We start from the raw sequence: 117,824 nt of genomic DNA, 5'->3' as shown, positions 1-117,824 counted from the left end.
AGTAGGGTTGCCACTTGGCCGGTATTTTAGTGGCCTGGCCAGTAAAAATGATGGTTGATCCCAATGTTATGAATAGAGAAAAAAGATAAATATATAGGAAGGCCGGTATTTTTTTCCAGAAAAAGGTGGCATCCCTAGTCCTCGGCCGTGCGTACATCTGACCCCCGCCGCAAGCGCGCACATGCGTCTTACCGCAAGGGAATTCGGAGTTTCCAATGTAGTTTACTTTACAGTGGGGCGGCATGCCGTCCCTAAAATTTCGCCTCACCACAAATCCGGGCCTGGTCACCCAGCAACAAATCGCTTCTTCTTCGGACGACTAAGCTCCCAGAACTGCCTTCCCACCGGCTACAATGTAAATCATAGGTGGGATGGCATTTAGATCGATTTGGCTTTCCGAAGTCGCCCAAAGTTTCCTTGAACCTTGGGTAACTTCAGAATACAAATTGTTCCGAGGTGCCATCCCGCCAGCGATTTACATTTTAGCCGGCAGGAAGGCAGTTCGGGGAGATTAGTCGTCCAAAAAAGAAGCGATTTGTCACTGGGCAACTAATCTCCCGAGATTGCAGCGTGTGTCTCTGCCCTTAGATTAACTTTTAGTATGATGTAGAGAGTGATATTCTGAGACAATTTGCAATTAGTTTTCATTTTGTATTATTTGTGTTTTTTGAGTTATTTTGCCTTTTATTCAGCAGCTCTCCAGTTTGCAATTTCTGCAATCTGGTTGCTAGGGTCCAACTGACCCTAGCAACCATGCACTGATTTGAATAAGAGATGGAAATATGAACAGGAGAGGGACTAAACAGAAGGCTGATTAATAACATGTTGCAGTAGCAATACATTTCTAGCCTTACAGAGTATTTGGTTGTTTTACAGGGGTCAGTGACCCCTGTTTGAAAGCTGGAAAGACTCAAAAGAAGACGGAAAATAATATTTTAAAAAATGAAGGCCAATTAGAAAGTGGCTTAGAATTAGCCATTCAATAGGATACTAAACATCAACTTAATGGCAGAGACACACGCTGCTATTTCTGGAGATTAGTCGCCCATTGACAAATCGCTTCTTCTTCAGGCGACTAATCTTCCCGAACTGCCTTCCCACTGGCTAGAATGTAATTTGCCAGCGGGAAGGCACTCGGATTGCTTCGGATTTCCGAAGCTTCCTTGTAAGGCAACTTCGGAAAACAAAGGTGGCAAATTACATTCTAGCCGGCGGGAAGGCAGTTCAGGGAGATTAGTCGCCCGAAGAAGAAGCGATTTGTCGATGGGCGACTAATCTCCCGAAATAGCGGGTGTGTCTCTGCCCTAAAGGTGAACCAGCCCTTTAACACACTTAGAGTGATTCCTGTTACATTGTTTCAAGTGTCAGATCCAGAAAGGGATAAGCAAGCACTGCTTTCAGTTACAATTTCAAATAACTTTTAAAACCATTGAAAAAAATGTTTAGCTAACATATAAATATAATATGATTTAAAGGGTGGAGATCTCTTTTAAGCCTTACCGAATTCCTTAGTTACACAGTACAACATGTATTTTTATTCAGAATTCTACACAAACAATACATTCAGTGAAAATGAATTCCAGTGTGTTATGTAATATAATAGGTTACATATTAACATCAATAGTGGCACAAACACTTTGCTATTGATCCAGGCAGCTGTTTGTTCCGCTCACATCAAGGGCTTCAGTACAGGCTGGTAGATGAACTTGTTATATACTAGGCATGTAACAGAGGCTTATTGCTGTGGCCCTAAAAACTGATATTATCCCATAGGAATAAAAAGATCTCTGATGGAAGCCATGCTTATAGGAAACAAGGGCAAACAAAATCAAATAAAACTCTCTGGCATCCATTCCTTTCTCATAGACTGTGCTGCTGCTGGTTGGTTGAAATGTCCTGCTACAGGGGACAGAAAGACAAATCAGTGGCAACCTACTTAAAGGGATACTGTCACGGGGAAAATTTTTAAAAAAACGCATCAGTTAATAGTGCTACTCCAGCAGAATTCTGCACTCAAATCCATTTCTCAAAAGAGCAAAAAGATTTTTTTTATATTTAATTTTGAAATCTAGACGTATTGTCAGTTTCCCAGCTGCCCCCAGTCATGTGACTTGTGCTCGGATAAACTTCAGTCACTCTTTACTGCTGTACTGCAAGTTGGAGTGATATCACCCCCTTTCCCCTCCCCCCCAGAAACAATGGGAAGGTAACCAAATAGCGGCTCCCTAACACAAGATAACAACTCCCCTGGTAGATATAAGAACAACACTCCCTAGTAAAATCCAGGTCCCACTGCAACACATTCAGTTACACTAATAGGAGTAACAACAGCCTGCCAAAAAGCAGTTCCATCCTAAAGTGCTGAAAGCACATCACCAAGCAAAATGACCTGAGTTGGCTGCCTACACACCAGTATTATAAATAAAAAAAAACACTTGCTGGTTCAGCAATGACATTTTACATGGTAGAGTGAATTATTTGCAGTGTAAACAGTGTAATTTAGAAATAAACACTACACCATAAAAATCATGACATAAATCCCGTTGATGGATATTTATATGTCATCCAGTGATGCTCAGCACTGCCTTTTTATTATAATATATGCTCATTGTAGGGCAACCCTGATACAACCTGCCCTTCAGTTCTTATAAGACTTCCCTGATAAATGCATGATCTGGCCTCAGCTTAGCATGCTCAAGGGTAATCACTTCAATTCTCCAGCCATTGCACGCAAGTCATATGTGACATCCATGTGCTACAGTAACCAGCACAAGTGCATGCTGCCGACTGCACTGATTTCTAAATCACAGTGAAGTGTCTCAACTGATGACTGATCAGCCAACAAACGGTGGATTTATATGGGACAAGTATTCAAAGATAAAAACAGCTCCAGAATGTAGTGGACATTTGATAAATCTCACATTTGCTTTGAGTTATTTTTTCCGTATGATTCTTGACATTTGAAACACAGGATCCCTTATCCAGGAACCTTTTACCCAGTCTATGATTAGAGTAAACATTTCTGCATGAGAACGAAGATTTTCTTTGTGTCTGGTTTCAAAGGAATGCATACCTCCCAACATTTTGTAAATAGAAAGAGGGACAAAAAAGATTTGTCGCGCGGCAACTCTCTGCCAAAAGCCAATGAAGTTAGAAACTTGTATCTTTTTCTGGCTGTTCAGTGCAGGAGCAAGAGAAAGTCAAGACATTTCAGTAACAAACCTGGGACTGCGGGTTGAGCTGTCAAAATCGGGACTGTCCCGCGAAAAACAGGACAGTTGGGAGGTATGGGAGTGAGGTAATAAACGGATTCTAAAGCCACTGGGTGTCCAGGCTTAGCCATGACAAAGAACCTGGTGGGAGTATTTCTATGGATTATTGAATCATTGGTTCAGCAGCATAGGTAGGTTGCCTACAGTGGTGTAACTAGATCTTCCTGGGCCTCACACCAAATTCAATTTTTTCATACTTCACAAATGTCCCATTTTTCATGGGACAATCCAGATTTTGACAGCTCAGCCTGCAGTCCTATATTGTTACTAAAATGTCTTTCTCTTTGATCTTCTGCACTGACTTACAAGATACAACAGGAATGGTTTAAAAAGGCATGGACACGTCATTCAGCTTGTAGATTTTATATCTGACAAATTTTAAAGGATAGACACAACAAGTGGTGGAAGCAGATCCTGTGGTTGCAGGGGGGCTCAGGAGTGTAGGTGGCCACACAAGACCCTAATTAATGAGCAGTTTCAATGACAGAGTGCCCAGAACAGTCAGCAGCTGTACTTGAATACTTTTGTTTCAATTTAAGACAAGCAAAGGCACAATTGTAACTATTTAAGATAAACAGGTCTCCTGGGGGAACTGTGACTTGCAGCTTAAAGGGCAATTTACCGTAGCAAAACTGTAATAACACATAAAAACCACAGAAATGTGTTCAAACTTTCATAAACTGCCAAATTTTGTAAAATGAGCATGGTAATTAGGGGGTGTGGCCACAAAATGGGCATAGTCAAAAATATTGGCACTCTCTGCTCAGCAACTCTTTCTGTCCCTCTTTCTATTTACAAAAATGTTGGGAGGTTGTGTGAGTTTGACAATCACAACCACAAAGCAAATTTTCGGGAAAATGTATTAATAAATAAGCTTAAAAAACCCGAGCAGATTTGATTGGAGTTTGTAGCAGAAAATATTTAGATAAATTCGGACTTTGATAAATAACCCCCATAGTGTTATAGTGGCTGTATAAGGATCCCTACAGGGTATATGTCCTTGGTCAGTCATATTGTGCCATGGGGTATTCTATTTCTTACTAGAAAAAATGTCGCACTGAGGTCCTACATTTCACTGTAACGTGAGCACTGTCTGCAAAATGTTTGTGTATTCTCCCCATGTCTGAGAGTTTCCTTTGGTTTCCTTCCATACAGAAAGGTTAATTGACTCCTGATGAAACTGGCCCTAATATTTTATATGAATGTGATAGGGACCTTTGATTGCAAGCTGCACTGAGGCAGAGACAGAGACTGATATGGAAAATGAACAATAAATTGCAGGGCCCAGAGCAGCCTCCCCTACTTGCACCCAACCAAAAGACAGCTGCAAATGTGAGTATCTCATCCTCCACTGGCACAATACCTAGTCACTCATCCCTCCTAGCAAAACTGCCTCAGACTGTTCAGTGATATTATTTATAGGCATTGTGCTTGTGTAGGCCAATGTGTTCTGGGGGATGACCCAGTTTGTACTTATGTATTAGTGCAGTGTCTCTCCATTACTATATAAGTGCAGCTTTGGAAAAGGTCAGAGAGAAAGGATGAATGCACGTATCCCCAGAAAGTGGGCATTTGGGGCTGGAAGGCATTTTCTTCTCTGAATGCAAATTTACAGTTATGCTACACAATGTTCATCAACATTCAGCAGTGGCAGCTTTTTCTAGGACAAACGGCTGCCTCATTATTCCTGATGCAAAGTTTTACACTTTATACATAATTCACAGTTTACTTTATCATTTTAGACAGGCCTGACTAGTGTACAGAATGCATAATAAAGCTAGACAATAAAAAATAACCAGAACCTGCTAAATTACTTTTGTCTACTGTGTGCACCTTAACTCATTGGCAATTGTTTAGCTGGGAATATTGCCTCCGCAAAACAGATCAATCAAGAACCCCGATACAATAGCCTCAGTCGGAGAAGATATTCTGTATACTGCACAAACAATAGCCTCAGTCGGAGAAGATATTCTGTATACTGCACGATCCATTGTAGCTTATTAACATCATTGCTAAAAATCATTTTTTAGCAGTACATGAAGAACGAATAAAGCAGCAATATTTCAGTATTTCATAGGGCCGCTATGTCCTAGTTTGTGACTATCTTTATTATTGTATACTCTTTCTTTGGAAAACCTTTCTTGCACATTTTGCATTTTACATGAATAATCTATGTATCTGATCAATGTCTAATATTTGAAAAGTCTTTGGAATTTGGGGGTGCAGTGCAGGCAGGATATTATTCTATGAGATCCAGGTTTATGCAGACAGAGCACAATCAAACTCCGTTGGACTGCACATATCTTTTATTTTATGAGAGGGGGCTGCATCTGTGGGAACAGAGATGTGCACACATTTGACCTACCAGTAGATTTTCTGCTGGTGATCAGAAGATCTTGAACAGAGCATTGCCTACTAAAGCTCCCCATAGACGCGCCGATTCTTCTTGCAGAACGACCGATTTTAGGGAAGTCCGACCAATCCTTCGAAATTATCGTGCGGTTAGTGGGATTCGAACGATCGTACATCTTACGATTTTTCGTCCGACATCTGTCAGGAAATTGATCGGCCAGGTCAAAAAATCTTTGTTGGTCCCAGTGTAATCTATCTATGTTTGCAGGGCCAAGCAGGCAGCTCCCCTTTGTTTTCCTGGCAAATTGGTCTTTTTAGTTGATGGTCAATTCGTATGATAGTATGATCGTTCCGAGAAAATCATGGTCTCACGATGAGGATCTGATCTTTTAAAAATCTCAACATCTATGGCCAGCTTAGAAGCTAAAGCCAGCTTAGAAGCCTATTAGATTGCTGGTTGCTTCTTGTTATTGAAATTTTATTCAAAATTATACTTTATATTTTCCATGGAACTTTTACAGATCACTCAAATTGCTGCAGACAAGGTAGACCTGCCCCACCCCCAACTCTTCTGTAAAAATGTTCACATTCATGGTATACCTTAAAGGAGAATTCAACCCTGAAGTTAAAAAAAAAAAAACATCCCCTACCCCCCAGCCTAAGTGTTACCCTGGGCAAATGCCCCTAATGTTTTACTTACCCCTCGGTGCAGATTCAGGCATCGGAGTTCACAGGCGGCATCTTCTTGTCTTCGGAAATCTTCAGAATGGGACCGGCGTGGCGGCGCATTTGCAGCTGGAGCAATTTCCTGTCTCGCGACAACTGCGCATGTGCCGAAACTCATGAAAATTGCTGAAGTGACAGTCTCATTATCGCCAGTGCATGCGCAGCTGGAGCAATTTTCTGTTTCGCAACAACTATGCATGATCCAAAACTCACGAAAGTTACCGAAGCACCAGTCTCGTTACTGGTGGCGCATGCGCAGCTGGAGCAATTTTCTGTTTCACGACAACTGTGCATGCGCCGAAACTCACTAAAATTGCTGAAGAGCCGGTCTTATTACGAAATTTACTGAAGCTGAAGATGGCGCCCGTGAACTCCGATGCCTGAATCTGCACCGAGGGTTAAGTAAATTTAGGCTGGGGGAGGAGGGAGGGGGGTCTATGTAGGGTAGGGGGGGTAGAGTTTTTTTAACTTTAGGGTTGAATTCTCCTTTAAGACATGACAAGCTAGTCATCCAACAGTTTGGGCCATGCTCGTTTAAATACAACTAACACCCACAATTCTTTTTTTTCTCTCTTCGACCTTATTACTGGGACCCCACCACACATGAAGAAAATGTCTTTAAATGGAAAGTTGAATTTCTAACTATTATAATACTAAATGGGATCAGGATTCCATTCTGCAGCATTTTCACCTATCTGTAATCCTAGTTTATTCATTCAGATCAATGGTTAGCAACCTGTGGTCTTAGTTCCTGCTAGTGGAGCTCAAAAAGGAGGGAGGGGGGCCCGGACTAAAGGCCGCCTGGGGTGAAAGCTTATTTTTCTCCTGGGTAATAATCCTTAATTCCTTAGCAGGTTGATTTACAAAGACATTTTTATAAACTATTAACCTTATTCTGACCTAAATACCTAAGGGGGTGGTTACCAAACTGATTTTGTTCTGTACAAGAGGGCTTGAACTCAAATACTTTGCAAACCTCTGATCTAGATTGCCTCACTCCTTTCATTTCCATTTCTGGCAATTGCTGTAGTCGTTTCTCCCATTTTCTACATTCCTGATTACGTCTGAAAGAACTATGTACAGTGTGCACTGATACAAAAAAAAAAAAGTACACATCAGAACTGCTGTTTCATGGACTGGTTTCTGTAGTGGCAGGATACATTTTAATGTTCTTTATTGTACAGGTATTGGACCTATTATCCAGAGTCATCGGGACCTGGCGCTTTCCGGATAACGGGTCTTTACGTAATTTGGATCTTCACACCTTAAGTCTACTTGAAAATCATGTAAACATTAAATAAACCCAATAGGCTGGTTATACTTCCAATAAGGATTAATTATATCTTAGTTGGGATTAAGTACAAGCTACTGTTTTCTTACTACAGAGAAAAAGGAAATCATCTTTAAAGTTTTGGATTATCTGATTATAATGGAGTCTATGGGCCTTTTGTAATTTGGAACTTTCTGGATAACGGGTTTCCGGATAACGGATCCCATACCTGTAGTATAATTTGCTGCAGTTATCAAGAATTTAGTAAAAAAATAAAAAGGAGAGAAATGAAACAACAGGCTTTCCTAGTTGAACAGGATTTTCAAACCTGCCTGATACATAGGCCAACAAAAGCTTTTTTCACTCAAAGATATATTGATACTGCCTATGACTATAAACAAGTTTTTGTTTTACTGAGGCTGTTGGATCCAATAGGGATCTGCAACCTTGGCTCTCCAGCTGTTAAGGAACTACAAGTCCCACAATGCAATGAAGGAGTCTAATGAAGGAGTCTAAAGGCAAATGCATTGTGGGACTTGTAGTTACTTAACGGCTGGAGAGCCAAGGTTGCAGATCCCTGATATAGACCTTTATCATTAGAGGTCCTCAACAATGAGCCATAAAGATAACTGATGGAAGGGTTAGCTGCTGGGGTGCCACTTTAACAAACAAAAAAAACCTTATTTTGAAATAGAAACTTTCCTATAGAACTGGGTCAAGGAGTTTTGACAACAAAGGCACTGGTAGTAGTGATGCTCAGATTGGTCAAGTTTGAGACGACCAATTGACCTTGTTGGTGGCCCGTATTGCAGCCAGCCCAGCCCCCTTTTGTAACATCAGAGATAGGGCAGGCATAGATATATAAGTCTATATAAGTAGGATCAGACTCACTTTGGGATAGGGCTTCTTGGTTGGAGCAGGTCAGAAAATGTCAGACCCTTGTACCACTAAAGGGTAGCTATCTGCACCCTGCACCGTGGTCCCACCACACTATTAACCCGTCTAGAGGAGTTAGTGGTCAAGACAGACCAGGTGATACAGAAGGGGTAAGGAGAGACACATAGATGGTCCTCTGATAATCTGATTTCTGAAATTCAAGTCTTGACCTCACTGTCCTCAACACTGGAGGTGCACACATGCCTCATTATGCACAAAACACATACAGTAAATAAATAGCCAGTGATCTCATTTGCCTTTAACTTTGTTGTTTTACCTAAAGCGAAGCAATCACATTTTCTCCAATTTTCTATAATTAACCTTCATGCCTCATGTAAGAGTTGTGAAGACACCTCTCTGGGTGCCAGTGAAATCCATATATATGCAGCATACTTTCACAGGAGATATATCTCCCTGAGCTGACACGATCAGCCAAGAAAGGATTCCTTAAATTCTTAAGCAACACAGGACTCAAGGGAGGATCCTTATTAAAGGTTTTGTGAATATTTTGAGAGGAAGAAAATCTTTTCATTGTCTTGCTTTTCATAATTTCATAATGAGCTGCGAAAAGAAACCTCGGGGAATAACGCTAGAAAATGTATTTTCCCCTGTTTGCTACAATTATCAATATTCCAGTAGTTGCCCCAAATGGTCAGGCAATTTCATTCCAACTGTGCACAATATTAGATCTGCCTATAGCTGTGCATAAATTGAAATGGAGCCTGCTATAGCAAAGGGTTACTTCTAACCAAACAGGTATGGGCAGTATAGAAAAATAGCATATATACAGTGTGTGCTAAAAGAGTAGTTCCATAAAAATGATCTGCTACCTCTATTTGTATGCTCAGTTTGGTTAGGACCCCGCAAGTCATATTATCCTATAAAGAATAGTGCTTTGTGTGAGCATTTGCTTTTGGGATGCTAGTCCTTTGATACATCAGTAGATGCCTGAAAGATAGTCATTATTGCAGAGACCTGAGATTGAGAGAAGAATGCATGAGAATTATTTCAGCTCACTGACTTTTCTGTAGGAGATATAGTAGATGTAGATTTTAGGTCAGCAGGAGAGATACAGGGGCCGATTTATCAAGGGTCGAATTTCGAGGGTTAATAAACCCTCAAATTCGACCCTCAAAGTAAAATCCTTTGAATTCGAATATCGAACGATTTTTATTCGATCAAACATTGAACCTCGGTAGGTTTAAACTACCGAAGTAGGTAGTCGAAGTATTTTTTAAAGAGACAGTACTTCGACTATCGAATGGTCGAATAGTCTAACGATTTTTAGTTCGAATCGTTCGAATCGAAGTCGAAGGTCGTAGTAGCCTATTCGATGGTCGAAGTACCCAAAAAATACTCTGAAATTCGAATTTTTTTTCATTCGAATCCTTCACTCGAGCTTAGTAAATGTGCCTCACAATGTTAATATTTGTAAGATGCAATAACTTTGTAGACAATATGATGTAGGGACTCTAAGTAGTGAATGATGAACAACCTCTGTAAAAGCATTGGCTTATTATAATAGATAATAAAAATAAGTATCCAAGCACCTTAAAGGTAATTCATCTGCTTGCAGCCAGGTTAAAAATGCTTACATGGGGGCAGGATTTTTCTTCTCCTCATAATGAAGAACAGCGTTTGGCCATAGTCCTTACAATAGGAACAGATGCTACTGTAGTCAAGAAGGTATTGCTCTTCTGGAGATAAGATGAAAAAATAGTTGTTAAAGGAACAGTAACACCAACAAATGAAAGTGTATTAAATGAATGAAAATATAATGAAATGTTGGCCTGCACTGGTAAAAATGGTTTGTTTGCTTCAGCAAATCTAGTATAGTATAGATAAACAAGCTGCTGGGTAGCTGTGCGGTCAGCCATTAAAGCTGAAAAGGATAAAAAGCACAAGTTACACAGCTGATAACAGATAAGCCCTGTAGAATACAATGCGATTCTACATAGCTTATCGGTTATTTACTATTAGTCTTGTGTTTGAAAGGCTACCCCTGTGGCTACACAGCAGCTTTTTTATATAAAGTGAAATAGTCTTTCTGAAACAAACATCCCAGTTTAGGTGCAAATCTGCCTGGAGTTGGTAAATGAGCCTTATAGGTTTAATGTATATACACCTTAAAGGAAAACTAACCCCCACCTACCAATACCCCCCCCCCCAATCTTGCAGGCATTGCCCCCTCTCCCTCCCCATGATGTGCTTTAGTGTTAAAAAATTCTGACCCTTAAATGTAGAGAAGCGCAGCGGAGCTCCCGGTCACCATCTTCCGGACATTTGTATAGTCTTCTGGTCTCGTCACCGTCATGAAGCCTGCCGGCGCATGTGCATTTGGGCTAAGTCAGGAATCACCTTCAACTGTGCATGTGCAAATCTGCATTGAGCCCCCGAAGACTACACAAAGATCCTGAAGATGGCGACCGGGAGCTCCGCTGCACTTCTCTGCATTTAAGGGTCAGAATTTTTTATCTAACACTAAAGCACATAGTGGGGGGATGGAAAGGGAAGGGGAAGGTAAAGCCTGCAAGTTTGGGGGGGGCTTTTGGTTGGGGGGGTTTAGTTCTCCTTTAAGCACTTGGCCCTGTCCCAAGATATTAACACTCTGACCACCATCAGCTGTTCTCTTTCTGCTTATACAAAATGAAGAGAGAAGGAGCACACCCTTAAATCAAGCTAAGGGGTGCTAATCAATAGGGGACCCCCCATAAGGGTCTCCAGAAAAAGCTACAAATATTCAAAGTAATGGATAACACACCCAATATATTATTTATTTTTTTGCACAATTTTTGTAATTTTTCTTTTCCTTTAAAATAAATTTACTATTTTTTTCTAAATTGGGTGTGCTATCCATTACTTTCAATATTTGTTCTCTTTCTGCTTAACTGCCCTTTACTCGGCTGTCTCTTTGTCCTGTGCAGCTGTTGTTGTGTCTCCTAGTGCACCCCACTCCATAAAGTCAAGGTAGGTTTTAGATCACAGCAGAAAAGGCACTTGTCATGGGCTTCCAAAATTACAGGGACCCCTTGAGAGAAATGAGTTGATAAAATCATAAAGGAATTAATGAATTGTGTAACAATCATTAGCTATATTCAGAATATACAGAGGCATGTCCATCCCAACAATTTAAAGGGATACTGTCATGGGAAAAAAAAAAATTTCAAAATGAATCAGTTAATAGTGCTGCTCCAGCAGAATTCTGCATTGAAATCCATTTCTCAAAAGAGCAAACAGATTTTTTTATATTCAATTTTGAAATCTGACATGGGGCTAGACATTTTGTCAATTTCCCAGCTGCCCCCAGTCATGTGACTTGTGCCTGCACTTTAGGAGAGAAATGCTTTCTGGCAGGCTGCTGTTTTTCCTTCTCAATGTAACTGAATGTGTCTCAGTGGGACATGGGTTTTTACTATTGAGTGTTGTTCTTAGATCTATCAGGCAGCTGTTATCTTGTGTTAGGGAGCTGCTATCTGGTTACCTCCCCATTGTTCTTTTGTTTGGCTGCTGGGGGGAAAAGGGGAGGGGGTTGATATCACTCCAACTTGCAGTACAGCAGTAAAGAGTGATTGAAATTTATCAGAGCACAAGTCACATGACTTGGGGCAGCTGGGAAACTGACAAAATGTCTAGCCCCATGTCAGATTCAAAATTGAATATAAAAAAATATGTTTGCTCTTTTGAGAAATGAATTTTAGTGCAGAATTCTGCTGGAGCCGCACTATTAACGGATTCATTTTGGAAAAAAATTTCCCATGACAGTATCCCTTTAAGTTGTCGTTTAGCAATAGCTGTAGGGTGACATCCTTAAATAATTTTTTTTTGCCATTAGACTGTGTCCTTAGGCTTTTTGCAATGCCTCAGGGCTTCCATATTACTAACTATGGGACTGCATGAAGCTGGGATGTTGATAGCTTCTTAAAAAAAACCCAGGGAAAAGGCTTGCAATTAGGACTATTAATGAAAAAAAATGACTATAAATGACACCTGTCGGAAGCACCGTATGTATCCAGGCTGCACACAAGCAGTAAATTTAGTGGACATGTCCAGACAAGATAACTATGCCATTTAAAGTTGGTAATGAGACCTGTGGGTACAACGGAATGCTCCAGGTTTTTAGGACCAGCAATACCCCATCCCATGTGCCCTTCTGCTCATGTCCACTCTCTAACCCCTCCTTTTGCCCCGTCACTCTCTATTTTCACTTTTTCAATTTCTGCTGTTAATATTGTAAATCTTGTGAATTTTTATGCAACTTTAAGTGTAGGTCATTTAACTCTGTTTTGGATGTAATCTTAGTTTTATATAGGGCACAATAAAACCCACACAAAGAGACAGTTTCCATGCAGATGGCATAAAACGCCATGGAAAGCAACATGTAACAATGACTGATACAAATATGTCTAAAATAAATCTCAACAAAACACAGTGGCACTTTCCAACTTTCCAGATATCTAAAAATAATACGAGGTTGGCTTGCTTAGAATTGCAGTGGGCAGGATGGCACAAACATTTCAACAGACTGGCACCGAGCCGAAGAATTTGCTCTACACCTGAATCTGAAATATCTATTACATGCACCAATACACTACATGAATAATCACATGCTATTTAATACCTGGCAACCATGGCAAGCTTTCAGGCACAACATTTATGAAAATCTACGCCTGCCTTTGTTTGTGCCACTTACAAGTAATTTAAACTTTAAAGCTGGGTCAATAAAAATAATAGAAAGGAATTCAGATGGCTGGTAATGTTATGTATCCGGCAAAAAAAACACATTCCATAGTTGGTACACCATTGTCCAACAATCATATGTCACTGTATTTGCCATCAAACAAACTATTTGTTTACAAACAGGTGACCAACCAGTTCTACCTGTTGATTGGTTGCTACAAAACGTTTCACTTTTATTATATTACCAATATGCAATAAGAAGGACTAAGCTTGCTACTTGTCTTGTAATACATTGCAACCAATCAGATGTTTGCCAGTAACAAAGTATTGTAAAAAATGAAATCAAACCTTATAAAATGCTTCAGGCATGGGGAAGGATCAAGCCCATTTAAGCCGATGCCTTGGTCTGACCCTGAGACATGCAGTTACCCAGAGGTAAACAGTTAGGACCACTATATGGGGTTTACCTTGACGTGGTATGGTGGCTTATCATAATTTTGTAACTAAAATGCAAAATACATGGATTATTTGAGATACTAAATTCATTTGTGAAACTGGGGACCAGGGAATGTGCGTTGATCAATTTTTTTCCTTTTTGTATGTTTGTTTCTAGAGAACTAAAGCAATTTTGTGCCTGTTATTAAATCACCTGTCTTCTATCAAGTCCGGCAACAGCTTTATCACCATCGATTTACTTTAACTGTTGGTACTGTAAAGCTGTTTAAGTTTGCTTTGACTATTACCATCACCAGTTATTTCAGTAAACAATTATTGAATCATTCCCATATCCAAGCATTTAAATATTTCCTCTGAAAATAATATAAATATAAAATATATCTAGTATAGGGCAAGACATGGAGAAGTCAGCTGCAATGTATAGACATACAATGTATGAACAGACATTTAAATAGATCATTAGGGTCTTCTTCCTTTGGTTCCCTAAGAATCGATGAAGAAGAGGTAATGCATCTGTTTACATTAAGAGGGAATGGGGTCTGGTAACCTGGCTGCAAGAGCTTCCCTGATTGGCTGAAAGTCAATCAAAGCCGACTCAAAGCCACAATGTTCCAGGCAGCACAGTTGTCCTCATACCAGAATTAATAACTTTTGTTTTAATTGCCTTTAAAGAATAAAATACCTGAGAGAACAGAACATTCCTATGAAGATGGAATGTGTAATAAGAACTAAAATACTTAAATGCATGTATACATTTAATCTGAGGAACAACTGGTTCATCACAAAAACGAACTGGATACAATTCAGGGAAAATGGATAACATTTAGGGGATTATTCATCAAAATCTGAAAATTTCTGATGATTTTCAGAAAAATAGTCCGACCAAATGCACATAGATTTTTTTCTCCTCATTTATCAAGACTTGAGATGCACCGAATGCACTATTTGGGATTCAAACGAATCCCCGAATCCTTTGCAAAAGATTCAGACGAATTCCGAACCGAACCGCATATGCAAATTAGGATCCAGAAAGGAAAAAGTGGAAAACATTTTTTTACTTGCTGTGACGAAAAGAATTGGGATTTCCCTCCCCACCCCTAATTTGCATATGCAAATTAAGATTCAAATTCGGTTCGGCCAGGCACATGGATTCAGCCAAATTCAAATCCTGCTGAAAAAGGCAGAATCCTGGCCAAATCCCGAACTAAATCCTGGATTTGGTGCATCGCTAATCAATAAATTTTTCTGAAAATTTCCTGTGCAGGAAAAAACTCGATAAACTTCTAAATTATACACATTTTTCGAATATGACGCCCGAAAACTCCGATTTTTTCAGATTATTCCACAAAATCTTTAGATTATTGCCCAAACCCAGCGCAGATCATTTTTGGGACTTTACCCATTGACTTCTACATGAACTCGGCAGGACGGAGTACTTTTTTTATTTGGACTTTTAACACCCTCAGGGGTTTAACAAATTCTGCAAAATACTCGTTTTTTTCTTCCCCAATAAAAATTTGGATTTTATAATAAAAAAAAACTTTGATTCTTTAAGTTTTTGGCATTCGGACTTTAATAAATAACCCCCTTAGAATATTTCTGATGTGAGGGTAAGAAAGTTGCAGCCCCCTTTCAATCACCCACCTTTTCCCTTCTCTAGGACTCATCAGATGTTTTCCTTGTACCTTCTCATTTAGATGTTCCTGCATCTGTGGATATTGTAATCAACTATGCAATAACAGCATATTATTCTCTTTATTATACAACTCTGCAGAACAGCTTCTGTATATCATTGTATTTTAATGTTCCATATCAGATAGTAGAGCTTATTATCGAGCCTGTCATCATTAAAACTGATAGACTGATTTTACAGGGGATGGGATTGAAAATATAATAAAAAAAGAGAAATGATTTGTGCCGCAGTGTTTAGATCTGTGACGGTTTCAATGCATCTTGGGAACATGAATTAACCTGGAGTGGCATAGGAGGGAACTGTGCCAAATCTATACTGCAAAACAGTGCACTTTCATTGGTGAATTTGTATTCATGCCATATTGGAAATTTAAAAGCAATTTATTACACTGACAAAGAAATAAATTCTGCCACCAAGTAAAATGATGAAACGTTGCCAAGAAATGAAGTGATGAAGAACAATGTATTTAGCCGCTTGCAGCTTTTTGGGTGCAATTTTTTTAGAAAGAAGAGATATACCCCCTTATGTAATAAAAGTCACTAAGTTTGCACAATACGATGCTTGCTTTTCAATAGGTGCAAATGCTGCATGCTGATTACTGCTCCTGGGAAACCTAGTGTCTTTTATTACATAACTTCAAGAGAATCTTACTGGAAAATGTGAAAAGGAGACTGTAACATTTTTGGGGTGTTGTAAAGTGGCAAGTGCTTAATAAAAATGAGCATTCCCATTTTACAATAGCCCAAAAGTGTAATAGTCTCCCTTCCACATTTGGTGGTAGGATTGTTCCCCCTTCGGTTGCTTTCCTGTTTCTAAAAAAATGATTACTCTTATTTTAAAGGAGAACAAAAGCTTAACTAAAAAAGGCTAGAAATGTTGTACATTATGTTTTGGGCTTCTGTGCCAGCCCAAGGCAACCACATCCCTTTAGCAGGGAAGATCTGTGCCTCCAAAGATGCCCCAGTAGCTCCTCATCTTCTTTTCTACTGATTCACTGCACATGCTCTGTGCTGCTGTCACTTACTGAGCTTAGGGACCCACTCACAATATACAGTACACATAGAATATAAATCTCCCAATATAAGACTGATTTGTACTTAATAAAGTAATTACGACATGGCAGCACAGAAACCAGTGCAATTAGCATCAGAATTTAATAATCAGCCCTGTAGCATCAGCTTATATTACAGGCCAACCTCATTTTCTGCTGGATAATTTGCATTGACCTCTAAGCTTAGCTTCTCAACAGCTGCTCAGAGCCCACTGAGACATTTTCCAAGATGGTGACCCCATGTGACAAGTTTGAAGTCCTGGATCATTGCTGCTGTTGAGAAGATGAATTTATAGGCTGGTGCAATAAGTTCAGTATATAAAATATGGCATTTCTAGCCATATTCATTTTTAGGGTTTAGTTCTCCTTTAAATAATCATAATAATAGAAAATATGTAGCACAAGGTAAAAAAAAAAACCAAAAGATTGGCATCTTACATTCTTGACCTGTAATAAACATAGCCAATGGAACTATGATTTTGTTAGAGCTTGATTGGCTGCAGATACGCAGTGCTTTATCTTATCTTTATCTTATGCCAAACACAACCCAACTAAACACAGAAAAATGAGCACCAAGATGCAAACAGAATTGCACAAATCTAGAATTATCAGCCAGAATGTTGTCAGACACATTTTCCCCCTTGGTGACCACAATAATGCTGGATTTCTGGAGGAGGAACAATGCATTATGGATGAAAAACATGGCTTTCCTGCATTGTCACCTTTCAGCTGAACAATGATCCCAAATACAAGCAGCTCAAAAACTAAAAGGTGAATGGCCTGGACGAAACCTTGATCTCAGTTCAGCTGAGAATCTGCAGCTCTCTTTGAAAACTGAACCCTCCTGAACTAAACATCCTGGAGAAAATGTGCTTGGAAGATTGGGCCAAAGTCACTTACAAACAACAGAGATCTAAATCATGTGGTTTTATCTGCCTTGATTCATGGCTTTATTGTGGAGCTACAGAAAGACTGATGGCAAGGTGTGTGCAATAGTGCATTGGGTATGGGCAGCCTTGGTGGAGTGTAACTTAAAAAATTTTTTTAATTCAAGATATTTTATGCAGCAGTTTTAATGGAGAAGCAGTCACTTTATATTTCAATATGTTTCATGAACACTGGGTGAATTCCCAAAGATATATATCATTTTACATTTTTGGGTCACTGCAAGTAAGTATCATTTTCCCGTATACTAATGTGATTCAGCTACATGCAGGGCCCAGAGGCACAGTTTTTGCACGTCCCTGCAATATAGAATGCAGAGCTATTTTAAGTGGGTGTAAGAGGGGGAAAAATATCAGTAAGCTGAACATTTAAACTCAGTGATTATGGGTAGGACTACATGGATGTTTTCGTCGCGACCTGATGTGCTGCGTCAAATTGCATGTGACTGAAATAAGGTAAGATATAGAAATTTCGGATGAAGTTGCAGTGTTAATCCAATGCGACACGACTGTCGGAGGCACACACAGTCGTGCCGCGTCGAATCAACATTGCGACTTCATCCGACAATGCATTCACTTACCTTATTTTGTTCGCAGCGCGTCTGATTTTGCCGAAATGTCCGTGTAGTCCTACCCTATGTTTTGCGGGGAATGGGCTGCAACAGTGGAATAATGTGTATATTAAGGACATATAGGCTCGAAGTGAATTTTCGAATTCAAAAACTTTGAATTTCAAAGTAATTTTTGGGTACTTCGACCATCGAATAGGCCAAAATTTTATTTGAATTGAAAGAACTTTGAATATTCAACCAATTGAAAATCGAAGTACTGTCTCTTTAAAAATCTTCGAATTCGACACTTCGCCACTTTAAACCTGCTGAATTGCTTTGTTAGCCTATGGAGACCTCCTAGAACCTATAGCCAATATTTGGCTGTTTTTAGAAGTCAAAGTTTTTTTTTTTGAAAATCGTTTGATCGATCGATTAAATTGTTTCGAACGATAGATCGAACGATTTTAATTCGATCGGAAACAGCTAAATTCAAACAAAAAAAACTTTGACTATCAATTTAAAGGTTGAATTTCGAAGTTTTAGCACTTCGAAATTCGACCCTTAGTAAATGTGCCCCATAGTGTGAGGCAGGGGTGCAACAGTGGCACAATGTGTACAATAAGGCAAAATAATGTCAGGGTGAAATTGTGAGATGGAGTCAATATAAAATTATATATCAGGGCTGTCAAACTCATGGCCTCCAGCTGTTAGAGCGTCTGTAGTTCACTAACAGTAATTCCAGGCAGCATGTGAGCAGCACAGCCAATAGAGAGGGGCATGTGGCCAGTGTATAGGTCCATTGGTCCATAGGTCTAGGAAGTCATTATTTGTGTATTTAGTAGGTTACAGTGGTCCCAAATATCATTCCAGTATTTGCCAACCCTGCACGTGGATTCCATTTTAGCCAAAGTTTGGCCAAAAATTGGCAAGCTATCGATTGGACCGGTTTAAAATCCCATTGGAGTGAGAGATAGGTAGTGTTGGTAAAAGATCTCCTAGTTTAGCAACATCGCCAAACAAGCAGATCTCTTAATGTATGGGCAGCTTTAGAAATGTTACAAACCACTTTTTCGCCCGGAAGTCTGCTCGACTAGATGTGAGATTCCCGGCAGAGAAGCAGATTATATCCCTATACTGCTATAAGAAGAGGAGCACTAATAGGGGAATGTAATGTTTCGCAAATACCATTGAGAATGTTAGTGATCATATTTGTGTCCTTTTTGACCCATTACAGACCTCAATGAGACAAAGTTTGTGACCAAATGACCTTTACGAACATTCTGTATGTATGAAATTCTGCAATCGCAAAGCGTATTTTGCAACAAAATATTTAACGAAACTCCAGAGCCGGTGTAGACGCTAACTTAGCGACGTAATATTCGCCAGCGAATGATTTAACATTACCCCCTTAAAATCCTTAATACAAAGATTTGGGAGGGAGGGATGTAATTAATGGTGAATGAAATGCATTCAGAAGTACAAAAATACTTATGTCACAATATGATATCCTTTATTTAATCTTTTATTACACTGCAAATGTTTATGTTGCAAAGCCCACTGCACATTTTAAGGTCTGTTTAAAGGTTGCACATGATATTGGTGACGCAAAAATATGTTTTTGAGTAAGAAGTTTTACTTCTTGGCGCACATTCCCAAGCTTTCCTCCACTTTCGCTTGGCGTCGCTATCCAGGTTTACAAAAATTTTAATCGAATTCACGCAAAGGAATCACTTTTTGCATTACACATGCTACATCCCTCCTTTAGTCTCTCTCTCTTTCATATATATATATATATATATGAGGGTACTATTGTCATCCAGCACTACATCTTGTAGGATTTTCAATATGATTTGGTTTAACATCTAAGACTCGCCTTACCCAAAGGTAAAACAAGTGGTTGTTTTTGGCCATGCCATCTGTCCTATTGTTATTTAAGGCTTTGTTATTCAGCCTAATTTAATTGCAGCCTTTGTCCTGTAGACTGCAAGATGGTTACTAAGAAGACTGATGGGTGTTAAACTTTACATAAGCAACAGCATATGTGACCAATCACATCTAGGACATGAACTGGGGTTTTCTCTTTGGAATGAAACCTGCAATTTCACAGTAAGGGGGTCTATTAAATGTTAATGCCTTGGTGTTAATTCTCCTGATTTGTTTGTCCCTTGTTTCCAACTCTTCCAAGATAAAAACCTGAATCAAAAATTGCCTTGGGACATGGTTTATTATTAAAATAAAGAAAACTGTTATGTAAAAAGTTGCCAGTATGAATGTGGAACAGAACAATCTGCTGCAAAAAAACACAATCCCATTTCTAAATTAGCAGGTGCTCACTGAAATGCTCCTAAATGGGTGGAGGGGGTCCTCTAAAATGAAAGTTCCAAAATATCAATAACAGGTAAAGTCATTGAAACACTGCCTGATTTATTTATATTATGCATACATTTCTTAAAAATCATGTAAACGTTAAATAAACCCAATAGGCTGGTTTTGCTTCCAATGGGGATTAATTATATCTTAGTTTGGAGCAAGTACAAGGTACTGTTATTACAGAAAAAAATTAAGGGGCTGATTCACTAACTTCGAGTGAAGGATTCGAAGTAAAAAAACTTTGAATTTCGAAGCTTTTTTTGGGCTACTTCGACCTTCGACTACGACTACGACTTCGAATCGAAGGATTCGTAGTAAAAATCGTTCGACTATTCGACCATTCGATAGTCGAAGTACTGTCTCTTTAAAAAAAACTTCAACCCCCTAGTTCGCCATCTAAAAGCTACCGAAGTCAATGTTAGCCTATTGGGAAGGTCCCCATAGGCTTGGCTAACTTTTTTTGATCGAAGGATATTCCTTTGATTGTTGGATTAAAATCCTTCGAACCGTTCCATTCGAAGGATTATATCGTTCGATCAAAGGAATTATCCTTCGATCGAACTATCTGCGCTAAATCCTTCAACTTCGATATTCGAAGTCGTAGGATTTTAATTCCTAGTCGAATATCGAGGGTTAATTAACCCTCGATATTCGACCCTTAGTGAATCGGCCCCTTGGTATTTCTAAAAAGGTGGATTATTTTGATAAAATAGAGTCTATGGGGTAAAAAGTGAAAAAGTTAAAAAGTGAGAATTTAGAGTCCTCTAGAGTGAATTTCCGCCACTCTCCATTCATTTCTATGGGATTTTGAAGGGCGTATTTATCAAAGGATGACCTTTCAGTTTCACTTTCATACTAAAAGGACTAGGATATTCTTGCTATTGAAGAGCTTATAACATTTCTTTATGGGGGATTGCTAAGGGTGTGATGCTCAGCACATTTTTCTAAAGAAAATATAAAAATTTTAGGGTCAATGACGTTTCTGCAGGAAACTTTCTAATCCCACTGGTGTCTAATAAAAGGGCAGCCAAGTTTGGGAGTTTTACTTTGAAAGCAGCAAGTTAAGTTGCAGGTAAAACTTAGTCCCTTTGTAAAATGTATAATGAAGCAATAGAATTCTTAATGAATCAGATGAAAATTGAGCATAGGACTGGCCAGATATGGGATGACTTTGACGTAGTTGGCCAGCTTAAATATATTGCAATATATGGACAAACAATCCCTGTGTTGTTTAAAGGGTAAGGCATTTTTTAGTAGCAGTATGCACAAAATGTCTCTGTCTTAAATATATTGATAATGGGTTGAGTGCAGAGGACTCTTGTATTTGTCAACATTCTAATCATCAGAGCCAACACACTTCTGTATTCTGCTTAAATGTGGATTCACCCATGAATATTGAATGGGGAGCACAGGAATCATTTTATGATATACTCGGATTTTATGATTAAATGATATAGTTGCCTTGGGCCAGTGAATGTTAAAAATTCAACAAAGAATTAGGCTAGAAATGATACTATTGTGGGCCCACAATAGTATCATTTCTAGCCTAATTCTTTGTTGAATTTTTAATTTTCCTTTAATAGACAATTTTCTAAGGCTTTAGGAAGCGAATGATACTTTGGGGTAAATTTATCAAAGAGTGAAGTCAGAGATCGACACCGTCCGCAAGAGTGAAATTCTGCCTCTCTGCGTTCGTTTCTATGGGATTTTGAAAGGCGTATTTATCAAAGAATGAACTTTCACCTATTGATTAATACTCTTTTAAAAACCCCATAGAAATGAATGGAGAGCGGTGGACTGTGCGATCTCTAACTTCACTCTTTGATAAATATACCCCTTTGTCCTTATCTCAGGCAGCCTGCAGTTTAGACGACATAAACCCTCAATGAATCCCAGATTCTATACATAACTAGCAGCAATATGCTAGAAAAGGAAATCTAATCTAATGGGAATTCAATTTAGCCAAGGAAGCTAAATCAAAGTACTGTAATGGTTACTGCTTAATTTACATTTATCCTTTATTAGGACTAAATTGAAATAAATGTAATTCTAATTTATCTGGAATATTAAACAAAATCTATGGTGATTCCTCCTTTTATATTTTCTTATCCTCTAGAGTTTCTGCAAGACAGTAGTTCTCTTTCAATTTCTTACCCAGGCCTCACAAGCTGATCAGATATCGCTCAGACCCAACCATGGATGGACCTGTTAGATGCTCGGTGCCACTGTTATTATTAGGGATGGACAATAACAGAGATAGAAAAGTTGGCAATTTTTCCAGAAAAAAAGTGACCACCCAGAAATAATTACTTTTGTGTCATAATATTACTGTTATATCCAGTGTTACATTGGACAAAGTTATAATAAGAACAATTGGACTGCAGAATTTTGGTGTATTCAAAAGAACACTGTGGATAAGATACAGAAACAACTGTCATGTATAAGAAATAGGGATTCAAACAAGTAGGGATGCACCGAATCCACTATTTTGGATTCAGCCAAACCCCCGAATCCTTTGCAAAAGATTTGGCCGAATACCGAACCGAATCCTAATTTGAATATGCAAATTAGGGGTGGGAAGGGGAAACTTTTTTACTTCCTTGTTTTGTGACAAAAAGTCACGTAATTTCCTTCCCCACCCCTAATTTGCATATGCAAATTAGGATTCAGATTCAGTTCTGCCAGGCAGAAAGATTCCGAATCCGAATCCTGCTGAAAAAGGCCGAATCCTGGCCAAATCCCGAACTGAATCCTGGATTCGGTGCATCCCTACAAACAAGTCAATTGGTTGATTTTAAAAGTGACCATAGTCAATGTGAATGTTATAGGGACATTAGATTGTAAGCTCCACTGGGGCAGGTACTAATGTAAATATGGAAGGATTACTTTGAAGTGCTTCAAAATTCTGATTTTGAATTCTGAATCTGATTTTATTTTTTATTGGTTGTTCTCTAGAATTGAATGGAGAAAATTGGTTCTCCAAATTGATTAAAGTGCTGCTCTGGAGTGGCAACTTTGCATTTATGGAATCAGGTAAGGCTGACATTCTTTTAACTTAAATTGCAGTCACATTTCTTGTTTCAAGTTCAGCTTACCCCACTTTTGTGATATTTTTCCCCCCTGGAGAAGAACTGACGGCTGTTACAGTGGCAGACCCGGATAACAGAAAGGAACGGCCACATACTGCTCACATTAGCAATTTACCAATAATTGAAATATAATTATGAAATATACCGTTGAAATCGAATTAATGTTAATTGGAATGTGTTGTTCCCTTTAAACATTAAAAAATGGCCTTCATTTTATTTTAACTGAAAGCTGTATTTGGGCACAGATCTCTTTACCAGTATTGTATATTGTCCAATACCAATAGTTTAATCATGAGGGTTGGCGAAAGGCTCCCACTAAGAGCACTAACTGATATATCAGAATGAACTGATATAAACACAAGGAAAATAACACCCTGGTTTTGTCAAAGTGCGTCTTATTGATATGTGGGAATAAGTATTAGGTTACGCTTGGATAATCACACATTCCTCTCTGCTAATTAGAATCCTGATTTTACTAAACATATTTATGCATGTGCCAAAACCCTTTTAAAAACAAGCTGTGATTTAAAGAGACAAAGTTATCAAAATAAACAGGTTTCATTTACTGGAAACATCCTGTGTACAGCCCTGACCCTTGTATCGCTTCTAAATAAGCAGCAATCTGGGGCACAAAAATGAAGATTAAAACTGTCATTAGAAAAATAGAAATGACAATATACAGGTAGGGTTGCCACCTGGCCAGTAAAATTGATGGTTGATCCCAATGTTATTAATAGGGAAAAAATATAAATATAAAGGAAGGCTGGTATTTTTTTTCCAGAAAAGGTGGCAACCCTATGTACAGTTCCCATAGCTGACATTGAGCAGGGTGATAGATTAACTTGAAAACGAGTATTCTTGTAACATTTGGCAGCTCTGGATCGAAAATATTTATTGCAATTAAGGGGCAGATTTATCAAGGGCAAATTTCGAAGTTAAAAATACTTTGAAATTCGAACATCGAATTGAAATACTTCGAATATCAAAGTCAAAGTTTTTTTTTCAGCGAATTTGGGTATCCTGCGGTCGAAGTAAAAACGATTCGAAGGATTTCATCGATTGATCGAATGATTTTACTTTGACTTCCAAAAACTTAGAAAAATGTTCTAGAAGGTCTAGGCTAACATAGCACTTTGGCATGTTTAATTCGGCGAAGTATTGAAATCGAAGTTTTTTTACAGAGACAGTACTTCGATTATCAAATGGTCGAATATTCTAACGATTTTACTTCGAACCGAAGTTGTAGGGGCCGATTTATCAAGGGTAGAATTTCGAGGGTTAATTCGAATATCGAATTCGAAGGATTTTAGCGCAAAAACTTAGATTGATCGTTCGAATTAGAATCGATTTGAAGGATTTTAATCGATCGATCAAACGATTTTTATTCGATCAAAAAAACAAAAACGTAGAAAAGCACTGGCGAAGGTCCCCATAGGCTGAACCTCGGTAGGTTTAAACTACCAAAGTATGTAGTCGAAGTATTTTTTAAAGAGACAGTACTTTGACTATCGAATGGTCGAATAGTCGAACGATTTTTAGTTCAAATCGTTCGAATCGAAGTCGAAGGTCGTAGTAGCCTATTCGATGGTCGAAGTACCCAACAAAAATACTTCGAAATTCAAAGTTTTTTTCATTCGAATTCTTCACTCTAGCTTAGTAAATGTGCCCCATAGTATCCTATTCAATGGTCGAAGTATCCAAAAAAATTACCTCGAATTCACTTTGACCCTTGATAAATCTGCCCCTAAGTGTTGCATTGGTATTGAATAAAAATACAGGTACGGGATACATTAACCAGAAACCCAGTATCTGGAAAATCCAAATTATGGGAAGGCCATCTCCCATGACTCTGTTATAATCAAATAATTGAAATCTGGAGCATGATTTCCTTTATCTCTGTATTAATAAAAAAAAAAACCTTGTATTGTATCTTGTACTTGATCCCAGCTCAACTATAATAAATCATTAGTTGAGGCAAAACAATACTATTGGGTTTATTTCATATTTAAATTATTTTTTAGTAGGTATTGTGATCCAAATTACAGAAATACCCCTTATTTGGGAAATTGCAGGTCCCAAGCATTTTGGATAACAAGTCTCATACCTGTACTTTAGAATTTCCCAGGCCTGGAACTGGTTGCTCCTCCGCTAGAGGTGGTAATTTGAAGCAACGCATACACATACAAATGGAGCAGACAATCTGTGTGAGGCCAGCCAAAAATAAGATTTTCATTTTTTGGCAAAGTCTGAAAGCACAATGTTGATTCATCTTGTATTTATTGCACTCACACTTATACAAGACTGCACGGTAGATTGATGTGAGATATTTTTCAGAACCAAATAAGGTATTAATCATACAATCAGTGGGAGGAAGAAATCAACCATATCCCAGTGGATCCACTAACTCTCTCCCCCACTCCCCCATGCACAAACTGTACATACTTTAACTACAACAGCCTCCCTATGGATATGGTTATTTATGCTTTTGTTTTCCTCTTTAACATGGATAGGGTCAATACTCAAGAGGAAATACATCATGGCTACTGTACCTTGAAGCTTAGCCGACAAGCCTTAATTCTGTCTTTACTCATCTATTAACCAATAATATTCATTTATCTCATCTGTTAAGACTTGCTGGGCTGAAGAAACCAATTGCCTGCAAATAATAATATTTATTCAGTGATATTATATACTCTCTCTCTCTATATAGATATATATATTAAAGACTATTTCAGTCTAGAATTCTATAGAGCTAAGAATCTGCACAGCACTAAATGTTCACAGTAGGAGCTACATGGGCTTTAGCTCTTGCCTTTTATTCTGTAGAGTATTTAAACATTTGTGTGCATTGGTCTATGTTAAAGGAACTGTAACAGCAGAAGAAAGTGTATCAAAATATTATTAAAATATAATAAGCCATGCCATGCACAGAATACAATTGTGTTTTACTGAGGTTATAGGTTATCTGCTATTTACCCTGTGGCATTTAGCCCTATTTCAAAATATATACTCCCGTAACGACAGCTGTGTTTATATAAATTTTAGTAGTGTTTCTGAACCAAATACACAAATTTAACAGTGCCGAGCAACAATACATAATATTTTATTTACTTTAAAACACTGGCATTTTTTTTTGGTGTTACTGTTCCTTTAATATACCTGTGCATGAATCTCCAAAGTTCCACTATTGTCACTGGACTCATGGTGGCCTAGTTTAAATCTATGGCACCTACTGTATGTGGCATATTTGTGCACTACAATCATTAGATTTATACTGTTTATCTCTGCCCATATGGGGGAACAATTCAATTTTAATGCTTGTTTGACATCTCAGGTACCCCTGGGAGACTGCAACACTAATATTTTTCATTATTAACAAAACAGGGGGGCAGATTTTGCCATACAGGCAAACTACTTTGCCCCTTTTCTGGCCAATACAGCATCATTGCATTTCCCACAACATTTTTAAAATGCATTTGGTTCTTAATGGAGAAGGAAAGCTACCAAAGCAATTTATTGCCAATAGATAAGCCACAATAGTGCAAGCTAGAACACTATATTTATTCTGCAGAATGCTTTACCATACCTGAGTATCTAGAAGCGCTCTCTGTTTGTTTAGGATAGCAGCTGCCATATTAGCTTGGTGTGACATCACTTCCTGCCTGAGTCTCTTCCCTGCTCAATCATAGCTCTGGGCTCAGATTACAGCAGGGAGGGGAGGAGGGAGAGGAACAAACCGAGCATACTCAAGCCCTAGCGGTTTATGCTGAAAAATACTTATATTATAATATATACACCATAACTTTTTTTTACAGGCATTACTCAATAATGACCTTATGTCTTAATAATGCTCTTAAAAAAAAAAAAAAAAGACTTTTGAATTCTGTATTTTTTTGACAATATAGGAATGGGCTAAGGGCAAGGCCAGACGTGGCGTTTTTGCTGCGTTTTTACATTGCGTATACGCAACTGAATCCACATGCGACTATCAACATGTGTTTTTCATGCGTTTTTCAGCACGTAGGATTCTTTCCCAACATGCACTTCTAATTGTTCTCATTGAGAATTTGGACGCCATATTTAAAATACGCTGCGTATTTACGCAAAGTGCGGTTTCAAGCTTGCAGATCCCATAGAGTCTATCGATTTGGTAGTTTCTTGACGTATTGGCGTTTCTGCTAAAAAACGCCAATACTGGCGTCCTGTGGCGGATTTCAGCTTGTAAGCACCCTGTGTGAATTGCCATAGTGCGTTTTCCATTCGTTTCAGTGGTAGTGCAGTTTATGCGTATTTACGCCTGGCAGAATCTGTAAAGCTCCATTTTTGTAAGAAAGAAAATTTATATGATCAATTAAACTGTTTTTTTACTCTTTTTATAGTACCAGAACACAAACATTTCTTTCACATGTGGATTAAAATGCAGAATATCTAACACTGAATAAATCCTGCATGTTAAGTACTAGGGAATTCGTTTATTCTTGTAGTGACTACCAATTGAATGTTTTTTTTTAATTATTCATTTTCCTTTTTGACATTTGAAGGAACTACTATACGCTCAGGTCTGTTTTAGCAGGAAAATTGACTTTTCACATGGGGGACTGTATAAATTTGGTGAAAGCTAAAGTCTCCCAGGCATACTTCCTGATAGAGTCTGACCAACAAGGGATGGCAGCTTCCTAGAATTTACCAATATAATCTTACCAGAATCTGTGGAAAGTCTTCCCTGCAGAGTTTAGCCTACTTTGTTAGAGGACTACATAGAACTGTCATGAAACATGAAGGCTGTGATGTATGGTGGTCATACATTTTAAGATCCAATCATTTGGTAAGGTTGCCAAACAAGTGGATCTTCCATGTATGTCCAACCACTTGACCCTGGGGTAGTAGTAATTGTTGTAATGCTGGCAGTCAGATTGAGCATCCCATAAACGAGCAAATAAACTACCAGATTAGATTGAGGGGCCCAAATGGGCAGTTTAAACCTGCCAATATATGCCAATTTTAAAGCAACACTTATACAGTGCCTTGCAAAAGTCTTCACCTTCCTTGGCATTTTTCATGTTTTGTTGCCTCACAACCTGAAATTAAAATGGATTGTTTGAGAGTTTGCACCATTTCATTTACAGAACATGCCTACAACTTTGAAGATGTTTTTTTGTTTATTTTTTTATTGTGAAGCAAACAACATATAGGACAAAATAACAGAAATCTTCAACGTGTTCACCCCCTTAAAGTCAGTACATTATAGAGCCACCTTTTGTGGCAATTACAGCTGCAAGTCGCTTTGGATAAGTCTCTATGAGCTTGCCACATCTTGCCACTGGGATTTTTGCCCATTCCTCAAGGCAAAACTGCTCCAGCTCCTTCATGTTGGATGGTTTTCACTTGTGAACAGCAATCTTCAAGTCTGACCACAGATTCTCAATTAAATTGAGGTTTGGACTTTGACTAGGCCATTCCAACACATTTAAATGTTTCCCCTTAAACCACTCGAGTGTTGCAGTTTAGCAGTATGCTTCAGATCATTGTCCTGCTGGAAGGTGAACCTCCGTCCTAGTGTCAAATCACAGGCAGACTGCCGCATGTTTTGCTCAAGAATATCCCTGTATTTAGCACAATCCATCTTTCCCTCGACTCAGACCAGTTTCCCAGTCCCTGCGGCTGAAAAACATCCCCACAGCATGATGCTGCCACCACCATGTTTCACTGTGGTGATGGTGTTCTTGGGGTGATGGGATGTTTTGGGTTTGCGCATAGCATTTTCCTTGGTGACTGAAAAGTTACATTTTAGTCTCATCTGACCAGAGCACCTTCCTCCATACATTTGGGGAGTCGCCCACATGCCTTTTGGCAAACTCAAAATGTGCCTTCTTATTTTTAACTTTTCTGGTCTCTCTTCCATAAAGCCCAGCTCTATGGAGTGTACGGTTATGTTGTCTTATGGACAGATACTCCAGTCTCTGCTGTGGAACTCTGCAACTCCTTCACCGTTACCTTTACTCTCTGTGCTGCCTCTCTGATTAATGCCCTCCTTGCACGCTCTGTGAGATTTGGTGGGCGGCCCCATATGAATACATATGCACATGCCAATGCCGCGGCCATGTTCACTATATTTGTTCTAATATAGCTCTGTGTATTAAAACAAGTAACTGCTCACAACACGCATGCTTTATGATCTGAAACCACTTAAACTACGAAGGACTTTATCTATAACTATATACATTGTCTCTCCTTGACGAGATTATCCCAGCAACATGAGGTTGCAACATTGTATAGAATAACTTCCCTTTGTACACATACTTGTTATTTGACATATTGTCACACATCATATTACTTGTGCTTTACTGTATTTTGACTTTCCTGTAATTTCTTTGCATTTTATTGATGTAACTGAATGTGAATGTGTCTGAGTGGGACATGGGTTTTTACTATTGAGTGTTGTTCTTAGATCTACCAGACAGCTGTTATCTTGTGTTAGGGAGCTGTTATCTGGTTACCTTCCCATTGTTCTTTTGTTTGGCTGCTGGGGGGGGAGGGGGTGATATCCCTCCAACTTGCAGTACAGCAGTAAAGAGTGATTGAAGTTTATCAGAGCACAAGTCACATGACTTGGGGCAGCTGGGAAATTGACAATATGTGTAGCCCCATGTCAGATTTCAAAATTGAATATAAAAAAAAATCTGTTTGCTCTTTTGAGAAATGGATTTCATTGCAGAATTCTGCTGGAGCAGCACTATTAACTGATGCGTTTTGAAAAATGTTTTTTTTTTCCCATGACAGTATCCCTTTAATAAAACCTCTTTTCCACCATAAGTCATGCGAGTGCGAGCTTACATTGTGTATATATATATATATATATATATATATATATATATATATGTTGTAGAAAGGATCAGCACACACTGTATGTCAGGTGAAAAAATCTTGTCATTTATTGTGAAAATATCATCATAATCCTATATATATATATATATATACACACAGCAAAAAGGGTCCGCACTCTCAGGTCTTAAAAATTTAAAAAAGTTTTATTGTAAATGCCAGACTAACGTTTCGGCCTCCTCCGAGGCCTTTCTCAAAGTGAGGCCGAAACGTTAGTCTGGCATTTACAATAAAACTTTTTTACATTTTTAAGACCTGAGAGTGCGGACCCTTTTTGCTGTTTGTACATTGAAATTTTGGACACTACACCCAGGCAATTTAAACCATTTATCGAGAGTGCTGGCTCTTTTGTGGACTAATATATATATATATATATATATATATATATATATATATATATATATATATATATATATATATATATATATATATATATATATATACACACAACATATATGTGAGGGGATATACATACATATACGGTATATAATTAATTTGCATATAGCATGGTTCCAAAGAGGTTAATGCGTCACCATGTCTATGGTCTGTTTTAAAAAGAAAAATTCCCTTCAGTACCCCTGGTAGTGTCATAACCATCATACAGTATGTCATATCATCACACACGCTTTCTCTTCTTTACTATACAGCGCTCCTAACACCTCTCATGCCCATTGCTTTAATGGAGTGGAATTTACAGTTCTTTTTTTGCCAAGGAGGCCACCATTGTGTGACTGTGCAGTGCAGACCACTGGCTCAATGTTATTAGAGGAGTTATTTTATAAGAGACCCATGGCCCATCAATGGATAAAGACAAAAGTATAACAGATAGGTCAACCACCAACCAGGTAATGGAAAATGGAGAACCAAAGAGAAAAAGATTTTCATGTTCTTAGAGCCAACAACCAGATAGTTGCATACAGGTTCAGCCGGCCAGATATCAAATACACAAGTCAGAGGACTTTGCTGTGATATTTTAATAGCACGCTAAAAGAAAAAGGCATACAAACCAAAATGTAACAGAAATAACTTTAAACGTTATGGATATTCCTCCTGATAAAATGAAAAAATAAATTAAACTGGGAAAAGAAAAGCACTATCCAAACTGCTTGATAAGGACTAAAATTGCAGGGTTGATTAGGACAGTTAAATAATTTACCATGGAGTTTAACTTACATGTGTATTAGGACTGGAAGGAATGACAGGGCAAATATGTCCAAAGCAAAAGCTACTCTTTCCTAGCATGAATACAAGTACATGTAATCCAACACCAGTTTGGTATAAACTTTCCCTCTGTCTTCCTTAACTGCAACCAACACTATGTTACAATGGTTCCACACTGAAGAGACAAGTCTTTATTGTTGCAGTGGCAGAGGTAAGGCCACTGTCAGATAATTGTGTATTTATTACTTTTGGTAAGAGCAGAATTCAAAAAATAATTACCCGTTGTAATTTGGGGCCCATATTTACTCATGCCAAAAAAACCACAACCATGACTGTGCAAATTTTATCCTTATTGTGTTTTGTGTGGTTGCATTATTGTACATCTAGCAATGTAATAGCCCGGAACATGCTTAAAGGCCAACCTATGAACACTAAGGCAAATGATTTGTTGTTATTCAACATATTACTAGTTTGATGGCTGACCACTATTCCTATTGTTTTTCTCCTCACACATTAAAAAGTTATAGTTATATAGGTCCGGTCTATTAGGCGCACGCGCATCTCTCCCTGGTTTGTAGCGAATGCGCACTGACGTGATGACGTCAGCACGCAATAGCGCGATATTCAAATAGTATTTAAAGGGACTTCAGTGAGTAATTCAGTGCCCGTGATAGGATTTTCTCCTGGTGCTATTAGCTTTTGCTATTTTGTTTGAAATCTGATCCTGATTACCTGTTTTGACCCCTGCCTGGCTTTTGATGATTCTCCATTCTGTATCCTGACTCCTTGCCTGTTTACCGACTTCGATTCTGCTTAACCCTCTGTTTGACTTCCTGGTTTGACCCTTGCCTGCCTGACTACGATTATTCTCTGCCTGCCCCGACCCGGCCTGATCTGACTACTCTTTTGCCTAAACGCATTGTACTACGACCTTCTGCCCAAAGACTTTGCTTTACAGTCGTGCCCCTCTGCTTATCCAGAACCTCTAACCTTGCACCCCTCGTTTAAGTCCTGGTGGCATCTAAGTAGCTGAGGGCTAATCCCGAGGCAAAAGGCAGTCACACTATAGGTGAAGCACGAGCCGAGACCAGGGTGCTTGGCATTTGTTCTGGTGTTGGGTGCCGGCCGTTACACTATGATTGTGAAGTTTATGCAGACTACTACTACTATGTCATGGTTTTCTGAAAAACTTTCACTCTGAAAAGTAAGCGGCTGTGGATCCCAGTCTTCTTTGTTCGGGCAAATGATTCCATCTCTAGGGAGCCAAAGGGCCTATGTTCTGGCATTTTATGTTGTGCAGCAGAAGAATTGTAACACAACTGTGTAGAAACAACACTTTATGCAATATTGTAACACATGAATATACAGAAAACTTGAGACAGAATAGTGCTGTGTATTAAAAAAAAATTTGTAAACTCACTCTCCCGGTCATCACCCTTTCTATTGGTTATACTCTCTCCCATTCTCCCAGAGTATGTAAATAAAATCACTCTCTAAATTCCAAATGAAACAAAGCCAACTGAACATTCTGTAAACTGTCTTTTCCATACCTTATCTGCCTTATCAGTCTCAACTGGGTGGTTTTTGGTGTAAATCTGTGCATTCTGTCATTATTGAGGTGAACTAAAGAAACCATTTTGCAAGATTATTCTCTTCTACTAATCCTGAATACTAAATACAAAAAAGTCCAAACTCCAGTAACTTTCTCACATTTAAATGGCAGGCACAGAAGACAAGGTGTGTTCTCTATAGTTAGAGCTGGTGACAGTCCATCAGACTACTCTTCAGTCCAGGCTGTTCTTAATCTTCTTGATTTAAATATTTTAAATGTCCATTGCACCAGGCAATGAAGCCAACCTTAATGAGCCTCCAGTCTAGGGATATAGATCCATAGCTGACTTTATGCTTCTTCCATCACACCTAAAGCTAAAGGCTCATATAGTTAAACTCCAGGAAATAAAATGCTGAAAAGGTAAGTTCAGTGTTTCATGACGGTGCTGCTGTATTCAGATGGAATTTATATTTCCTCTATCAGGCCCTTCTAAATTCTTTTTAAAGCTAAAGATAAACCTTATTATGAAACAGCAGGGACCTTCTCTGTTGCTTTTTTCTAGAACAATGCTGTAGTGTGCATGAGTGTGCATGTCTGTGAGTGTGAGTGAGGGTGTATGCGCGCCTTTCTAAGAGTGGCTGGAGGCTCAGACGTTGGAGAAGGCATGAGTCTTGCATAGAGGCTTGTCTTTCTTGGAGTAAAATGTCTTGCCTTCCAGATTAATTTGGCAGATCTAGGTAAAAGAGAAAGCAAAGACTGTTGGCAATAAATTGTTTCTCTCTCTTCCTGGTTCCCATAACCCCCTAAAGTTTTCATGTATGGCCCTTCCTATTTGTTTCATGGAACACCCACATGGTCCTTAACCACTTACATTTTCTAGATCTCCCCTTCCTCTAACACATATTATTCATAAAACCATATGGTATGGCTTTAAGGTGTGGCAGTAGAATACTGTGAAAAGTTTGCTCCAGGGTAGGTTACCATAGAAATGGACTGGATTTTGGACAGATCAGTAAATACTACCTGCTGATTGGTTGTTATGGGTTACTAGACCTACAGCAAATGTCATTGCACCCCCACCCCCATAATATCTGTGGGTTATCTCTTCTGTGTTATCCAGAAATAAACATTGATCTACATATTCTCAACATCTTGTATTCATAGATGTATTCCTTTCAACTTCCTGTATTTTATATCCTAAAGGGCCAACTAACCAGTTGCCTTATTTCTGTTAACTCATATTCTTACTCCCCACCTTTGCCTACTTGTAGTCCCACAGGGTTCTCCTCATTGTCTTATTCTTGTTACACAAATGTCTAAGAAGCAATGTGAAGCAAACTGTATAGTTCACCCAGAAACTCCTGACACTACTTACTGCACAAACAAAGCAGGTGTCATGCCAGCTGAATCCCAGGGCTTCCAAAAAACGATCACCAGCATCAATCTTAAAGTCGCAGCCTCTGCACTTGGTGCCAAACATCTGCTCATAATCTGCACAAGAAAACGATAGTTATGTCTCGCACATCAACACCTTGCATTTGCCCAACATCTTTGTATATAAGACTGTTGCATATTTAACTATGAAGCCAAAAATATAGATCGCTAAATTGCATTCATTGATTGGCCCAGGCAACTCCTGGATGATGGATGACTCCAAACCTATAACAACAACAACAGGGTCATGGGACAATCTGTTTTTCCACAGTTCGACTGGCAATGATGCTGACGCATTCTGACGACCAACATGTGTTGTCTAATTGCACATTATTGGATAACTTGGAAATTAACAAATGTATTGGAATTAACAGATGAATGGCCAGTATTAATTACGGTGATGCGATTTTTGCTTTAAAGAACAATTATATTGTAGCTTCAACATAGGATCCTTCCCATGCATACCTCTTACCTTTTTCACAGTATGGCTTCCCATCCTCCATGTAAAATGCACGGTTGCGTATTGGAGTCTTGCAGTATGCGCAAGTGAAACACGGAACATGCCAAGTCATCTTTAATGCATGCATGATTTCCTGTAAATAAGGGGGCATAAGCGGTTTTTAATTTGGAGAGTTTCAAATTTAGAGACAAGCAAAAAAATTTTAAGTGTTGTGTTTTCTATTTAACGCAATGGCCGCACCTATCATAGTTACATAGTTAAATTGGGTTGAAAAAAGACAAAGTCCATCAAGTTCAACCGCTCCAAATGAAAACCCAGCATCCATACACACACCCCTCCCTACTTTTAATTAAATTCTATATACCCATACCTATACTAACTATAGAGTTTAGTATCACAATAGCCTTTGATATTATGTCTGTCCAAAAAATTATCCAAGCCATTCTTAAAGGCATTAACTGAATCTGCATCACACATCACCCGGCAGTGCATTCCACAACCTCACTGTCCTGACTGTGAAGAACCCCCTACGTTGCTTCAAATGTAAGTTCTTTTCTTCTAGTCTAAAGGGGTGGCCTCTGGTACGGAGATATGCTAAAATAAAACACCAACGGTGGGCTGAAGATGCTTAAAAGCTCAGTGAGTTAAAACAAAAGTTGAATACGCATGTATATCATAGTAGTGTATTCTTTCTTTTAAACTAAAGAATACACTGTAGTGCATCATATTCAGTTCTTAAGATAAACAGATTTAGGGCAAATTGATCAAGGCATAAAACTGGGCTCTTAAGTTATCTTAAGTTCTGAAAAATCCCATTGTATACTACAGAGCGTATCTGCTGTGTATCCTGTGTCTTTTCTCCATTTTCAGCTCTGAATGGCTGCCCTCCATGGCCACACAGCAGTTTGTTTATATAAACTATAGCAGAGTTTTTGAAGCAAATGAATCAGTTTTACCAGGGCAGGTCAGCAGTACATTATATTGTCATTCCTTTAAAACACTTTTTAAAGGAATGGTGTTACTGTTCCTTTAAAATATAGAAACTATAACGAACATCATAATTACAAGATGATATGACATATCATAGCAGAAGAGAGTGTAGGATTGCTAACACTGCAGCATAAAAGTACAATCCAATGTACCAGAAAATACATTAGGTTATATTTATCCAAGAGTGAAGTTAGAGATCACCACAGTCCACTAGAGTGAAAATCCACCACTCTCCATTCATTTCTATGGGATTTTTAAAGGTGTATTTATTAGAGGTTGAACTTTCACCCATTGATAAATTGTCTTTTTAAAAATCCTATGATAAATATACCCCAGAATCTCATGATTTTCATAAAGGAATTATGAAATATCATGAGATAGGTGTAATATAAAGGATACTTTACTCACCCCTGTGATCTTCTTCTTGCACTTTGCACAGTTGGGAGCAAACCTGGCATCATAGCAGCAAGGACAGAATATGGAACCCTTCTCCTCAAAGAAGCCTCCTTCCTCGAGAACTTTGTGGCACTGAGAGCAAGTGAATTCCTCAGGATGGTAGTATCTCCCCAGTGCCAGCAAGAAACGACCTCTGCAGGAAAGTAAGACACTGTGACATTTGAACAAAATACTCAACAAGTCAGTTTATTGCAGCTTGTGGTGTCACAAACACATCAGATTACAGGGTAACAGAATAAAGAGGTTACATTTGTTCCCGTTTCACAACAACCCAACAGTCTGCATTTCTCCAAAAACAAGGAGAAGAGTAGGTCGCTGTCACTCACCGGATGATCTTATTACACTGAGAGCAGACTGGAGTCTTGTCTCCAGAAGAAGGGACCTGTGCCGCCTGTAGGATAGAGTTCCGGCTTTGGGCTGGAGTTGGTGTTGCTGGTTGCGTGTGCTTTGTCATAACGGTGGTTGTCTTATCAGGAGCGTAACGATCAGCAAACGTGGGATCTGTAGTCCAAGGTGGACGTACAGCAGGACCAGTAGAGGGTGCAGGTGGGATGGGATGATCTGTTGTATCTGAGGAACATGTACAAATGACCCAGGAGATAAACTCTACATGTGCATTAGCATTACAGTTTAAAGGTTTCCAAAAACAGACAAGCCCACATCCAACAAAATTACACCTAAAACCTGCATTCATAAATGTTATATAGATTGCGTTTATACATTATGTAAAATATAGGCAGCACAACAAAGCCATAAACAGAATGACTAAAAATGTGGGTTGAACCTGTTTTGTAAGAATGTACAACTGCCTGGTAGAACTAAGAACAACACTCAATAGTAAAAACCCATGTCCCACTGAGACACATTCAGTTACATTGAGAAGGAAAAACAGCAGCCTGCCAGAAAGCATCTGAAGGTTTCCTTTAAGACAGACTCAATTTTAATAATATAACTATTGATGGCTGGTTGACTCAGGGGGAAGTTCAAAAGACTAGAACATGTGACATTAAACAACGGGATGGTATTCATCCTAGGGTATAAAAGAGCTAATCTCTGTGATTGCTAAACCACTTTACTTAATTTTCCAGGATTCTTAAAGGTCTGGCATGGTTCCAAGAGAATGGCAAAATTACTATTGTGGTCGCTATTCAAAAAGGGATCCCAATCTCAGCCTGAAAATTATAGGCCAGTTAGTTTGACATCAGTGATAGAGAAATGCAATGGTCTTCTATGAGGAGGTGAGCAGGAACCTAGTCATTTGGATTAACAAGGAGGTCAGCTACTTATATTTTGCTAAAGATTTGATACAAATCCACACAGAAGGTTAATGATTAATTTAAGGAATATTGTTTATGTGCTTGCAGCTCTCTGCATGTTATTTCAACACCAAAAACCCAACATTGTGACCTTTCGCAAGGAAACAAACCGGACCGTGCAAAAATGGCACCAAGAATAAATTATTATATAAAAATATAAGTTTAATATGAACCAAACAAGACCCATAAAACAAAAATTAACATAAACTGATAAATCAAAATGAAATGTAACGCTGAAACATGTGCACTTGGCTTCCTATATTATTCCCAATTATTATATATAGAATAAAAGGTTTGTTAAGGGTTCTGGTAGTAATCTGAATGTAGAAAACATTTTTGCCCATCACACTCTTATTTGTAATATATATATATATATATATATATATATATATATATATATATATATATATATATATATATATATATATACATACATATATATATTTATATATATACATACATACATATATACATATATATATTTATATATATACATACATACATATATGTGTACCATATAGGATATGATGCTTGAATTACTGTAAAATACATTCACATATAAGTAGAAAAGCATTCTATTCATAGAAGGGAATTATACTGAGTGGGCTAATACAAGAACCTACATGTTGTTATTTAACATAAAAGCAAGAATAGGTGGCTTACATTAAACACTTAGTCCCCTAAGTAATAAAAATGCATTTCAAATTAATATTTGGTTATATTATAAGGAAACAAAATCTTAAGTGGATTTTAATTGAAATGACTTCCTAAGAGGGAGTTCTTTATGTGTAAGATTGAAATATCTATTTATGGAAATAGAATGGAAGAGAAAAATGGGTGGGGTGTCAATGAAAAAGGAAAAGGGAGCAAGAGAAAATGGTAGATATTGGAGCGGTGGAAAGAGACGCAACAGGGTGTGGGAGGCCAGACACTTGTGGCTATGTGTTAATAAACAATGTGGTTTCTGAAAGAAAGCATAGCATCATCAGTTTAGCTTGCCACTGAGAACTGATAAACACTTCACTAAAATTAAATTCTGACCTTCTTTTTAGGTCAATAAAAAAACCACAATGAACAAAGAGGCCAGACACCCTACAGGGAGAAGCCTGAGTCAATACAGAAATGTTGAAGATTACGGTAATTAATTAATTCAGTGTAGCATTAAGTACTTGGAAGACATATGCTATGTTTCTGCTTATGTTTAACACACGTGTATACTGCCCTTTAAATGAGTTGGTGGAGCGATACCATAAAACTATAGCATAGGCATTCCTATGCACTAATCACTACTCGGCAAGAACTTTACAGAATAGCGGCCCTGAAATACTTTTATTCACAACCATGACCAGTCCAGAGTTCACTGGTGAAGTCAACAAGGACTTACTGATGTAAAAGAAAACTGTAAATAATGGAATGTGCCCAGTGGAAGCCAAGTACTTATCTACTCCATGCAGTTTGCTCACAAATATTAGAACAACTTGCATTAAGCTAATGACCTTGTATCAGCATTCCTGCTGATATTGAAAAGAAAGTAAGGAAAAGGCGATATAAGGAGGTCTCTGGGTTAGACAAAATAGAGAAGGGGAGAAGCAAATAACTAATGTGGAATTAAAGGAACAGTTAGGTATGTATACATAGCTATTTAATATAGCATCACTCGTAGTGCACTGCTGCAGACTCAAACGACTTACACAAATAGAACACGTATAGTTATATGCAGTGTTAGAACTTTAAGTGCTATGCCCTGCCTTGTACAACTTACAGTCTGAGTAGGAAATTATTAAAGGGGACCTGTTACCCTAAGAAATAATAACAAATTATTTTCTATCATGTTAGTTAAGTAAAATAAAACTTACTTACACTACATTTATTATTTAAATTTGGTTTCCTTCAGTCTTGGAATTACACAATCACAGCACGCAGACAGGAGCCATTTTGTTTACACTGTTATTAAGACAAGTTGTGTATCACCCCAAAATCTTGTTTATGCACCCGAATGGGGGACCTAATGCCCATACACATTACAGAGTGTGAGGGGGGGGGGATGTGAGGAGAGCAGTGACACCGAGGAAGTGCTGAATGGAAAGTAAAAGTATTTGACTGCCCCGCCTCTATGCCTCAGGCATAGAGGCGGGGCAGGTAATGTTTGATTGACAGCTCAGATATTTAAATGCCTTTTTTTTTTTATACAACTGTTTTATTGTTTTCAGAAATAAAATAAAATACATACATGTAGCAGAGGTGACATTTCAAGAACCGTGCATTATCCATTTGTTGTTACATTATGAACGCCTTAGCATTGTAAGTGTTTATACTCGGTTTGCGGTGTTAGTCACTTGTCATATCACCACTTTTTGAGTCGGAGTTGCACGGTATCATACATTTGACATAAGAGTAGCAATGTACAAACAAAGAAAGATAAGAGTGGAGGGGGGAGAAAGAGAGAAGGAGAGGGTATTTTCCTTTTCCATGTCTATCATAGTCTTCTCAGGGTGGAGCACCTTTGCTTGGGGTTTGAGCATTAGAGGAGGAGGCGAGTTTTTACTTATTATTATTTATTTTATTTTTTTTGTTACTTTTTGTTTAAATGCCTTTCTAACAGGTATGTATGATTTATTGAAAAAGACAATATGGGATCCATGTTTAATTTGCAAGGTCCACTTTAAAGGAAAACTATACCCCCCAAACAATGTAGGTCTCTATAAAAAGATATTGCATAAAACAGCTCATATGTAAAACCCTGCTTCATGTAAATAAACCATTTTCATAATAATATACATTTTAGTAGGATGTGCCACCGGGTAATCATAAATAGGAAATTGCCATTTTAAACCCCCTAGGATTCATGGTTCACAAAAACAAACCATACATGTTAGGTCACGTAAGCCAATTAACAGACAGATTGCTGCCTGTTGAAAATATAATTCCTACCAACTTTACAGTATACTTAATTTAACCATTTCCAGTTGTTTTCAGGTTATTTGCAAATGTAATTGGTCTCCAACACCGTTTTAAAAATCAGAACAAGTAGGGAATGCAAAGAACAGAAAGGGATAAACCATTACTCCCTTCCATCACAAATACGTACAATAGTAAATAAAAATAACTAAAATGCTTGAAAATGTGTAAATAAAATAAAATTGGAAAGTTGCTAACAATTATATAAATGGCAAAAAAAAAAAAAAAGATTTTTTTCAGTATATACTTATTTGTTCTGCATTAGTTATTTATGAGAGTTTACACAATGTGTTTGTTTCTGTAATGCAGAGTTCTCTCAGTATACAAGCAGGACTAGATTTGTACAGAGTAACAGAACTAAGGTAAACTACAGGAAAAAATTGTTGCAAATGTCAGTTCCTTTCCTGCAAAGCAGCATTCTCCCCACAATCCCAGCAATATTGTACCTGCTGCTCCTCATTATAAATAACACCAATGGGGCATTGGCATTCTTAACTGAGTGTGATTTTTCAGGAAGCTCTTGTAAGTCTGTGGTTTGCACCATTTATTGTTGATACATATTATTACATATTCCAGGATTGCCAATTTAGTTTGCACAGAAGGGATGAGCAGTAAAACACTAGATGAGACAGGTACAGTGGATGGATACCAGGGGGCAGATTCATTAAGGGTCGAATTTCGAAGTTAAAAATACTTCGAAATTCGACCCTCGAATTGAAATCCTTCGACTTCGAATATCGAAGTCGAAGGATTTAGCGCTAATCCTGCAATCGATCGATCGAAGGATTTTTCGTTCGATCGAACGATTAAATCCTTCGAATCGAACGATTCGAAGGATTTTAATCCAACGATCGAAGGAAAATCCTTCGATCAAAAAATCACAGGCAAGCCTATGGGGACCTTCCCCATAGGCTAACATTGACTTCGGTAGGTTTTACCTGCCGAAGTAGGGGGTCGAAGTTTTTTTTTAAAGGGAAAGTACTTCGACTATCGAATGGTCGAATAGTCGAACGATTTTTCGTTCGATTCGTTCGAATTCGAACGAATTTAACCAATTCGATGGTCGAAGTACCCAAAAAATACTTCGAAATTCAAATTTTTTTCATTTGAATCCTTCACTCGAGCTTAGTGAATCGGCCCCATAGTGTCTATAAGAGTTCTATTAGAATTCAAAGAATATCCTACTCACCTTTCCCTGATACATTGGATACTGTCCTGCTCTTCTGCCTGCCAAAGAGAAAGGTTTCACATGTTAGCTATTTGCAGCTCCGAGTCAAATAATGGGTTTATTAACGTCCGGTACAATTTGTGGCAGTGGACATGGATGTGTAGGGATGACTAGAACAATATTCTGAACTTGGCTAACTCCTCTCAAATTAAGCCTCTGTAAGGTATGTATTTTGGTGGGGAAAGGTGCAGAGGTTGGTGTAAGATACTGAGATATGCGGAATTCATGGAGATGCAGATATATTTGTTGAGGGTAGAAATGCAGAGGGGAGTGTATTTGGTTGATGTAATTTATACAAATGCTGATGAATTTGATGGGGAGAGAAAGCCAGACAAAATATTTGCTGGAGATTATTTGCACCCTCAGTTTACATACATAGAACGGAAAATGCAATCCTTCAGTGAATTATAAAAATTACCTTTCACCACTCTACAATACTTATTCTAGGAAGCAATGTCACTGTAGGACACCTTTAGATTTTATGCCTTTATGTTTTGCTGAATTTGATGCTGAGGTGGTGTAGGCAATATGCACCCAGAGTATACGGGCATGTTTATGGTGTAAAAGGGAAATGTGGCACCATGCTGTTTCCATGTATATCTCAAAAATACACATGCCATACTGTATATGTAAATTCCGTAGCCAAACACATACCTGTGTCAATGAGAGATTGGCCTACATGTACATTAGAAACAAGGGGAAAATGCCATGAACTGTTCCCCTTTGGATTTGAATACAAGAAGGAGTAGAAAATGAGATACCATTTGGCTGACCTAGTACTCCCACATTATTCTGCCTTCTCGGAACGTCAGAGCTTTTGTCTCCAAGTGAAGTACTACCTTGTATTTCCCCTGAGTCTCCCAGCCTCCAATACAGCTTGGTGCACTTGTCATCTAGCATATGTTTAACCTATAAAAAAAAAATTTTCTGCATATTCTACCTAGAGACTCTACCTGTCCTGTTCTAGAAAACTATGCCTTCAGCCTGTATGATATATGTTTTCATTAACATTTGTTTTAAGTCTCTGCTATATTCTGTGTTACATTTTCATAATTTTTTCTATTAAGCAGTAAAAAGGATCAGGTTCTGAGGCCTCAAAATCATTCAGCCTTTTTCTTATCAGCTGCACTGCCTTGAGTCAGATATTACAGCATGGGGATTAGGCTCTGCAACCAATACACTATTTGTTTGTCATTCACTCACAAATCATCAGGGCTGGATTTACATAGCGGGTGCCCCTAGGCCTGCTGCCATTCGCTGCCCCCATCCCCTCCCCTTTATTTGGGCACATATGTAAATTTTCCTCATTAGGTCTGGAGCACTGGGGATTGCACACATGAAATTTTTAAAAACTATTATAGTTCCTGCTCATCCCCAGTGTTTTTGAGCCAATGTGGATGTGGCTGGCAGCATGCCGCCCCCCTAAAATCCTGCTGCCCTAGGCCCAAGCCTTGGTGACCTCTCTACAAATCCGGGCCAGCAAATCATTACATGCCAGTTGGAAACTCCATGCCTGTGTGACATTGGCATCTGCAGCTCAGTCCTTCTGAGGACTTGCATTAACTATAGGGGGAGCAGACCCCAAGGCCATGGTGGGCCTGCAGCTATAGGAGGGGACACGGTAAGTATGCACTACCCCATACCTGTATGGTTCTTGCAATTCAACATGACCCTTTAGATTTATATGGATCACTAGTGCACAAGGGGTAGGGGAATAGGTGGTTCAGGGCAGGAGGGTGTGCCTAGTGCAGGTACTGAGGGTATGGCTGATATAGAGCCTGTGGGTGGAGGAGGGCTAAGAGATCCAAAATTTTAGAACAGTTATTTGAGACACAGAATTATCATCAAATAGATAATGAAGGGCTGGCACATACCAGACCACACTCCGTAGATTTATGTACTAAAAAAGTATTTATTTAAGCAAAAAACACCACAGCAAAGCCTAAAACATTTCGTGCCTTAGTGGCACTTAGACATAGGCTGAATTATCATCACCAAGATGGTCCTTGCCTACCAGAGAATCTCCATGGTGTCCTGAAGCAGAGTTGCCCCTCCCCCCACAGCATAAATGTACCCATCCAGTTTTGCATGGTTTTTATTTAATGTTTGTTGCTTGTCATCGGGTCCTAGCATGCCAGTCCAACACTGACCGGCCGGGTTACTGTGTCCCACACAAATGCCCGTGCAGTAATTGTGCAGCACAGAAATGTCGTTTTAGTTATTGAGCGGCACAGAAATGTCGCTTATAATTCAAACTGCTCAGAATGTAATAGCTAGTATGTATATCACAGCAGTCATGTAGTTGATCAAACCATATGTGCACAAATATCACTATTCGCTTGCTGATACACAGCTCTCAATGCGGTTACTGTGCTTTGTGCCAGAGAAATCTTTTTCTTCTGTCATTTTGGCGTCGAGCCCTCTGCTCAGTCACTGTGGGGACCCGAGATGGGAATGATCTATGGATGTGACGAACGCAGAGTACGCAGTTAGGCTTGGTGCTGATTTACCATTCTTAGACATGAGGAGGTCTGGAGCAGCACACAGAAATGGACTCCTACAATCCATGTACTAATTGTAATTAATACACCAGTACTGAAAAGCAGCCTCTTAGCCTCAATCACAGAATGATTTGAAAATCAGAGTGGCTGAACTCCAGGTAATTGCCACAAACCTGTGTGTAGGATTCCTCCGGCAGAGGATGTATGCTCGGAGTAGCATAGGCTCAAGGGCCTTGTAGTAGGACGTATATACAGTATATATCAGCATCAGTATATCAGTATATATCAGCATCATTCTGCTGCTTCTAACAGGGCCATTATATGAAATCCGTTCCATTTGGTGCCGCATGCAGCTCTTGTTAACATCTGTTACTTGGGCTACTCCTCTGATCCACCCCAACAACAGCAGATACCATCCAGATCAATATTTCCATTCCCCAATTAGAGCTGCTTATGCAGTTGCACATTGGGCTCAGCAAAATAAAAGTCTGTGTGGCTGGTTAACCCCTAATTTGGGAGGCTCCAAGTCAGTGCAGTAACATGCCAGCGCTGGAGAATAAAGATGCTCCTTTTATGGAACTAAAATCTGCAGCCTGGCGATTTGCTACATGACGAAATAAACGGCCGAGTCTGGCCAATGTCAGATTTATACGCATTCTTTAGGTTAAAAAGGAACGTGAATTTCAGGAGTTGCACGTAATATAGCCATTTCATTACTGAGCTGGTGCCAAAGACTATCAACATGTTGGCCTAGCTAGTTCGCACTACAATGTCAAGAAAAACATGGAAAATAAACTTTTGAGACTAGAGATAGGTCATAGGAAACACAATAATGCATATGATTAGATACTTGGACTGTACCACTCCTCCTCTCCCTGCACATATGATTAGATACTTGGACTGTACCACTCCTCCTCTCCCTGCACATATGATTAGATACTTGGACTGTACCACTCCTCCTCTCCCTGCACAGAAGTTTGTCACTAGACATCTGTCAGAGAGTGAAACAAGCAGCACATTTTCCTGCAGCTCCGTTATCACAAGGGTAACAAAGGCATTATATTGTTCTACTGCAGGGACGTCAGTGTTGTGGCCCATTGGTATTTGCTGAACTACAATTCTCTGAAACCACAGAGGCCTGGAGTTTGCAAAGATGAATTGACTATGTAGTCCCACCAACTGGTGAACGGGATGGAGGCTTACAAAATATGATCTGCATTAGAACTTAAAGGGATATTGTCACGGGAAAACATGTTGTGCTGCTCCAGCAGAATTCTGCACTGAAATCTGTTTCTCAAAAGAGCAAACAGATTTTTTTTATATTTCATTTTGAAATCTGACATGGGGATAGACATATTGTCAGTTTCCCAGCTGCTCCCAGTCATGTGACTTGTGCTCTGCTAAACTTCAGTCACTTAATGCCGTACTGCAAGTTGGAGTGATATCGCCCCCCTCCCTACCCCCCACCCAGCAGCCAAACAACAGAACTATGGAAAAGTAACCAGATAGCAGCTCCCTAACACAAGATAACAGCTCCCTGGTAGATCTAAGAACAGCACTCGATAGTAACATCCAAGTGTGACACATTCAGTTACATTGAGTAGGAGAAACAACAGGCTGCCAGAAAGCAGTTCGATCCTAAAGTGCTGGCTCTTTCTTAAAGCACATAACCAGGCAAAATGACCCGAGATGGCTGCCTACACACTAGTATTATAAATAAAAAAAATACCCTTGCTGGTTCAGGAACAAAATTTTATATTGTAGAGTGAATTATTTGCAGAGTAATTTAGAAATAAAAACACCACCATAAAAAGCATGACAGAATCACACAAGTATTTTACACAGACATTTAAACCATGGCAGTTAGGCAGCAATAGCAAATGCTGGTTTGCCCTTCTGTTTCTGCATGGAATACACAGTACAGGGAGAGCAGGAGGCATAATCGATCCAGTGCATCAGAATGAAGGCACAGAACAGCTGGATTATTTATCTAGGTTGCAGTGAACATGTCATCAATGAATGGTGCGCAGTGTAATTATGGCAGAGATCAGTTTATTGTCTCTATTCATTTTATTGCTCAGGTAGCAGAATGCCCCCCATACTGTAAGTGCAATCGTGGGACGTAGTTCTATGTCTGACAAATCTTGCATATTAGAGGCACATTGATTGCTGGATGAATACAGAGATTAGCCAAAGTTCACCACAGGGAAATGTAACCACTCTATCTTCACTTGATTTTTAGAAACATGAGCAAAGTATTTTAAACTCCCCAATTTCTATGCATGCCCAGTGTGGTAATGTTTATCACTGCAGAGATCTTCCATAGAGGATCAGAGAGCCTGCTGGAAGTAGACATCCATGTAACATTAACATTCCTAGATAAACAATCTACTCACCCTGCTAAAAAAAGGATATGCTGCCACAATGCCTAATGGAACGTTCAGTTGATTGAAAAATTTCTGTCGGCTACTGATGATATCTCTGCATGATCTGACGAGATCAGTGGGAGAATGTCACCAGCTTTTGTCGGACATAACTTTCGTACAATTGCTGTCAGGGACAGAACATCGTCTGATCTGTTCTTTTACTACTTTATTTGATCTGAATGGTTAGTGGCAGGTCGGGAGATGGCAACGCACAATCGTTCGTCCGATATTGAAGGTATATCTGCACGTCTATGGCCAGCTCTACACCAATATTTTTTGCCTGCTACTAGTAGTAGATACAAGGCTCTTGTGGCATAGCCCCTAAAATTTTTGCAAGGCATTAGAAGATGGGAAATTCCAGAAAGCTCTGATTTATAGATAGGGTCATCTCCCATAGATTCCATTTTAAGCAAATTATTCTTTTTTTTTTTTCTTTTTTTTCTACATCATTTTTTTTCTCTGTAAAAATAATAAAATATCAGCTTGTATTTGAGCCTGACTAAGCTACCATAAATCCATTTTTTAGTAGACTTAGGGTATAGAGATCCAAATTATTGAAATTATTTACATTAGTAAAACTTTAAGTCTCAAGGCTTCAGGATAATAGATCCAAAACAGGTCCCTTATCTGGAAACCTGTTATCTAGAAAGCTACGAATTACGTGAAGGCCATCTCCCATAGACTATTTCAAACACATAATTCTATTTTTAAACACGGTTTCCTCTGTAGAGATTAAACATTAGCTTGTACTTGATCCAAACTAAGCTCCATGAATCCGTATTGGTGGCAAAACAATCCTATTGTGCTTGTTAAATGTTTAAATCATTTATAACAAACTTAAGGTATGGAGAGCCAAATTATGGAATGATCTCTTGTCTGGAAAACCCCAGGTCCTGAGCATTCTGGATAATATATCCTATACCTGTACCTGTATGTCGAGCAATGATACATTCCGTACATGGAATATGAATACTAGAAAATGGTGATCCCTGTCCAATTTTGTATTTATTTGTTTTACAGTCACAGCACTGCATGATCCCACCAGATCTGTTCCCTTCTGGCACTTGTCAGGTAGGGGTCACATGAAATACATTCCAGTGTATTCAATTAGAAGGACACAGGTTCAGAAGGGTCTGTAAGGTCTGACCCAATTATTACCATGGGGGTTGGGGTATGTGTTGTGGGGTGCTATATATTTCAGTTGTCACTGTTCTGAGGGGGGGAAGGTGATATTACAATTTTTTATGGCCTCTCAAGGCAACAGTCCCCCATGCCATTATCCAACTGCATGAGTCTGCAGAATATGTACATTTATGTATTTCTAATCACTTTGGAAACCAATAGGTTGCCCTTGGTACAGCACTAGGAGTAATCTTTGCAAATAATAGCAAGTTCAAATAATCCCTTTTAAAACAAACCCAAAACAACGGTTGCATTTCATGCAAATGATATATCTTCTTGGTTAACTTTGTCCAGAATTGTAAGAGCCCTTTATTCACGATCTATTAAGCTCTGCCTTTGTCTGTCAAAATTAGCTGTGGATTTACAGTTCTACCAGCTTTGCTTTTAGCAGTTTGATATATGATCCCTTTCCGCTGGGTGCCAAGTAAGGGTTAAGGGACCACCAGTCTGCCTCCAATCAGCTAACATCTGTTGAACATCTGTCCTGCTCTTGGTCAGGAGCTGTGGGGGGGGGGCAGACATAGGGATTACGTGGAGACAGCAACACAAAGTCTTAGCCTGCCCTTTGTACCAGCTGCCTTGGGCTGCACATATGAAGGAGAATCTTTGTCACAGCTGAATTTGAACAGACCAAAAACATAACCCCTCTAGCTGGGACTAAAATGTTTTCATACAGAAACTGTGAGACTTCTAAAGCTTGCACGGATGGTTTGCCATTCCCAAATAATGCATGTATCCAAAGGCCAAACCCAGGGTGGTAGTTTAACAAGAAATTACTCCAGAACAGGAACCAGGCAGCTTGGAGATTTAAAACAGTTTATTAACAAAAACTGAGAGAATCCTTCCAAAAGGCTGAAAATAAGGAAACGGCAAGACTAATATTTCTAATAACATGCATAGCAAATAATGAAGATCAACTGAAAAAATGTCTTACAGTAGGTCCTTCTATTACATATAAAAAGTATAATATATTTAAAGGTTAACTCCCCCTTAAATATTTTCTAATGACATATAACAGTCTCTTTTATAAGAAGCAAAGCCTCTACGTCTCAAGTTGCTATACAATTGGCCAGCCTGCAGAATCCAGCAACTGAACACGGGGACACACTGAATTTCATGCAGATATGAATGGCAACGGAAGGAGGTTGAACTTTGATATTTTTTTTGCCCTCATTACATGGCAGCTGTGCATCAAGAGGAGAAAGGAGTGCTGTTGCCATCTAGTGGGCATGAGTAGGTAGGTAGGTAAAGTTTAAAGCAGCAATGCCAATAGGGTGGCAACCCTAGCTCAGATTGCTAGTCAGTGCCAGCTAGTAATACCTTCATACATGCTGTGGGGATAAAAGTACAAATGATTATTTACTTCCATTAGGAAAATACAAAGGGGAAAAAAAAGGAATCGAGGCCCTTTAATTATACTAGAATTATTTTCCTTGAAAAAAACCAACACTTTGCTTTTGCTTTTCATTGATTTCTCTAAAGTTCTGTCTTGCATAAAAAAGGGCATTAACTCAAGGGATGAAAACATAATTATGCCTCTTTATAGGTCCCTGTTAAGGCCTCATCTGGAGTTTGCAGTGCAGTTTTGGACTCCAAAATTGGAACTAAATTGGATAGAGGGATGGAAGGCTTAAGTTATGAGGGTAGACTGTCAAGGTTGGGGTTGTTTTCTCTGGAAAAAAGGCACTTATGAGGGGACATGATTACACTTTACAAGTACATTAGAGGACATTATAGACAAATAGCAGGGGACCTTTTTACCCATAAAGTGATCACCGTACCAGAGGCCACCCCTTTAGACTAGAAGAAAAGAACTTTCATTTGACGCAACGTAGGGGGTTCTTCACAGTCAGGACAGTGAGGTTGTGGAATGCACTGCCGGGTGATGTTGTGATGCTGATTCATCAGTTAATGACTTTAAGAATGGCTTGGATGATTTTTTGGACAGACATAATATCAAAGGCTATTGTTATACTAAACTCTATAGTTAGTATAGGTATGGGTATATTGAATTTATGTGAAAGTAGGGAGGGGTGTGTGTATGGATGCTGGGTTTTCTTTGGCTGGTCTTTTTTCAACCCGATTTAACTAACTAACTAGTAACTAAGTAACTAATAGTAACTAACTATAGTACCGATATTTTGATCATGCCCTGAACCAGCAGAGGCAGAGTTAATGCAGCATTTTCAACTGAATCTAAAAGTGAATTCTATGAAGCACAATGACTAGTTACAATAGCGCACTATGAACATTGCTTTCCATTGGGGCTCAATTTGGCATCACAGGGCGTGCAGACAAAGATGTAGCAATTTACTCCAAAAATATGTAAATGTACAGATATTATTTTGTACAAATCCAATTCGCTTCAGAGCATAATAATAAATCTATAAAAGTTCACGTTTTTCTCCTTTAAAAACTCAACAGAAAAAAAATTGAGGTTTAAAAAATAGACCCCTTCATTTCTGATGGGCAGATCCGTTCTTATTTATAGAAACAAAACATTCATAGGTGCTAAATCACATCCGTGTAGTTACCAATAACAACAAAATAATTCATTTTCAAGAAATCAAAAAAAATATTTTATTGGTTGTTATGCATTACTGCGCTGGTGCCCAGTAGCACCTGTTATTAAATAAGATCCGCTATTTAGTTAAACCATAGGCACCGATCACTGAACGCACATAAATGCTAAATTGTACCAGTGAAGTTAACCATAACCAACAATCAGAACTTTGCTTACATTTTCTATAGCTGGTCATACATGGACTGACAAAAGCTTATCGGTCTGTGTACAGGGCCCTGGTAAAGTCCAGCCTAGGATTGAAAATCCCATTGGAAGAGGACCTCTTCTGATGCACTGATGCAATTTAGCACCTATATTAATGGATCAGTCCTGGTATCTCTAAAACTACACATATATATTCAATTTATATTATTCCCACAAGTACTGATTATCCTGTGCAACAAACACAGTACCAGTCAGTACAGGTCTCACTAGGCCCCAAGTATGATCCAATTGTTGACCATGGGTTCAAATGATCAGATCAGGCCAATGTGCTCCACCATATGGTGGCCAGATCATGTACAGAGGTTCTTACCATGTATGCCTAGCTTAAAGGAACAGTAACAACAAAAAACTGGTAAAACAGCAGTGCTTGCTTCAGAAACACTACTATTGTTTATATAAATAAGCTGCTGTGTAGCAATGGGGGCAGCCATTCAAAGGAGAAAAGGCTCAAGTTACACAGCAGATAAGCTCTGTAGAACATAATGTTATCTGTTATCCACTATTTAACCTGTGCCATATAGCCTTTTTTCAGTTTCCTCCATTGCTATAGAGCAGCTTGTTTATATGAACTATAGTAGTTTTTCTGAAGCAAACACATCCGTTTTACCAGTGCATGATATTTTCATTACATCACGTTTTTACAATTTTTTGGTGTTACTGTTCCTTTAACTTGCATAAAGGTGGCCATACACAGGCCGATAAAAGCTGCCGGCAGCTTATTGGCCCTACGACGGCTGCCCGATCGATACCTGGCCGAAAAACTGTGGATAGCTAAATGCTGATTGTTTTCTATTGCGAATTCCCATATTAATAATAATGCTCTTACAGCTTACCTTCTTGCAATCTAATTGTCTGAATGGATTATCTGGTGCAGCCTACGAAATATGTGCTCTGTAGAATGACAGCATTATAGGCTTGCCAGCTGTCTGATTGCATTTTATCTAGTCGATTATTCGGCCCAGAGAGGCCGAGTTGGGAGCTTTTATTGGGACGTGTATTGCCACTGTAACATGCAGACTATACAACATGTCATATTACTGTTTTCTACAAACTACATCTGACGTAGCCCTTGATTTACTTGCCAACAAGTATAACAATTTTACAGCATATGGAGCAGTGCATTCAGGCCAAGAGGTCATGAGGTCCCTGATCTGAGAGATTGCAATGTCTAAAACCCGCAGCTCCTCCACAAACCTGCACATGACGGGAAATGGGAGACACATCTGTAATATCATATTTCTATCAAATGAAAAACAGCTGCCGTAATGTAATTTGCCTAAAAAGGAAATCTATGAAATACAGGAGAGAGAAACGATTGTGTGGGGCCTCTGGTCTTATTTAAAGGGATTACTCCCCGTTAGAATTTGTAGAATGCTATAAAAATTTGTAGACCGTTATAGGACATGTTAACATGCAAGAACCATGACTATCCTATAAAATATGTTGTTTACAGAATATCTTATTTTAATGGCTTGCTGAGGGGCAGATTTATCAAGGGTTGAATTTCGAAGTAACGGGAACTCCCATAACTTTGAAATTCGGATAAAAAAAGACCAACCGAAATTCATTTAAAAAATGTGGGGGTTTTTTCCGGGTGAATGGGCCGTTTTCTTGGAATTCGAATTGTTCGAATCGAAATAATAGCACATTCGATCGAATTCGATTCAAAGTTTTTCCAAAAAAAGTTCACCTATTGACTCCAAATGGGTTCTACGAGGTCCCCCAAAGGCTAAAACAGCAATTCGGCAGGTTTTAGATGGCGAGCGGTCAAATTTAAGAGACAGTACATGATAAATTTCGATATTCTAATTTTTTTCAAATTCGAATCTAATTTGGATTATTCCCTAGTCGAAATACACAAAAGTTAACTCGAAATTAGAATTTTTTTTAAATTAGAATTTTCTCTTCAACCTTTGATAAATCTGCCCCTAAAGGTTTGTACACCCCTGTTGGTGTGTGGCCTCATGACTTATTTGGTGACTTCTAATAGTTTGATGACCAATTCTAATTTATTAATAGGAGCACATATATGACTAACCGATACCCTATTTCGATTTGAGATAGGCTACGAAGGCAGCTGACTCCCTATAATAAAAAGGATTTGGATTGTTATCAAGTCCTGTGAGTGCATATTTCTTCAACAATATTATATTATATAGTGTGTGTGTGTGTGTGTAAGTGTGTGAGTGTGTGAGTGTGTTTGTTATAAAGCATACCAAACTCCACTGGATTTTTAATAAATGTGAGTCAACAATAGGTTTCATTACATATTTCTCATAGCCTGCAATTCTCACTTAACAACCTAACATACAACTGCAAACAACTCAATCATGGTGATCTGCAGCTGGGCGTTCCAAATTGCTGCCCAACAATGTCAACTAGTTATAAGATGACTTAATGGCACATTGTTTGTCAGCCTGAACTGTTAGCCCTTTGAAATGAAAATTGGTGGGAAGAAGTGTAATTGCAGCTGCTAGTTCTGAAACAGCATTTCCGTTTCTGATGAAACCATAGGAGCGTAACTTGCATGTATCCGTCTCCCATCACACCCTTCTTCTTTCATCTGCTGCCCCCCCCTACCCCAAACATTCCCCATACCCAAAATCATTGCTAAACCTCCCTCTCACCAGCAGGCCTATTACCGTATATACTCGCGTATAAGCCGAGTTTTTCAGCACCCAAAATGTGCTGAAAAACTCGACCTCGGCTTATACGCGGGTCAATACGCGGGTAAGAGAGACACCCCCTTCCCCAGTGAAACCCCAGTTCTCATATGTGCCCTAAATCCCTGCACATAGCCAGTCCCTCACCGGCCGCAGATACGAGGCTCCTTCCGCGGCCCCAACACTCCTCCCTCTCCCATAGCGCATCAGGAGAAGACGTAGCACGTCTGGTGACGAAGGAGGTTGTCGCTAGAGGTGTCATGGCTGCTCAGAAGAGCAGGAGCGCTGGAGCACCTAGCAAAAGCAGAAAAAAAGTACCGTAATATTAAGGCACCGGGAAGGAAATTAAGAGATCAGTTTGTACGGTATATTCTCAAAACCGGCGTTGCCTTTTATCGTCGTTGGGGTTCAGTGTGACTTTTCCCGACGAGGGAAGGGCTGCTGTGTTCTAAATAATGTCCATATGATTGCCATGGGTTATAGTCTACTGTTGTTCCGCAGACATTACCCTAATGGCGTCAACATTGAGCTAATACTTATTTCCCTCAAATGAGAGCCCTAGTCTTCCTGCAATCACTGGCTTCCCTTGATCTCATCATACTCTGGCCTAGATCAATAAAAGAAGTACACTAAGAGCAGGCACACTAAGAGCAGGCCTACCTTTCATTGTTATTCATTGGGTGCAGGTACAGATTGTTTATCTGAGAGGACAACATCACAGCTCATTAGTGCAGCAAATACCTGCCTTTCATCTCTGCAAATAAGGAACACACTGCCCTCTCTATTATACACTAGAACTCACATTTTACATTCCCTGACTTTAAAGGGATACTGTCATGGGAATTTTTTTTTTTTTCAAAATGAATCAGTTAATAGTGCTGCACTGGGGCCCCTAGGCTTATACACGAGTCAATACATTTTTCCAGTTTTCTTAGGTAAATTAGGTACCTCGGCTTATACACAGGTCGGCTTATACACGAGTATATACGGTACTTCATCTCAGTTTGTATATTTGTGTTACTAAACGGAGCTGCAGAAATTTTTCATTTTATATCTATACGTCGAAAGACACTGACATCATTCTTTAGTTCTTATCTGTGTATAGGAATCAATCTTACAAATGTAGATTTTAACTATATTATAGCTAAAGAAAATGATGCAAGGTGTAAGGAATGCTTCCTGTTACAGACTATGGGAACAATGCTGCTTATGGCAAACATAGGTTAAAACGGGCTGGTATATAAAAGAAAAAAAAAAGGGGGAAAGTTCTGTCTTTTGCCATTTGACATCTTTGTGAAATTGTCATGACAATTACAGAAAACCTGTCACTACTCTTAACTCCCTACTTTCTTGGACCCAAAGAAGCCTCCCAGGCCCTATATTGGACCCACATAAAATCCTTATATGTTTAGCTTTCTCCTATGGTTTTCTGTAACTGTAACCCAAAGAACTTCAGAGGAGCTTATAAAACGAATTACCAGTTCACTGAGAAGTCCCTGATAATGAGCTACGGAAAGGATGCTGCTTGGAATTGAAGCAAAGGATTTGTTTAAAAGGTAAATAAGAGAGTTCTGAATAAATTGCCTTGTTTATATAGGAAGGAGGGGGGCAAGGACAGTGTAAATACATTAATAAATGATTAATAAATACATTTTAAATTACATCAATAAGCAGAATGTAATTTCAACACAAATCCTATTTATTGTGCCCATATTTAGCAAAGGTATCTTAAGTTGTGTACTGCCCCTTTAAGATGGGCATACACGGTAAGTTCTGCTAAACAATCAGATCTTTGCCTGGTTTGGCCTGTTAAATCAGTTCAATTTGCCCTTGGGTCAATGACTGGATTATAATGGAAGCCTATACAGGCACGTCAGTAGAGGGCATCATAAATCCTCATTGGATGGGATTTTCCAGACCACCTAATATATCTGGCCAAGTCAGTAGGCCAATGGGATGCCCTCATACATGGGTTTAAGGAACAGTAAAACCAAAAAATTAAAGTGTTTTAAGTAATCAAAATATAATGTAGTGTTGCCCTGCACTGGTACAACTGGCGTGTTTGTGTTAGAAACTCTACTATAGTTTACATAACAAGTAGCCATGGGGGCAGCCATTAAGAGCTAAAAAAGGAGAAAGGCACAGGATACACATTAGATAACAGATAAGCTCTGTAGTATACAATGGGATTCTTCAGACCTTATCTGTTATCTATTGTGTGACCTATGCTTGAATGGCTGCCCCCATGGCACAGCAGCTTGTTTATATAAACTATAGTTGTGTTTCTGACGCAAACACACCAGTTTTACCAGTGCAGGGTAACAGTACCTTATGTTGTCATTCCTTTAAATAACTTTCATTTTGTGGGGTTTCTGTTCATTTAATAAGCTAGCAGTGTGGTGAGGAGGAACAGAGTTGGCAGATGTATCAGCCCATGTATGGCCACGTTACTATTGGTGGCAGACAGGGTTGTTCATCAGATAGTCTATGCTCCCGTTCGATACTTCTCTTAACTGTTCCTGTTGGTGCTTTTGTAACATAGGCAACATATATATATATATATATATATATATATATATATATATATATATATATATATATATATATTAAAAACACGTTTAAGGCAAATACTGGTATTAAAAAGCATCAATCCAATGTCCAACGCATAGGAGCCTCATGGAATTCTGAAGCTATCAGCAGTGGTGTAACCAGATGTTACTGGGCCCCACAGCAAATAAATTTTAGGGCCCCCAACATATCCATAGATTGCCCTAATTTACCAATAAATGTTGAAATTGCTCATTATTTGGCTTCATGGCGCCCCCTATGCCTCCTAGCCCCCACCCCCAGCAGCCACAGGGTCTGCTTACTCTATAGCTACGCCCCTGTCTATCAACAACGGTACATCTTGGGGAATCTAGCAAACTAAGGCCCCATAAATATTAAGAATAAAACATTTTTGATAAGCAGTACATGTTTGGCAGGCAGTGCCCCATGAGCCCCCTATATCTTTTGTGGTTCCCAAGTAGTCGTAGGGTCTACTTCCTTTATAGTTACACCCCCTATACAATAAACAAACACCTTCATATAGAAAAACAAAATGCCACTGGACAACAAACAAAAAACATGTTTATTGAAACGTATCCTCTTTTCCCATCTTTCCTCCAAAAGTCTGAGCATCTACCTGCTGCAAACACATAACAGCATGTTCCCCATAATTGCACCTGCTACAGACATGTTCATCACTTGCTATAAAATAACAGACCTCTGAACCATTGGGGACTAGTGAGAATGTGGCATGTGGGAGGGCTACATCCCTAAATCTGGGAGTCAGGAAACCCCAAAAGATTTGTGTTTGTGTAAAAAGGGATGTGATTTAATACACTGCAATCAACACCAAAGTGAATCATTCATATTTGCTTATCTCTCAATTGCATGGTGAGTACACTAATAAATCCTACAGATTTACACAATAGGAGAGAGAGAACACAAGGATCCAAGGAGATTTCATATGTTACCACAAGGGAGGGAAGACAATTCTACGGAAAAGACTTTAACATGAGGAGTATTGTAGGGAGGAGAGGTGATGGATTGTAGTCTAATACCTGAGTCAGAGTTAGCTGTGCACCCACCACCTAATTGAGGTTGCAACTGCATCTCCAGGCAGCAAAGAATAATGGGATATACAGCTGGGAATGCTGCAATGTTCATACCCCTAAGTTAGTCAGAGAAAGTAGATGGAGTACTGGAGTATCTATGTGAAATGGCTTATCAGTAGAACAGAAAGCATGTGGGGAACAGCTCTCCTGACTTTTCACAAACATATTTCCCAACTTTTCCCCGCACCCTCTCCTCATTGCCACTCAAGGCTTCACATTCAGGGAGCAGGCTGATCTCTCGTGGTGCCAGTCTCTCAAGCGGGTGTATCGGGGGCTCTGCAGCTCTGTGACGAACTTTTCCCTGGTTCGCGGGGTGGCCAAAATGCAAGGGTAAAAAGTACAGAAAATAAGACAGACAAGGAAAAAGGGGGGGGGAGAGAGAAAGAATTTCAGTATGAGAAGATTTAAGAACAGCAGAGAAAGAGGCAAAAGTGCAAGTCTGAAAATGCTTAACTCTTGTTTTCTATGAAAAATCTCGGGCAAACACTAGCTTAACATCATTAAAATGGCATCATATCTATATATATTTTTATATAGTGAATGAAGTAACCCTTTCTGTAAAATATAAGGCTATTATAAATCAGAGGAGTTTCATGACCATATACAGGTCATGGAAATACAAGGTTACTTCTAATATCCTCATATTTTCCCAACAAGGGGTACTTTATTATTATAATACACAAGTTTTAGCGAGTCATGTCAGGAAAGTGACATCACTAAGCTCCGTTTAGAACTGATGACATCACTAAGAGTCATTTATAAGGATATAATTTATAGGATATTAATGGTTTTTGTGTATTATAACACTTTTCATGTTTAAAGGGGCCTCAAAGGGCACAGAGTCCTCTTTTCTTAGGAGCAGCCACAGTTTAAAAATAAGAGTTATATATACACACAACATTAGTTGTGCAAAATATACTATAAATTATATTATATATATATATATATATATATATATATATATATTTTATTGGACATTTACAGAACAATAATGTGAATGAAACCTGCCCTTATACACAGCTAAATGGGCCCTTAAACTTTTAATTTCCTCAGTATATTGACAGATGTCCTCTTTAGGGTAATACTTTCCATATAGCAACAGAGGGTTTCTAAAAATATTATATATTAAATATGATCTTAAATAATGGTTGAACCAGTGATATATTGGGCGGCTCGTTTGTTTTTTCCTTGGTCAGGGAATAAATCTTGAGCGGTCTCTACATGTGCATTCATAAATAAGCTTTCCATTTTATTAGTCTGCCCTGTCCCTTAAAAGTGATCGTGTTGGAATTGATAGCATATGTTTTCATTATTTGGCTTTAAATTTCAGGCTGCCTAAACCTTTTCCTATGTAGAAATATACACAGAATGAGATTGTGTGTGGTTGTTCCCAATAAATTGAGAACTCAATTTTAAAAAAGTCAATGTGTGCTCAGGGGTGACAAGACATTCCAAGTGGAGTTTAACCTGAGCATCTGCTTCTATTTATTCTGTCCTTCCAGCACTGGCTATTTATAGGGGGTAGGCACAACAGCTCCTGTTCCAGTTAAAAAAGGAAACCCCTTTAGTTTACAGTTAGTTAAATTAAGTGAATTATCCCCTGATCACAGACATTCAAAGATTTAACACAATTCAGGATTTCAGGAGAAATAGGTTTTCAAAAAATATTTGTTTCAATCTGTCATTTGCAACATTTTTATTAGTGTCTCTTAATAATTAGTCCTCAAAAGCAACATGCAGCACAGACAACTCTAGAAGTTACAGCAACTGTTTTGATTTACATGGAGCAGCTTGAGTGTGAACTGCTACAACATACTCAAGTGCATTGAGCCCAAACCTTAATTCAGTGGTTCCTAAACCAGTGGTTTGTGAGCAACATGTTACTCACCAACCCCTTGGATGTTGCTCCCAGTGGTCTCAAAGTAGGTGCTTATTTTTCAATTGTTGGCTTGCATGCAAGTTTTAGTTGCATAAAAACAAGTTTATGGCCGAACAGATACACCTGTATGCTGCCAATCCATATAGAGCAACTAAAGAGTCAATCATATCCTTTATTGACACTCCAATGGACTTGTGTGGGTGCCTGTGTTGCTTCCCAACTCTTTTTACATTTGTAAGTGGCTCATGGGTAAAAAAAGGTTGGGGACCCCTGCCCTAATTCAATTACTCCTTCATCTAGTTTCATGTTCAGTGGATTCTGGGACTTTAAAACCAAAAAACCTTGGAAAAGCCAAAGCACTTAAAAGTCCCAGAATCTATCACTTCAACATGGAATAGGGTAAATTGAATTATTCCAATTCTGGCCAAAGGGTTGGGTGAAGGTCCTCTCAAAATTAAGGCAGGGACCATGTTTCACATTACCATTTAGTGTGAAGAGGAATAAGGTTTTCATACAAGTCAATTTGGGATCATTAAGGTTTATACAACAATTTAGACTGATTTACACAATGACTTGTTGGCCTGGCCTTACTTGAAGAAACGAGTGCCTGCAAACACTGTGGGATTCAAGTTTCTAGTTATGTGGCACACTTCCTTCACACCTTTGCCCATGGCACTGGAATATGCGCTTCAGGGACCACTGATCTACGCTGGCATATCACTGTGCTTACCTCACCCTTTTCATGTTCTCATCATCTGGGTCTTGCACTGATAGTAAGAAATGGAGGTGAAGGAGAGAATGAAAAGAAGATCAGAGTTGGTCAAGGTATGGACAAAAAGACAGAAACAGACCAGGTTAGTTCTTGTCCACATGCTGTCAGATTCAGAGAGTCTAAATGTTATATGAAGGATGGAAACTGGCCACCAAATAGCGGTTGCAGATGTACAAATGCCTGGGTCCCCATCCATAGCTTGTTAGGATGCCAGATGTCAATCGATGTCCTATGTTTCCATATCGCCTTTTAGTTAGAAAACTGCATATATTCCTAGATTTAAAAAGCTGTACCTATAATCTAAAAAAGTATAGCACCTAATGCTTGAAGACCATCAGGGAGATTTCAGCATGGCAATCCTTATCTTACCACACAGTACTATGCAAAGAATCAAATAAAAATGCCAGTTGTGGAAACTATCGAGAAAATACTGGCAGCTCTATCATCGAAGCATCTTTCAGCTTAGCCACAAAACAGTATACAAATAGATTAGATGAGAAGAAGCTCTGATCTATACCATGGTACCAGTAAAATAAATGCCATATAAAGAGAGCCCAATCTGCAAATCCCTGCCCATAAAGAGACAGAAACCTTAAAGAACAATTTGTTGCATTTCTCAATGCCAAACCACAGAAAGTGATGAACTCAAACACAGACTTTACTCCACATGGATGTCTGACAGCAGTCAGCTTTACCAACGCTTTGTACAACTGCAAACAAAATGGTTGTACTGTAAGTGGACATCAACTACCTAATGTACAGTCTGTAAGGAACAGACTGGAGCACACAAAACCTGCTGCTCTCTGGAGGAATTTAGCATGTACATTATCATTATGAATAGAGTAAATACTGAATAAGAAGAGCTGCAGTATGAAATTGCTCCTGGCTTGTTAATATATTTAGGGCAAGATGTGCACGCTTTAGTCCTAACACTGCAGGAGCAGAAATGACTGAAGGGCTAATTCAGACAACTGTCCAGGGGAAAATATACATTGGAAAATTAAAATAAGGGTGTCCGGAAACTGTTACAGTTGAACAAGAGGTGGCATGCCATACTGGCCATTAAGCATTCCAAATAATTGCCTTGCTAGCAGTTATATAGGAACAAAAAACAGGAAAAATGTGCTCCAGAATATCAATAGCTCACCAAGTATATTCAGTGGTCCAGGTGCACCAGCCCCAGACCCTCAGGGAGTTGCAAACCAGCATGTACAGATAGAAAGAACAGGGCTAACCAGTGCTCAAAGGAATCCACACAGCCGGAAAAAGTTGTAAAAAGTTATATTTATTAGTAGAAAGGAAAAATTACACATCTCCATGGGCCCTATGCGTTTTGTACCATAAGTGCCCAGATGTGTCATTTTGAATTTCTACTAATAAATATAACTTTTTCCAACAAGAAAATTTCTGGCCCTGTGGATTCCTTTGAGTGCCAGTTAGCCCTGTTTTTTCTAGCAGTTATATAGGCCTCAGTTACACAATGTGACACAAGACTAAGATCAAACACATGGAGACCCACTTACTGAAGTCTGTGCCTGTAAGTTGTGCCAAGATACGGAAGGAGCGGGACTGGGTGGTGCCTGTGCGTGGCTTCCAGTCCTGAGTATCCTCCATAAGTCTCCTTTTGCTGGAGTCATTGGGGATAATGGCCGGATGTGTTTCCATTCTCAGAGAGTGTCTGTCACAATATAGAGGAGGATGCAAATAGAGAGTGAGGAAGAATGTTGTTATTGATGAGGGGCAGACACTCTAGTGCACCCTCTACAGACAGTTCTAGATCTGTTTAAAGGGAAATGTGCAGCACTGCAGAGGCACACATCAAAAGCATTGGCCAATGGGCAGAAACATTTAAAATGGAAGCTCCAATGAGAAGAGCCCTCTGTACTTGTATTGTGCAGCTCTGCAGAATATGTTGCTATAAATAGTTCTTAAAGTGGAACTATAGCAAATATGAACATTTAATATTAGCTTCAGTATACTGAAATAATATTAAATGCTAAATACAACCAATTAAAATTTCTGTACTGTTTCTGAAATAACCAATTGTCTTCATTATTCCTCTCTCAGCATCTTTTTCACCTCATTTGGTCTTCATTCAGGAGTTGGGTGTCAGATAAATGATGCAATATATCTTATAGGGTTTTTTTTTTACCTAGAAGATGTATTAGAGCTCACTCTATTAAAATCCCCAGAAATCCTGTCTCTCTACATACAGAATTTGTGCAAAAGGCAGTTATTTTGTTTGTACTGGAATCAGTTATTTGAGTGAGCTTTTAATACATCTGCAAGGAAAGGGAGCCACCTAAAAGTTATATTGTATCTAACTATCAATGAATATCTGAATTATCCAACTGCTGCACGAAGACAGAATGAAGAAGCGAGAGAGGAATAGTGAATATAAATTTGTTTATTTCAGAAACAATGCAGCATATTTAATGGATTGTATTTATAACGTTTTTTATCTCGGTATGAGGAAGCTTATATTAAATCTTAATTTCCTGATAGTTCCCCTTTAATAACAATCCAATGACAACAATATAATCTTTATATAAAACACACACAACACAGCAACAATGGACTTACTGATCGTCAAAGAAACAAGCGTTCAGATTTGATTGGGTCAGCCCGTTCAAGGTCTTGGGCAAATTCTGCACTTTGGGTTTTGTGGCAACCCTGTCAGTACGGAGAATATAGAAAAAATGGGGACAAGAGCCATGAACGTGTACACACAAGAAGTATGACTAGGAAAGTCAGAATATTGTTCACGGTTTAAAAAGCGATATTAACCCAGAAGTTGATTTTAGGCTATTAGACATATATATATCACTATCACTTTGAGAAAGGCTATAGGATTAGCCGAAACGTCAGTTTTTTATTTTCAATAAATTTCACCGATTTTTTTGCATCTTAAGACCTGTGAGTGCTCGCCTCTTTCTAGGAAATATATATATATAATGCAAACTCCATAATGTCGGCATTCACGATAAATAGTTCACGTGCCTGGGTGCAGTGTCCATCGTAATTATTCACTCCAAATCCAATAAGGTCCACACTCAGGACTCAAGATTTTTATTGTAAGGCTACAGACTGACGTTTCGGCTTTATATATAGCTAATAGCCAATTTTGCCATATCGATTCCTAACTTGGCTTCAGGCAAACAAGCCTCAGAATCCCACAAGCAGGGCAGACAACTGATATAAGGATAATAACAATTAACCTAGACCGATGAGTATAACTCCCAGTGTTATCTGTCTGACCTGTATGCCTTAATCCATGACTCAACCCATAAGTACAGCCCTACAAATTGATTTTCCTTCAGGCACTGACATGAACCAGTCTAGCAGTTTGATCTCAATCATAGTTTGACTGCTGTACCACATTATAGCCATTAGTATAGGATTTCCCAACTCTCAAAATGTAGCTTGCACTGTCTCTCCTAGACCACTCTACTTCATTTAGAATTGTCATGTTGAAAGAGAACTAAATCCCAACAAGAATTTAGCCCAAGATCAAGTACATTAAGCCTGTCTTCACACCCTATTAGATTGTAAGCTCTTGTGAGCAAGTCCATCTAAATCAATTGTATAATCCTGTAACCCTTGTTTGTTCATTTTATTCAAGTCTGTTGTTCTTTATAATATAACCGTAACATGCGTTGGTGCTATATAAATAAATGACAGTGATGCATGGATTTTGGTACAATTGTTTGTTAGAGGTGGTGGAAAGTTAAAAGTCACATAAACCCCAGCTATTAGATTAACAGACAATATAATCCTTAGTCAAACTGCAAGGCTGTTAAATGTAGACAATAAAGAACAGTGCATGAAACAATAGTTAAGGCACACACGTAGAAGTTAAGCTTACTGACTTTACTACTTGCTCCACCTGTAAGAGAAAGGGCAGCATGGGAGAGGGAAGAGAGGGCATGGGAGAGACAAAGGAAGAAGAATAAAGGGAAAGGGAAGAAAATGAAGCAGTTTTAAATACAGTCATTAAGAATGAAAAGGCAATAGGCAGTTTCCTCCCCCTCTCCTCCACCCCCACAGAAGCCCAGGAAATTATTTCCCCGCAATTAAATGTCTGAGAACCCCTGTTAACGGCGATCAGTGTCACAGTTCTGACAAGTCTCCCTCTTAAGATCCATTCATCACAGGCATCCCAGCTTCCCTGGTTAATAAACCCAACACCTGCCCGTCCTCACGCGGGCTCTGATCCTAGTAATGTCTCCCCACTGGGCAGTTGAGAATATCAAGGATCACAGGCAAATATCTGATGTGCACATTCCTTAGGAATTACATTTTAAAGGGGAAGTTCGGTCGATTTACCCTGAAGATGATTTTGTGACCCATGACCTGCCTAACCCCCCATACTTCTCAGTATATTATTGCTATTCTTCCAGTGTTATGTGCTTCCCAACTGCTAGAACTGCAAAAACTTCTAGCATTCATGCAATTACTTAAAATACCACAACAAAAACTATTTCTGTGTATTTTCTATGCATAATTCAGAACCAATTAAATCCGAAATAATAATATTAAATAAAAACACCCAAATACCTGTCTTGATACAAGGGGGATGTTAGCAGCTCCAGTTTGTGAACAGCTTCTGTCACTGATCCTTTATCCTGCCAGCCCCAATATAACCACAGGTCAAGTTACACCAGCCCTAGTAAGGCTCTGCCAGGAGGCTGCATCTGTGTCCCACTCCCCAATACGTTAACTAGTAGGTACATGGAGGGGGGGTGGAAGTGGAACACCCCGCTTCCAATTACAGTTTGTCTCCCAGAGTAAACAAGGCAGCCCGTAACCCCCACCTGCTGAACCTCGCAGACTTAGCAAGTGACAGCGCCCACTTGACGTGGGCACCTCTACAGTGGTACACAACATCTAACCAGTAAACAACAATATGGAGAAGCTTTCACTGGTTCAATAGGTCAAAGTCTCAGACAGCATGAGCAGCTGTGTGAAAATGCTGCACAGGTATAAAAATATGGAGCATACTTAATAACAGGCACGGGTCTTAACGCCTGGTGGCTCAACTAATCAAAATGTTTGCTTTACCTGCAAATGCTGCCTGGTGATTGGTTGCTATGGATTACTCAGCCTCATGAAAACATGGCAGCTGTTATAACAACTACTCCCTATGTCAGAGGGAAAGCAGAAAAATAAGGATACAGTAAGTAGGCACAACTATTCAGCTCGAAACAAAAAGTCCACATTACGCATTTAAATAGAATTGCATCTTTTGATGAAAAATTTTTTTGTAATGCTGGCACTGGAAAGTAAACGCATAATATATAATATCAAGTTAAATGCATCAAATGAGCGGCATGTTACTACTTATATGCACATATAACCTATAGCTTATAGTTATTAAAAGAAGAAGGACTGTGGAATCAGATGGTGTGTCACATGTCAAAACCACAAACTTTTTTTGTATTTTGGATATACTGTTGCTCCAAAGAATACAATGCTGCCTGTGTTTGCCAGTGCTTCATGCATGAAGGGCAGGTAGGTGTACATGCCTGCAGCCCTAATACTTCTCATTATCTTGTGTAACTCATTGGCCCTGTAGCCCTAATCCCTCTCATTATATTGTGTAACTCACTGGCAGCACAAGGTGCAGAGCACAGCAAAGTCAACATGTTTGAGCAGCTGGTTGTTACGGGTGAGTGGACCTGGATCAAATTTAGTAAAATGTTTGAAGGAATTTAATAAGATGCAAGTTTAAGCAACAAGTTTCACTTGATGACAAAAGTCAAAGCAGCATTAATGGCACACTATAAAACCAAAATAATTTCTCTTCAGACTAACTGGATTTTACTCACCATTACTTGGCTATAGATAGGAAATCATTTATTAAGTGTTAAAACTCAGCAGTTTTAGCTCAGCCTTCTTACGTCTACAACTGCAATCCGTTCCCACACACGGCCTATTGATGTCCACGAGAACACTGTGCCCCACCATACTCGCACCTGTTACCATAAGCTGAGAGATTCCCTTAGATAAGCATGGCAAGCATCTGCTGGCAGCTCCAGACATCTGCCCAGCCAAGGTTTTATCTGAGAAGAACTTGGCTTTTAAAAAGCCTAGTGCATAGCTTTGCAAACTGTGAGGCTGGAACTCTAGTGGAGGAGGTATGCTAAATTGTAATTAGAAAATGTTACAAAAAAATTCACCGTTTTTTTATGTGCTATGGGGCTAAACAAAGGAAGAAAGCTCTGGCATAGTGTGACATAACATAATACTCATACATTGGTTGCCCTAGCTGAAGAGTTGCCTTCACTGGGCTTGGGGAGCACACCACTGGTCTCCTGGGGCTGGGCAGGGCACGTGTTGATATAGAAAGCATACCATCATAGTCTGCACCGTTAAGGATCACTATCACAGTGCTGCTTAATGACCATCACTGGCCGTAAGCCAGCAATGGACATCAGAACTTCATCTTCCCTCAGAACTTCCTCTTCTCTCGGACATCAGAACTTCCTCTTCCCTCAGATATCAGAACTTCATCTTCCCTCATCAAGTCTATAATGCCCTGGAACGTTGTCTGCAATGTTTCCCAGCAGGTGTCATAGCTGACACTCCTCAAGCATCAGTCTTGCTTCAGCCATAGGTGGGTGACCCTGCATGGTACTAGGGAGGCACATTTATCAAGGATTGAATTTCAAATTCATGTTTTGTTTTTTTTAAACTCCCCTAAACTCCCATAAATTCGACCAATCGAAATTAATTATTAAAATCGAATATTTTCATCTCGGACGAATTAAAACGACCCGAAAACTCAAATCGAATTTGATTTGAGTTAGAAAAACTTGATTTAATTGTCAAAAAAACTCAAATGTCAGGAAGGCTGCAAACATCACCAAATTGATCCCTGGACCTCTCCCATCGGCATACAGTAATTCGGCAGGTTTTGGGTGACGAATAGTCGAATTTGAGTTCTTAAAGGAAAACTTTACCCCCAAAAAGAGAAAAGATAGTTTATATCATATTGAAGAATCTTACCAAACTGGTATATATATATTTCAGTAAGTATTACCCTTTTACATCTCTTGCCTTGAACCACCATTTCGTGATCGTCTGTGTGCTGCCTCAGAGATCACCTGACCAGAAATACTACAACTCTAACTGTAACAGGAAGAAGTGTGGAAGCAAAAGACACAACTCAGTTTGTAAATTGGCTCATGTGACCTAACACTGTTTGTGTGCACCGTTAATCCTACTTTCCCAGGGGGCGGCCCTTATTTCTTAAAATGGCAATTTTCTATTTAGGATTACCCAATGTCACATACAACTAAAAAAGTATATTTTTATGAAAATGGTTTATTTACATGGAGCAGGGTTTTACACATGAACTGTTTTATACAGTATCTTTTTATAGAGACCTACATTGTTCAGGGGTATAGTTTTTTTAAAGGGCCAGAGTATGATGAATCCTGAAATTCGAATTAAAACTTGAATCGAGTTTGGATAATTCACAATTCAAATTTGAGAGTTTTGACCAAAAAAAAAAATTGACCCTTAATAAATCTGCCCCTTAGCGTCTTCCTGTGGCAATTAAATGCTTTATGTACAGTTACATTACAGTATTCAAAGATATAAACACATAATAAAAACAGTGAAACATGGGCACAGGTTATTCAGCACCAGCAACCTAATTTATCAACATACAATATGCCTATTATTATTTGTTATTTATCATGAGTGGGAGCAGGTTGCTGTGGTGGGGGAAAATCTATATATGCTTTGGAAACAGTGCCCTCTAGGGGAACTAGTTTTAAGGAAAAACGTTACAATACTTTACCAAGCAATAACTCTTGAATGAAAAATGTCTCTGTCATAGCAATAACCTTGCCTTTCAGTGCTAGAAAAGACATACAAAACCATAATTGTTTTTGGAAACAAAGAACCAGCACAATGCCTCTTTAATATTTGGGTCATTGTCCCTAAATAACTTTATTTTGTACTTTTTATCTTCACAGCTGACGCTGAATGAAATCAGGCAAAATGGTACTGGAACCAATAAGAATAAAAAGGAGAGGTTTTTAGATCAAGGTTTGTGCTTCAGCTGACAAACAATCTGAACAGCAGAGTCAGAGAATTGTTGTTTTTTATTACAATTATTACACTGAATAAACATGACACACCAACATTTTTTACCACATTCATAAACACAATGGTGGCGGCCCACAATATAATCAGACTTCTTTTCTCTGAGCGAGGTCGTTCTCTCGCAAGGTATGTCAGTTATTTTAAGCCTGAGTGTCATCTAGAATAGAAGCAGCGAATACATTTCCAAGCATTGGCAAGAAATTCATATGAAATTCCAAATCATATCTTACAAAAACCAAAATATTTTGTGCCTCCTATACTGCCCAGCCCCAAAGGCTTACACCTAAATGGCCCTGAGCTAGAGTCCTGCAGCTGGTCGGGTACCCGCGGGTTATCCGCAAAAACCTGCGGTACCCTGCGGGTTGCTGGTAGAAGATCTGGGTGCAGACTCGGGTCGGCGGGTCTGTGGATCGGGCCGTGAGTCTCCTCAATAGTAATTTTTACTCCTTTTTTCTGATCATGACCGATGATGTCACTTCCGGTTTACTATGACAGCACTTCCTGATTCTTGATGGTCAGTGGGTCGCTGCTCTGGGTTGCGGATAAGGTACTTGTGGGTCGGGTTGGGTAGTGGGTCCAAGTGGGTAAGAATGTGGGTTGCAGGTATGGGTCGGGTACGGGTTCCAAAAAATTGACCCGTGCAGGACTCTACCATGAGCAACCTAGAGATTTCTGGGGACCTTGTATTGGGACAATTGAAGTGGCCAGTAAATTATCATGCAACTGTCATGTCTTGAAATTCCCTGGAGAATGGTCAGTTACTGACATATAATCGAAAATAAAGGGACACAGACTCAAATTAGACTAAATTGTGCAGGTTATTAATAAACAGGGTTCCAGGTGTATCGCGCACCCCAGGAATTCCCTCTTCAGCCTCATAAATGACATCCAAGTTTTACATAGTTACATAGTTAAATCAGGGTGAAAAAAGACAAAGTCCATCCAGTTAAGAGCCATGCATACAAGTCCAAGGCCTGCCCAGGTTCCACTCCTTCACATTGCACCTGCCAGTGTGCCTTTCTCAGTCGGTTGCATCCAATAAAGATTTGCATCAGACAATGATGGGCACAAAAATTGTAGAGAAAAAAAAAATGGTAATTTGCACCTGCGTTTATACTTTGTACTCCATGTACGCTCTAATTACTTCTTGGCTATGTGTGTAAAAACCTAATTCTATTGTGTGCACATTTTAAACCCATGTGTTCATTTTTAAAAACTGTGTGCACAGATTAGAATAAATGCAATATTTCACACACATTTATTTGTTTTGTGCAGATAACAGATAAGCTCTGTAGTATACAATCTGATGCTTCAGAACTTATCTGTTATCTACTGTGTATCCTGTGCTTGAATGGCTACCCCTATGGCTACACAGCAGCTTGATTATTTAAACTATACAGGTATGAGATCAGTTATCTGGAAAACCCCAGGTCCCGAGCATTCTGGATAACCGGTCCCATACCTGTAGTTGTGTTTCTAAAGCAAACACACCAATTGTATCAGTGCAACACCACTGTAACTGCCTGAAGTGTGAACCAGTTTTTTTCTTTTTCTTCCTAATTTGTTTTTGAGAAATTAGGAATCCCATCAGGGATTTGGTAGAAAGCAGCGATTCTCACCACTTCTGTTCTGTTCCAATCTGTTAGTGTCCCATTGGGCCCCTAACCTTCCAGGGTTCTCAAGCAGTTTCTTTTATAATTATGCCACTGCTTTTATCTCTCTGGTAGGTTTTCATCAGTCATGCAATCCAAAAAAGTACAATCAAACAAATCCAGTTAAGATTAAGGGGTGCATACATCTTTTCTTTGCAATAAAGTTTTGGAACAAAAGAACCAAAAATGACCAGCCAGTGAGGCCATATGACTTTCAGTAAGAATCTCACCCCTGGGACAGAAACAGAGGCCAGGAGGGATAAGTAGATGCCCATGAAAACACTAGTAATGTAAATCATCAATAACTGGCGCTTGCCCCATGACTGTCATCCTATGGTTAACATAACAGAGCAGACAGGATACAACTGTAACTAGAATTATAAGAAAATATAATACATATACAGACACTGTGGTGTACATGCAGTGTGCGATTTTCCCCTGTAAAACCAAGGTATTCTTTAGCAGCCTACCCTCTGTGTTTCCTAGACTTGCTCCCACTCACGTTCTGTTTGGAATTCACGACTGCTCCCTGCTGGTACGTTGAGAACATTCACATTATTCAGCAATAAGAACACTACAGTCACTTTGTCGGCTATATTAATAAATAAACTGGATGCAATTTTACTCTAGCCCACGCCATCATATGGGGTAACACAAATGTTTCACTTTATTAACCTTTTAAATGCCATTCTTTGGTGCAGCTCATTTAAATATGATATGTAGATACAGTGGAACCTCAATTTTACATCCCCTGATTTTAAGTAGTCCCTAATTTTACATTGTTATTTTGTGGTCCCACCTATATATTATGCATAATATATTTCCCGGATACATTTTCCTGGATTTTACACAATTTTTTTCTGGTCCAGTAAAATAGGGGTTCTACTGTACTAAATTGCCAACAGCTTGATAAACCCTTGTTAACAACACATAATCTACATTGTTTGAAGAAAGGGTTAAAAGACGAGTACTCGTACAAACCATGTTAAAATATATAGCTTTAGCTTGACAGAAATGAATTGAGGATTGTAGGTGCAAGTCCGAATTCATTTATTATAGGCAATATACAAGCTTTTATGGGGGAAAATAGGTGTGTGCATGTATGTGCCAGACACAGCTACTGGGTAATCCATTAACCTATACTCTGTAAATAATTATATATCGCCAACATATTCTGTAGCACTTTTTTAAGATTAAATTGAACTTACAACATAAGGCAAGGGTCCGAAACCTTTTTCACCCATGAGCAATATTCAGATGTAAAAAGAGTTGGGGAGCAATTCAAGCATCAAAAATGGGTGGTGCCAAATAAGGGCTGTGATTGGCTATTGGTACTGGCAGCCTACAGGAGGCTCTGGTTGGAAGTTCACCTGGTTTTTATGCAACCACAAACTACTGGTTGGGGATCTCTGATCTAAGGCATTCACACACACATTCACGCTCTATGTTTTTGGAATGTGGGAGGAAATCAGAGTACCCAAATAAGTACGGACAGAACATTCAAACTCTCTAGGCTGAAATTAAGCCTAAGACGCCAGCACTGCTAAGCAGCAATGCTAACCATTGCACCACAATATAAATATAAATGCAGATATACCATCTCTACTATGATAAAGCCACAGCTTGTGTTGCCAAAGTTGCTGTCAACGTAAAAAATACAACAATGCAAAGCCTTTCGTCCTGGTTCATCACTATGTCAAGATGTTGATTCTACCTAATGTAAAGAAGTTCCAAATCCGATAAACAGCACCACCAGGTGGCAGTCAGTAAAGATCACACAAAACAGAAAATTCTGCTAGCTGACAAGATACAGCACTGGTGGCTTAATTACTCAATGAATGCATCTAGTCGTGGCAGGAAAATATATACCCAACAGTGAAAAGCCTCTAGATTGCAAATTTTCCCACAGATTTGCAGAACAGAGCCTGAAAGAACAGGGAACATGTTGTGTTTAACAAGGAGGCACCACAGTGAAAAGCCTGGTACAGGTATGGGATCCATTATCCGGAAACCCATTACCAGAAAGCTCTGAATTGCTGAAAGGCTGTCTCCCATAGACTCCATTTTATTCAAATAATTCAAATTTTTAAAAATGATTTCCTTTTTCTCTGTAATAATAAAACGGTACCGTGTACATGATCCGAACTAAGTGATAATTAATCCTTATTGGAAGCAAAACCAGCCTATTGGGTTTATTTAATGTTGACATGATTTTCTAGCAGACTTAAGGTATGACAATACGAATTCATTATACAGAAAACCTTGGGTCCCAAGCATTCTGGATAACAGGTCCCATACCTGTATAACACAGACAACTCCACCTGAAAACTTTTTTTTAGCTGCCCCTGTTCATCATCTACAGCTACTGCAGAGCCAATCCATCCCCACAATTAAATAATGGAAATGGAGTAACCAGACCCAAGGCATATAGTTTTGTACCCCACTACCCTCCAAAAAATATTAGATAAAAACCTAAAGGTGTGTATGAGCTTTCATTCATTCACTTGAGTAACTTGCATTGCATCCATTCTCCTGAACTCAAGCTTTGCTGTTGGACTGTCTGCTCAGCCGGTGGAAATAATTTGGTGCTATTGTTATGAATTTGATTGGGGAGGGACATTTCTGTAAGGCCCAGCATAGAAATAATGCCACCCAAAACACCCCAGTTGCTTTGCTAAAGCAAGAATCTAAATCTACGGCGGGATGGCACTTTAAGTGCTTAGTTTTTCGAAGTCGTCCGAAGTTACTTCGGAAAACAAAGAGCTCCAAGTGCCAAAACGCAGTTCGGGGAGATTAGTCGTCCGAAGAAGAGCCAATTTGTCGCCGGGCGATTAATCTCCCCGAATCTCCACGTGTGTCTCTGCCCTAAATGAGAGTAGAGAAAGGCACACACAGCTGATAAGATTTAGTCTATCATGTAAACTCCTGACCTGTGCTCAGTAGTGCTGCGGGGCAGATGTTCACAAGAGGAGGGGAGTCATTATCAGTGATAGCATCCCTGTACTGTAGACAGAGGAAATTGAAATAACATGTGACCACTGAAGACTATTAGTTCTGATAGAGTAAATGGTGTCTGGCCTGTTTACAGTTTACAAATTGTCGGACAAGCTGCAAATATCGGCCACATGTTCTTTAGCTAACCAGCTTGTTTACGGCAGCTTTTACAACTGCACATTTACAACTGTTTAACGAAATCCAGTAGGGCAATTTGGCAACGGTTTTTCATGTGAAGAGATGCATATGTGGTCTACATTCCCAAAAAAGAAAAAAACATCTTGCCTCAGTCGTTGTATGTGCAATGTAAAACATTTTTTACAATCTACTTGTAAATTACAATTTGCAAGTAGTCTGCCAGGGGAGTAAAAAAAAAAAAAAAAAAGTGTTGCAGACAATATTCCCTCCTCAGCAAAATTTGAACATTTTAAACTTGCATGTGCATTTTTAAAAACAATGAGCACAGGTCAGAATACATGCAACATTTTTTGTTTTCAAATAAAATTCTTTGTGCGCACAACAATTTGTTGCGTATGCTAGCCTCAAACTGTGTGTGCTGGTGCTGCGCACAACTTAGAGGGAACATTGGTTGCAGAATGCATATCATCTAAGAATCTTATTTGTGCACCAGAGAGTAACTCAACATGACCACCTGCGCCTATTGTGGGTGGCTTAGTGTTTACAGATGGCATTTATTTTAATTAAAAAAAAACTATTGTGTTTCCCACGTCTCTGAGGGAAAGAAACATGTATTAGATGATTGGTTCCCTTTAAAAGCAAACATCTTATTGGCTTATTGCACCTGGCCAAACATAGGGGTAAATTTACTAAGCAGCGAATATTCACCAGCTTCGCAGCAATTGCAACCCTTCGCCAGGAGAGCATTACTTCAGCAAACAAAGCGAAGATACGATAGCGTTCAATTATGCCTAGCACAGCTTCGTTAGAGGTCTTCGCTCAGGCCAATTTGCATAGATCGGGAAATAATAAAGTCGTGGATGTATATGTTGCAGTAAATACGTTATTACACTACACAAGTTCAGGGATCCTTAATAAAGAAAATAAAGTTGTTATAATGCCCTACACATGAGCCCAGTGTATAGTTTATGTTCCATATGTTAGAAAATGTGTGGAGGAACCAGTTACCCAAAAACAATTTTAAGGAACTTAGAAACTTTTTCCACTAAAAATATGATGTCGGTAACAGAAGATTGAGGAAAATCTATGCACTCCAATGCAGTTCGCCTGGTCTGAGCTGGTGAAGGCAAGTCTGGCGAAAGAGGTAACGTTCAGTAAAATCCGAATCTTAGTGAATTTGCGGAGTAACGTCCATTCGCCAGATCGAAAATCGGCTGGCGATAGAGTGCGAATGACCGTTAGCGTCAGTCTCTTTTGCTAGTGAAGTTACGTCTGCGCCCGTTAGTAAATCAGTGAAGTGCCTAAAAGCGGTAACGCTGGCGAATCGTCGCCAGCGTTAGTCACTTCGCCCTTTAGTAAATCTGCCCCATAGTGTTTGCTATTACATAAGGGGAGTTATTTTTTATATAGGCTTAGAAATAAGAACATAGAAAATGGTTGCATGTGATCAATCTAAGACAGGGGTGCCCAAACTTTTTACAACAAGAGCCAGATTTGGTGAGGTGAAAATGTGTGGGGGCCGACCATTCAGCACGACATTCTTTTAACCATTAACATTTAAATCGAGGAATCGTAGCAGTAATATTTGGGCACATTAGTGAAATGATGTGCCATTTGGTCTATACTGCTGCCTGTGTGCTGAAGGTGTTAGCAATAAACACGTACTGGAACGTAGTGACGCCATACTTCTTTAGTTTACTGGCACGTCAGTACATCTATTGACATCCTCAGCCCTAAAGAAGTATGCGAAAACAGCGCGTCTCTACGTGCCAGTATGTATCTATTGCTAACACCTTCAGCACACAGGCAGCAGTATAGACCAAGTGCCTTAATATTACTGCTATGGGATTCCGGAATGCACTGTGCTGGGGGCCTCATTATTATTAATTTCATGATAGAGGCTGAGGGCCAGTGTAAATTTGAAAAAGGGCCGCGGGCCGCACTTTGGACATGCCTGATCTAAGATAACTGTCAGAGCGTTAGCAATTGGTGCTCTTTCACACACACTGAATAGGAGTTCATGGTAAGCTCATCAGGATTCTTCTGCTAATGTAAACATGATACGCAAGATATAATTTACATGACTGAGCAGTTCAGGTTGCAGATTTTGGTTACCCTAAATACCTCCGATTTTCAAGAGATAACATCAAGTGAAATATCACAACGACCTAAGCTACAACAGAAACAATGGAATTTCTTTGTGGGTCAACTAACTGGGGCACAAAATGTTCCAGATTCAGATAGAGAAAAAGACTCATATCAATTCAAAAGGTCAGGGTCACTAAAAAGACGAAGTTGCCCAGCATTACAGTTTGGTGCAGCTATTTATGACGAGGAGCTAGATCACCAACAAGTGAATATATGATGTGTGCCTCTTAACAGGAGATCCTCTGGCAGCCCTGTTTGCTTACTTGAATAAGCAGAATATCAAAGGCTATTTTGATTCTATAATGTACAGGTAATATAGATACTGGTATGTATAGTTATATAAGTGAGTGTATACATAGTAGGAGTGTGTGTATATATGTACTGGGATATAGTTGAAGGGGTTGAACTTGATGGATTTTGGTCTTTCTTCAACCCAATTTACCTATGTAACAAGTGTGCCCTAGCAATTACCGATACATGGCAGCTCTGTATACCCAATGTGCACCCATAATAACAATAGGTGCACTCTGGATCATGGAGCCACATTCACAAACACCAACCCTAACACTAACCCCAACCCCAACTCCGCAAAACCTCAGCAACCCTCAATCATTTTCTTTTTAAAATGTCAAGGTAGCTTTCAAAAGCATTACTTTTTATTTGAATAACCCTTATTAGTAGTAGACAATTATTTTTCTTGGTCAGCCAGTAAAGTTTAGAAAAATTAAGTCTTCACTAGTAAAGCTACAGAATATACAATATTTCATCAAGCAGATGAACAGATCTTAGAAGGCATGGCCAACTTCACATGGCTACACTAGGAAACACTGGTATATACAACACAACAATGTTACTTTTTAGTGTTCCTTGTTGAAGTATATTTTTCTTGTAACCAAACCAAAAACTGCCCAATCTGCATGTCAATGTTTCTATGCATTAAACAGAAGCAGCAAGGAATTTGCCTATACACTTGTTTTTTCATTACACTATTGGAATGACGGTGGTCTCCATGCTATAACGCGTGAAGCATTAATGTTAGAATATAAGCAAGTAACATTACATTGTGATCTAAATCAGTGCTGTCCTACTTTTTCAGGTAGTGGGCTAATTTTCAAACATAAGCACATATTGGAGAATGAATTCTTATTTGTTGTATTGCTAAATTATGCTATAATACGGAGAAGTCTACGGCGCTAGATCTCATAAAATACAGTATACCTTAGCATCGAATCAGCAATTACATTTCACAGGTTCAATGCTGATCCTAGCACAGATACATAGCCAAGTTAATTTATATGGAATGGATTGCTTGAAGTAAAGCCACTGAACTTGCCTAATAATGGTATGGCACCCGGCCAAGAAAAGCAATGTATTTGGATGATCATTTCACATTTATATGTATTTTTATATGCAACATCGCGGTATATTTTGTGTTTAATTAGTCATGCAACGGAGATGGTAAGGGCACACACTTTTATATAATAATTTACAGCAATGTACAAAACCTTAATCAGCAGGAATTCAAGTGACGACTATGAAGATTTTCCTTCATCCAGGTCTTGGTATATCTAGTATAAGAAATTCTAAAAAAAACTGGACTTGCTGAGTAATCATTGAAGATGTTTCACTACTCATCCGAGCAACTACTTCAGTTCAACTGACTGATGTGAGAAGTCCTCGGCATATAAACTCTTCCACTGCCATTGTGATTGGATTAGTGGAAGAGTTTATATGCCGAGGACTTCCCACACCAGAACTGAAGAAGCTGCTCAGATGAGTAGTGAGACGTCTTCCATGATTGCTCAGCAGGTCCAGATATTTTTAGAATTACTTATAATAGAGATACAAGTGATAGATGAACATTGCCACGGTTTGTTTAGATACGGTGGTCCACGTTGAGCATATTTAAAATGTCTAAAAAGACACTTGAAGCCTAAGCATTCTGAATATAACTAATATGATAAAATTGTAGCCTGATCATTAGCGAAACAATCACATACCCGTTCTGAAGCTGGCCTTGTGGCATTTGGCTGGAAGGATAGGAAGTTGGAGGAGGATTGTAAGCCACTGGCTTGGTGACCTGAACAGGCCGGGAGTTGTCTGGGGGTGGTGTCCCAGAACCAAACGGTCGGGCAATTTTGTTGAGAGCAGTACTGGGTGCAAAATTATACTTCCGCCCTTGGGATTCAGGAGTGTGCACACCCTTTGGAAGAAGAGCACACGGGGACAAACCAGGCATCATGCATCGATACAGAGCATCCCATGCCCAGCCCTCCCATCTCACACACACACTGAACACTGCCATCTCACAATTGCAAGGTACACATAAGACATTCATGCTTATTATAAAAACAGGTAATGCACACAAGACAAATGAAGTTTTAAGGACAGTGTAGGACAAGACTATTATATAGAACGAGCTTAGAGAAACTGCAATGCACAAGGTCAGAAAACACATTTTTCGTCACAATACAAACTACCAGGGATGAGATCACAGGCATGATGATCACATAGAGGTTAGATCACATGACCACAAACCATGGCGTGTTCATGCCATCATGTTAGCAAGGGGCAAGAGATGAGAAACCTCAGAAATACGCAGGTGAATATTAATAGCATGAGTTATTCTGAGATTCTGATTTTGGAGGCGTAGTGTCTTTCAGGAACTGGGTTAGCACTCAGCAGTGTTACTATGCTAGTGATTATTTATCTTCATGCAGTGCCGTGTTCCCATGAGACCATCATAGACATGCCAGGGGCCCAGAATAAACCAGCCTCTGTTTATCCTGATGGGGGTAAGTAGCTCCAGAAATGAAGAACAGGAGGACTACAAAATACACAGAACCCTAAAGTTTGGTGACAAGGTAGCCACAGCCATTAACCTAAACGGTGCTTAACCACTATTTGGCAAGAGCAGAAAAAAAAAATAGAAGTAGTACGTGCTCCAACGTGTTAGCAAAGATGAAGAAAAGGAAGACAACAGGCTGAGAACCCACTCACTAAAGTAATCCCATTCTACACATCTAATTTATTGTTAAAACCCAGCACTCATATACAACCATACATTCTGTTTGGTGGAGGAAAATTGACCAATACCTACCTTGGGATGATTCGCACCTACAGCAAATCTGTAAGAAGAAAAACGTGATTCATATCTTACCCCTTTGTTATATAGTGCTATACCATGTGCCACTGTAATATAATGCAAAGGAATGGGTGCAAAACATACCTGCTCAGGACAAGGCCCAGTTTGTTGCTGCTGGCTCTGATCTTGTTCTGCGCTTCAATATGAGTCATTGATGCCGTGCTGTCACCCTCAATCTGAAGCAGCCAATCCCCCACATTGACTCCAGCCAGCTCTGACTTTCCCCCTGGAGTGAGCTGCAACAAAGCATAAGAGTTGGTGAATTTTAAGGCCAAGAGGTAATTTAGGCAATTTTTACAAAATGATTAGTCTGGCACAGTAACACATATCCAAGGGCAACGTGGCCATTCAGACTAAGGCCCCAAAGTACACTGCAGACTTCAGTCCAGCTCCTGTCTGTAAGTAGTGAATATTTGTTTCAATTTGTGTCAGTCATAAACAGTTGGTATTGTTCTAATGATATCTATCGAGTCGAGAATGCCTCAAACGAGCAAAGTCACATGGCTGCTACTGCCCATAGGTATAAAACAACAAATGCAGGGCTGGAATGTTCCATGCACACAATTTATAAATTTTATCATTTAGAATTTATAAAACAAAACGTTAATTAATGTAGTTAAAGTGACATTATATTGGGCATCCTAATTTAAGAAAAATAACAGAACTTTATTTTCATTGTGCTGAAAACAAGACAGGGGCTGTTGAACCTGTACAAAGCCAGACAAAAAGTGGAAACAAAATGGTCAATACTAAGTAATTAAAAACATGTAGATAAAGGGTGCCCTTTATAATTTTATTTTACAAAGAAAGAAAGAAATAAAAAGCGTATATTTTTTTCTTTTTATGTTCAAACAAGCAAACATTTAGAAATTAATAGAGCCAAATTTTGTTCCTTTTAGAATGTTTTCTCTGTGCCCCCACTTCCAGCAGAGAAACCCTTGGCCTCTGTAGTGTCCAATTGCGTGAGCATGTTAAGAGGTTGCATTGTGCCTGATGATGGGAGAGGATTGTATTTATAACTCGGAATTATTCCAGCTCAGCACTTTAGTAGATCAGCCACATGACAGCACCCGGGTGCCCTACCCACCTGTCTCCTTTTCTCACAGGAAAGAGATGTAAAATAAACAACTCCCTCCCTACCTACTTGTAAGTTACACAGCACGCACGGACTTTGAGGAGTAGAACTGTATTTCTCTGACATCAGTTCAAACTTACTCAGGTTTCATCTTGCTTTGCATTTCTCAGGAACCTTATGATTTTCCTCTCCATTAGACGCATGCTCAACTTCCTCCCCATGGATCTTCCTAAGTGTCACAGTTTCACCTGTTTCTGTTCAAAGGGTGCTCATTTAAGGATCTAAGGATCTAAATTGCACTGGCCCACAAAAATTATGCTGCCTGCCTCATTGCTTTACCCACCACAGTAGCAATAATATATCAGATCTCATTCTCCCATAAAATATTCAGGTCCCCTAATAGTAACATTTTTCAGTTCTGCAACCCCAACTACACCGGCATATACCATTGTCAAATGACCCAGATTCAAGAAGCCAGCCATTGACTGAGAAACAACAGAATTTCAGACCTCCCTGCAGGAGAACATCGAGTTATAGCGTTAAGGCTAAGGCCACACTAGGTGATAGCGCCGCGATTTGACTCGCGGCGACTTTTCGCCGCGACTTTTAAGCCGCAATCGCTGGGGAAACTTTTGCGCTGGCGTCTATGGGGAATCGCGAAAAATCGCCAGCGTAAAAACACACGCGGCGATCTTTTTTGCGGCTTAAAAGTCACGGCGAAAAGTCGCCGCGAGTCAAATCGCGGCGCTATCGCCTAGTGTGGCCTTAGCCTAAGAGTCAACTTCATCAACACTGGAGACTTCAACAGGACTTTAAAAGCAGGAGGCAGCATCAACTAACCAAAAATGGAGTAATCATCAACTAACCTAAAAACTCAAAGTGGCAATCCAAATCCCCACTTACAGCAGGTTGGCTTGAGATGACAATGAGGGATGATATCAACCTTTGACTCGCCATTGCCATACACAAATCTGCTAGTTCGGAAAATAGATGACCTGGTTTTAAATGGGTGAATGCATTTCCTGCACCACAGCCTCTCTGGTCTTCTTAAATTGCCCATTGTGCAGTCGAATATGGCCTGTAGTATTATACACAAACTTGGCAGAATCACTTGCACTTTGAGCCATTGGTGAGTTGACAATCAATAAACAGAACCAGAGGGTTTGGGGCGCTGCACCCGGGCCACCAAACAGGAGCGGTGAGTGACCCATGCGTATGTTTATTGGAGAAATATTGTTAAACGGAGGGTTCGGGGCAAACGCACCCGACCAAGCTATCCCTGCGGTGAGCGGATTTTTAAATTGAAAATTGACTGCTATAAAAGTCTGTTTAAACTAATTACACGGCAGGGGGGTTGGAGCGCTCCTTTCCTTTTTCTGTTTGTCTAGATCAATAACCAGATGTCAATTCCAACAAATCAACTGGCTCAATAGAAGATAAAGTTCAGCGTATCTTCCCTTAGAGGCTATTTGGTAACATAGTAAGTTAGGTTGCAAAAAGGACACACGTCCGTTTTCATGTGTGTAATACATTCCTTCTGTATATATGTTTTAAGGCATGTTCTCAGTATATCAATGATGCTATATAATTGTATACTACTATGGGGACCGGATATATTACAATATGTGGTTGCCAAGACAAAAAAAAAATAATTAAAAAAACTTCCATTTATATGAATAAATGCAATTACGCAGAAAGGCAATATTTTTCACATGCAGTAAGCAATGACTTTCTTCATTACTACTAACTGAAAATAATAATTGAAAGCTCAGGCACTTACATAGAGATCATATTTCATTATAGTCTTCTCATTCAGCAAAATGTATCAACATTGTAGCTAGTTATGAGGTTTGGGTCAACAAAAAGTCTACCCGCACCTAACCCTAACCTGCCCTCTTCCAACCTGTCATTCTTTATATACATGTACCCGCCATTTTAACTAAATATATATATATATATATATATATATATATATATATATATATATATATATAGTCAACGGAAAAGCCAGCACTCTCGATAAATGGTTTAAATTGCCTGGGTGCAGTGTCCAAAATTTCAATGTACAAAAAGCAAAAAGGGTCCGCACTCTCAGGTCTTAAAAATTTAAAAAAGTTTTATTGTTAATGCCAGACTAACATTTCGGCCTCCTCCGAGGCCTTTCTCAAAGTGTCTAGTAGATTACATGAATGCCTTAAATACAAGAGTTGGCGGGAACATAGACAAATTGGAACTGACGTGTTATTGCATCATTGAAACGTAGCAGCCATACAGATGCCTGCATATAAGTGTGTTAAAAATACTTAGTACATACACAAAAAGCATTTATACATAATTTCAACTTTTTACACAATAAAACCAAAGTATTGCTAAAAGCACAAACTAAAGTAACAGTTGCTAGTATTCATTTCCTTATCTCAGAATAAAACAATGTTGCAAAAATGTTACACAAGATGCGTCAAAAATTGAGTTAAGGTGACAGGCCTGCTCTGAAGTTCTGTCCATCTGTTATAATGATCTATATATCAAATATGTGTCAAGTGTAAAAAACTACCTCTCATTTAACGGTAAGTGGCAACCTGTAGAATATCCTATGTTCCCCGAATTCAACTAAGTGGGCCCCTGCTACTATTCCTATCCTCGGAATGTTAAATCCAAGCTCAGCCGCTGAGGGAGGGGCGTTCAAATGTAATATCGCCCCCCTGTGTGGCTAGCCATAGTGTGTTAGTTCATACCCCGTTATGGATCCGTGACATCTCCACTACGCTGACACACTCATTCTAAGTAATCACTAAGTATATGTGTCCCTTGAGCCCGTAAACCTATAATATATGTGAATATTAAAGAAATCCAAACCATGTATACTAGCCCATAAATAAATAAATAAATCAATACACCCTCGGTTACACATAATTCAGTATTATCTATTGTGTGTTAACCACCCGGTTACCCAAACCACTATATCCCACTTGCATAAGTGCTCAGTCAGAAATCTCCCCAAGTAACCATAATCAATAAGTGTATAGGTATAGACCCCACAAAGTAACACAAAATTAGATATAATCCACGTGGCTAAAAAATATTAAAAAATATATAAAAAAATACAAAAAAATTCAAAAAGTATTCAAAAAATATAAATAATGTAATCTTAGGTCGATATATAAAATATATAGTGTTTTAAGTGTTCAAAAAAGTCAGTATCATGCCACACTTCGATTGTTATCACACCATACTTCAATTGTTAATCGTCTCCCAACTCAGGCTGGCCCAATTTCCACTGAATGTTCAAAAGTATCAGGCCCATTCTATCGACAGCAGGTGTTAGTGGAGAGGTTATAGAACATGTCGGGCGTGTGCATTTCAGAGTCCCATATACACCATCTCTTGGATAAATAGTTGGGGACATCACATACCGGCCCCTGCATGTCTGTGTTCATAATAAGCACCACAGAAAGTTTTACCTTCACTGCAGGACAAATACGCGTATCTCCGTCCATCCTGTTCAATCTCCCACTCGTACACACAGTGCAGTGATATGATGCAGATACAGGGCAAACCGCGGGAAGTTTAAAATATATTTTCCATGTCAATCCTATATTCGCCGTAGTTGGAGGGCGCTCACCCCAACCGAATATTGGTGTTGGTGTCTGGTGAGTCCGCACAGACATTAGGGACACGGAAGGCAACAACAGGAGAGACCGCGCGAAGTGCATGAACATTCAAACACCGGAACACTGCCGGCTTGGAGCGCCAAACTCACATGCGGCCGGCCTCTTCGGACACCAGTCTCCTCCGCTATCACAGGGAACACCTTCGTATGTAGCTGTCTTTATTGGCTAGATATATCCTTATGGTTGCCATGCTGAGCCACTCCGTCTATCATTCCTTATTTGTTGAGGGTAGTGAGCAGATGGAGTCTAATACGAACGCCAAAACCGCAGCCATCCTTCTAGGCTGCAGGTTAGCGGTCTCCACTCCAGACCATTATGGGCCTCTGGGGGATGTGTCCACTGCGTCAGCCAACAGTATATCTTGCGATGCCAATCTTGAAAAAACATTCAATCAGTTAAATTGTTAATGTATCAGAAGTATCACGGGTGCGCGGCTAAAATTACAAGTAACAGTCAACGGAAAAGCCAGCACTCTCGATAAATGGTTTAAATTGCCTGGGTGCAGTGTCCAAAATTTCAATGTACAAACAGCAAAAAGGGTCCGCACTCTCAGGTCTTAAAAATGTAAAAAAGTTTTATTGTTAATGCCAGACTAACGTTTCGGCCTCCTCCGAGGCCTTTCTCAAAGTGTCTAGTAGATTACATGAATGCCTTAAATACAAGAGTTGGCGGGAACATAGACAAATTGGAACTGACGTGTTATTGCATCATTGAAACGTAGCAGCCATACAGATGCCTGCATATAAGTGTGTTAAAAATACTTAGTACATACACAAAAAGCATTTATACATAATTTCAACTTTTTACACAATAAAACCAAAGTATTGCTAAAAGCACAAACTAAAGTAACAGTTGCTAGTATTCATTTCCTTATCTCAGAATAAAACAATGATATATATATATTTAGAGATATGATACCAGTGTCAACCACAAATGTTCCCTATTCTATATTAAAGAGATACTGACACTAGAAAAAAAACTGGTTTAGGAACTTCAAGTAACAATTACTTACAAAAGCAGAACTATCAGCCAAAAAAAACGATCAACATGACCTATAGGTAATGTTTCATTAACATTTTGAAAATAACATTTTTAGGGTCACTTTAAGAAGGCATCCTAAACAACAATGTGGTCAACACAGATCAGGATATCTTCAGGACATCTCCCATTGACTTTTACATGAACATGACAGGTCTGATTTCTTTTGATAAAAAAAGTCCAACAAAACTAGAATCCACGATTTGCCCTGATTTTTCAATAAAAAAACTCGAAAAATCATATCGGGAAAAACTGTTTCGGGATGAGACCCAAAAACCTCTAAAAATTTGCATTTTTACGGAAAATCCCGTGTCAAGCCTTCGAAAATCTACGGACATTTCTTGGGGGAGGGGTTATAACATCTTCAACTAGTTAAGGGGACATGCCTTTGACTTTTACATGAATTCAGCAGGTTTTAAAGGAACAGTAACATCAAAAAATGAAAGTGGTTTAAAGGAATGGCAATATAATATATTGTTGTCCTGCTGGTGTATTTGCTCAGAAAGACCGTGATAATTTATTGAAGCAAGCTGCTGCATAGCACAGGATACACAGTAAATAACATAAATTCATAAGTTCTGAAGAATCCCATTGTATACAACAGAGCTTATCTGTTATCTGTTGTACATCCTGTGCCTTTTCTCTTTTTTCAGCTTTGAATGGCTGCCCCCATGGCTACACAGCAGCTTGTTTATATAAACTATAGAAGAGTTTCTAGAGAAAACACACCAGTTGTACCACCACAGGGCAACAATATATTATATTTTCATTACTTTAAGAAGCTTTAATTTTTACTGTTCCTTTAAATGGAGTATTTTTGGATTCGGACTTGGAACAGATTCGGGGCATAATAAACCGCGAAAAAAATAACCCACAACTTTTTCGAGTTTTCGGTGTCAAAATGGGCGCCACATAAAAAAAAAATCACACCTTAATAAATAACCCCTTTACAGTATTTGAAGTTTACTCTAAGTCTAAGTAATAAGTGTTGCTGGGCCACCAGCCAACCAGAATTTTAGTTTTGGGTGTGAAATGACAAAAGATGGTTCACAACCAACATATATGGGGGAGGATAGGTTTGATCTTATTGGATAGTAACTTCTGCGTCCACTTTGCTTTTCCATCAAAAAGAAATGACAATAAATAACATAAAAAAAAGTCAAGTTTCTCCCCATAACAGAGAGGAATCTCTGGGCACTCACATAGTGAAAGATAAAGACCTACACTTTTGTCAAATGTTTTAACAGAGGGCTGTGGCTGCCGATTAATCAGGTCTGGCCATCTATAAAATCAGTGTGTTTAATAAAGGCATGCAATGTTTGGAGGACAGACACAGTGTGACTAAAGTCTTGAGTGGGTGGCAGGGAAAGGAACAAACTGTACATGCTGCAGCTCCCAGAGGAGCAGTTATTAATAGGAATAATATTGCTCTTACCACGCGGGTGCTGCTTGAACTGTGAAATCCATTTCTCTGATTTTCTCAACTATTTAACTTTATCCATTAATGGTTGCTGTTCTAGCTAGTGATTATTCCCAGGCTTTTGTGTCTGTCCCCAGGTATTCTATTGAGCAGAAGCCAGCGGGTTTTTAAAGAAGCAAGAATGAAAGCTAAAAAGAGGAGATGTCCACATAAAGATATTATTCTGACTATTTCGTGCACATAATCTGGACATTCATAACTTGTAGCCAACAGGCTTGCATGACCTAGTTGGTAAGCCTTCAATGGCAAATATATGTCATGAGCCATAAAAACTACTATAGCTGGTAGTTGATTAATCGGCATAAGCATAAAATATCCTTAATATTTAGTTGATACTTTGTTCATGTTGCCATCATAAAAGCTCTTCACCAAACAATTGGTATGAAGCCTGATAGCACGATGAAAAAGGAAACAATACCTGGAAGCTAACACACCACATCTTCACAACAGTGAACAATCTCTGGATCCCCTTAGTAAGTATCTATAGGTGGCTAGACCATCAGATCCTGTTCTACTTGCCTAAAAGGGATGGCCTGAAATAAATCACAAGCAATTTAGAAAAATCGCACACCCTCAAAGAAATCAGCCCGGTGCACAATATTAAAGGATCAGCAATCTCACAATTGGCAATAGAAGAAGGATATCGGCACACGAGGCAACTAGCGTTGCAGGGAACAACATGCTTGTTTATTATGCGGTGATGTTTCGGGGACACTCCCCTTTGTCAAGCATGTGGAAACCGTGATGGATGACATACAAATAGAGTGATCAATTAATAAATTAGCGTATATAATTAAAGGGATACTGTCATGGGAAAAAAAATTTTTTTCAAAATGAATCAGTTAATAGTGCTGCTCCAGCAGAATTCTGCACTGAAATCCATTTCTCAAAAGAGCAAACATATTTTTTTATATTCAATTTTGAAATCTGACATGGGGCTAGACATATTGTCAATTTCCCAGCTGCCCCAAGTCATGTGACTTGTGCTCTGATAAACTTCAATCACTCTTTACTGCTGTACTGCAAGTTGGAGTGATATCACCCCCCCTCCCTATTCCCCCCCAGCAGCCAAACAAAAGAACAATGGAAGGTAACCAGATAACAGCTCCCTAACACAAGATAACAGCTGCCTGGTAGATCTAAAAACAACACTCAATAGCAAAAACCCATGTCCCACTGAGACACATTCAGTTACATTGAGAAGGAAAAACAGCAGCCTGCCAGAAAGCATTTCTCTCCTAAAGTGAAGGCACAAGTCACATGACATGGGGCAGCTGGGAAATTGACAAAATGTCTAGACCCTTGTCAGATTTCAAAATTGAATATAAAAAAATTTGTTTGCTCTTTTGAGAAATGGATTTCAGTGCAGAATTCTGCTGGAGCAGCACTATTAACTGATACATTTTGAAAAAATTTTTTTTTCCCATGACAGTATCCCTTTAAGTGTTATAAAAGGGCCATTGCCTTGAAACATTTTTTTTTAAAAAAATATAACACAACCTGTTATTGGACAAACAACGAGATCCATCAAAGTTAGATTTAATGAGCATAAGTCCACAATTCGAAATTATAAACCACCAATACCAGCAGCGGTTCCTTTGGGCAATAAAGGTAAAGATAAAAGTAAAAAAGAAACCTTATTAGCCAGGCATTTTTACACACAAGGGCACCGGGTGGCCCAATTACGTTGGCAAGTATTGGAAAAAGTGGAAACATGCCAGGGTCAAGACCTAAAAAGCCGGTTACTCCAGAGGGAGTGTTTCTGGATTTGGTTACTACAAACAAAAAATCCTAAGGGGCTTAATGAGGAGTTCAAACTGTCCTGTTATTTGTGAATTAGTACGTTGTCAAATATCCTTTTTTGCGTTTCTTTCTTTTTAACAGATAAGAAATCAGCCGGATCAGTGTTGGACTGGCCCACCGGGATACCAGGAAAAGTCCCGGTGGGCCAAGGTGTCAGTGGGCCCTCATACTGCTAGACATTTGGCCTATTTTATAGCCATTCCCTATTTTTATGAGAACATCAAATTTAGCATTTCTAAAATGTCCTTTATTCATAGTGTTTTATTCTGCAGCCCTTGTTTGTTACGTAATTGGTAGACCATGTACCTCGCAGTTACTATATATAGTGAATAAAGTACCCCTGTAAAATATAAGAATATTAAAAGTCACGAGGAGTTCCATGACCATATAAAAACACGAGGCCGAAGGACGAGTGCGTTTATGCAGGTCATGGAACTCTGAGGTAACTTCTAATATCCTAATACTTTATTTATTCTAATACACACGTTTTAGTGAGTCATGTGACACAAATGACATCACTGAGCTCCGTTTACAACTGATGACATCACTAAGATCCGTTTAAAAGGATATAATTTACAGGATATTCATGGCTTTTGTGTGTTATAAATAAATAATGAAGTTTGTTGCTTCTTTTATTGAAAACTGATGTGACTTTTTGGGGGTTTCGCTCATCTAAATTGTTTAATATTGTTAATTGTTTAGCTTGTAATAGAGGTCAATACAACCTGACCCTATCTGACAACATTACATTGATATTAGCATGGAGACATAAACATGACTCAACACGACTTGGTTTTCTTTAAAGGGATCCTGTCATCGGAAAAAAAATTTTTTTCAAAACGCATCAGTTAATAGTGCTACTCCAGCAGAATTCTGCACTGAAATCCATTTCTCAAAAGAGCAAACATTTTTTTTTTATATTCAATTTTGAAATCTGACATGGGGCTAGACATTTTGTCAATTTCCCAGCTGCCCCTGGTCATGTGACTTGTGCCTGCACTTTAGGAGAGAAATGCTTTCTGGCAGGCTGCTGTTTTTCCTTCTCAATGTAACTGAATGTGTCCCAGTGGGACATGGGTTTTTACTACTGAGTGTTGTTCTTAGATCTACCAGGCAGCTGTTATCTTGTGTTAGGGAGCTGTTATCTGGTTACCTTCCCATTGTTCTTTTGTTTGGCTGCTGGGGGGGAAAGGGAGGGGGGTGATATCACTCCAACTTGCAGTACAGCAGTAAAGAGTGATTGACGTTTATCAGAGCACAAGTCACATGACTTGGGGCAGCTGGGAAATTTACAATATGCCTAGCCCCATATCAGATTTCAAAATTGAATATAAAAAAAATATGTTTGCTCTTTTGAAAAATGGATTTCAGTGCAGAATTCTGCTGGAGCAGCACTATTAACTGATTCATTTTGAAAAAAAAATTATATCCCCATGACAGTATCCCTTTAAGATTTATTGCCATTGTTGCTTTACCTCTGCTGATTTGCTTTGATAGGAAAACAAACCAAACGCTTAGAATTGCAGTCCATTTTAAAAGCTTTTTATAGCTCTTTTCACCTTTAAGGGTAAGGCCACACTTGTCGTTTTGGGGAGATTCGAGCGCCTAGCGTCTTTCCGGCGACCAATCTCCCCAAACGCCTTCCCTCACTCTGCGCCAGCTAAAATGAAAAAACGCCGGCGCTAATCACACCCCGCAATTAGTTTACCGAAGTCGTCTGAAGTTTCCTCGTGAGGAAACGTCGGAAAACAAACTGCAGCGCGTGATTGGCGTCAGCGTTTTTTCATTTTAGCCAGCGCAGAGTGAGGGAAGGCGTTTGGGGAGATTGGTAGCCACAAAGACGAGGCAATTATTCGCCAGGCGACCAAATCTCCCCAAAACGCCCAGTGTGGCCTTACCCTTATGCTCTGCTACACACTTATAATCAACCCTGGAGAACTAGTGACTACTGCCCAATTTCTAATAAGCAGTGACGGAAGTCAGATCAGCCAATGCGGGCCTAAAAACAAGAGTTTCCTACTTTAGAGGCCAGTCGGAGGCAGCTACATTAATTAATTAAAAGGTTTCCTGGCAACAGATGCCTATTCATAGGAATGTGGCCTTGTCTGCCGAGCACTAGAATAGCATATCTCAAAATAGCGCTGCTTAAAAACAGCAATCTGTGGGACTCTGGCCAAACAACCCTTTTTAAAGAAATTTAACCGTGGGATGCAAGCTATTATATTTTATATATATGGGACCTGTTATCCAGAAAGCTCGGGACCTGGGTCTTTCCGGATAATGGATTTTTCCGTAATTTGGATCTGCATACCTTAAATAATCAGACCAAACTAGAATCCACGATTTACCCTTATTTATCATTAAAAAAAACCACAGCAAAATTGGATCGACAAAAACTTTTTCGGATTGTTGCATGAAAAGTCAGAATTTTTCATGAAATCTGCAGAAAAGCCCGAAATGTTCAGATCATACTAAACCCAACACAGACAATAATATCTTTAAACTGCCAATAGGACCTCTGCCATTGACTTCTACAGGACCTCGACATGTTGAAGATGGAGTATTTTCAGATTCTGACTTATTGCAGCCTCAGGGTATAATAAATTTCATAGTAAAAAAAAAAAATAATAAATAACCCCCTAAATAAGCCGGAATAGGCTGGTTTGGCTTCCAATAAAGATTAATTATATCTTAGTTTGGTACAAGGTACTGTTTTATTATTACAGAGAAAAAGGAAATAATTTTAAAAAAAATTTGTAATATTTAAATATTTTATATTATTTATATACACACACATTTGTTTAATGTTTACATTTTTTGTAGTACTCCTAAGGCTCCATATCATGTGAAGACCGCAAATCTAAGGTCTCAACAATTGTGGATTTGTGATTAATATCCACAGCAGAACAATTATTTAATTTGACCTTCATAAAAAATTACTTATCAGAATAAAAAAGTTGTAAAGCTGAAAGGGCCTGGATTTTCTCCGTGTTCTAAGACTTGAACAACCCCCAGAGACTTAGGCTAAAATTGACTGATGAGGGCTCATGTCTACGCTTGTTATGGCTAAAGCTGAAAAAGCTGTGTAAAGCACTGACTATTATATGAAGCCACTTTATAAAGAAATAAAATAATACATTTTTGGGCACGCAGCCAAAAAAAAAAAAAAAAAAAAAAATGAGGGCACACTAGTGGCTCTGCTGCAGAACACTATAAATAACAAATGCTTTTCTAGAAAAATTCAAGATTTGGGTCACAAGGTGTCGCTGTCACCATTTCAATCTTTTAGTTCTGTCTGAGCCAATACATTTTTCCAACACATCATAAATTAACTCCTTGCCTAGTTCTCCTGCAAAGCCGTAGAGGGGAAAAGATACACTATAAATATGCACTTATTTCATTTCCTTTGAACAAGCGTGCAAGGTATCTTGCCAGGTTTTTTCTGTTTTTTTTTTCTCCTTTGAACTATGGGCTCAAAACCGCTTTGCAATGAGACCAAATAAGGAATATAATAATTTGATGATATATATAGATTACATTCAGTTTCTAAGGTGTATTATTTAAGGATAATCGTGAGTGGGTGCAGAGCTACATAGTTTCTAAGAGATGTGTAATGTTGTCAGGATGTGTAGACATTAGCCACAAATAGATAGTGCTACAAGTTCCAGTGTTAAAGGCCTGTGCCCATGTAGTCCTCATCTAACAGGAACTTTACACATGCCCAATAGTTAACCTGTAATATATCAGGCAGGCAGGCAGTTAGGTTTGACCCCATAAATTGGCCATGTGCAGGAGTTGGGCTGGCAGTTTCTACGGGTTCATGTTTGAAAATGTCAGATTTTTAGTAAAGTGTTTTTAACTCTATTGCTTACTAATTAAAGCCTGTAAGGTGCAACTTGTACATATTCCATTCAATTTCAACCAGATCTATGGGCAGACACAGCTATCAACCGGGTTATGGAAAAGACGGAGGCAGAGTTTTGCTTTGCAAATTCCAGTGGCTGCCTTTTGGTGTGTCAGATTTTCTGTAGAATATTGAAATCAGTTGTCAGGAGAGTGCCTTAGTCTTTATGACACCATAGTTGAATTTGGCATATGGTTGATAAGGAAATCTGTTGGCTAGTAATATATATGAAACAGCAAATAAATATACCAGAGGGCAGCAGCTAGAGGGCATCCGGATACAGGATTCAGAGGAGTCAAAAATGAAAGAACACAGGCAGGTGTAAAGGCACTAGGATATCTCAAATTCTGCAGTGAAAAGAAATCTTTCAGCCAGGATCTCGCACCACTGTTCTCTTAATGTCACACATTTCTCTACTGCGAGCAATTTGTGCCCAAAATCCGCTCCATCTGGCATTGACAGTTGCTTGCCACAAGGGGAGCTAGCGGGCCATATCAGTATTTTCTGAAGTTGTGGAAAAAACAATGTGCATGACATAAGCCTTATAAATATAGCTAGATGGTGTATATTTAATAAACATACATCAGTAATAAAGAGAGGATTGCATGCATATTATAAATGAAAATAAGGAGCACAGGCATTCTATATGATTAAGTATTCAAGAATGTAAATAGGCATGCAGGCAAATGTATATACTTTAAGGGTAATTAAGCCTATAGCATACTTTTTCCTTTAAAGGAAAACTTCTGCAGCCATACAAACAAAAAGAGTGCATGTTTTCACTTAAAGTAAATGACTAGCATGAAAACGGCTGCTTTCTACACATTAAATATGCAATATTTACAAGCTAATGGACTCAGCATGACTAATGTTGAGCTTTTCTACACTTAAAGAAACATATCAGGTTCTGAAAGCTTTTCCATCTTATAGACAATTAGGGGTTATTTATGAGGGCCCCAAATGCCAAAAATTCTAGTTTTTTTCACTATTAAATCTGAATCCCCCTGAAAATATCCTGATCTGCACTGGGTTTCGTGCATCAATCCGAACATTTAGTGGTTTTCAGACAAAAATCTGAAAAAGGAGTACGTTTTGAATTTTCGTACGATTCAAATTTTTGTACAATCTTCACAAGTTTTTTCCTGCACTGGAATTTTTCGGGAAAATATATTGATAAATAAGGGGAAATAACCCATGCGGATTTGGTTGAAGTAGATTTCAGAAAAGAACGCAATATTTTTGGATTCTGATAACCCCCTTAAAGTGATACGGACACTAAAAACTTTTTAAAATATGATGTACATTAAAAGTTACCTATAGGTCATGCTGAGAGGTTTGTTTTTGTAAGTAATTGTTAGTTGACTGTGTTGCCAACCTGACTGTCCCATCTCAGCCAGTCAGTTAAAGTTTCTAATGCTCCTGCTGCACAAATATGGCAGCCCCCTCATAGACTAACACAGGGAGTCAGATAGGTAATGTAAAAGCATTGGGCAAATACTTAATGGCAAAATTATGAGTAGCATGCAAAGTAAATTTTATAATAGATGTAAAAAAGGCATAATTTCTGATGTCAGTATCTCTTTAATGTCAATTCACAAGATGGGAGGTAGAAGCAAAATGGAAATAACTTCTCACATCAGTTATATCCAGAGTTAAAACTCTTAGCACTCCACAGAAGCCAAAGGTGGATAACAGTGGTGTACTACGGCTCAGTGGTTGCAGTCCTACAGCACAGACAGGGGGAACTTATTTTTAAAGTGGTAAAAACATTCCTCGACAGTGAAGTGTACAATGCGGATGCAGCTGTCGGGGGTCGAAGACACCATGAATGGGGAAAACCAAAATGCTATCAACGACTGGATTAGTGTATACTCCCACAGGGGTATAAAATTAAGTGGGGGGGGGAATAAAGCACACCTGGCTTTACAGTAATAACCAGGTATTTCACAGCATGCACAAGTCCTTTGGCACAACCATCCATGTACATAAGCATACATGTAAAAAATGTAACATGGGGTGAGAAAAGGCCCTCTCTCCTGCATGGCCGACAATCTCTGTGTGTACCATTGCTCTAATGAAACTATTGTATCTGAATTTCAAAGTATCTCATAGGTTTTAATAGGACAAAGCAAATTACAAGATTGTATTCCTTTACACAACAGTGGTCTGTGTAAAGAAAACACATTTCCTGCGCATTGGCCATTTTTGTAATATTTCAGCAAAATCACATAATTTCATCCACAATTGGCAAGCAATGGTTTGGCCAAACAAACTGTAATCTTATCTTGTCTCCCGCCATACACACCGAATATTGTACGATACTATATTATTGGTGCGTCTATGACCAACTTTAGGCTGTCTCCATTCAATTCTTAAAGGGCACTAATCATAAACACATTTTTCCCCTACCGGAGGTGCGGGCTAATAGAACAAAAAAAACACCCTCAGCAGGTGGCCATATTCAGTCACATACAATGATGAAGAGCTGTGGCACTTTGCTTAGTATCACAACATGGCCACCACACTATGTTTGGTCCTTGCAAGGTACATAAATTAGATAAACTAAAGAAATAACAAAAAAATAGAACATAATGCTAATGTGATACTGCGTAGTGTAGGTATTTCTAAGGCGGCTTAGATAGCAACAAAACACAAGCAGGGCTTTACCAATACTGGGCAAATACGCAAGTAGGCAGTAAACATGACATCCAATTAAATCTTTGCTTTCATTGTTTTACAGGCAGCTGGTGCATAATTGCTTTCCTAATTGTAGGACAAATTCACATTATTTAGGGGGACATCAGAGACCCAACAAAGACATTTTTTCTGTGTAAACACAGAATATTTCCCCAACAGGAAAAACGGTATTTGTATTGGTGAAAAGAAACATGTATGGGATTCATAATCTGGAATGTTTGGGATCGGGGGTTTTCTGGATAAGGATTTCTTCCTCAATTCAGATCTCTATACCTTAAAGGATCAGTAACATAAAAATATGAAATAGTTTTAAAGTAATAAAAATACAATGCAGTGTTGCCCTGCACTGGTAAAACTGCTGTGTTCGCTCCAGAAACACTACTATAGTTTATATAAATAAGCTGCTGTGTTGCAATGGGGGCAGCGATTCAAAGAGAAAAAAACCAACTCAGGTAACAGCAGATAAGCCTTTTTTTTTTTCAATTGCTATTACTACACAGCAGCTTGTTTATATGAACTATAGTAGTGTTTCTGAAGAAAACAGATCAGTTGTACCAGTGCAAGGCAACACTACATAATATTGTCATTACTTTAATAAACTTTCATTTTTTAATGTTACTGTCCCTTTAAGCATACTAAAACCATACATTAAATACAGCCAAAAGGATTGTTTTGCCATCAAGATCGATTTATTCTAGCTTAGTAGTACACTATTCTGTATTTCAGCCCTTTATATATATTAGGTCTTTGGATAAAAGATCCCATACACATTTGTTCACAGTTTCAATTAAGTAGCTGGTTACTTTGATACTTGGCAAAGTTTTAGTTCATTGGCTTAAAGTTTGTTCTTAAAGAAGGCAAATTACAAGGATTTTAGAATTGAAATACAGTACCTAGAAAAACGGGTAAATGAGGAATTTTCCTTTGTCACCCAAATCAAACCATTGCATGAGAGGGTGTTATTGTGTCTGAGAGATCATAAATTATTCACATGATTAAAAAACATTTAACAGGTAACAACCGTAAGACAAAGCTATTTTCAAAACCATATCACAACTAAGGGGAATTTCATCTCGGTATTAACTTTAAAAATATTGTAAATGTTGTCAGTGACACCCAGCAACCGTCTGCAACTGTAGCTTATTGTTATTATACCTTATCTTTCTATTCTTTTCTTTCTGTGCAGGCCCTGCCTTATTTGCCTTTTCCTATATTTCAACCAGTCTGCAATACAAACCCCTGCCTGGTTGCAAGGGTAAAGCTGGCCATAGACGCAAAGATCTGATCGTACGAATCGAGGATTCGTACAATTTTCGAACCGTGTGTGGAGAGTCCCGACATTTTTCATCCGGCGGAGATCGATCGTTTGGTCAATCGGACAGGTTAGAAAATATGTGTCGGCTGCCGATAATATCTCTGCGTGTATTGCCGATCGTACAATTTTCAGTGGGAGACTGTCACTAGCTTTGGTTGGACATAGATATCGTACGATTGCTGTCAGGGGCAGAACATTGCTGATCTGTTCTTTAACTAATCTGACTGGTAAGACTTTGATCTGAATGGTTAGTGGCGGGTCGGGAGATGGGAAAGTCCGATCGTACGATGATTCGTACGATCGGATCTTTGCATCTATGGCCAGCTTGAGTGGGACCCTACCCACAAATAATTTAAAAACCAAACTGGAGAGCCATAGGACAAAACAGTAAATCAAAGAAATTAAAAGGACCAGTAACATCAAAAAAAATGTTAAAAAAATGTGTTTTAAATTAAACTTTAAAATCACAAAGTCTTTATTAAGAAATAACTTACCGAAACTTGCCTTTTCTGAAGGGGAGAGGAAGTGGAGTTTCAGTAAGTTATTTCTTAATAAAGTCTTAACATACATACTAAAATTTTATTTTAACACCCTTTTAGGCCCACGACACACAATGCAACTTGCCCAACGTGATGCTCAATCAGCTAGATGTGCCACAGCCCTTCCCGGGCAGTAAACACTAATTCCAAAACTATTTTATAAAAGTGTTAAGGCAGTGCATTCCACAACCTCACTGTGTAGAACCAGCTATTCTGCTTCAAATGAAAGTTTTAGTCTAAAGGGGTGGCCTCTAGTGCGGCACTGCCATCTGCATTTGACCAATGTTTTACAGGCGATCTGGTAACATTATCGTGGGACTAAGGTAACTAAAGCTGTATACACATGGACCCTTTACAGTCTAATCTGACCTTTAAATCTGAAGGATTATTAGGTAACCTCATCCCATGGCCCGTTTGGTAGTCCTAAAAACGTATACATGGTTGGAAAACTACATCTGGCGCAAGTTCCTCCACATTATTTCAATACCCCTGTATAGTTTTCAAGTATCCATATAAATCCAATATCGGTCGCTAATTGATCTTAATGGTGGGCCCCCTATTAATTGGCTTGGGTCACTCCCACGGGTTGGGAACCTATAATGTAGCTAAATAAACCTGAAAAGAGAATGGCTAGGCTCTGCTTGTCTCCTGCCCGCAGCCAGTCCAATTGCTCAAGGAAACAAGAAAGACACACACAGCTGCACATAACTGCCTGTGTCTATTTAAACATTCTATCCTGGGTTGTAGTATTTCCAGGCTTAATATAACATCCAGATTGGGAGCAGGCAAAAAGTGGAGCTAATCAAAATAAGTATTCTCCTGCTGCCCCTTCTGCCAATATATAAAGGATTTACCTTTGAATAGAGTGCTGATGTTTTAGCAGTCACACCCTTTAATTTTATGTAATTTTATTAGCACAAAATTGAGAGGAAGCCCTGCATTTATCACCTAGTCAAATGTTGGGGAAAGGCTCCCTTGTACATCCTTTCCATGCAGTATTGCACCTTGCGCCTCACTTATAGTAAAAAACTAAAGCGGTATGCTGATGCCAGAGGTGATTCTGTATGCATTTCAGGACTACATGTATCCTTTAATACAGGCTTACTTTCTTTCATGCCTTTCAGTAACATCTTGATGTCCTTCACTATTACATGGTCCATCTTGTTTCCCCATCCTCTTCTGTTATTTACTGAAAAAGTGTCTATGCACCAAGTGCCGGCCAATATCTCACAACTGTGTTCTAGGAGGATTATGAAGGTGGCTAATCTAATGAGCCAGACTCATTAGATTAACGGCCCCAGAGAATTTTACATGGTTGTGTGCTCAACAATAAATGACCCCAGCTTTCTGTCATAACAATTCTCTGTTTTTTGCCTCTGAACTAAACAAAACAGGTCTGACTAGCTAATAAAATGTGTTGCTATGTTATTAACTTGTAGGGGATCTTCTGAGTTAGGAGCAGGTAGAAACTGTAGGGTAAAATGGAGTACCTGCACTCCATTTTTCACCAGATGCAGGGAATATTCTGTTGTTCTAGAATAAATAATGCTGCCATCCACACTGGTTCATATAATAAACCTAGTTTGCACACCAAGCAAAAAAACTGCCATACCTGATCTAATGTTGCAGGGTCAGCAGTTAAAGGAGAACTAAAACCTAAAAAGGAATGTGGCTAAAAATGCCTTATTTTATATAGTGAACTTATTGCACCAGCCTAAATTTTCAATTTCTCAATAGCAGCAATGATCCAGGACTTCAAACATGTCACAGGGGGTCACCATCTTGGAAAGTGCTTAGTAAGCTTAGTGAGCACTGAGCAGCTGTTGAGAACCTAAGCTTAGGGGTCGTTGCAAATTTACAAGCAAAAAATTAGGTTTATCTGTGTGTATCGCTGATTCTACAGAGCTGATTATTACATTCTGATGCTACTTGACTGGTTTATGCACTGCCATGTAGTAATTATCTGTATTAATTAATTAATTGTATATATTCTATGTGTACTGTATATTGTGAGTGAGTCCCTAAGCTCAGTAAGTGGCAGCAGCACAGAGCACGTGCAGTGAATCAGCAGAAAAGAAGATGAAGAGCTACTGGGGCATCTTTGGAGACACTGATCTTTACTGCTTAAGGGCTGAGGTTGCCTTTGGCTGGTTCAGAAGCCCAAAACATAATGTACAACATTTCTATCTATCTACTTCTTTAGTTAGACTTTAGTTCTCAATGAAGTCACAGTTAGGTGCCACTAATACAAACAGCTGTTATTTCCACAGACCCTGGGCAAGATAACAATAACTTAAAAATAGCTCCCAGCATTTGGACAGAATAAAGATAACCCTACACTTAACATATTTTTAAAATAGAAAGCAAAATGGCTACCAATCCCAGAATGATCTGTGTATGGTTTATGGAAAGGCAGCTTTCTGTAGGAAGTTAATTATACATAGGGTTGCCACCTGGCCGTTAAAATGATGGTTGATCCCAATGTTATATTCATAGGAAAAAAACAAATATATAGGAAGGCCGGTATTTTTTTCCAGAAAAGGTGGCAACCCTAATAATACAGAGAGTAAAACTTCCTACCATCATTCTCACGCCCAGCCCCTAACATCAACCCTAAGTAGTACTCTTGTCTGGGCAGAACCTCCCAAGAAACAAATACAAACTAAAGTCTGAACAATATGTGTTACATGAAGGGAAATGATTGTCTGAAGCGCGGCACATAAGCAAAATCAACACTGTGAGGAACAAAAGCCGCCCCACCCAGGGAGGAGGGTGTGAAGTGAATGTAAGAGACTACACTTCTTTGCCCCCCAAGCCTTTTAATGAAACTCTATACAATGTGCCTGTACACAACGTACACCAGCTCCCCTCCTCGTTAGAACTCACACTGCCCGTAACTAAGAGCCCAAAGAGCACACAGTCACACCGCTCTCCCCCGTTCAATAGCATCCAGACATTCACCAGATATCTCTCATGGCTAGGCAGTGACTGGAGGGTGTGATAATGGGTGAAAAGTGACATCCCCTTTAATTCACAGCTTTGAAAGGATCAGACACTGCAGTCACAACAAGATTAAACTCATCCACTAGTAACTCATTTCCATTCAGTTCACAAATACAGGTGTACCTATATTTTTTATGCCAGGCTTCTGAGAAAATGGGAAAAAAAAAATCTCAAATTTCAACTCCTTACAAAGTGCAGTAAACAACTTATTTTAATGGCTTTATAGTTTTTTGCAACTGTATTTGTTTAACTCTCTCTGTCCTCTGGGTCCGACACTTAAAACAATGTAGCAGAATCTATAAATCAGCTGGCTTCTCCTACATTGTTGCAGTAGTCAGAACCAGCAGAGCAGAAATAGATAAGCAGATACAGCTTTTAATAGAAATTATATTCATAGAGTGTCTCAGAGATACAATTCCTTTTTCTATATATAAGATCTAGAACCCCTTTTCCAATGTTGGTGTCAGAGCACTGCAGATACACAGCCAACTACCCTCCATGCCATTATGAGTGTGGCAGAATAAGCCAAAAAGCAGAGTAAATAATGCTGTGCTGTGCAATATGTTGGTGCTCTCTATAAATACATGTAAATAATGAAATAAAGTATTATTTTTCAAGTGTAGTAGCCAATATAGGTATGTGTAAGCTGTAGTACTTCCTTTGCTTTTAACTACAGCTTCCAGTATTCCCATGGGAGTTGTAGCATAGTATCAATGAAGTGTCAACATTCCTGCAAGAGGAACTAAATGGCCCTATTCACACTAAGGGCCATATTTACCAAAGTGTGAATAAGGGCAGAGACACGCGCTGCGATTTCATGAGATTAGTCACCCAGTGACAAATCGCTTCTTCTTCGGGCGACTAATCTCCCCAAACTGCCTTCCTGCCAGCTAGAATGTAAATCACCGGCGGGATTAGGGTTTCCACCTTTTCTGGAAAAAAAAATACCGGCCTTCCTATATATTTATCTTTTTTCCATATTAATAACATTGGGGTCAACCATCATTTTTATCGGCCAGGCCGGTAAAATACCGGCCAGGTGGCAACCCTAGGCGGGATGGCACTCGGATTGCTTCAGTTTTCCTCGTGAGGCAACTTCGAAAAAGAAATCCTTCTGAGTGCCATCCCGCGGCGATTTACATTCTAGCCGGCAGGAAGGCAGTTCTGGGAGATTAGTCGCCCAAAGAAGAAGCGATTTGTCGCTGGGCGACTAATTTCCCCAAATAGCAGCGTGTCTCTGTTCTAAAGAGCTGGCCACAGTTTGCAGAGGGGAGTTTTATTACTTGTATAGGATTTTTTTTAATCTTTTTTTTGGAGTTGAAGCGATCATGCAACTGACGTGACGCAAACGAACACCGTTTAAAAACGTCTGCAAAAATATCACACAGCTGAATACCACAGTGATCGCGTGGCACAAGTCACCTAATCCCATTGTTACGCCGATTACACAGGCACCGCACAAATGGCAACTAATACAAAGTATGATGGCTCCAGCATCAGGCAGGTTAATCCTTCATGTCCAATAGGCTGCAGGGAAGTAGGCCGGGTTGCATGGATACAATAGATGCAATTCCTCCAGCTGAGAAGCTTGCCAACCATACACCACGTTGCCAATCACTTACCCGAGAGATGGACAGGGGCATGTTAAAATCCTTGCCTCCTTGCAGTCGGAAGCCCCACGGGGCTGGCCCATCCAGAGTCACCTTGTATTCCTCCATGTCACCAAACTGCGGGCAAGAGAAGGGGTGTAAGTGAGAGAGCTGAAAGAGACCACCCACATACAGAACACTTTAAACCCTGCATTCTTGGTACTAGCAGAGATTTCACCCCTTTAAACCCAGATACAAATGCATTAGGCCAAACAGTAGTCACTTCAGACACAGGCCAGAGGCTGTAATGGTTTCTAAGCAGCCATGTGAAACACAAATGCACTAAACAAACATAATATAAAACTGTATCTATAGCAGAAACATTCCCTAAGGGTGGATCATGCCAATGATATGGCAGATACCCCGGAGAATAGAACTCCTCTGGGGCAGATTTCCAACAGTCTAAGTTGGAGATGATAGGGGATGCTGGGAGTTGTAGTCTAAGAGCTAAATTTAGAATCCCTGGTAAGAAAACCAGTCCCATTAATTTATCCATTAAGTCCATGATGGATATTGTACAGAAAGCGCAACAGGTCCTAGACTTCAGCCCTATCATCCCAAATCCCCGGCCCAATGGATAGCGGCAGAGAGGGGCACAAGGTCACCCACTAGCAGTAGTATCTAGTGCAGCTCCATGCAGTGCAGCGTCTCACCCAGGGCAGCAGCGGCGGCGGCAGTAGTAGTAGCGGGCGGAAGGATCACAGAGGCCAGCAAGTGCTCCGCGGCTCTCAGCCTATATAACGAGTGTAAAATGACACCCGTACCGGGCCGGGGGATACAGGGAAATGAATCACTACTTTGTCTTGGGAGGGACCAGGCTGCACATTCTCAGTTTAAGGGGGAGAGATTAGAGCGCGGGCACATTCCTCACACGGACGCACACAGCGGCTCTTCACGCATTGGCCAATGGGAGTCTGGCACTGGCCTAGGGTTGCTCAGGTCGGCTCAGCCAAAGTCAGCTACAAAATCAGCTACAAAATCATCCCAAAACTAGACAAGAGGCACTTTAAAAGTAGCCCAAAAAAAGCACACTAAGTGGAGTAAAAAAATAGTGTGGGAATAAATATATGGGAAGATATGCCTTTTTCAAATATTTTTCCATGAAGCAAAATGGGACAGATGGGTGTAGGGGCCAGGAGGTATAGGGGCCCATAATAAATAAATATTGGTAAAACAGGTTAACCTCTATCTGGACACTTAGGTGGCCAGCAGATTTTTGCCCCCAAATTGTTTGAAATTGAGAAAAGTCAGTGGAAAATGTGAGAATTCTTAAGAGTAATGGGAGATTGGGGTACAGGGCCCAAAATCTGGTAACTCCCAACTTCTACACTTAGTGCCATAGCATGCTGGGTATTGTAGTCTTTCATTCAACTAGGGTTGCCACACGTCCTTATTTTACTGGTCTAGCCGGTAAAACACCTGCCGAGGCCGGGGCCAGGATTACATATTTACCAGCAATGTAGCTGCCGGTAAATTTGTATAATACACCTAACAAAAGGCCGTGGCCTGCCCCCAGTCTGGTTAAAACGTGCCTTTTCACCGGCTTTGCACAATGTGGCTCCACCCCCTTTGTCAACACAATCCGCCCCATCCAATCACGTGTTGTGGCTCCGCCCCATTTGTCCTCACACCCAACCCTTTGTTCCCGCCCCCTCCACAGGCCGGTGGAAATTTTATTAAAAGGTGGCAAACCTACATTCAACTTCGGCAAATTGTTAAACAAAAACTACATTACCCAACATGCATTGGGAGACACAGGCTTGGCACATTACGGCAAGTAAAAAACTTTGCCTGGTTTCCAAAGTACAAACCAGCCAAATGCCCAAAAGTAGCCCAAATTCGTACCTTGGCTAGTTTGTACTTTCAAAATTTTAAATTAGTAGCCCAATTTGGTTGGAAAACCGCCAACCTGGAAACCCTGCACTGGTCTGTCAGGAGACGGGTCATTCCATAGAATGGAAGGGTGGATGCCTCTCATCTCCCTGGGAGACTTGCCCTGTGGTACAGCGAATGCTGGAAAGGCTGCGTATCTCTTTTAATATTCAAAATGGTATAAGGCAGAAATTGGTTAGCAAGCTAGGGGGCCATCCAGCTGCCTGACAAATGAAAACTTTCTAGTCAAATTGAGATGAGAGAAAGGGATGCTACCTAGTTAAAGGCAGTTGTGTGTAAGACCAAATAATGCACACAAATGAAAAAAGTCAAAATACTCCAAAGGACAAAATCAAATGTTCGATGCTCCCAAGGGTTAAATGCAAACTATCCGAAAACTCCCAACAAATGTTCCAGTTGGGGTGCTGCCTCCTTAATCTGCTGGTCCCAAGCAGGCAAAGGCTACAAATAAACAGAAGGGGTGCGCTCACATCTTGTAAAGTTCTATTAGCAGTAAGTTTGTGCTTTATGTGGGTTGTTTTTATACTTTGCATGTGGTAAACGTACCTCACGTGTGGAATCTGCCATGAGTGTGTATGGCTCTGCTTTCCACAGAGCTTATGCTGAGCTGCACAGCTTAAATAACTGGTACATGCACACCTGAATAGGATCTGTGAGTAGGATAAAGAAGGACAGATCTGCAGTCAGCCATATAAAACGCACAATCCAATAATAATTGTCCACTTAATGTTATATTGATGGTGTGTGAACAATGCTATTGTTCTGACAAAATTGTCCCAGGTTTAAACATTTTCAGCATGAAATGATGTCATTTGGTGGATGGGACAATCAGCTAATCATCATCATCATCATCATTTATTTATATAGCGCTGTCAAGATATGCAGTGCTTAATCATGTTAAAATATTTTTCGCTGTGCATGCATTTTGAGAAACTAAGCAAAGGGACATTGGTTAATATTAGGGATGCACCGAATTCTTCTGCCCGGCCGAACCGAATCCAAATCCTAATTTGCATATGCAAATTAGGGGCAGGGAGGGAAAGCACGTGACTTTTTGTAAGTATGAAGTAAAAAATATTTTCCCCTTCCGATCCCCTAATTTGCATATGCAAATTCAGATTCTGTTCGTTATTCGGCCAAATCTTTTGCAAAGGATTCGGGGTTTGGCCGAATCCAAAATAGTGGATTCAGTGCACAGGGCCACCTTCAGAAATCACGGGGCCTTGTACGTCAACATTTTCTGGGCCCCCTGGTCCAGCCCACCCCCAAGCCCCACCCCATTTCTTGCCCACCCCACGCAGACAGACCTAAAACATTAAACCCCCCTAAGTTATAAAAAGCCATTGGTGGCCACCTGATATATGGCTGTTCAGTGTATTATTTTAACACTGCATACATGCTAACATATTCCAAAGCACTGTACAATGGAAAGATATGTAAAGATACTGACTGGGACCCTGCTCCAGGTGGCCATACATGGAGAGATCCGCTCTTTTGGCGATGTCGCCAAACGAGCGGATCTCCCTCCGATATGCCCACCTTGAGGTGGGCAATATCGGCTGATCCGATCATGGGCCCTAGGGCCCAACGATCGGATCCTAAAGATGCCCAAACGGGCGGTCGGATCGCGGGACTGCATCAACGAATAGATGCGGCCGCGATCCGACGGGATTTTCTGTCCCATCCGATCGAGATCTGGCCGACTTTTGGCCAGATCTCGATCAGTGAAGCCCGTCGGGGGCCCCATACACGGGCCAATAAGCTGCCGACACAGTCTGTCTGCAGCTTTTATCGGCCCGTGTATGGCCACCTTAAGAGTAGACTAAAGCCACATGGGGCTCTTTCTCTGATCCACTGAATCAGGCAGGGTGCAGGCACATGGAATGATCCACTGAATCAGGCGGGGTGCAGGCACATAGAGTGATCAACTGAATCAGGCGGGGTGCAGGCACATGAAGTGATCCACTGAATCAGGTGGGGTGCAGGCACATAGAGTGATCCACTGAATCAGGCGGGGTTCAGGCACATGAAGTGATCCACTGAATTAGCCGGGGTGCAGGCACATGGAGTGAATTTCAGAGCCAAACCGCACACGTTTGTGTTTTGGCTTTGAAATCCGCTCCATGTTCCTGCACCTGGAATGAGGTGGGTCAGAGTATGGCAGACTGCTTCTCACAGACAGTACCTGACCTAGCACAAACAAAGCAATATGTCAACTTGCTATTGTTTAGTAAAAGTTGGAGCTTCCTTGAGTGCACCATAACTGCACAGGTAATCACAAAAGTGATCACAAAAGCCAAAGCATTTTTATTCGAGTATTTTTGTTGAAGTCTGAATATAGAGTCAAAGAAATTCACTACTTTATCCAAATAAATCTGATCGTACCATGGCTCATTCCCCCCTTTCTTTTCAGTGCAATAGAGAACATTTATATTGCATGATATATGGGCAAGGGAATGATTTATTCACTCAATACGCTACATTTTTTCAGCTGTCCCTAGGGTTGTTTGTTGGTCTGTATTTTACCAGCCCAGCCAATAAGATTGCTGCGTCATAACAATGTAACATCCTCTTGTATAAATGCTCTGACAGACAGAATGGGTCGTTTCTTTGATTGCAATAGTCGGTAGACTTTTTTTGCAGTGCAATGCAACATCTCACTCACAGCTTCTATTTTTGTGTGCCATTGCATGTATCTGATGGAATTAGGGTTGCCACCTGGCCGGTATTTTACCGGCCTGGCCGGTAAAAATGATGGTTGATCCCAATGTTATTAATTGTGCTTATTCTTGTGTAGGTGACCAGTCAGAGCTGATTTCTGATTGGTCTCCATGTGTTACCGGTCTAAAATAAACGAGCACTAGTTTTGTGACTGTGCCTCTTGGCTAACACTCCTTTTTGTCCACCACTTGTAAAATAAGGGTAATGGTGGTTTCCCACTGTGGTTTTCATTAGCCCAATGTGTGAAATCAGGAAGGGGTAGTGCATCTTGCCTAAAAACCTGGCAACATTATTTTTTGGAAATAATCTTCTTAGCTCCCTTTGCCAAGATTCCAGTTTATTCTAAAGTGAATCTGATCATATTAACATCAGTGCTGACAAGATCATGCACATCTTTTGCTCCAGTTCAGTGTACACAACACTAAAGATATTGTATAGCAGACAGATGATAGACAGACAGACAGACACAATAAACTCACACAGTGTCAATAGAAATAATTCATGACTCTTCTGAGCATGTTAAAGTCCCAGAGACAGAAATACACAAACCGGCCTTACAAATAAATCACAGGTGTGGGTAAGAATATGCACATGTGTCCTACTGGTGTTTGTTATTATATTTCACTTCCACCTAATTTAACATGTGACTTTTTGGCCAGAGGATTTTCTCTAACCGGTTATAGTGTGTTACACGGGGCTTCCCTGTGGGGCTGCTGGCTGGTTTTCCCATCAGATCACTAATAAGAAGGGACATAAAAGTGGAAATAAAGAAAAACCTAATGCGCCATAGTAAATCAGGAATATTTTGTAATCCACAAAACCAAAATATAAACAGCTGTAACGTCAAAGTCAACACACATAATAATACTGCTGTTGGCCAATAATGGAGATTCCAAACATTACATGAGCAGTAATGTCCCAAGGGTCTTCATCATCACTTGACAAAGATGTCCCTGGAGTGTTCAGTTAAAGACCTTTATCCTGCTAGATGTGTATGGTAAAAAGGTTAGCGCCGGTATCTGTTTTAATATATGACTGTAGTAGTATGAGTTTTGCCCCAAGCTTGTTTGGCAGTAAGTAGGTGTTGGGGACATATGCAGGTGCTATAGGCGCATGTAAAGCCTAGTGTTGTACCTACAGCCATTCCTACTTGTGCCAGTTGAGTTGTGTGCAAACAGCTGCAACTTGGCCTTTATCGAAGGGGGTGTTGCATTGTGGGTAAAAACCCTGGAGGCTGGCATGTTACTCCACAGTCATGACTCCTTCCCAGAAACTATCTTCACTGCTTATACCTGCCATTATATAGTGAATAAAGTACTCCCTTTTGTAAAATATAAGGATATAATAAGTTACCGAGGAGTTTCATGACCATTTGATACAGGTCATGGAACTCTGAGGTAACTTCTAATATCCTCATATTTTGCATCTGGGGGTACTTTATTTATGATAATACACATGTTTCAGTGAGTTATGTGACAGAAATTACATCAGAACTCACCGTTTCTAACTGATGACATTAGAACTCGCCGTTTATAACTGATGACATCAGAACTCACCGTTTATAACTGATGACATCAGAACTCACAGTTTATAAGGATATAATTTACAAGATATTAATGGCTTTTGTGTATTATAGTCTGTTCCTGTAAGCTTTGATTTCCTCTGCTACAGGTACTAGCTCACCCTACTATTCTTGCTATCCCATTGTCCTTTACCAGAGGCAAAGTTTTTCATTAATACTATAGGATCAATTCTGACCTACAGTACCAGTTATTCCATGGTCCCTTCCTAGAGGTTTTATCCCGTCTGCTTTAGGCACATGTATCTCTCTACCCACACAGTTAGCAGCAATGCAGTATTTCACCCCCTACAGTTTTAATTCTCTCTCTTTGGTGCAGTAGCATGAAGATGTTTCTTAGCAACTTAGATATTGTTTCTTCTTGTTTATTTAAAGACTTTGACAATAAATATTTGCTTCTTTTTTAACTTGATACTTTGTATACAACCTGTTCCTTAGTGGGCTTGCCCCACAGTTCATCAGAAGTTACAGATCATTTTGGAATAATTGTTTTCCATCACAGCTCCAGGAGTACACATCGAACATACCAATTTTTTCTTGCTTAACAACTTATATTAGCGTGAGTCGACAAATGACTTTAATTATCGTAAGGTTGGTGTCCAAATATTGAAGAATTTATTAAACTTGTCACATGTCCCCCCCTCTCTCTCTCCCCCCCCCTCTCTCTCTCTCTCTCTCTCCATCAAGCAAAAATTGAAAAGCGTGAAGCTGAAACACAGCATACATTGTCTTTTAAATTGTTTATAGGACATTATAAAATTGTCCAGTTTAGGCTTAAACTAGTCAATATTGCTTGAAATGCCCCTTTTCATTGATGGACAAATCTTGCTTTTAAACTATCGTTTCCCGATAAGCTCAGTCGTACAATAGTGAAAAAAATATTTTTCAAATCTACAATAGCAAAACAAAATCTTTTAAAAATGTAAATGTGTATCGCCACCTTAAGAAAGAATACGTGTACAATGTAAGGTAAATCATGGATGGTTGACATGTACAGTGCTTCCAAGGTGATGTCAGTTTATATGTATCAGAGGAAGGGGTTCCACCCACCATTGTGTGAAACACTTTGCCACAAGCTACGGCAATAGAACGAAGAAGAGATACATAGCAATTAAAGCAAGTCATGTGCTTGTAATGAGTAGTAAGCTTGAAAGCTTTGCATGTAATCACTATATGGGGCGTGTTTTACTATTTGCCAGCAATTGTAATACCCTGAGACACAAATTAAATATTTAGTACCCTGATGGCTTTTTGCATGTCCTTCACCCTGTTCATCAAGTAAAATATTCTGTTTATCTTGGGAGTAAGGATACATTCAAAATAGTTGTACCAAAAAACATTATTATAAGGTGTGTATCCAGGGCTGCCATCAGGGGGGGACAGGGGGGACAAGTGGCCCAGGCATCAAGGGGGGCCCGGCAGTGCTGCAGTTTTGAAAGAGCCGTGCCCCCCTTGTGAGCAGCCTGAACAGCCGAAAATGCGGAAGTGCCGAACAGCCGAACTCCCGAAGCGGCGAAAAGACGCAAAGCCACGAAAATAGCCGAAGTCCCAACGCGGCGAAAAGACCCAAAATCACGAAAGGAGTTGAAGTTGAAGTCCTGAAGCTACGAGTTAAAATGTTTTTTAACTGTGGAGTGGGCGGGGTCTCGGGCAGGGCTTGGTCACCAGGGTGGGCGGGGCCCAGAAAATATTGTTGTACGGGGGCCCGTGATTTCTAATGGCGGCCCTGTGTGTATCTATGTTGTATGTCTGTGCAGTAGCCTCTCACAATCAGAGCTGCCTTCCATTTGGGTGGCAAATTTGGGTGAATATTTAGTGATGCCAAACCAACAGATCTATGTAAGGCTAGCCTTAACTTTTATCAGTTGGGTGCAGGCTTAGGCGAATTTGACCCGTTTCATTTCAACAAATTTTTGTGACGCGCAACGCCATACAAGTCTATGGGCGTCATTTCCGCTGCGAAACAAGGAGAAAAAATTCGCCCATCCCTAGTTGGGTGTAATATGAATAATAGCAACTGATGCTATTGGTCACTGTGTGTTAAAGAGCTGGTGTATAATTGTATAATAAACTTGGGTCTTGCTCTCATGTTAATGAAATAATCTTCCATAAAGAACTACAAAACTAATCAGAGGCTGATCCCATTTTGTCAGAGAAAACTCCAAAAGAGACCACTCCAGCTCACCGCTATTCCCCTGGTCAGGTGCTCAGTCCTCATAATTAAGAGATTCACTCCCAAAAGAGTTAGGCAATGTCCAGCAGTCTGCTAAAGTTAACTGTTGTCCAGAAGTGCCGTCCATTTGTGGAGTTTGTCAACTGATCCCATTTATATGCTTAGCTCAACAAAATACACCAGTGTGGGAATCAGACATTCCAATAATAACACTTAGACCATATCCTTTGACTTTCTTTTTGATATTAATAAAAGAAATTCGTATTAAAGAAAAGGGTATTTTTGGTGTCCTTAACCTATCCTTTACCTGGAAACCCCATATAAAACAGAGGTGAAAAAGCAATATAGAAAATACAGTGGGTAGTTCAGTATTACTCAAACTGTTGTTTGGCAAAGCAGCAGTACATCCACGAGGCAGATTCTGGCATTGAATCCAAGTGAATATCTTGGCAGGAGTCCATAAATAAATCCCTCACAAAAACTATTTGGTGTATTCACAGTTTTACATGTAATCAAAACAACCGCACAATAATGGCAGTGCAGGGAGAGATCCCAGAGTAAATGTACCAAAACACAAGGCAACAATCTATCATAGACTTCAGTGACTACAAAAAATAGAGGCGTTTTTAGTGAAATTCATGCATTTAAAGAAGAGATTATACATTAGTTCAACATGATACCTGTAAGAAGGGCTTGTGTTGATGAAAAATGGGCCTATACCTTTACTAGAAAATAACTACAAACAATTAAACTTGCGTATTTATCATATATTTTTACATAAATGTCAAACTAACCTCTGGAAGCGATAGCTATGGCCTTATTTCTTACAGTAAAATAATGCTCAAAGGGGTTGTTCACCTTCCAAACCCTTTTTTCAGTTTAGTTGTTTTCAGATTGTTCGCTAGAAATATAACTTTTTCAATTGCTTTCCATATTTTGTTTATCTTTTTTTTCAAAATTGAAGTTTAATGTTTCTGTCTCTAGTGTTATAGTCTGGCAGCTCAGTGATCCAGGAGCAGAATCTGAACTGTTACATTTAGTTGATACTGCTGAGAAATGTATCAACTAATTGTATCTGTGGAATATAAGTAACTATTGTATCAATTCTAACAGCTGCCTTTAATGAAACTCAGGGATCCTGCTCAGCAGGGACAAAAATAATAATTGTATCAACTAAATGTATCAATTTAGAACAGTTAGGGCAGGGGCAACGGGTAGATTCAGGGAGATTTAGTCGCCTGGCGAATAATCGGCTCTTCTGCGGGGCGACAATCTCTCCGAACTGCCTTCCGCTTGCTATAATGAAAAAATGCCAGTGCAATGGCACTCACGGCACTTCAATTTCTCGCCCCTCACAAGGAAAATTCTAACATCTTTGGAAATCGAAGCACCACGAGTGCATTGAAGCAGACGATTTTTCATTTTAGCAGGGGGAAGGTGGTTCACGGAGATTGTCTGAAGAAGAGGAGATTAGTCGCCAGGCAACTAAATCTCCCCAAATCTGCCCGTGTGCCCCTGCCCTTAAAGAGTCGGCACCCCCCCCCCCCCAGAGCTGCTTTAGAAGGTGAAAAATAAAATTTTACACTTCAATATTAGAAAAACGATCACAAATAGAAAACAGAATGTAATTGCAAAAAGTCGTTATTTCTGGGGAACAACTTGAAAATGAATAAACTGGAAAAAGTGTTTGAAGGTGAACAACCCCTTTAAGGTTAACCTCCCTCCATCCCTGTGCTGTTTTCAAACATAATATCTGTTCAGCAAATCTAACTAGAGACATAGATGTACCACACCAGATACCTGTAGAGCTCTTCAATAAGATCATAGAAACCTTATATCCCACCATGATTCTCCTACAAGCCTGATGACATGGCTATACCCCTATTATATTTACATGCAAACCCGGGACTCCTGCTTTCCTTCTACAGTCCCTTCATTATATTCCTACAAATTTATATCACCTCTCATACTCTCAAAACCCCCCTTTTACATTTTTGCTAAAATCCCCAACCATTTTTTATAAGCCCCCATTGTACATCTACAGCCACATCTTTATTCTACAACCTCTCCATCATTCACCTGCAAGCCCCACACTAAACTTCTGGTTTCTTAACCTTACAGCCCCTCTATTATCCCACTAAATACCTTAAATCTCTCATAAATCTTCCTATTTTTTTTATTACTATAGACGCAGTGTTACCTTTAGTAGTGCGTGAGATCCAAAGAAAACCTATCCAAGGATCTGTATCTCCATAACAGTCTGATACACAGTATAAGGCTCTTTCAGAAGTTCTGGAATCCGTTCCCATTTTTTTCAAATGTAGACTATTCACATCTGTTATCATTTTCTTCTTTGAGTTGGTGCTTCTTAGAAGAACACATGTAATTGTTTTTGTACATTGCAGGGATACAATAGGGAGCATTTATCATTTTGTTGTTTGAGCGAAACATATTCATACTGAGACCCTATGTCTTTGGTTTTTTATATAAATGTATCATTGAGCTGAGTTGCACATTGATAATACACTAGGGAAACCAGCCTTTCTGAGCTGTCCATTTACTTTTACCCTACCTGTATTAAAAATGCATTAAACCTGACCCTCATAAAATTTGTGGTCCCTGAATGGATATATATCCCCTCCACACACAAGAACATACTACAGAGTAACACTGGCCCGCAGAGGACATGCTTGAGGACATGCGTGATTTTACTATGTATATGCCTCCAGTTCCATTTACCATTTATCATGATGCAGTACATATATGGGATCCATTATCTGGAAACCTGTTATCCAAAAATCTCTAAATTACGGAAAGGCTGTCTCCAATAGACTCCATTTTATCCAAATAATTAAAAATTTTTTAAATGATTTTCTTTTTCTCTGTAATAATAAAACAGTACCTTGTACTTGAGCCAAACTAAGATACGTATTATTGATCCTTATTGGAATCAAAACCAGCCTATTGCATTTGTTTAGGGGGTTATTTATCAAAGTCCAAATTTATCTCAATAAATGCTACAAACTCCGATAAATTTTTCCCGAAAATTTGCTTTGCGGGAAAAAAAATGGATTTTCATGATTTTGAATTTTTTAGATTTTTCACCCGGAAATTTCAGGGTATTGCATGAAACCCAGCGCACATCAAAAAATCATTGGTTGACTGACATAATTGCTTACATGAACCAGCTTAGCTGGCAGGAAGCTTTATTAGTAAAAACAAAAGGAAATAATTCCAAAGATTCATTTAGATTTATATGGTCTCCTTACTTTGAGTTCTGTGACTCTACCAGAAGTCAAAATATCTAAGTTCCTTCATTTGTAAAATGACTGTAGGGTGAGTAATCTGACATTCTCGTGGACAATGTGCTTTCTTCTTTTTTTTTCTTTCTTTTATGATTGTCTCGGCATCCACTGGTTTAGTTAGTGTTAGTTAGTTTCTATTCCATAGATGACTTCATTGAAAGTTATACATTTTGTATAATATGTCATTGTATTAATTGCAGCACATTTTCTTATTCTGCATTCTATTTGTTATCATATTGATTTTTATTGTTTATTGTGAAAACCAAATAAAATATTTCAAACTGAAAAAATTTCATTGGGACTTCTCCCATTGACTTATACGCAACCTTGACAGGTCTGAGATGCCGGATTTTCAGATTCAGATTTTTCCATCCTCGGAGTTTAATAAATTCCGAAAAATTCCTGATTTTTTTAAAAGTCAGATTTAATAAAAAAAATCACTAATTTTTCGTGATTTTTGTATTCGGACTTTAGTAAATAACCCCCTTAAGTTTTGAAGATCCAAATTACAGAAAGATCCACTATCAGGAATGCCCTAGGTCTCTAACATTCTGGATAACCGTTATTAATTTTGCCTCCTTACCAATTCTACTGTTGTACAAAGTATACCATCTACTACAAACATGACCATCATCATCTTTTCATATGACATGGTGTGTTCCTCTTGCACAGGGAATCTAAAATGCATTCAGAAATACAGTATCAAAATATCTATTTTAAAAATATCCTTTCCATTACTCTTCTATTTCCGTTAATACTGTGTGCTCCAGTGCTTTATCTGTGCACCTCATAGACAGTGAATGGACTGCTATTTCTGACAGGAAGGAAATTCATCTAGGTGCTTGATTACAGCCTGGATATGATTTTTTTCCACAGTATCACAGATGGTCAATTACAATTTAAAGTAACACTAGCTTACATTTTAAATTGCTTTTAATTTTCTTAACATTATACAAGGTTTTCAGGGACAAGTAAAATGTTTTTTTTCTATGCTAGTGTCACCAGGGCTGCCATCACTAATCATGAGGGCCACATACTACTACATAGCAGAGCCGTCGCCCTCAAAAACCCTGCCCAATGTTGAAATGCTGCCCAGTGGAGATGTCATTATTGCTGACACTTGGCATTGCTCATGGTGATGTTAAAAGAGTGATTCACCTTAAAAGGGTTCTGTCATGATTATTATGGTGTCGTTCTTATTTCTAAATTACACTGTTTACACTGCAAATAACAGCAGTAAAGAGTGACTGAAGTTTATCAGAGCACATGACTGTGGGCAGCTGGGAAACTGACAATATGTCTAGCCCCATGTCCGATTTCAAAACTAAATGTAAAAAAATCTGTTTGCTCTTTTGAGAAATGGATTTCAGTGCAGAAATTCTGCTGGAGTAGCACTATTATATTAACTGATGCATTTTGAAAAAAATTTTTTTCCCATGACAGTATCCCTTTAAGTTATAGAATTGCCAGTTCTGAGCAACGTTTTAACTGGCGTTCATTTTTTTATTTTGTATCATTTTTTTAATTATTTGCTTTCTTCTTCTGACTTATTCCAGCTTTCCATTGGGGGTCACTAAAACAAACACTTTGTAAGGCTACACGTTTATTGTTATTGCTACCTTTTATAAACCATCTTTCTATTCAGGCCCTTTCCTATTCATAGTCCAACCTCTTATTCAAATCAATGCATGGTTTCTATGGTAATTTGGACCCTAGCAACCAGATTGCTGAAATAGCAAAATGGATAGCTGTTAATAAAAAGCCAAATAACTCAAAAACCACAAATAATAAAAAAGTTAAACCAATTGCAAATTGTCTCAGAAAATCACTCTCTACATCATACTAAAAGTTAATTCAAAGGTGAACACCCCCTTTAAGCTTGGCATTCAATGATGGTGTCAGTTTGAAAGGCACTGACTTCTTCATTATGACTCCTCTACAACCAATGTTTGGGGACATAGCATATTTAAAAAGAAGAAGAAGAGCCGCTCCTTTGACTGGTAAGGAGTAATCTCACAGCACAGTGACCTACTTTGTGTCTTTTCTGGGAATCACCGTTTCCATTCCAATGCATGGCCCTGTTTTTCTCGCTTTTCCATAATTAGCATGGTAGTGACATGTGGTATAGTATAATTATGCTGAACTTTTTTTCTTTCTGTAGCTCAAATCAGCTGCGATATTGGAACAGTGTTGTCCTTCCCTGATAGAGAAGCGTGAAATAGGGAACACTCAGAAGCAGATTTATGTGAGTATAAGAGAGTATAGCTGGCCCAAAAGCCACGTGAGCTTGCCAAAACGGTTCTCAAGTGGATTCTAGTTAGCAGCCTTATCTACATTAAAACATCCTCTCAAACACCCACAGGAAACTGAAGGCCTCAACACCCCACCGATAAAACTATCTTGGCTGCAAATTGTCAGCAGTTTTGGCAATCAGTATACATACAGCTTGCTTTATAGTGTGTGTTCCCAGCATACTGAATTACCTCATAATAAGATTATGTACAAAAAAGAACATGGAAAAACAAAGCCGAATAGTACAGCAAGTCCAGCAGTGGAACAAGCAGTCATGTCTCTTACATGGCAGGAAAAAAAAGCTAAAAAAAAAAAACATTGCATAATTATTATGGAATTGGTTTCTAATAAAATGGGCAACACTTATTCTAGATAAAAAAAAACCAGACTGTATAAATAATGTTTATGTACAAGTATTTATTGGTTAACGTAGATGTGTGTATGAAATACAAAAGTTTACACATCAAAAGGGAATCCTATGCATTCCCCCGACTGTTCTGCCATTATACCAGTGGATCCCCTAGTGGCTCCAGACCCTAGTGGGCTCCAGCCAAGGAAAATTCCCTAATACAATAGATCAGAGACCAGACACTCAAATGAAGGCAATCTTCTCCAAGCAGTAGAATTCAGTAAAAATATTATGAACACATTCGTGAACACATAATAAATAATATTGTTTACTGAATTCTACTGCCTGGGGAAGATTGCCTTCATTTGAGTGCCTGCTCTACTAATTTCTGGGCCTCTTCTATTACTTGGTGAGTTACCTTTTTGTTTGTTTGCACCTTAGTCGCCCAGCGGCAAATCTCCCCTACTTCGGGCGACTAATCTCCCCAAATGCTTTCCCACTGGCAAGAATACAAATCACCGGCGGGATGGCATACACTTCCGAAGTCGGCTCACGAGGAAACTTCGGGTGACTTCAGAAATCCAAAGTGATACGTATGCCATCCCGCAGGCAATTTGTATTCTTGCTGTCGGGAAGGCATTTTGGGATTAGTCACCCGAAAAAGAGAAGATTTGTCGCTGGGCAACTAATCTCCCCGAATCTTCACGTGTGCCACCACCCTAACACCTGGGAAGGATCTTTTCAGTAGTTAGTCCCCATAATTTTATCTATTAAAGTAAACATTCTAGACCAGAATATTGTAGCCTCTCTACATTGCCACCAGATATATAACATGTTCTGTAGATGCCAATTTGAAAAGATTCTTTAATAGGTCTCTTATATAAACGATATAAATGATCTGCTGGTAAAAAAAATTCAGAACGTATGGTTTGCCTCCAAGTAATGTAGTACATAGCACTAAATTGCTGCCAAATCTTACCTTCTGCTTACCTTCAGAAATATACAGAGTTATATATATATATATTAATGTCCTGTCAGCTTCGATTCTGTAAAGAGAAGTATGTGTTTACAAATGGTGACCATCAGTTTTGTTTAATCATGGAGAAAACACATTATTATCAAATTAATCAGATGTCCCCATTAATGCAATGTTGCTATTTCATTTGCAACATTTCAGTAGGCATTTCTGCATTGTTAGAATTGACACAGCTTACCTATATTTCATAATTTTTGAAGAAAACGTTAGCCTTAAAGTAATAAATAGCTTCATCCATGAAAAAAAATAAACCTTTTATACATAACAGCACCATGTAAAAGCTGTTGAGGTCCATAGAAGCCAATGGCAGCTGTGCTAATCCTATTGGGCCATTTATAATCAATTCAGATTTTTTTTTCGCTAGTAATTATCTTAAAAACTTATTACTTTTAGAGATTTTTGGATTTTTTTTATCAAATTGTTCAGCATTTTTTTTTGTTAGAAAAAAGGAAAAGACGTCAGCATTTTTGGGACTTAGAAAAATTTTCAACAAAATTTTGAGGAAGTCCTATCTACTCCATTGCACTTCACCTGCTCTGAGGTGGCGAAGGCAAGTCTGGTGCAAGAGGTAATGTTCAGCAAGTCTGGTGCAAGAGGTAACGTTCAGCCTAAATTTGCCCCATAGTGTTTAATTGTAGTTTCAAAAACCTGTGAGCCACATTCACATGTAAAGAAATGTTGGAGAGCAACATAAGCATGCAAAAAGTTCCCTGGGGTGCCAGATATAGGCTGTGATTGTCTATTGGTAGCTCCTATGTGGACTGGTAGCCTACAGGAGGCTCTGTTTGGCAATACAAATGGTTTTTTATGCACAAAAAGTTTTCCTTCATACCAGGAATTGAAAAATAATCATCTGCTTTGAGGCCACTTGGAGCAACGTCCAAGGTGTTGGAGTGCAACATGTTGCTCACGAGCCATAGATTGAGGATCACTGTTGTGGATACATTACACCCCTGTTAAATAAATGGTTGCACTTCCAGAGGATGAACAGCAGCTATAAGCATGTAACAGGGGTGGATATATCACTAGAGAATCTTAGTATAGTTCTACAGCAGTGGAGCATCAACATGTAACGCCTATTTGGGCTGCATAGCACACAAATAGTTAAACTGTCCAGCTAGCAGTAGAAGCATGGGTTACACGCGACTTCACACAACAGGGTCAGGGCCTTCGCCATGTGGAAGTGTTCCCTCTATGGTGTAGTGCAACTACATCCCCCCAGGTTACTGTGCATACAACAAAAGATGGGCGCCAGGAGGTTCTTAACAATCAGGAACGGTTTATTATGCCAAAAAGGGCAAATGACCACAGGTTTCAGTACTCACGCAGGAGTTGAGGAAAGCAGCATATTGAGAGTTCACACAGATCAAAGGCAGGCTCACACAGAGAGTACACAGGCAATTGCAGTACAACCTTTCCCTCCTGGAAGTTGTCAGGAAAGCAGCTTCTACCCTACAGTCCCTCTTCACTGAGGTCCCTGACTGGAGGCAACACACAGAGCCTCTGGGAAGCTACTCCCTTTCTGCAAATCCTTGTTGGAGCTTCAGCTGCTCTTTCTCTCTATCCTATCTGCCTTTCTCTCCTAGAGAGACTATGACAAGTCTGCCCTAGTATATCTGTTCCTCATTCACGGGGTTACCTGGTCCCCGACTTGGACACATGCCTTCTTCTGGGCCTATTGCACTCAGTCCCCCTGAGCACATCCAGCTGGATCAGCATCCAGAGGCAAAAGAGGAAGTGGCCACTCCCTACACACACTATATAGCAGTGTAGCAGGGGAGTGTCATTCTCTCCTGGCAGATCACTCTAAGAAAAAAAAGGTGGGGGCCTTAAAGCTGTAGGGCAGATTACCCAGTAGGGGTCCCTACATACACCCGGGGGAAAAACCCATTTCGTCCCGACAATGGTTTAAACATCCCCAACATATATCAACTTACAGTACCATCACATCCACTTCTGGTATCCTCTCCTAAGGCATACCTGGTAACAATGGTCACTGTAAAGGAAACACAGCATGCACAATACTGTATCAAACATTTTCAATTGCATAATAAACATTGCAGTTGGTCAACTTTATTACACATCAGCAAAAATACTTCTCCCCCTCCCAAGGGTCCACACAGGCCAGTCCTTGGGTGCAGAAACACTACTCAGCGAGTAGGTGAAGGCAGAAGAAATGGTGGTGGGGATCAATAGTCCTGAATTAGAACCCACTTAGTCCAGCAGTCCTTCCAGCCACAAAAAACAAGCAAGCAGCACTCTAGGCATCTCACTCTGCAGGAGTCCATAGAAGAGCTGTAGCAAACATCAGAAGAATCCATCCTCCAGGTTCTCCTCTTCCAGATCCATGATCCGGGATCACACATGAGCAGGAAATGGCTCCATCCGGGACATCCATCTTCCTCCCATCCAACTG

At 39.3% G+C, this 117,824-nt stretch overlaps 1 protein-coding gene across 1 annotated transcript; it reads right to left on the bottom strand.

Moving 5' to 3' along the window:
- Window positions 1-56,495: 56,495 nt before the first annotated feature.
- pdlim7.S (PDZ and LIM domain 7 S homeolog) lies at window positions 56,496-100,714 on the bottom strand. The gene is given in 9 exon segments (NM_001087265.1): window positions 56,496-57,344; window positions 59,653-59,689; window positions 61,218-61,372; window positions 62,278-62,367; window positions 63,564-63,580; window positions 77,842-77,869; window positions 77,971-78,122; window positions 100,034-100,138; window positions 100,670-100,714. Coding segments are annotated over 8 exon segments (672 nt in total). The 5' UTR covers window positions 100,130-100,138; window positions 100,670-100,714; the 3' UTR covers window positions 56,496-57,247.
- Between the last annotated feature and the right edge of the window lie 17,110 nt (window positions 100,715-117,824).

This window comes from Xenopus laevis, chromosome 3S (genome assembly GCF_017654675.1).
Source record: "Xenopus laevis strain J_2021 chromosome 3S, Xenopus_laevis_v10.1, whole genome shotgun sequence".
NCBI lineage: Eukaryota > Metazoa > Chordata > Amphibia > Anura > Pipidae > Xenopus > Xenopus laevis.
Note: the sequence above shows the minus strand (reverse complement) of the source record. Positions and strands in the feature narration are given on the sequence as shown.